The 144,179-nt window shown below is 41.2% G+C and overlaps 3 protein-coding genes across 6 annotated transcripts in view; 1 reads left to right on the forward strand and 2 right to left on the reverse strand.

Moving 5' to 3' along the window:
- The first annotated feature begins 7,938 nt into the window (after positions 1-7,938).
- rbms3 (RNA binding motif, single stranded interacting protein) lies at positions 7,939-109,106 on the forward strand. Of its 4 annotated transcripts, XM_076081480.1 has the most exons (14): positions 7,939-8,013; positions 38,523-38,707; positions 47,696-47,754; positions 54,663-54,754; positions 78,449-78,606; positions 80,684-80,763; positions 92,084-92,206; positions 93,260-93,282; positions 96,858-96,901; positions 100,968-101,064; positions 102,551-102,604; positions 107,807-107,923; positions 108,333-108,419; positions 108,978-109,106. In XM_076081480.1, the coding sequence occupies exons 1-14, from the start codon at positions 7,939-7,941 to the stop codon at positions 109,104-109,106; spliced, it is 1,323 nt and encodes a 440-aa protein (XP_075937595.1). The 4 variants fall into 4 exon arrangements, with proteins under 4 accessions (XP_075937595.1, XP_075937593.1, XP_075937596.1 ...); XM_076081478.1 differs by lacking the exon at positions 93,260-93,282 and having other exon boundaries at positions 92,084-92,190; positions 107,807-107,986; XM_076081481.1 differs by lacking the exon at positions 93,260-93,282 and having other exon boundaries at positions 92,084-92,190.
- Positions 109,107-114,447: 5,341 nt separating this feature from the next.
- On the reverse strand, positions 114,448-121,321 carry entpd3 (ectonucleoside triphosphate diphosphohydrolase 3). The gene is made up of 10 exons (XM_076081475.1): positions 121,295-121,321; positions 119,182-119,319; positions 118,659-118,776; positions 118,129-118,288; positions 117,592-117,751; positions 117,224-117,451; positions 116,303-116,566; positions 116,109-116,219; positions 115,435-115,572; positions 114,448-114,636 (listed from the first exon to the last, which is right to left on the reverse strand). The coding sequence occupies exons 2-10, from the start codon at positions 119,314-119,316 to the stop codon at positions 114,448-114,450; spliced, it is 1,503 nt and encodes a 500-aa protein (XP_075937590.1). The 5' UTR covers positions 119,317-119,319; positions 121,295-121,321.
- A 14,137-nt stretch (positions 121,322-135,458) lies between these two features.
- ddc (dopa decarboxylase) overlaps positions 135,459-144,179 on the reverse strand; it is a 19,066-nt gene continuing 10,345 nt past the window's right edge. Inside the window, exons 9-13 of the mRNA XM_076081408.1 lie at positions 141,913-141,989; positions 139,207-139,226; positions 138,989-139,087; positions 136,545-136,646; positions 135,459-136,134 (exon numbers count right to left, since the gene is read on the reverse strand). Of these exons, the coding sequence (XP_075937523.1) occupies positions 135,937-136,134; positions 136,545-136,646; positions 138,989-139,087; positions 139,207-139,226; positions 141,913-141,989 (496 nt within the window). The 3' untranslated portion in view covers positions 135,459-135,936. The remainder of the gene's footprint in view (positions 136,135-136,544; positions 136,647-138,988; positions 139,088-139,206; positions 139,227-141,912; positions 141,990-144,179) is intronic.

Here is a 144,179-nt window from a genome sequence, read left to right on the forward strand (position 1 = left end):
CTGCCGACAGTCTTTGTCAGCCACACATTGCGAGTGCTTTATAAATGTGTGTCATGAAATGGCATCACTAGGTGCTTTATTCTGAAAGAGGTGTGTAGTGCCTCTTGTTTGAATGTTCCAGGTCCTTACCAAGACAACTGCTATATGCACGCCCTTCTCGGCTTCACTTAGCTTTGCCCCAGAACAGCAGAGCAGAGCCCATTTACTAAGAGAGACACACATTTCCCTTTGGTTTAAAGTGACCTTTGTCCCAGCCCCTTGCCAATGTCTGCAATCTCCAGCCCCCTGTGAGCCTCTAATGGTAACCCACGATTTGCCAGAACTTGCTAAAACTGTTGCAAAACTCTCACAAGAGTATCGTAAATTGTGGGGTAACATCTAAGACTGCTAAAAACACTAAGATTAAGCTTGCTGGTTGCCATTCATCACTGAATAAAACTCAAACAGTCCAATGTGTGTTGAGAACGAGTGGAGCTAAACACTGGACTTTTACCAATCCAAGCTGAATGCTAACGTGCTAACGGCAGCATTTTACTAACTAATGGATATCCACATGGCGATATAATAGTATGTAACATTCAGCGTTTTGCCATGTTAACATGCCTCCACTCTGTATGATTACAGAATATTTTAGCGAGTTAGCATTCTAATGTTAGCATGCCATGTTAGCATTAATCTCAAAGTACAGGAAAGATCACAGGGATATTGTCATTTGCTCTAGAAGTTGTGGGTGAGAAAGCCTGTTTGTAAAACCTCATCAAACGTGAGGTTGATGCCCAATAAAAAGCCATAAACCAAGATGGCAACAGCTAAAATGCCGAACTCGAGGCTTTAAAACTGTAGTCCACAAACCAATGGGTGACCTCACGGTGACTAAGTCCTCTTCTTGTATGCGGTCCTTGGCATGCACACACTCATGCACTCCCATGTTCCAATGTGTTGTAATAACGATCTGTCCTTCACTTACTAATTACATTAAACAAAAGGAATGAAAAGCAAAGTTCACCAGGTGGAGCTGTGAGCTACGGGACGACTATTTCAAGAGGACGAAAGTAAAACTCCAGAGACACTTTGTGATGAGTTGATGGTAGATTATTGTTTGACATTAAATGTTGAAGTTGATGCTAAAAAAAACAACAACAAACTCAATTTTCATAGATATTTCATGATACACAAAGACACTTCACACAAGTTAAAATGATCATATAAAACAACAAACTAGAAATATACAACACAGTTAAAAGCTCCACCACCTTGTTTTTTAAATTTAAAATTTGGTTATTTTAAAGAAGTAGCTCCACCTGCAGCAGTGAAATGATGCTTCAGTATTAACGAGTACTCACGGCAACAACATGTTGTCTGTGTGCCGACATTAATACTATCACAACAGGTGGACAGGAGAGACAACAGCCTGTAAAGCGGTTTTCCAACAAGTGATTGAGCTGAAAATGATCGACAAATAATCCCAAAATGTCCAAGAAGAGAAGAATTGATGCAGAGGGAAGAAAATTGAATGAAAGATGTGAAAGTGAAAACATGTTTGTGCTTCAAGGAGAAAAGACGGTCTGTCGTCTGTGTTATGAGGCAGTGTCAGTGATGAAGGAATACAATTTACGTCGGCAATTTGACACCAAACACGGAGCCAAGTTTGCTAAATTTAGCCTCCAATAAAAACACAAGTGTCCAAGAATTAAAAGGCAGACTGCAATTGCAGCAGAACATATTTACAAAAGCTACAGCCCAGTGCATGCTGAAGGTATGTGAGCAGGTGAGCTCCGACCAGATACAGACTTTTAAAATGTCAGTTTTTGAAGAAACACCGTCGCAGACCGAGTTCAGGAACTAGCAGCAATCTAACAACACAGCTAGCCGAAGAGTCGAGCAGTTACTTGTCTTCTTCATTAGCTGTTGATGAAGGCACAGACAACACGGACACAGAGCATCTATCAGTGTTTATAAGAGGCGTGAAGGCAGACTTGACTGTCAGTGAGGAGCTCTTGGATGTAGCTGCCATACACGGGACGACGACGGGGAGGGATGTTAGTGATGCAGAGAGGTGACAAAAATAGCTTCGAACAAAGTCAATGTAATAATCTTTGTTATTTTCTTTAAAAAAATGTATCTTTGATAGAGTAATGTGGGTTTCTTAACCCTAAATTAAAAGGATTTATGTTATAACAACAGAAATGTGCTTAAATATATTTTTTACATTTATATAACTGCATGTACAATATGTTTACACTTGAATCAACAATAATCAAATACAGAGACAGTTATTTAACAATATGTTAGGGAGTAGTTACATTTATACAGTCTTACAGTTACAACCGGCCCTTTGAGGGCGACCATAATGCTGATGTGGCCCAGGGTGAAGATGAGTTTGACATTCCTGCTCTAAAGGATAAGTGGATGGATGGATGGACAATGGATACATTTCAGTGATTGTTGGAAATTACATTTTCTTTTTCCTACAGTCACATTGAGCTGTGCCCTATCTGGTACTTCTAGTTGGTGTAAGTCTTTCATCATTCACTGAAAGTAGACCTGCAATACAGACATTGAATCATTTCAAAGTGACCTTTGAAATATTTATTCAGAATCTGATTAACTAAAAGTTTTGTTGATCGAATTGATCACATTTGAATCACAGTGATACGTTATTGCTTTGGCAAAACTAAAATGATGTGAAATAATAAACAAACAGCAGGTTGATTGACGAGATTTTACAGTGTTTCACCTTGCTGTAAAAAGTTATACTATTTTTCTAAGGAGAGTTGGCTTATGCGCGTCTTCTCTGATTACCTTCTTACAGTACAAGTAGACAAGCTGGCAAGACTCCCGAAAAGTAGCCTACTGACGTCTACAATCTTTTTTGGTTACTTGACCCTCGTCCTGCAGTTTGTATTGCTCCGTTGAGAGTTCTTTGATGTCACGAGGGGGCATTAGTCCGGTGTCAAAGTTGATGGCTTCAGTTGTTTGACATTTGACAATGTGTGCAAGTTTGAACCTGAATTCTTATTTTTCTATGTCCGGGATCAAAGAAACCTCAAACTGTTTATTCTACATCTCTGTATGTTTGTATCGCGGGGGACTTGCAAAGAGACAAATTCCCTCATGCTGTGTATGGCAATTGGCTGTAATAGGCCATTTACCTCTGTATATCTGTTGTGTTCAAATACCCCAGTATATGTGTGCGTGTGTGTATGTGATGATATCCTGGCCAGTGTTTTCTTTGAAAACGGACCAGAGCAGCTTCTGTAAAATAGGATCGGCGTCATCATGACCTCTTCTGTTTTCCCAGCTGTATCTTAGCTCAGATGTGAGGCTTTTACTGCTCTTTTTTTTTCTGAACTAGTGTTTGTTATACATCTGCTGGTCAGCGATGAGAGGATCGCACCCCTGAGTCACAGCATGGCCTTTCCTGCTCCATTTGAAAACTGCTTTGATGACCGGGGGCTTTAAGAACACACAGTGCCAATGAAAACACTTTGATATTTTTGCTCCAGCTGTCAGTTTAGACATGGAAAATAGTGTCCCTCCTAAGAAGAAGGTCCTTTTTCGAAGTAATGCAGATGCAGCAGTTCCATATTCAGTCTTCAGAAACAAGTGGGCAATTAGATTGTGCTTCAGACATAATAGAAGTCTGTTAGATATTAGAAGGAATACAATTAACCAGTGTGTATTTACCACCACCATTATGGCAGTCTTGTCACTAGACAAGGTAATTAGGAAGCTTTATTCTGGCAGCAGAGTATGGAATGAGATGTAAAGATTGTGCCTCTCACAATGGAACTGTGGTGTGCAGTTGGAAGAATCAATTCTCTCTCTTTGTTTTCCCAAACCGCGGTGTCAGCAGAATCTTAATTTTTCTTTTTCTTTTAAATCCCCCAGTATCCCTCCGCCATTTGGCATTCCAACACATAGTTCCCTTGAATGAATGTATAACCTTCCACCATCAAACTGCTTAGCTTCTGTGTGCATATAACCTTTCTGACTGCAAAGATTCAGGAATGCACACTCCTCAGCTACAAGTGCAACACAATCAATAGAGCCTGCTCTCGCTAGCAGCGGCCCTAAAGCGCGCTTATATATTTCACTGTGAAGATCGGGCTGAAATTACTGCAAAATGAGCTCACGCAGCAACTCCTCTGCCATCTACGGTCGAAGGGTGTAGATCATGACTAGCATGTAACAGGTTAAAAAATGGGTTTGGTTAATTCACAGAGTGGTAGCCCAAAGACAATGTACAAAATTACATATTATATTCTTATAAATGAAATATTGGAGTGCCTTGAAAACTTAATGACATGATCTTTATCAAAATATTGATTTAGTGTCATTGATGAAAGCTAGTAATCCGTATTGATTGTTCCACCACCCCTACTTGACAGCAGTGTTTGGCAACATTTTTTAACATTTATTTTCTTTTATGTAGGCACATAACTATCACGGGACCTTTTTTTATGTGCCATTTAAGATAGTCTCATAAAGTGGTTTGAAAGTTTCTAAAATGTATCCTGATTTAAATAAACCACTGGATTTTCCACTGGAAGAACACATGTTAAGTTTGGGCAGGTGTTTGTGGCAGTTGCAATGTAGCATATACAGTATATGTACATTTATTTTAATGTGTTTATGTTTAGTTTAAGAAAATACATATTTTGCCTCACGAGCAGCGTTGCACTAGGGATTACAATGTTGGTCTGTCAAGCATTAGCATGCCAATGTTAGCATCTAGCTTAAAGCAACTGTCTGGCTGCAAACAGTGTGTAACATTTAGGGGAATTAAGTGGCAGCAATGGAATACAATATTCATATATATGTTTTAATCAGAGGATAATCACCTGAAACTAATCATAGTGTTTCCGTGAGCTTAGAAAAAGCCAATTTATATCGGGAGTAGGGCGCAGGTCGTCTTCCACGGAGTCCGCCATCTTGCACCGCCATGTTTCTACAGCAGCCCAGAACGGACACTGGCTCTAGCGAGAGCCATTCGTGTTTTACGTTATCTGAAGGTTGCATTCCGGATATCGGTATTAAACAGCCCGGTGCTAAATTACCTGAGTATTGAAAAGCACCGACGTTGCTGTTATTTTCATGAGTACTTTTTATGTTTTGATGTTAACTATATACAAATTACAGCATGTCCTGAAGACTGGAATAAATATACTCCATTTGTCACATGGTTAACAAGGCAGTGGAGATGAAAATGAAAATACAAGTGATTCACAGTCAAGGTTTGCCTCCAGACATGACGTTACAGTTGCACTGTCTTAATAATCGGAGAGGTGTTTCACACACCGGTGCTGAGGTAAGACAAGAAAGGAGAGCTGCAAACCTGATAAAGCCATCCCCAAACTATAGTGACAGTTGTGAACTGAAAACACTGTCATCCTTAGTGGTGCACACAATGTTTACCCACTTCTCAAATCTGAAGGAGCATTTATAGTCAACCCCCCAGGGAGTTTTCTGCATACTTTACACTTATTAGTATGTTATGAGGGGGCTGGAGTCAGTGTACTTGTTGTTCTTGCTCCTTATCTTGTCTGGCAGTGTCCTAATCTGGATCAAACGTAATATTTTCTTTGGTGAGTGGTCAAAAAAACAGAATCACGCATCAAAATCTCTCTCTTTTTTTTTTTAGATGTCTTGCTTTCAATGTGTCACATTGGAAAATGTTTCATTGTTAGTACATTTGAGTCAAACTTATCATTGTTGTATATTGTACAAGCTGACAGGACAATGCTATAAAAATACAGAAAGACACGTGGGAAAAGTGTGCCAACAATGGCACAAAGACAGTGATGTGTTTCTGCTGCACAGTCTGTAAAGTAATTTAATTGCCCACAATAAATAAATGCGTTTGGATTCCGTTCTCGTGTACCTTTTCTCCACTGCAGTGAACTTGCATTGTCTGCCAACCCTTGTCTCCCTCACACACACACACACACACACACAGACACAGACACACACACAGCTGCAGTCAGAGGGCAGAGCAGTCTTTTCATGCATGGCACACTATGCTTATGTAAGAGCACTACTTAAACCTGGTTACATCACATAAAAGGCGGCACTGTGTCAGTGGGTCACTGTGCCACACAACCACTGAACTACATACACACTCTATGTTGGGCCCTTCTCCGCTGGTCATGTGTGAAGGAGGCGTTCAGGCACACGCTTTGGAGGGTCATTCAAGCATGTGTGCATGCATGTGTTTATATGTGCGTATGTTGGTTATGCCAGCTGATGTATGATCAAATATGATTTGATAATGGCCAACATAAAATGGAAAATGTGACGATTATGTTGCTTGGTTTACTTTAGAAGACAGCTTGAATTGTGCAAAATGTGCCATTGCTGCGCCTACGGAGTGCCAGTAGGGGGGCCCCCTCTGTTTCCAAATTATACTTGCGTGTATCCTCTTCTCACCCTTAACCCCAGCTCCTGCTCCGCATACTCCCTCCCCAGCTCCGCCTTTCTGCCAGCAGAACAGCCCACCTCTGTCTTTTTCTCTCAGTTTCTATTGAGTACACACACACACACATACACACACACGAGGGCAGGACCAGCCCCTCCCACTGGTCTATAGTTCCATGAAAAACACAGAGGGAGAGAGACACAGACAGAAGAGGGGGAGAGAGAGAGGGAAGGAGGAGCGTAGCTGCGCTGAAGCCGAGCCCCTCTATGCTTCAGCACGAACAGTGGAGCAGACGGCAACAGCCACACAAACACACTCCACACACCACCACCACGACCACCACCGCCGCCACCACCACCACACAGACACTGTGACGGCTGCCAGGCACAGTGGGAAGCAAGCCGTCAGGGAGAGAGCTTGAGAAGAAAGAGAGGGATCGCAGAGGAGAAGAGAAGAAAAGAGTTGGAGGAGGCACCTTGTGGATCAGAGGGGATTTTCCTCCTGTGCGAGTGCGCTTCTGGATACGACTATCTGCTTCTTCCCGAGCAAGAGGAGTTTTTAAACGAGGCTTCTTTCTTTTTTTGCTCATCCTCCACGCCGGGCTCCAGCGATATCTACCTATCTATCCCCGGAGCTTAACAAAACAGGGAGGGAGTGAGAGAGAGAGTGAGAATAAAGGCAGTCACAGCTTCAGCTCAAGACCACCCTCTCTCCTCCTCCTCCTCCTCCTCCTCCTCTCCTCTTCTTCTCTCTCTCTAGCTCCACATCCAGGCGTGAGTTCATCGCTGATTTCACTGTCTTTTGAGGATAGAGCAGAGCACAGCGCGTGTTCTCCAGGACACAGCCGAGCTCCCGGTGGGATCAGGGTCTCGTCTGTGGTGAGAGGGAGCGAGAACCAGACAGGGAAACTGATACACAGGAAGAAGGAAAGAGAAGGAGAGAGACGAGAGTAAGAGACGCCGGAGAGCAAATTGTGGGCCATGTTCAGGGCAGCAGGGACGAAGAGTCAGTCTGATTTTTAGAGTGGAGAGTGCAAGGAACCGACAACCGGATCCTATCCATTCCTCCCTCCTCCTCCTCCTCATCGTCCTTTTCTTCTTCCCTCTCCTTTTACCCTCTCTCTGTCCTGCTCTTCAATTCCCCCTATTGATTCCGGTGTTGCCTCCTACTAACCTTTTTTTAATACCTTCCACTCCTCACCTCCTTCTCCCCAAACCCTTTTTTTTTGCTGCCACTCCGGATTCTCTCTGTCTCTCTGTCTGGGCCTGTCTCTCTTTGTGAGGTTCCCTGTGAGCTTCCAGACAAGTAGACTGACTAAAACCCCAAGTGCTATCTGTCCTCCTGTCCCTCCCTTCCTCTGTGTGTTTATCACACACACTCCTCAGTAAGAGGACAACGTTCTCTCTCTGCATCCTCCACTCTTGGAAGCAGTCGTCTGAAGGATCCAGGCCGGCGTGAACGTACCTCACCTGCGAGCTTCTATCTCGAGCCTCCAGGACCTTCAATTGGATTCCAGCTACATGGGAAAACGTTTGGAGCAGCAGCAAATGTACCCCCACTACACCTACTACTACCCCCACTATCTCCAGACCAAGGTAGGATGGTCCGCCAGGTTGACCTATTTTACCACACTCTAAACTCATTGGGAATAAACGTGTTTGCGCTTTGAAAATACACATCAGCTTGTCATCCTGTAACTGTCTTACAACCATCTTGCAACCGTCCTTTTGATTAACTCTATATCTTCTCTATCTGCTGCCTCTTTAAATCTCCTTCCCAATCAGTACCGGATCAAGACAAAATTCCATTTTCCGACGATCTCAAGTGTATTGAATGTAATTCTTACCTCAATTATGTCGAATTCCTTAATCAACGCACCAAGACCCCAAAAGGGATCTGTCAAAAGACCAAAATTTGTTTGAGAAAGCCGCAAGATAGATGCTGAAATTTCCTCGCACGACAGCTTGCTAAATGACACCATGGCCCCTCTCCCCCATCTGTCCCCGAGCAGGGAGATATTGGTGTCACTCAGCTTTTCCATCCACACAGAGACTTGACCCCATCCTCCCCTCTCCGACCCCACCAGCTCCAAGTTCAAGTTCGGGGCATGAGGCCCACCCTTCCCTCAGCCCACGTTTTCTCTCCTACTTTGTCCCTCTCCCGCTCTGTCACTCCAACCTCCCCCCCACCCCCAACCCCCCTTCTACCCCTCCCTTCACTGGCCACCCCCAGGCTATACTCACCCATGATACCATGCTGTAGACGTGATTGATGGAACCTGATACACTTATCCGTTCATCAAGGGTACAGAAAACAGAGCTCCGGTTTAGTTTTCTTTGTTCTTTCGCTATATTCCTACTTTTTGTACCCACACATAGCATGCATACACAGAGCAACACACACAAGATATTTCCCTCTCTGAGTCTTCTACCTCCAAGAACAGGGAAATGGATCGCTAAGGCCTGATCGATGGCTCCTGCATCATATCGCCAAGCCCGCCATTCCCTTTGTCTGCTGTGATTCATTTGTTTTTCCTTCGTGTGATAGTAAGTGTGAGGAGTTGGGGTTTGCTGCAATATTTAGTAAATGTGTGCATGTCAGCAGGCAAGAGAGATGCAAAGATAAAAGTGTAGGAGTGGGATGCTATGAGAGTAGAGAGATCATGTTATTGGGTGGACACAGTGTGGGAAGAACAGGTAAAAAAAACAACGATTGCTCCACTGTAATAAATACGCCAATAGCAACACATCTTGTACAATTGTGAAGTCCTAAATACTGTTATTTCAACAAATGAACACATGGGTAGGATTGTCTTGATCAAGTTTCTGTTCCTTGATTCTAATCCAAAACCCAAAGATTACAAGAGGATTTTTGGCTGCTTTCATTTTCTAATTTGAAATAGTTCCACATTGAAGACGTTTTCACAGCCCGTTAATGTTTTATAACACATGCCTCCCTGCTACAAGTTGTGGGTAATGTTCACAGCAATTACAGATGAAAGCTGGCGGAGACGGAGCATATTGAGATCCAATAAACAAGTAATTTAAATTTAGGGGGCTGATACTAATCAACCAAACATTGGCTGAAATCAGATCAGATCTTGACATTTGTAATTAGGGATAGACAGGTTGTAGTTTTGACATGATTATACTGTTGTTAACCGTGTTTTAAAATCGAATTAAAGTATTTTTTGGATGAAAATATATATTATATATATTCAGCACAGTCAAGTGCACGCTGGCTCAAATGTAGTACTTTATTCATTTGCAGCTCCACTCTAGCAGCTCTTCAACTTAAGTTCACAAGACAAGATTAATATTTCCAATTAACTGCAGGATATTTTTGCGGATGACATGTGCAGATCGCATTTGCAGCATGTCGACATTACAGACGTATAGTTGTTGTTCTCACATCTCACACACTCACATCTGGGCCCTGTCTGATGTTTTTAAGAATGTGCTCAAGATGAGCAATCGGACTGTTTGTTAATGCACATCTGTGACTTGGTTGTTGCAACCAACATCTCCAATGAAGCACGCCTTTCTGTTTGCTAATCTGGAAGAGGAAATGCTTGTCTGCTACTGGATAATATAAAGTGTGTTGTTTCTAAATTTTCTTTTAATGAAAAAAAAACCTCCAAGGATCTATATGGTAATTTTTTCCCTGTAAAAGTGCTCTTTTGTTTAATATATTTTTTCCCTGAACAGAATTAAAATGGCAAAACACAATTCATCTTCTTGATGTATTTTTTGACAAGTTTGACAGCCTGTGTTTTTTTGGAGCATTTTCATCATATATTTTGTGGTTGCATTAATACTGCATATCTAAATGGTACAAAAATGGTTGTGATTGCATCAGATTCATAATGAACTTAAAAGGAAATCTTATTTCATTTTCTAGCAATAACAAAGAAGCAGCACTTCTAATCAGTGAATCAAGGAGCATCTAATCACTGTGTGATTTGTAGGTTTAATACTCAAGATATTACGCCGTATGTACACGTACGTTAGATTAACTTCAACATTTGATGCGCGCCGTTTGTGTGTGCAGATGTCACCGTGTCACACTGCTGTCCTTTGATTTATCTATCAGTTCAAGGTCACCTAATTTCTCTGAAGTATCTGCAACAGGCATCTGGCCCAGACCATCTCTTGATTCCTTGCACTCCATCCATCCCTGCCTCCTATCAGCCCTCCCTCTGTCCCTCTGCTGTCAAGGTCAAATCAAATTGGATCCTACCCTCCCCAGTGTTTCCTGTCCACGGTGCCTGGATGTATGTGTGTGTGTGTGTGTGTTCGCATATCTATCCATGTATGAATAAAACCAGCGTCTGTATTTCAGGTTTGTTTCCGTGACTGTACATGAGCCTGAAACTTTGTCCGTCAATGCGTGCGTGAGCGAGGACTGAATATATTTGCTCACGTTTGTGTGTGTGTGTACGCAAGTCTGTAAGTGCATGTGTGTATCCTGTGTTAATGTGTGTGTGTGTCTGCGTGTGTGTGTGGCCTCTGAACAGTGACTCCTTCTGACCCCTTCTCGGTGCAGCTTGCTGTCATTAAAGCTCTAGCGGGTCCCAGAGGAGCAGTTCTGTGTGTGTGTGTGTGTGTGTGTGTGTGTGTGTGTGTGTGTGTGTGTTTCAGAGGCCCCATAGAATAGTTCAGTTATATGTCTATATGGACCTTGACAACAAGCCAGTGTTTGATCAGCCTGTGCTGCTCGTCTGACTTCAAATATGTGAGGTGTGTGTGTGTGTGTGTGTGTGTGTGTGTGTGTGTGTGTGTGTGTGTGCATGTGTAAATGTTGTTGGTGTGAATTAGGTGTGCAGGTGGTTTTCAGACTCTTCGTGTACAATGGACAAGAGCAGACAAAGACTTACTGGTTGTATTTATTGTGTGGCCCCCCCCCCCCCCCCCCCCCCCCCCCCCCCCCCCCACCCCCCCCCCCCCCCCCCCCCCCCCCCCCCCCCCACCTCTCTCTTGCTCACTGATCTGATTGGAGATGTAAATGGCCCCTTATTAATCTTTATTCCAGAGAGTGGAGGCTCTCCTTCTGTGGAAATCAATCATTTGTGTCTGTGTGTGTGTGTGCGTGTGTGTGTGTGTGTGCCGCCTTCACTCCTTCCAATAGCAATCTTTAGACACAAGACTCGCTCGCTCAAAAGGCGCACACATGCACCACCTTCACACAAAGGCAGTTATGAAATGACTAGCTTATACTAGCAATGCCTTAGCCAGATGACAAAGTGTGCGTAAATGTGCGGCTATTAAACAAGAGAACAGCGCTTGCTCTGCCTCCATAATGGGTTATAGGTACAGTTAGTGTACATTAGCAGTGGGGCGGGAAGGGACAGCATTGCCCTCTTATGTGAGCCTAGCGCCGCTTAATAATGGCTGTTAGAGGGTTTGAAGGGATCGGGGGGGGGGGGGGGGGGGGGGGGGGCATTGTTGCATTTTCTGGGTGATTTGTTAACCATGTTTAGGATTTTCTTGCCTCTGTGAGCTGGTTTCAGTCAGCGTACTGTTGATGCCCATTCTGTGGCATCGAAGGCACGATTTGCTTATCTACTAAAGGTATTTTCTTACTCTTTCCAGGAAATCCAGTCTGTGAAATCCCAAATTGGTCCAAATGAAAGTGCAAAACCAATTACCGTAGCTTGTGATTGTTGCTGTGACATTTTGAGCGTTTCCCTGTGGTTGGGGTGGAATGTGTCATAACAGCAATAATAAAATCAAACATGTTGCCTTTTTTAAATGTGGAAAAGTGGCATCCATGCCATCAAGCTCTGATAATCAGAAAGTATATTTATCTTTAGGTGACGTATATAAAACGTATGTCCCCTCATGCCTCCATTTCTCTTAGTTCAAGCATTATTTGCTTTGCTTTGACTTTTTAGTGATTTTATGTCTTTCTCTTTATGCTTTTATGAACCTTTATTTGCAAATGCAAACGTTTTGCATGTCACGTTTTGCATGTCATGTGTACGCATTTTAAGCTTTTTGCGTCTAATTTATTGCCCCGTCCTCATTTCCCAACTTGTCACATACGGATGCATGTCGCAGTTTCAATCACGTGGTTAACATTATGAAATCATCAAACTAAACTACTTGGTTAAGTTTAGGTAAAAGCTAATATTGCCCTAACACGTGGAATGACTTAAACTGGAGCGTTATTCACGCCATGTGGTGATACCAGGCTGTTATATGTATAGATGATTGAGCCTCTGAATGTAGTAGCGCTATTCAGCTTTTAAATCTTTTCTAGACACAGATGATGCTGAGTGACTGAGGACGTGAATCTTTGATGATAATCGATAAGAGTAAGATAAGAGAAGCAGAACGAGAAAAAAATAAGTTGCATTATCAACCAGCCGATCATTAGTTTGCTCCAGAACAGTGTGCTAATATGCTCAGTGGCACACGAGGAGCTTTAATTAGGGTAATGAGAAACAGCATTCAGCTGATATCAAAGTAATGGCACGCGCGGACACACCCGGACGTCTAAATAGAATATTCCATCCTTCAAAGATGAGATTTTCACATTCAATTACTCTCCATTACAGTATGCGCTCGATAATCGTGGTGAGTTTTTGGCTGAGCTGTGATGAGTGAACATCATAAAGATAGGGAGGGACACAAGGACACAAACAGAGATTCGCATGTGCAAAGGGATTCACTTTTACACTGAGCTGATCTTTCTGTCCTCCCTTTACTATCGCATCCTTCCTTCCTTCCTTGTGTCCTTCCAAGCTTCTTTTCCTCGTCTTGTCAAACATAAAGTAGTTTGCTTTAGCAGAAACAGCCACCATAAATTATGCAGCACACATCACACACATCACACACACACACACACACACACAGAGAAATGTGTGTAGTGCTTTGTGCAAAGTAAACAGAGGGTATAGGTTTTATAGCACTGCATGCATTCTGCTCATGCCCTGTTTCTCCTCACACATCTGCCCGCCTGCATCAGTTGTAGTTTTACAAGCGACAATATTATCATGTGCTTGTTGTTTAATTAAGACCGAGCTATTCTGTTTGGATCTCAGCTCTGCTCTTGATACCATCATATGCCAATGTAGAGAATGTAGAAAAGCCTTATGTTGCCTTCTTCTAATGCCCTACCCAACACTCTTGCTCACTCCTCTCCCTGCTTTTTCTTTTCTGCCGCTCTCTCTCTCTTCCTGCCTGTCTCCCAGTGTGTTCTGGTCTCTCTCTCTCTCTCTCTCTCTCTCTCTCTCTCTCTCTCTCTCTCTCTCTCTCTCTCTCTCTCTCTCTCTCTCTCTCTCCTACCATCTGTTCAGTTTGCCAGGCCTGGGTAGTTTTCACTGCTTAAAAGGGAGTCTCCTAACCACCCATATATGACCATTTATTATTCTCCGTGGGCTGTTCTATTCCTGTCCCAGTACAGTAGCGGACGCTGACCCGTGCCTCGCTGTGTTGAATAGGAGTGAAAAAGCTTAAGCGGGTCAGCGCATGCACGCGGGGGTGAGAGAGGCTCACCCCTGCCAGTTTTGTAATAGAAAATATGTGAAGGAGGGAGAAAGAAAGGTGGATGGAGCAGGAAAAAAAAGGGATGTGAAGGAGAGCAGAGTGAGATGTATCAGGAAGAGAACAGATGGCGGTAGCAAAAGGAATTTGAAATAAGAGATAGAGATCCAAGGGGAGATACAGAGCGATGCAGTGAAGGAGACAGAAGTTGTAGGCCGGGTCAGGGAATAATGGTGCTGCTGCATTTTTAATAGTTTGCCACTTTGTAACGACCCTTGTCTAATGGATTCGCTGCCTCTTGAAAGCTCCTGTCAGGGCCCTCTACCTCCAGCCAGGCGTTTTGGGGAACAAAATATCGCATTGGGCCCAGCCACCACAGGCCACGCCAACTTTGCACAATTGCCGCAACCCCACCTCCACAACCCTGTCGGCCCATTCAAAGCTTTAAATAACTCCCTTTGCAGGCTTGCAACTCTCTTGTAGTCCAATGATTACTGCACGATATTTACTGAAAATGTAACACTGTGCAGAATGTTGTATGTCTGTCTGTAGTGGAATTGACTATTTAGTGACTTACAGACTGATACCTTCTTTAAGAAAAGTGCTCAAGGCCATCTTTTACAGTCTAAATGTCATTTTAATGGAAAATCATCTTGACATAACTTAAAATATATATGAATAACTTAAAATTAATATAGAGTCATATATTATCCTGTAATATAAAACCATTTCTTATAACATTTAAAAAAATTCAGTTACTACCAATTCAACACAATACTGCTCACCTATTTCTCTGTTTTGGAGTAGGGCTGGTTCATTGGTAGGGGGATGGGGTTGGGGATGGAGAGACAGGGCTGCTGAGCATGAAGCTGCATCGGTACTTGGGCCTCGCACCAGTCAGGGACCGCGACAACTGATTTGAATAGATTGCTAAATGTTTGCCTGTATTGATTAAATGTCGGCATGTTAGGGGAGCAAACACAATGGACTAAGCTAACAGGTTAACTTTCACCACTCACTGACCACACACACCTTTCCTTGTGAACAATTGGGTGATATAACATTGCCCTTTCTTTTCGCTCTCCTGTCGTTCCTTTGTCTTCGGAACCCCGATTTTTTTCTGGGGCAGGACCAAACCATTTCATGTAAATAGACGGGGTGGAGAGGAATCGTCCTAACTCCCCCCCCCCCCCCCCCCAATACGACGTCCCTGCCTCAAACAGTCACACCATGGAAATTGCTGTAAATCATGTTTAGAGCTAAATTAACTCACAGGAAGCAGCAACTGAAATACTGAGGGCTTAAAGAAATCCATTACTCAGGCTGACTTCACAACTCTTTGAGATGTACACTTCTGGTGCGCCGGCTTTTAAGACACCGTGCTAAGTGCCTGACAAAGACTTTATCTCGGGATGAAAAGGGAGAGACAAAGAGCACAACCTCTAGCTGCTAGCTATTTTTAGTGTGTGTGTGATGTGCAGTGTAGAGGGCCCATGGCCGTGAAGCTTATCTACTTTCTAGAGATAGAAACATATTTAGTCTAGGTTTCACAAATGTCTGTATCTCTGCATTACATGGACTGGCCTTTAAACTACACAGTGAATGTTCAGACTCCTCACATCCATTCATTATAGGAGCTGTATTTAACATTCTGAGTGTTGATATAGCACCAAACAACTTTTGTCTATCTATATATATATATATATATATATATATATATATATATATATATATACACATCTATATATATATATATGTAAAGATATAGTGGAGTAATAACACACGAGCAGAGAATGAAGTCGCTCTCCTTATGTGTTGTAATCCATTGTGTGCCGCTGTTCACTTGAACTTGCAAAGTTCACTCACCTCCAGCTTTCTGCAGAGTACACACTTCTCGTTGTCAACACTTTCTCTCTATTTGAGGACATATTATTAAAGCAAACAATGAATCAATTTCTAATGTTCAGAATAAACAAATGTGTTTTGGTGAAAAGAGATGTTATGTATTGGGATTCCGGTCTGTGTTGGTTTGTAGGGCCTCTACCTATCTTAAGGATCATTAGCTGACGTGTGTGGGAACCTTTTTACACAAAACCCGTTGACCCGCCATTGACCCTGCGTGCTGTCACAGATACTGTGATTATGAATTTATTATCTCCCTCCTACAATTACACATACATTCATCCAGTATAATCAGGATGCTTGTTTTGTTTCTTGATAAATAAGATTCTATTTTGTAATGAAAGCTGGCTATATTATAGTACACATCTTGTTCAGACGTAACAACATCTATTAGTCATCTGTAATGGATTTTGCATTTAATTATCCCATATTATCCTGCTCTCAGTTGTCTGGGGTAAAAATATGTTGGAAAGGAAAATATCTATAAAGCTGATGTTTCAATTGTTTACATGTGAACAAATGAAAATCTGGTGGGGCATTTCTACATTGTACTCAGACTGTTTCTTGTTTGTATGTAAACAAGAAATAATATGATAGTATGTGTTCACAGACCGAATATATCTATATAATTGAAAATATTCATCTCTCCAAACATTATTTGCATACAAACTGCGCATTAAATGTCATTATTACCATCAACATAGGGATTTGGTTGGCGCATTTCCTATTACCATTTTGTGTGAGGTGGGGCGGTGTGTGGGGGGTTTGTGCGTTGGTGGGCGAGTGATCCCTACACCAGGGACCAGAGACATAATTGAAAGAATGGCCTGAGGGATTTCCCCCCATATGTTGTTCCTTATCCTACTTAGATGCTGCTTCCTTCTATCTCTCTCCTCTCTCTTTTCCTATCTCACTCTCACTCCTCTCCTTGTATCTTTTTTTGTTTCTATTTTTGTCCCAGAGCACTGCAGGTCAGACATGTTAAAGGAATATTCCACCCCTGAATACTTTTTTTCACAGTTAGCGTGAATTGATCTTAAACACGTTCCAGTCATATTGTCAGTTACCCTTCTAAAGTGGACCTTTTGAATCCATCCATTTGTGGAGAGCGGGGAGTAATAAGGGTAGTGGTAGCCGTAGTGAAGAGAGTCCGACTCTTCAGCGGAGAAAATGTGAAAAAGACTGTGATTATCTTTTGCCACATATCATGGAAGAAAGCCTCCTCTTGGGGACTCGATGGCATAAGCCTGGGCATGTTTTACCTTCCTCTGGCAATTGATAGGCCACACCTGGTACCAGTAAACACATGCAGGTCAGGTGTACCAACAGCAACGACTGTAAATATATCTGTGCGTGTTATATACATATAATTTCATGCACATTATAGTTTCCTTGACATCTGTTTGCATTCTCTGTTACAAAAGATTCACAGTGCATGAGTAAAATCATTGTGAATTACAATAGATAAGCTGTACTACTGTAATCATTTCTATAGAAAGGACTATGCGTATATAGTTATTCGACCAAGCAATGGTAAGCAGGCATTATTCATTATTCGTTTTCAGGAATACAGATCTTGCAAAGCCGTTTCCTTTGCAAACGTTCGGTTGACCTCGATCACCTGTCTCCATCACAGTCTCATATTTATTAATGAAACAAGACAGCACTTAACACCAACCCTAACCCTAACCCTAACCCAGCGCTGCTCATGTCACAAAGTAAATACATCTGTGTAGTGTTGTGATACTGCTATCAATGGATGTAATCGGACGCTGAAACATAAGTCAAAACCTACACCCTAGGTATCGGCAACTGGACTCCGGTTAATACACTATACATCCAGCTGGAGCCCTTAGGGTTAGATTCAGGCTGAACACGGTGAAATATAGTCACAGCGCTCATTGTTACATCCCTGTATTTTACACAAAAGGTAAATCCCATAATAATGTCCTGCTATGTACAGGGATTTTTCACCAAAGTCTTCTGTGGGCCAAATAACTGCGGGACACTAGGATTGTAATGTGCACCAGTGCGTGTGCATCTGTTTGACTGCTTATATTCGTGTTTGCTGAATACTTTTGCCTGTACTGAAAGAAAGCTTCCCCCTCCGAGCCCCATTAAAGTTGTCAACAAAGTGCAAAATCGGTAACCTGACAGATGAAATGTGTGGCACATATAATAAATAAAAAACAAGGCCTCCATCCGCCAAGAATTCAGAGAGGCATCCAAGCGATGAGCATCAAATCCAGAATGCACTACATCAACGGACGCCTTAAACCACTCAATCATTTCAGCTTCTATTTGTTTTGTTACAATGTTGCCACATGCTCTCATCGATATTAATTATTTGTAAAGAATGATACATATCTCAGATATATATATAATAATAAAACCCCAGCTAAATATTCAACCCTAGCACGGACAGTGCCTTCTTCTTCATACTCGAGTGTCTCGCCTTACTGGCTGCTAAACAATGATAGCGTTTAATCTTGTGTCACTTACCTGCAAGCACACAGGGCACATTTCTTTGTGTGCCCAGCAGCATAGTAGGACAGCTCCAAGTGTGAACAAACTCTGGAGCTCAACCTCTGTACTTATTCTTTCTCAGTCTGAGAGGAATATATAAAGAAATACAGTTAAACTCTATAAAACTGCCACGGTGTTTGCCCTTACAGACAGTTTAGCCTGGTTACAGACACACTCTTGTCCCTGAGCCAGAGGTGGCTGGCAAGGCCAAACATCTCCTATTCCCTGCTAATGAAATCCGGAATAAAACCCTCCCTACTTGGCTTGAACCCCCCACCCTTCACACACAAACACACACAATTGCACAAGTACAAACACACAAACGCAGACAACCACTCTCCAGGGTTCTGGTGCACGCACACACACACACACACACACACACACACACACACACACACACTAATACTCACAGAACCCCTGCAGTCCCAGCCAGGGATTATCCTAGGAAAACACTCCTTTTGTTGGGCCCCAGTCAAATTACTTTTCAGAGCTCTCATGCTTTTATCAGAGCTGTCTACGTAACTGTGTGTATGTCCGTGTGTGTGTGTGTGTGTGTGTGTGTGTGTGCGTGCGCGTGGGTATGCATGTTAAGGCAGTCCAAACATAGGCTGTTGCTGATTGCAGGGAGCACATCCAAAGCGAATGGTCACTAATGACTAAGTAAGCTGTTTATATTGCCCTCAGTATGTATGTGTGTGTGTGTGTGTGTAAGAGAGAGAGAGGGAGAGAGAAAGAGATTGCGTGTGTGCATCTACTCATATGCCAGTGATTTTTCTAAAGATAGTACATCACCAAATCACCATGTTGCGTTGCCTGTTGGCAGGCTGGTCCGGTGTTTGTGACATTTCAACTTGACATTTATGAATAAAGACACTGATGCTTATAAGCACGGTTCAAGTTGCACTTCCTGTCGGCCTGCTGCTCCAACCCCCTCTGTCAAAAATATATTTGGGAAGTTCTGCACGACTACTTCCACGACCTCAATAGAAGAACAACAGCATTGACCAATGCTGTTGTTTGAACGCTGCTAAATACTGTACTTGCTTTAAACAATGAAACCAATGTTATCCAAACCATAACCAAGTAGTTTTGCTTTTGCTTAAACATAACCAAACCTTTACCACAGGGTTGACAGATCAGGGAAATGCTCACATGCGTTGTTTTTCTCTCAGAACAGTGGTGTGTCTGAAGAGTGACCATTTTTGTTCTTTTGGTATGAGGACTTGCGTGGCGTTCAGGGAGACCTCTGTATCGACTGCCAATGTACAGTCATACTTTTGTTCCGCGGATAATTCATTTCTCGGGTACCAACTCTCAGCCTGGGCAACGGCCAACTCAGTTGACTGGGCACAGATTGTAAAGCCACATTCAGCTTCTATTCATTCACACTACCGGCTTCTCCTCGGAGACTACCAGTCTTTTTCAAAGTTGTGTGAGAGTTTGTTGTGTGCAAGCATGTTTCGGTGTGCGACTGCCACTTTGTGTGAGTGTAAGCGCGTTCGAGAGCGTGTGTGCGATGTGTGCCTGTGCCTGAGACGCAGAGAGATGAGGCGAGAGTGCCAACGTGAGAGATAAACAGAGGCTAACAGCGAAAGAGGAGAAGTGAAGCGTGCGCCCGTGCGCTCGTGGGCATGTGTACGTGTGTGCCGAGGGTGCAAACTAGCTTTGTAGCTCTCAGTGAAGTGTTGATTTAAGTGGAAGTGGAGGGAGGAGATGGGATAAAAGGCCTGACTAGATTAGGCTGGCACACACTACTGAGGCGCGCTGTTCTGCCTGGCCTTTCAGCGCACTCTGCACTGAGCCTGTGTGTGTGTGAGAGACTAGTACCCGTGTGACGACGTTGAGGACGCTCGAATTGGGATTTGTTGGATGCAGTTACTCTACTGCTGATATTGGTGCAGCTGTACAATAAAGCAGCGGATTAGCAGAGCCACCGCAGCCACTATAAGAGAGCACCGAGGACACTAATCACAGTTCTGACATCTCAGCAATATCCTGTGCTGTACATAGTGTACGTTACCACGGTGAAGTGCCGTTGTTGAGAGGTGGTGTGGAGGTTTTACAGTGTCAGCCGCAGTTCTGCACGTCCCAACTGAATTCTACAGATTCTTTGGAGGGGAGATGGGAAATAGATTACAGACTTTGCAGCTGTTTTCTTTTCTTTCCCCTCCATCCTTTAATATACTTATAATCGTGCAGTTTCTGCCAGCAGGAGGCTGAATTACTGCATATTCAAGCTCCCCCAACCAGACACCCCACTGTTTAAGTCAAGGTGGTTTCCAACAATAATAGTTCATTGGCTAAGTTGTTTGCAGAACCGTCTCTCCATGTTAGTCTCTCTGTGTGTAGGAGACTGACAGTTGAGGGTAAAAAACAACAACATTTGAAGTGGTTTCAAATGCTTGAGGTGTGCTCGATTTATCTTGAACAGACAACACAACAGCTTCAAAAGGGGTATCAATAGTGGTACAATTTGGAAAAAAAGTCAGCCGTCCTACTGCTTTTTCAAATATTGAACGTGCATTCCACTGCTCTTTAGCCAGGGGTTTAGAGAGCAGCAGCAGCTCAGGTATTATTGGCAGGGTGTTTGTGCAGTAAGGTTTAACAGTCATCTGGCCTTTATTATGAACAAAACAGTGCTTTAAACACAGCTCAATGAGCAGGAGTCTCTGGGCTGTCACATTTTGGCAGCAGGTGACAGTTAACGGAAACCACTGCTAAGTGATAGTTCACAATAAATCTGATCTTTTTTTTGTTTGCCTCTGTTCGGCGCTACTGAAACTCCACCGCCATGCTGACATTTGTGCTGAACCATCGGATGAGACAGAGACGTTAGTCTGCTACATGTGGTACAGTAGCAATCTGCATATTTCATTGATTTAACTTCCTGTATGAATAATTAAGACCCCGGGAGGCATTATCTCCTTGTGCATGTATGTTTGCATCCTTGTATGCACATGCTCAGTTGTCTATAGCCTTGTATACAGCGCATAGCGGATGTGTGCATTTATAGGCCTACTTAGTATGTAGTTTGCTCATTAAGAAAATGTTCCTAATGCAATATGCACGACGGGGCATCGATGTAGAAGACTTTCTTATCAAAGCTTGACATTGTTTTTAGACTCTGCATATCTGTGTCCGTGGGTGTTTTCCGAGGGTTCCTGCTGTCATTTGTGCTGTTTTTGGGTTGGCCTATGAGTCACGGGGACTGACTCCTTCCAACACTGTTGAAGATTTAATCAGATTTCCCAAACCATCTAAATACTGACATCACCGTATTTTGTAGTCTTCTAGCCTTTTCCTCTTCAGCTCAATCTATAATAAATCTTTCTCGCTTCTTCCTCTCGTTATTTTGGTTCTCGCACAAATATGTTTTTCCAGTGCTTTGAGGTGCTTTGACATGGGTCGGCCTCTGCGGGAATGTAAATAACAAATGCATCCCTTTTTTTAAGAGGAATCCTGAGACAATTCATTTTAATTAAAATGGGAACAAGTGACCCTTTGCCCAAAATCATCTCTAATACCTGAACCCCATTTGTTTGAGTCAATGCCAGGCACCAGCCGTGGGCTCATCTTCAAATGCATACTTTAACGTAATTTAATATATACAGAATTAAATGTTCCTCTTGGATAAGCACCAGCAGCAGATACATGCAGTTACATAATACACGCATAGCACCTGACATATGGACGCTGCCATTTTTACAGCTTTATTACGTATAATCCAATTACTTCTACAGCAGTGATGTGTGAGTTAGTCTGCCTTTCTTTCTTTAACTGATGTCTCACTGTTTCTAACCTTTGAATGAATCCTCATGAAATCGAAATAAGAAAAATGCGATTTTATGTAGATTGTAAAAACTCACACTCGCACAAGCATGCACACAGGCAGGCGTAAATGAGATGTACAACAAGTATTTGTATGTAATAAGATGATGTATGTTCACACACACACACACACACACACACACACACACACACACACACACACACACACACACACTCACAGCAGCTGTCAACTGCTAGATTAGATGCAGTGGAAGAGCTGAGTACAACAGGAGGAGCAGTCAGTGCACCGCTGTGACACAAAATACTAACTGCAGCACTCTTACCAATACCAACCCCCAAATTATCCTCTCAGCAGAGGTCTCTCCCAGTCCTCACAGTGAGAGAGAAGAAACTGATGGTGTGGAGGACTCAGCCAGCCAGATCCACCTGCGCACAAGACATGCAATAACTAATTCTATTTTGTTCCGTAGAGAACATGAAGAGAATGCAGATGTAGTCTGATGCCGTTGTTTTCAGTCAGAGGGATTTAACAACTAACTTTGCCACCAGTTTGTCCAATATCTCTTACGGTGGTTTTGTGTTAAAGTTGATCATACTGACGACTGAATTTGACACTTTGGTTGTGCAATATCTCAAAAGCACCGTAGTGGATTAAATACTAAGAAGACAGAGGTGAAACGACAACCAATCTCGTTATTGCAACGCACTAAATTAATCCATAGGATTATTTTCAAAAAGTCAATGTATTCCACCAATGCATGTCCCTTGTCGTGGGATACTGTGGCTGAGTACTTTCCAGGGTTTGTTGTACAAGTTGAGTGGCAGGTACTTGAAAAACAAGGAAGTAGTAGAGGAACATACAACAGATAATACCATAAAAACACCGAGGTGCGTGTAGCTGTATTGCTCTCACAGACGCACTGCAGTGGGCACAGCAGCACACAGTATACATAAGAATTTGAGTCCATATCATAGCATAATGGACGGTACATAATGACACCGATCTCTCCCACTTAGTGTCTTTGTGAATATGAGTTAAGCTGTAGGCCTAAGTGGAGCAGGCCCTGGTGGTGTTGGTTACAGACTGGAGGAGGTGTCTGGTGGTTTGTACATCCACAGAGGATGCTCGGTCAAAACAGTCAAAGCACAACAGCAGAAAAAACGCAGAGGAAATAAAGGAGAGGATCAGAGTTAGGGGGGACTAAAGCACAGATAAAGCAAAGAGGAGAAGAAAGGGGGCAGGGGAAAATATGAAGCGCTTCTGGAACAAGCTCGTAAGAATAGAGTGGTTTCACTCCCTGGTGTAGCAGAGGGAGAGTCGGCCCCTAATGTACACTGAAACATTTTGCTTTCTCAAATCCATATGTCACTTTCCCGTCCTGGATCATATATTCTCCTCAGTATTCACTTTAATTGCTCCCAGCAATTACTCCTTTGACTTATTTCTAAAACGTACATCATCAGAGCTTTATTGCTCGGGCGCTATACGATTCTTAATCCATCACATTTTATTATTGCGTGCTTATGGTTTTCGTGCCCAAGGAAGCTTATTCACATTCTAGGTTGCAAAAGTGTAAAAAGTAAAATTGTGAAATGATACACGAGATAACGTGAGAGATGTTGTAGTCAGACAAGACATCGTGTTGTTCGAAAAGCTGAAAGACGGTCGCACAGATTTCGAAACATGCAATCTGGACTGCACAACAGTCAATCAGAGACAGGAAGGCCAGCTGAATTACAGATTGAGTGGCAAACCCAGACAGAAGGGAAATGGGGCTGACAAAAGTGAAGAGGCAAAACGAGATGAAGCAACGGAGGCAGACTCTTGCTTTCTTCCAAAGTACAGCCACAAGCTGTTGGTCTCAGTCTGCCAACCTAGCTCAACTTCCCAGCCATAGATAAGCTGTGTGTGTGTGTGTGTGTGTGTACATAATTCATATGCGTAGCCAAATCAAGATCTAGAGATTATCATGACCAGTGGCACAAAAGAGGAGAGGAGAGGAAGGGAGGAAGAAAGGCAACAGAAGAGAGAAGGAAAGTGTGTGTGTGTGGAGAAAAAAGTTAACAAGGATACGAATGCAGTTACAGATGACAGAGAATCAACTAGTTTGTATTCACCCCGCAATAACCTGTATGCACCAGCATGTGTTCACATACGCATCCCCATAGGCTCCCTGTGTATAGCCCTCTCCTCCCTCTGTTTCTGTATCTCCAGTCAATAGCTCCCACCCTCCCTCTTTTACTTTCAAGGAAGGGTAATCCCTCTTGTAGCTAATGTGCTGTGACATTTCATGGTACAATAGGATTTGGGGGACGCTATGCATTCTCATGGTGCCGGGGTCTAGCTGATAACCTCGCTGTCTGGGTGATTTTGGACTGCAACAACTCTTGGCCTAGTTTGTTTTCCTTTTCTTTTTTTAATCTCACATTGGAAATCTAATTATCAAGATGGAAATGCAGTTCACAATAATACAGACTGAGGTCACACTTTGGGGGTAACCACTATAACCACATAGGGTCACACAATACTTTAAATAAAAAGAGGGATGATTGTTTAGATCTGATTTAACATGACATCAACTGCCATGATACAGATTCATAGTGTTGTGAGTGGAAACGCAGGGTAAAGGCGATATAATCATTATTCCGATCCGACAAGAGCTGATTTCGCCTCGATTTTGTTGACGAGGCAAAGACTCATTCATGTAAAAGATAAGTGTCATATCTGGACAGAATGTCTCACTTTTAAATAAAGATAGAATATTGGGGCATGTGATATGATGCAGATTGCAGGGTTTCCCTTTGGATCGACAGTGGGAGGAAGTGCTTATCTCACCAGCAGAGCTGATGTGTGAGGATATGGGGGCGGTAAATGTGCTCATCAACCTTCAGGCACAGATATGATGCTGCCAGAGTGCCTTCAGCTGGACGCTGTTTAGTGAGGGCGATGTTGGGAGAGATACATGTTAAACACTCTGCATGACATTTATTGTGGATTTAGTTTTTTCCGCGCAGCATGAATGAAAGTATCAGAAACATACAAACCAATGAAGATGAATGAAGCGAAGATGCTGTCTTCAACTATGTCCCTCATGCTTTTTTTTTAGCTTTACATCCCTTGAGTGAGCACCCCAAGGTGATAGCACCTTACCCTAGGAGGCTTCTTACAGGGTTCACGAGCAGAACAATCTTCGAACACAGTTTGCTGACTTCTGGTTGCTTTACGACACAACTGAAGCGTGTCTGCACACAGAGTCACATCCTGGACACATCGGTTTCTGTTGTTGAAAAAGGCATTGTGTTAACGCTGATACTATTTGATGAACAGGATGCCAGTTAACTATTTTTCCAAAAAAATTACATTCTAATTTTCCTCATTGATACCTGATAAACTGTGCAGATTTTAATTTTAGTAAAAGGGCTTCACTCATATTGGCACAGAGAGGGCCACGGTAAATAAACAGGCTCTTGCTGTAGTAAAAATAAGAACAAATTTGCTTTTATGAGGCTATTACATGACAATAATGCCCCCCCCCCCCCCCCCCCCACATACACACACATATTATTCCCTGATATTTCCAACAATAGTAAAGCCTTGAGTCCTGAAAAGGCTAATTTGATTCACAACCTGCTGTATCCTCTATGCAAAATCAAGCCTTAAATCAATGAATGACTTTAATCCCGATGCTGCGTCGAACGTCTTCCTCAGCTATACGCAGATTACAACTGAAGTGAGCCGAGAGTTTATCTAGCTAACAGCCATACGAGGGGACTAACGTCTTGTCGCTTTGATTCGCCGTGAGATTTGTTTCGAAAGCGTGACAGCGAGCGTGAGACGGACGGAGGCTGAGAAGTGTCACGCCCAGATTCATCAGACAGGGTTGTCAGGCGAGCTATTGCTGTTTTGGCTGACTGCGTTATACCTGGAGGGAACTCGACGCTGCCGCCACTACACTGCAGCCAATTTAGCTGGAGCACAGCTGCTAAGAGGCTCCCCAAGGTGTGTGTGTGTGTATGTGTGTGTGTGTGTGCTTCAGGATTAAGCCACAGCACCAATTAAAGCCTCAGACTGGTTTTTAAAGGATAAATTCTTAACAGCAGAAGTGACCTCTCTGGTGGCCTTTCCTCCCTCCTCTGCTATTCTCTTCTCCTCTCCAACCTTCCTTTACTTGCGTCAAACCGGCCTCCCTTCCCTCACAACGTCTTCTCTTTCTTTGCCTCCGCTTGCTTCAGTTTTTTATTCTCGGCAACCCCTTTTGTTTCGCTATTTACCAGCGTCCCTTACAACTTCTAAAAGATTATGGGTGGATTTTTACTCTTCTATTTTAAAATTTAAACAAAAAAAGCAGGTGTCATATTTTTGTTGTCCCTAAACTTGCGTTTTAAAATCAAAACTCTCATCTTCTCACGAGGCTAAAGAAAAGGAACGGCAAATATAGAGATTTCTCATCAGCAAAGTGTTTGTTTGTTTGTAAATCGTGTGGGATATTTATCTTTCACGATGTGTTTTCCCTCACTGGATACTTTGGTATATTAATGCCTTCAGGATACAGGTGGGCTTGAAAAGCATGTTAGCCATTAATGGATACTTTTAACCTTTTCCAGGTAATTTGATCAGGCCTTTAAATCAATCCAAGCACACAAACTGTCTCTGGAATGATCGGTGAAAAACCGAATGTTTTTTTAAATGGGCGAACCATGTCCCTTTTTTTTGATTTGATGAATTGTTCAATACTGAATTCTGAAGTATAAACGTGAGCTGCCGTGTATCATCTCTCACAGGAACCAAAGAGGAGGGAGAGTTGAAATGGTTTAAAGACCTAACCGTATTTAACACTGGGGTTACTTCATGCTGTCATTTAGTATTCCAGCAAATGGAATTTCCTGTGGAAAATGGCGCGGCGTCCCCTCACTATGTCATATTGGTCCAGTGGCTCGTCATAATCCAGATGCAATTTGTTTTGGCAGTTGACTCTATTAACATACTGTTGGAACACAGTGCGCAGAATATAAATTGTGAGTTTCATTGCAACAGCAGAGTGTGGGGGCATCTCTGAATGAAAATCCCAAGCGCAAAATCAGTAGGGCCTTACTCGTTTCCAGTGTTGTCAGATGGGGCTGGTTTCTGCCCAATTGGGCATTTTTTTGATAAGTGTTGGGCTAGAAGAGGAAATTTGGTCTGCTTATGTCAACATTTGCCGGGTTTTTAAAAATATTGTGAAAACAACATTACCAAGTAGATATCATTTTATGGTCAGAAACACAGATACAACATTCAGTCAACTTCGTTATGGCCCTTAACTCATATTATTGACTCTTTTAATCTAGGCAGAGGGGAGCACCTATACTGACCTTGACGTCATTGGTCTTGACATGGGAATTCGTTACATTGGTTGTCTCACAGCTCTCTTAGTGGGTTCCGTGTTATCTTATCCCCATATCTTTTATCTCTTATTGGATGCAGATATGATGCTTTAAATGTGTATGATTGGTTTTCTTTTGTACATGTAATGGTGTGACAAGGGCTTCTGGCAAGGTAATGATATATATTATATCTGTTTTTTATTGGAATGGTCGGGTTGTAAGTTGTGACTGGGCTGGAAACTGATCCGGTCCCACTGCTCGTGTCATGTGTTTTCTGTCACATCACTTTGCCCCTCTAGTCTAGCTGTGTTATGTATTTATCTCTACCACATTTTTCTTAGACGTTTCTATCTAATCTTCAACCTGAGAAATAAAGAACCGAATGATAGACTGAGCTCTGCCTCTTTTACGATGCCCTGTTATTAATGCCCCCCTAGACATCCTCAGTTCATCATCTGATCTCAGTCAGCGGGCTTGGATTCCACTCGATGTGTTCTTACACTCTGATCTCTTCCTCCCTGCCTCCATCCCTCTGCCCCTCCCTCTTCTCCTCTGTTACCCTGAATATTTGCTCCTCTCAGATTCGATGAAGGAATTTAATTAGAGCAGAGAGAGAAACAGGAAGGAAAAGGGAACACAGTGAGGGAAGGATGCGGAGTGATAATGAATTGTCAGTGACCCCGGGATCAGACAAGGTGAAGATAAGTGTGTTTGAATCAGACCTGGTCGATCTGGAGGAGAGAGGCGTATTGAACCTTGTTACTACATTAGACGAGACTGTAGTGGTGCATTGACGCCGCAACATTGCTTCACTTAACAAGTGAAATTACCGGTAACCCCTGAAGTACCCATGCAGGATCACGGGTTGATGCAGACGCCCACTGCACCATCACATGTCTCTGTTTGCTTTCATAGCTCGAGTGAGATGACCTTAAAAAGGAGTTCTTGTTTACAGTGTTTTCATATGACTTCCATTAACATAGATTATGTTGATAGAATACATCTACCTTGGATTTGCTTTACAATACAGCTCAGCTGTGTCCTGTTGTTGAGTGCCAACACACATCCTACAGTTCAGATGCATGTGTATTTATAACTTTCCTAATTCTCGGCTCAAAAATGTACGAGAATTGAGGATGGAGGTTCATACTTCTCGATTATTTTTATGTATGTTCCTCATAACAAAAGCTCGTAGTTTTTCTCGAGTTTGCTAGCTAACTTCTAGCCGTGTAAGTGTTTGGAGGCTAGTCTCAACATTTTGATAGAAATTATTTTGTATGTGTCAGCTGTTGCTCTATTTTATGTTTAGTGCTAATTACAAAATACGTTGCATGTTGTGAACACGGTTTTTTTATTTTTCTAATTCTATGCATCTTATGGTACCACCTTGAAAATGTGTGGTTCATTATGAGGATATTTTCCTGGTACACAATATCTGAACAGCAATTTTAACAAATAATATGTAATATAGACTGGTACCTACTATGCTTTTCCATAACTTCCACCTCTGCAATAGACTTTCACAACATAATCGAATCACTAACACCTGATATTATTTCTTAGCTGCCTCTTGTAGTGTGATACGTGGCAATCTCCTTTCCTGTTGCCTTGTACGTCCACATAATAGGCGATAGTGTATATCTCGACATGTGATGTGGCGAGGCTTTTAAAGACATTTTAATTGAATGCTAATGAGAGTAGACCCCCCTAAACATACAGTATAATTGCACACACACACACACACACACACACACACACACACACACACACCTGCTAGTTGCTATCTTTTCCGTTCGTCATTGCTGCTGTAAGAAGAGGAACCCAACGCACAAGTGCGCACACCCAACACACACACACGGCAGTTCCTATCTTTTCAGCTTCTCATTGTTGCCGTGGAGAAACATTATTCTGTCTGCACACTTATTCTATAGTCTCCATTCTTTGACCTGACGCTATATAAGCATTCTGTCTTATTCTTGTGCCCTCTTATTCTGATGGTAATTTGACTGCCTGAAAGGACTGGCAGAGGATTGCTCTCTCTCGTTCGACAAAATACGCTAAAAAGTCATTCCTGGGATTAAAAAAAAAGCTCCGCGGTGGATTTCCAGGGCTCTGTTGTCATCTCTGCAGTTGCCCGTCGGCCCCCTGTTCATATGCAAATCAGCCAGAGCTTGATTGTTTCCTCATATTTTAATCTCCTGCACGGTGTTGGAGGAGAGGAGGAGGAGGAGGGGGGGTGGGGGGAATACGAGGGAGAGATGAGACGAGAGGAAAAGAGATGATGGACCAGGAAAAGAAGAAAGGGCAGAGGCTGTCGGCAGCCGAGGAATGGAGAAGAGTAGAAAGTCGAAGACAAAAGACGAGGAGATGAAGTTATGTTGGAGGAGGAGGAAAGCAAAATGTTTGACCGGAACAGCGAAGAGGTGAGGGACATGAGAGGGCAGGAAGATATTATTAATATGCAAGCAGAAGACAATAACATTAAGCAGGGTATAAGCGCTGCTGGATGATAAGCGGCAGGTAGGAATATACTATAGTTCACCTATAAGGGAGTTCATTAGCATTGACGGAGAACTACTGCTGCAGTTGAAACTTCAGTTGAAACTTTGAGGGGAGTCACTAAAGAACAATGAAGCCTCCATACTTTTATGTAGTTCTGTATAAAACCAATCACGAACCCCGTCTGCTGCCGCTCATCATGCATACTGCCGGGTTGAATCACTGACCAGGGGGCAATAAGAGGAGGAGCGAGAGAGACTTTCTTGAATAAACTAATTAATCATTTGCATAAATATACATAATAAAAGAGCTTTGTGCAAAGATCCTCTTCACTATGCATTTTTCCCCCCTTTTTGTAACTTGCATACTAGAGGTCATGCAATTAAAAATGTAGCATATGATATTTTTGGGGGGGGGGGAAATATGCTCAGAGAGGTGAAGGAAAAATCGCCGCGGTATGTTTTGATGTGTAACTCAGTGGAATGATTTTCTTGGACCTCACTGCAGGAGGAGGTGTTTTGGTTAGAAAGAGAGTGCAAAATCAGCTGCTTTAGCGTAGGTAGACTTTTTAGTGACTGATTGCTTCAGACAGCAAAGGCAACACGTATGCAAGGAAATAGCTTCAACATTTGCATAGTGTATATGTTCAATATGTGACTCATGTGCATTGGCAAAATACGAGGCCATGATCCCAGTAAGGACATTTAAACTGATGAAACACTGGAACTTACAAGGTGGCTGTATTTTTTGGGAGACATGCACTGTTATGCACTGTTAAGACTTTTTTGGAATCACTGTCTTAGCCAGGTATAACACAATTCATCCACAGAAATATGTGAACAGATACACTTGCACACAGAGAATATACCCAAATATAGACACAGTCTTTGCACAACCTCATTTTGGTGTTTTTTTCCCCTCACACACAGCCTTGACCCCAAGAACAATAGCCGTGTAGCCTAACACAGATTCAAATCAATCTCAAGTTAAACAGCTCTTCTGTAAACTCACTCATAGCCCTGCACCTCCCCTCACTCTGACCTTCTCGAAAACACGGCCACAGGAATTCGCTGAGAGTTCAGCAGCGTCACCACGGCCCCTCCATCATCTCCTTATCTCCCACCAGGTCAGTCAGCACCAGGCCCAAACTCCATGTCCCCCTGGGATGTTTGTGCAACTTGTTTATGACAGTCCAAGTGCTGTTGATGCTTTTCTTGCCGATGTTAACAAGAGAGATAGAGAGGTGGAGGACTGGAACATGGCGTTCCACTGGGAAGCAACCTAGACGACCTGATCTTCTAGAGAGGCAGAGGAAAACAGGGGGGTGGGGGGGGGAGTCATTTGGGAAAGGGATTGTGACAGGAGAGGAAAGGAAATTAGGGGAGAGGTGAGAAATAAAGACGAAGACTAGCGAGACAGAAAGTGGAAGCACGTGAAATGTAATGGTGGTTGGATGAACAGGCAGAAGGCATTCGACAGCAGAACGAGAGATCAGCATTAGTGTAAGTGGCTTCATCGCACTGCTCGTTCCAAAATGCAGCAACAAAGACCCTATTTCCAGAAGAACTTTGACAGAATCCAGTTAAATATACTGCTTTACGTTACTTCTTAAACTTGGTTTTCCCGCTGCACTGTTCTTCTGATGAGAAAAAAAAAAAAGGCCATGCAGACAATATTCTGATTGGTCCATTTTCTGCATTGCTAATTAAAGTGATCTTTTTCTCCATTCTGATTGACCTTTCAAGCATCTGAAATCGAGTCTGATGAAACTTGCAGACACCCTGGTAAAACATGATATCCATGTTATTTCTGCCTCGAAAAAACTGCAGAGTGTCTGCAGGTCCTGTAAAACTTCAGCAGACTTAAATTGCAATAATTATGGCTGTATTAGCTCAGGGGTTATGGTTAAATCTAGTGTCACACTCATTAAATACAGCGGTCGGTGTGGTATGTTGTCCGCTGACAAATATTCGCCATGTATTTTAACTGCAGATTTATTCAGGTACGTTACTGTAACTGGCATGAAAAGAGGTCTTTGATTGACATTAATGAAGCATGCAGACACTGTGTGGTTAATAGTGCTGTTCTTTTAAGGGCAAACTTAAAGGAACTTAAACTCAAATCCTTTTCCTGGGATTCCAAGCTTCTCTTGCAACTGGACTTTTATATGATTTCATTAAATAACTCTCAGGTGTGATTTCACCACGCATATCATTTACCCTCCAGGCTAATCACAGGCTATACCTCTAGCCTACACATTCCTCAACTTGACACTTGGAAACCTGTATGTATCCAGTGTTGGGTATCATTAGGCTTGTCTCCAAGAAGGCTATTTATACCTGTACACAGCAATAACTGAACTTGCTGCAGTCTCCTCCATTTCCCCCAACATAGATACGCCATGTTTCCTTCCTTTATTTTAATAATGTAAAGTATATTTATTTTCTGCGTGGTAATTACAACACCCCAAGCCACATCTTCCAGTCCAACAAGACCTGGACACGACGGTTTGGCAATCAAGTTATTTCTGTAAAATTCCTGAAAAGATGATTTGTTGTCTTTTCAATGTTTCCGACAGAAGCAGTAGCCAAGGCTCAATTTAGCTGCGTGTGTAATCTCTAAACGAGGACGGTATATATCGGGAGCCATGTTTCCACTCCAATGTATTCATAAGCTCTTCCTTAAACCCTTCCGCTGCTGTGTTTAGAGGCACAGAGAGTAAAGAGGGAATCTCAGCGCTGGACCCAAAAATAGCCCGCATTCTTTCCTCTGTGTTTCAGGAAGCATCAGAAGAGGCCGGAGCAAACCCGCGCTCCCATGTCCCCCTCTTTCCTTTCTCCATTATCCCATCCTCTTTCCCCGTCGCCTTTCTCTCTCATTTCTCCTCCTCTCTCCTATTTCTTTACCCCTTCATTTTTACCTTTCACCCAAAGTTCACTCCTCTCTGGGACTGTGCAACTTGTTTTCCTTCTACTCTCCTTCCTTTCTGCCATCACTTAGTGAGCCTTTCCATCCCTTCATCTATAATGGACTCACACTGAATACAGCTCTGTTTGATCCTCGTTAATGGCTCCGCGTACACGCCCACATTAGTGAGAAAGATTCTGTCGCATCATATTAAATGCACATGGAGGAGCATATTGCCAGAGATGGGCCTTGTTAAATGTACAGACAAGCTTTATAGCTATAGCAGCAGATGAATGGACTCATTGTTGGCTATTACTGTAATGGTGTGGATCTTTTATCTCTGCATCTCTGTCTAGCTCAAACAAAGGTAGATGTGCACGGATATAACAACAACACACTGGCACACCCGAAGCCTCAGTATGCAATAACGAAAATCGTTTCTGCTGAAAAAAGCGGCGGGGGGGGGGGGGGGGAACCTGACCTCAGCAAGGTCAATGTACTTTTACTGGAACTCTGGAAACAACTGAGCTGTGTGTGTGTGTGTGTGTGTGTGTGTGTGTGTGTGTGTGTGTGTGTGTTTATGGGAATGAGGGTTAGTTGAAACCCATTTTCAGGGCTCTCCAGGAGCTACTCATTGTTTGGAACGACAAGAGGGGACAAGAGGGCTATCTATAGATGTGTGCACGGATGTGAGTTTAGTTGCAGACATCTGAGTGTGTATGTGTTCTAAAGTAGGGGATGTGTAGAGAGGAAATAGATAAGAGGTAAGTAGAATAGGTAGAGGGGAGGCCCGGTCGCATCAACATTTAAGATCCACCACAGAGGAATGTTTTGCAGTCAGCTATAAGACAAGAGATGATCGTACAAATATGTTTTCTTAATAGACTGCGTGAACTTGTCCCATTAGTGACCCAGCTAACAAGCTTGTTAACTGAAAGGTAGCCAGATGAGACCAGAGACAGCAGTTGTTTAAAAGAGTGAATATTTGTTGGAATTAATAGTGAGATCTATTAAAGACAGAAACAACATTAACTGTCATCGTAGGTGTATTTAGAGATGCGCTTTAAACATTTTTTTTTTACAGTGTCTTGCCAACAAGTCACTGAAATTCTTTTCCTCAGCCCTCTTTGCATTTATCCAGACAAATATAGGCTCATTAGGTAGTCAGCAGCATGCACATACATGACACCGCGCAGCGATGTTTTACGGTGTGTAGCTGCTCACAGGCTCAGCCGTGCATGAAATCTACGAAGACCCGGTGACTGTGTTTGCTTTGTGCGACAGTTTGTGTCTCTGCCTCTGAGCCTTTTTCCCCACTGCGCGAGCTGCTCCACTGTACTAAGTGTGTCAACAATACCAGCTGAGAGGCAGCCTTCAGTCCACACACTCTCGACTGCCGAGTAATCCATAAAAGAGAGGAACTGGGAGGAAAAGAGAAGGGAGGGAGATAGAAATATAGAGCGAGTATGTGGGAAGTGGAAGGATGGAGGTGAAAGGAGCAAGAGATTGAGCGATGGTGGAGTGGAATTTGACAGTGAGCAAGACAGGGAGGGAAAAGAGAGGAGGAAGCGTGGTTGCCAAAGAGAGAGAGAGAGAGAGAGATTTCAATGTTTCAAAGGATTTCCCTATCACAGTCTCTGACACATTACATACAGAGCTCACTATCGGCCCGGCTCTGACAGCTGCACAAATTGGCTGAAAGAGGTTCCCTGGGCAAGGCCTTTGATCAGGTATGTGTGTGTTGTGTCAGCGAGTGAGAGGAAGGGGAGAGATTTTGTACATTTGTGCATACCTGGACAGCTCAGTCTGTGTGAGTGGAAAAAACAGGCTATTCTCTTCTACAAATCACTGAGGAAAGAAATGAATGTACATAGATAAGGCTGTGTGACAGTGAGTGTGTGAATGAATGCGTCCAGTTTGGTTATGTATGCGTGCCTGTATTGAATGTGCCGGCATGTGTCTCATCCTAGGCATGTTATAGCTTTTTATTCCAGTGATATTTGTCTTTCAGATTTCAGCTCGGGGTCTTTTATTTGTGTCTGACTCTTCCCAGCAAACATGTATCCATGTTATCTCTCAGAGGTGGTCGGTAAACAAAGCCATTGTTAAAAGGCTCATATCAAAACAGCCCTCGACACAGTTCAGGCTTTGAAGCAGTGAGGTTTCCATTATCATGATCACAGGCACCACATGCAAAAATGTGCACGCACCTCTCAGTACAAATCACGCACTGTTTGGCACCGAAAAGCTTCTCTGGAGGAATTTGGAATTTGGATGCTTCGCTCAGTCTGTAGCAACTAAAATACTATCTTCAATAAGAATACAGCTTCAGGATATCAGAGTCAACTTTTTTCTTGTCACTCTTTACAGTAATTATATTAACACATTTCAATTGTATTCTCAGGATGTGCCGACGTTTTAGAAATGTAAGCAGTGTGGCTCTAGGGATGGTCCTCTGAGGCTCACGTGTGTGCAAAGCATTAGCTGTCCCCAGAGGATGAACTGACTTTGGTGATACCCGACTTAGTTTGGTTGATATTTTTGGCTTGTGGTAAAATATCTTGACAACTACTGTTGGATGGATCGCCATGGAATTTTGTACACATACTGTATACAACTTTGGACTTTAATGATCCACAGGGTGACATGTTTTTTTTTGTTTGTCAGATGTTTCAAAAACGATTTAATGGATTGACATTCAATTTGGCACAGACCTTCATAGGTCCCCTCAGGATGAATTGTAATAACTTTTGTGGATCCATTAACTTTTCATCTAGCACCATCATAAGGTCTGATTTTTATTTAGCCAATACATGGTTACAAGGTTTTTATTTGTCATTGTGCAACAGAATTTAGTTTGTGGTCCTGAATTTGCTACATAGAAAAGAAAAGAAACAACAACAACAACAACAAACTATATTATATATGGAGGGTGGAGGATGAATTAAGGAGTTTCCGGCCGGAGGAAAGAAGATGCTTTGAAGTCTGGTTGTTCGGCAGCTGATACTTCCGTATCTCTTTCCAGACGGCAGTAGGGTGAACAGGTTGTGGCTGGGGTGGGCTTTGTCTTATAATGTCCTCTTTAGCTCTTCGCAGGCTCCTCTTCTCACCAATATCACTGACGCTCTGTAGATGGGTGCCAATGATGTTCTGGGCGGTTTTAATCACTCGTTGTAGAGCCCTCCTGTCTTGTGCCGTACACATCCCATGCCAGTTTGTAATGTTTGCAGTCAGGATGCTTTCTATTGCTCCTCTGTAAAAGTTGACAAGAACTTGGCTCAGGAATTTTGCCTTCTTTAGTTTCCTTAAGAAATACAGCCGTTTATGAGCTTTCTTCACCAGGAGACGTGTGATGGCCATGTCAGTTCGTTTGTTATGCTGATTCCCAGGAATACTTTGTTTAAATAATTTCAATACTTTGGTTTTGGACCAAATATCCTCAAAACGAATGGTATTCCCTTAATCTCAGCTGAACTTTATGTTTAGTGCTAATAAGTAAATGTTAGCATGCTCACTACGATGGTGAACATGGTAAACATCAGCATGTTAGCACTGTCATTGTGTGCACGATAGAATGCTAATGTTAGCATTTAGCATTTCATTTTTATATTAATTGTTTTGATCTATGAAATCACATTTTCACAGAGCCTATGATGGCCTCTTCAATTTACACCAAAACTCAAAGATATTCAATTTACATTGATATATGACAAAGGCAAGCAACAAATCTTATCCTAAATTTGTGAAACTGAAACACACATTTTGACAGTTTTGCTTGATAAATGACTTGAATAATTGCAGAATAGAATTTTTACTTGATTAATTCATTAATTGAACCAGTCTATTTGAGCACATGTGACATTTATGGACACCATTTTCTCAGTGAACACAGTGTGGGGAGATAATCTGGAAGAAATACCAAACTGCAAATATAAGGGTTTTAGGAGTCACTTGCAATATAAAGTTGTATTTGTCACAGCCATTAAAATGAAGCATTACCCAGGGTAGCCTTTTTTTTCAAGTGTATAGGCACATTCTAGACTGTTAGTGTAAGGCATTGCACAGTAAATGGCACTCCTCCACACAGGCACCGTCTCCTGTACAGTACATGTGTTTGCATCCTGTTAGCGCAGTCTGTCTGAGCTGCCAGTGTGCTTGTGTGTGTCAGGAATTGTGTGCCAGTTGAGGGAAGTACAGGTAATGGATTAATATCAGAGCTGGCTCAGGCTCCACATTGCTTTGTGCGTGGTAGCAACCTGTCATTATTACAAACACCGGCTCTCACACACACACACACACAAGCTCACACACGCTCTCTAGCATTTGCGTACACACGCACAAACATCCGCCAAATACAGTGTACATCGCGGCGCAAACACTTCCTGTCTCACCGGTCTCCCTCCCTTTCCTCTACTTTATTTCCCTGTTTCTCTGTCGTCATTGTGGCACACAGTGAAAACTGGCTTGTGATCATTTCAAACGGCTTGAACATGTTCCATCCATTTGCCTACAGTGGGAACAATGCTGAGAACAGATTGCTTTGTCGAGCCAGTGTGCGCTGTTTTGCTCTAAACAACAACGAGGCAGACCGAGTCATTTGAACGCTGTGGTCATAAGAGCCATCAGGCTGGTTTATTTCCTCCGAACTTCACCTAATAGTTTGTCTAAGCCAGCGGGCAGGCCGGGGTGGGTGTGCACTCTGAACCCATCATCCAAACACTCATTAATCCTCGCACTGCCCTTCTTCCCTGCCAGAAATGGTCTTCCTATTAAGTCATTTAGTCAGCATCGAGCTGTGTAATTGGACAGTGGAGGCCGATAGGAAATGTTTGAGTAAGTTAGGGGTGATAAAGGTCCCAGACCTGGATTAAACACCCGCTGGCCTGGTTTGTGCACCCATAATGGGATGCCTGATAGAAACTATTTTAAGCACAGTGAATGTGTCCAATGCAGTATTGTGTGGTTTCAGACATTTTACAGTATCGTGAAGGTGGAAAAAGGAAAAGTCATTTGATCAATGTCTGCTTGCATTAGAATCACATAGTCAGTTTCAGTTTAGACTAAAAGACCCGTCAAAACAGCTTATACAACTTTTACGCAAATACTTTGTAAACCTCTTCGTCTTCAACAAAGCTGCTAAATGGCTTGAGACATTTCCTGTTCCATAACATGAAAACACTGTCACTTACAGCAGGTCACTCCAGTCATGATAATGCCACTGACTGAATAGGATTTGTTGCATCATTATCAAAAGCTAACTAAAACTGGAGAAGTTACTGGTAAGATGCAGCACAGCGTGGCATCGTTATTGCCACAAGCACCTGTATTAAAACAGATTGATCAGAATGAGAACTACTAATTACACACATCCTGAATCCTTAATTTCATCTTCTTCCTGTTGAATCAAGATATTGGTGTGGGACTTGATGCAGGAGGAGATTATTCTAAACGGATGGGAGTTCGGTAGTTGTGTTTGATGGGTAGGACTGAAGGACAGCAATTGAAAATATATTTTTGGCATTATGTAATTGGTAATTATTGTGACACAGAAAGTGGCATACAAGGCTTTTTTATTTTATTATGTTGTGATCTGAAGTGACCTCTCCCTTTGTTTCTCTCCCTCTCTGCAGCAGTCCTATGCACCTCCCCCTCCGCCCATGGCTCCGCCCAGCCCTGGCACCACAGGAGGAGGAGGAGGTGGAGGAGGAGGAAGTCATGGAGGAGGGCTAGTGGAGCAGCTTAGTAAGACCAACCTGTACATCAGAGGCCTGCCGCCTGCCACCACCGACCACGACCTCATCAAACTCTGCCAGCCGTGAGTTCTTTTCTGTTCTGCTCAACTTGATCTGAACCTGTCCTTGCTCTGCAGATACATCCTTCGGTGCAGCTGAACTCAGCTCATTCCTGCTCCGTTCAGTTCAGCTTGTGGTGATTAGTTTTGCGTGAGTCCAACAGCAGCTTATAATGAGCATCAACAGTTTGCTCTTGACCTCTCTGCCCAGCCCCCGTGTGTTTCCGCAGAGGAAAAAACACAACCCAGCTGGGCCTAACCCATCCGCTCTAGGTCATTTACACACACATGCTGCACAAAGACAGGCACACACATCCTTCTGTCAATCAGCAGAACACCCCTTAATAACTGATGCCGATTTCTTCCTTAAACATAGAAATATTTCACGGCGTGACAGGTCACTCCATTCTTTCATAATAGCGTTAGTAAAATTAGGCTGATAGTAATGCCACCATGTGATACCAGTAGAATTTGAGATGTGATGAATTTACTGCTAAGAATATTAAAACTGAACTGCAAGATTGGTATTGGAGCTGATATTCAAATGATTTTATTGGGTTTTTAAGCATCTACACATTATGCATGATATAGTATACCAACATCTGCATTCCATCCCATGCATGGCCTTGTCTCTCAAAGACATCAGCCCAGAATTGTGAGCAAGCCAAGTCCTGAACAGAAATATTTTAAATTGGACCAAACTGTGTGGTTTGGTATATGCTTGTCCAGTGGTATTGGAGCTGATGAAGCCAAATTTTCATTATTCACCAGCAGCTATGTTACGTTTGACCAAATTCTGACCCAGTGTTTATTTCAACCCACTGTGCTTTGGCAGCACCGATTGTTATTCACAGTTTGTGCTGTAAATGCCCCATTGCTCTCCGCTAAAACTGAAAACGCTATAAACATTTAGATTAAACGTTCCCCTGGGAAACAGCATTAGACAAAACGGTGTTACCACGAGGTCCACACTTTAGCTGTTCTGGAGCTTTCAGTCATTTGACTTGATCTACCTCAGTGGATGGAGTTTGAAAAAATCGAATTAGAAAGATAAAAATGAAGAAAATTGAAAAGTAAAACAGTCGTTTCTGAGATAGATTATGTTGTTTTCATAGACGTAGATAAAGGTGAGAGATTTTCTGTGGTATAATTACACAAACTTTTAATGAAACCCTTAACCAAAAGCTCTGTGCAGATTATATTTTTCTTTATTTTCTTAAAAAATATTATTTCTAGACTTTGCATTAAATGACTTGGATAGGATTTGTGGTTAAAATACTTGTTCTTGTAATAACATTCCCAGTAACAGTTCAGAAATCAATTTTACAGCAAAGAGTGTGAGCAGGTCAGTGCCGATGACTCATTTAAAACTAACAGGCTTGTATTACACTTGAAGACAACGTACCCACAGCAATATTTATAGCTGTAGAGCGTATCTGCTCTTCCTCATAATACAGTATATATTGATGAATTATGTGGATATCCTGGTTATTCCTTGACTGCAGTAACTTCAGCTGTTTGGCACTTCTCATCCTGTTCCCTTCCTCGGTGCTAAAAGCTGATCCTGCACATTTAATTCCCAATCGTCCCCGCGCGGACAAACAGAGTCAACACCAAATGTAATGCAAACGATAAACCAGCTCTCCCTGAGGAGGTATTGTTTGCCTCCAGCTATTACCTGATGTTATCAAATGTAATTGAAGAATGATATACTGTGCTAAATACTCCACAGGTAAGGGCTTTAAATGATCTCATCAACATTTATAATTGATCTAATTGATTTTGGAATAAAGAAAAGGGTAGATAAAAATGAAATGTGAACACTATAACACACACACACACACACACACACACACACACACACACACACACACACACACACACACACACACACACACACACACACACACACACACACACACCATACCTTGCCCTTCTGTGTGTCAGCTGCAGTTCAAGCCTGTTGTATTTCAGCTTTGCCCTGCAGGCGTTCTGGAGAAACAGGGTGAAAAATGGGGGCCAATAAAAGTTTCATTAGAGGCCCAGTCAGTGTGCCAAGTGGCCAGTAACATTTAGGAAAAGGTCAGCGGGGGAGGTGGGGCCTGTGTGTACTGTTGGGCAGCAGTCTTTGCTTTGGCTTTCCAACTCTCTCTGGCTTTCAGAAATAGACTGAATGGCAGTTTCCTGTCACTCACTGACATGACATGCAGACAAGCGCACGCACACACACAAACAGGCATTTCATTCATGCACACAGTTACAATGAAAAGCGGAAGGACAGTCTCTTGACGCTCACACACGCACACACACACACACACACGCACACACACTCACTCCTTCAACTCAATGTCATCCTCATCCTCATTGTTACCAAGCGTGGCTTTTTTGTGAGCCAATCCACCCACCAGCACCATCCTCTCCCTTCGTATTCTGTCGTCCTCCTCATTTCCTCCCTCCATCCCCCCCCCCAACCCTTACCCCTGTCTCTGTGCCAGTTCTCAGAGTGTCAGTGAAAAGTGCTGTTGTCAGCTGACATTTCCAATCACTCCCTCGGTCGCCAAAACTATGGACACACTTTTAACGTCTGGGGACAGAGCAGAACGTGATCGGAATCTAAAGCGGAGCACAAGGACAATTTCTCTCTTGCTCGCTTGCTTTATACCCACACATGTCGTTCTCTCTCACCCTTACTACTGACACACTACTCTGATCTATCTATCTGTCTATCTGTTCATCTATCTGTCTATCTGTATATCTATTTATCTATCTATCCATCTATCTATCCATCTATCTATCCATCTATCTATCCATCTATCTGTCTGTCCGTCCGTCCGTCTATCTATCTGCTATTCTCTACTTCATGATGGAGGGGTTATATGAGGACAGACAAGCTTTTACCACTCAAAGCCACTCAAAGGAGAAATCACTGCGGGTGAATATAAAACATTGAATAACTTCACAATGTCTCGTTAATCTTCAACAGCTGAGTTAAAAAACAAAAACCAAAGCATGTATATGTGACACGAATGTGCTTGGTGTTTTGTTAGCAGGTGATTGAGGTGAAACCTGAATCCTAAAATGTATTATCTACTATTTCAAAGACAGAATTCATCTTTAATTATTACACTGTTTTATAAGTAAAACTATGTGGAAAAGAATACATTTAAGTGATGCAGCTTAAACCTTTTTTTTTTTTTTTTAAATAGGAGCAGTAGGATTGTTGGTAGAAGTCCATTTTGAAGATAAATATCTTGTCGATTGAAACGCTGGTGCAAAGTGGGCAAATGACAAGATGGCAAATGATGATACAATTTCTGCAGACAATGCAGAATGGCAAAACAATCTCACCTGAAGGTCTGTTCAGGCGCTGTAATATAAATGGAGTTTGCCCGGTTGTCATGAAAATGTATTTGCAAATACATTTACATTTTTCTTAGATCTTTAAAATAAAACAAAACAAACAAGCAAAAGTATTTTTTGGGGGGGGGGGGGGGGGGAGCAGGAAACATGATTTATTTTTCAGATTTTTTTATTTTTTTAATGACATTAAATAAAGAGGACCTGCACTCCTTGTTCTTGGAATTACGTATATGTGGTGCCATGCACCAGTAAACAAGATAAAAGTGATATTTGCCACACCTTAGCTGGTGCAACAAAACTAACTGGAGAGTGAGGCACATGCCATTAAAACATAGTCTGCACATGCCCACACAGTCCCGAGAAGAGCTCTAATCACCTGTGTGGAGAACCACAGGTGTGCAGGGCTTTAAACAGTAGACATTTATGTCATACACATCACATGTCACATTCCCCATTTGAACAATTATCGAACATCCTCTCTGCGATGGCCGGCTTTTCACCCCGCTCTCAAGTGTGTCCGTTTGGAACGGATCGTATACAAAGTAGTTATTTTCCAGCATAACTCGACCCTTAGGTTCAACAGTCATGATCCTTTGCCAACACGAGGCAATTCCACTGTAATACCATAAATAAAAATATCCTATATTTGGACCCAAATTGAGAAGGTATTGAGCTCTCTTGAGACTTATGGCTCATCTCAACTCAATTTACCCTCCATTGTGTTTGAGATAGAGCAATACCCAGCTATTTGGTCGGACATAAATCTTGATGGCAAAAGTTCACACTCTACCCCATAGTACTATCAGATGAAAAAAAATAAAGTAAACTAATGTTGTTCTTACCACATGCGTGGTCCTAGAGTAGTTTACCTACTGTATTACCCTACTAGTGTAATACCAACTCCTGAATGCACCACCTAACCAGAGTGCCTCACGGCTACTGATTTCATGGAAATCCCTTTTGGCAGATAAACAATGTTTCAGTGACAGCGAGCTATCTTCTGAATTCACAGCACTTTGCCTTTTCATCACAGAAACACTCCCAACACTACATTTTCTTTATAGCACCTGAACATGCTAAACTATGGGAAATGAATTCGAAGACTTCTGAAGCACTGCGCTCTCTCGGTCCCTCCCTCTGTGTTTGTCTGAGTCGAACTGGCAGAGTGGGGGGAAAAGGAGGGAAGTGCAAGAGACAAGACAGCTGCATTGGATCCCCAATTAGGAGATACCACACACAGAGACCAACCTGCGTGGACGATCATGCATGCGTGCACACAAACACACACACACACTCACTCAAACACTCAAACCCATACACAGCCTTTAGAGAGGACATGCACAATGTACAGACACACAGAACGTCCACATATACATAATGTATATATATATATATGTATATATGTGTATATATATATATATGTATATATATATACATATATTTATATGTATATATATATATATATATATATATATATATATATATATACATATATTTACACTCACATACATCCTGGAGAGATAGTGCAAGTGCATGTGTTTGTGTGTGTGGGTGGCAACTGTGGTTCAGTAGACATCAAACGGTGAGCATCCATAGGCTGACGGTGCTCCACAAGAAAATGAAAACACAGATCTGACGCTGTGGGGGCCCTCAGAGGACCGTCATTAACACTTCACACACACATGCACACACAGCCAGGGTGCACCCAGATTGTGTCAAGACTGCCAACATTTGGTGCACTGAGTTTTGCATTGACATTCCCCCTCGAATCTTGACAGTCTGGTAAATACTGTCAATTTCAGCTGTCTTGCTGTTTTTTGTTTGTCGCATTTCTTGTTGAAAAAGATTCTGAGGAGTTTCCTTGTCCTAAAAGTTATTTTCTAGCTTAGTACCGTTTTTTGGGACTTTGTAGCATTTCTATAGAGCCAAAGAAAATAGAAAGTGTTTGGCTATCCAGCTACTTTATGATATAAAAGCAACTTCTTGACAAAATGTAGATACTTCAGCAGGTTTATCTATGAATGTGAAGGATTTCACTCAACAGGAAAAGTGTAAGATGAACTTTTTATTCTCTCAGCAGTTACATGATCACATATTAACTATTGACTTTTTTCTCTCTATTATTTACTACCCATGTTCTTGAGGTATAAGCTCTGTTGAGCACACAGGGAATCAGAGTGGTGTCATCTGAATATGACTGACAACAACAATCGTCATGGGAATCAACTGAGCAGACAAACACAGAGGGAGGGACCGAGAGAGCGCAGTGCTTCAGAAGTCTTCGAAGTGTATTTCCTGTCATCTTGATGTACTTGACGAGCCTCCTTATATTTATAAATCAGGGAAGAAAGAAGTGCGGTTACAGAACTGCAGATCAAGCTGTGGGAAATTGCTCCACTGTTTCTTCACACTTATCTCCCATTATGGACTCTTTACTCATGATTTACATCTAATGGAAACACATGCCGTACCCAGATCCCTTTCAGAACTGATTCACTTATTGTTTCTTTGGCCCAGTGGAGAGTATTGGAATAAGGAAGTGCTAACCCGAACGACCTGGCTCCTTGTTATGTTGTAGGTATTTGAATAGCATTTATGAGTGTCTCATGTGTGCCGTCGGGTCAAGTGCGGGTCAAAGTTATTTCAACTAGCTCAGGCTTCTGCTGGAATCAATGAGAAGGTTCCAGTTGGGACTTTAAGACAGAACGGTACATTCTGCACTTTTCCTCTCCTCTTATTCCATGCTCTCCTCTACCTCCTTACTTCGTCATCTGATCTATTATCAATACTTTCTTCCATTCCATCACCTCATAGCAGACTGCTGTAGCTGTTTGGATGAAATGGAATTTCACCACTGAATCAAGTCCAGAAGGAGACACCATTTTGGATGGCGCAGTGTTGTTGTAATTTGACATTTCCCCAAGGCCATGGTGTCATTCCTCTCTCCTCCTATTATTCTTTTTTTTCAGTCCGGCTAGATTGTGTAGCGAGAGAACGAACAGGTGGATTCATACTTGTACCTCTCACACACACACACACACACACACACACACACACACACACACACACAGCAACGCATTGAATATCCGCTGTATTTGTTTTCCACTTTGTGACAACCGGGAACATATTTTCTCAAGATTCATAATGTGTCAGGCTAGGTACCTCTCTCTTTGTCTTTCTCACTCTCTTTCTCTATCACCGACACACACACACACACACACACACACACACACACACACACACACACACACAAATAGGAAGAGTCTGGAAATGTTTCAATTTTCTGCTGGGAAAAACAAGCTGCCACAACACCCATGGTGCATGAGATCTTTGTCATGCAGTCATACTAACTCACCAGGCACATTCACTCACACATGCACTGTAGGTGTTTACACTCATGCACTGACACACACACACACACATATACACACAGTTTGAATCACACTGAGGCAGAAGTCAACAAAGAGTTGGGTATTGCCAGATGGTGTGTGTAATGTGTGTGATTACCGCTTTGGTGTTTTTGATCTGCGGCGTTGCCTTGCGTGTGCGTCCGCATGTGTGTTTGTCTTTGCGTGGGCGATTAGTTCTGCCTTGTTTTTTCAGAGTGTTTTTCACGTCTGCAACAGTTGGATTGCTCCCCAAACCACAGGCCAAAGAACTTGTTTACCACAAGTCCTGACTTTGAAAAAATTTAACAGATTTAAGCCTGTCACAAATGGTTTAATTTATATAATTAAGATGTAAAACATCTCAATTTGCAGAATAAAAGTGTGAAAATTGAGCATTGTCTGAAAAGAGCAGTGACTTTTCTCTACCAATTTCAAGATCATAAGCTGCTGAGCTGTCGTGTTATGTGTGATAGCAGCCTTTTAAAGCCTTTTGTCTGACTTTACTTCTAAAGTCTCCTGTCCCAATAGAGTACGATGTGAAGCTGTCAGGTGAGCTAGTCTCTGTTCTCTTCTTCTCACTGACAGAAGCAGTTGGCTGACAGAGACTCTCCTGATGCTGACAACTAAATGATCTCTTCTTTATTAAACACCTCTTACTATCTCTCTATCGCTCCCTGACTACCTTGCGTCCTCCTCGCCTTCAGTGTCTCGTTTTATCTTTTGACTGACTGCTCTCCCTCTCCTCATCTATTTCTCATTCTTCCGAGTCTCTCTCTCTCCCCCTTCCTTCTCTTTGTTCACCCTCTCGGCTCGTAACCTCCCACACTGTATCTTCTCCTGATTGCTCTATCTTTCCTGTCTCCCTCCTAGTTGTCTCCCTCTTTTTCTCTTAAAGGAAAGAGGGACTCTGCTTCCGTCCCTCACCTGTGGCCATTAGCCAGTCAGCCAGCTCGTCAGTCTGTCAATCTCTTTGATAGTCACTCAGCCAGCCAGTCAGTCATTGTACAGCAGTGTTAAAACATTCATGAAAAAGTCTCCTCCACATCGCTAGGCAGTGGTCCAGGCTGATCTCAGCGATCCAAGGATTCTTGTGTCAGTCTTTTTTTGCGCCCCCTCTCTGTCTCTCCTCATTGCTTCTCAGCCTCTTTCTCACTTTTCTGTCTTCGCACCCCTCTATTTCCAGGAGGACCGAAAGACCGGGCTGATAAGAAACATTATTAACTTCTCTGTGTGAGAACAGTGAGCTGGAGAATAGAAGTGGAATGGATGGGGAAATAAGGGAAGAAGACAAAGAGAGAGGCAGAGGTGTCAAACGTAAGAAAGAGACAGACTTTTAAAGTTGGCAGAGAGAACGGAGGCATGGAGGTTGTCTGTCTCTCTTATAGGCCCTCCAAGCAGGATTTGGTGCCATACAGATGTCAAGTGATTACAGTATGATCATGTATGAGACGATACTGTCTGTGTTGGGTGAGATTTGGAACAGATAAGGACAGAATGAATAGATAGAAGCATAGAGAGAAAATTCACTTGCGGACACCCCGAAAAACTGTGTTATGGTCTTAAATTCAAACTTTGTAAAAACATCTTTGCAGTTGCACCTAAAAAATATCGTCTCAGATGAAGTAACATTTCTTGAATTTAGACACTTCTTTGTTCTACTTAGGCACAGTCATGCTTTGAGCTAAATGCTAATGCTAGCATAGCAATATGCTCACTATGACATTGCTAACATGCTGCTGTTTAGCAAGAATAATGGTTACCAAATTCACCATCTCAGTTTAGCATGTTAGTATGCTAACATTTGCCCTAAACAAAGCTGACACTGATGGGAATGTCAGAAAACAATTAGGCCAAAAAACAAAGTGGAATGGAAATATATAAATGTTAACGTAGTGACGGTGCTAGATGGGGAACTTGAATGTCTGTACCAAAGTTCATGGCAATCCATCCAATAGTTTTTAAAATCCACAAATTTAAATTTGAACACCTCATGTGGGCGCTAGATTAAAATTCAGGGGATCTCCAAAGTCATAAAGTTTCATCCTCTGGGGACCAAGAATGTCTGTAATACATTTCAGTGCAATCACGGTTGTTGATATACTGTTTATCTGGACCAAAGTGGACCTATAGAATGACAAACTGCCAATGCCACCCTAGAGCCAGGCAGCATGCATATGACTCAAAGAACAACCAATATTTCTCTGTTTAGAAGAGCAAAACTGATATAATGACTGATCAGAATATTTCATCGTTGTTTTTACAGATATGGGAAGATTGTGTCAACAAAGGCCATCCTGGACAAGAACACCAACCAATGCAAAGGTGAGTGAGGATCCAATGACTTCATCCAGTGGGACTACCTGTAGCCTTGCAAAGGCTCCATATACTTCACAAACTCAGATTTAGATATGAGACTTGGGTCTGGAAAACATCAGTTGAGAATTGATTAAACTTGGCAGACCAATCACACTTTTGTTATATATTTCCCCAATTGATCAATGCCAAAAGCTTTTACAATGGGCTAAAATGTCTGTCAACAGTGTGACGTCAAATTAAAACAAATTACTTCAACTTGAGCTCTGTGTGCTGCTGCACATGGTCCATGTGTTTGCCTCAGAATTGTGTGAAGCTATGTGGTAAGGGTGCGTGTTGTCACGCTGTACACAACACAACAGTATTGACTGCGATAATGACCATGTCATCCTTTAATCTATCTAACGATGCACTGCTAGAGCATCTTTCTGTTTAACTTTTCTATGATGATGATTTCAGGATTGCACCCCAATGATGCTCAAAGTTAAGCAGCTTTTGAAATCAAGATGTTTGATCGTTGATTGTTGTCATTGGCCAAATCCAAACTGCGAACACCACACAATAGCCACAATGCGTTTCAAATAGTCTCTGTGGTGAATGAGGCTCACTCGAGTGTCTTCTGATGAGGGTCTGCTTGATTGTTGGAGTGGTCTGAACAAAGCACTAATCAATATGATTGTAGTCGTCTGCTTTTGAAGAGGCACAGAAGAGCATGTGTTCAGCATGATTGCTCCTCATCTGCTAGGGCTGCACTCGAAGGTATACTGACGTTTAGGACAACAGCACAAATGCCCTGTAATCAGCGCATCAGCTTCAACGGTATGAGTGAAGGAAAAGCCAGTCTGATTGATAGCAGTGGCAGGAATGTTAATGCAAATTGATGTCTTAAAATAATAATGGGAACACCAAACCTCATTGAATCTCCTCTGAAAACACTATTTTACTACAAATTTCTTAATTCCAGTACCTGCTTTGACATCACATAATCAAATATTGCTTGGAGCTCTGAAAGCATATCGAAATGCCTGTCCTGACATCATTACAGCACAGCCGAAGGGAAGGCGGAAGATTCTATTAACCCAGTGATAATTATCAGTTATTCTTCCATCTTCTCAAATCATTACATTTTTTCATTGCTGTTTCTTGAAATGGAATTTAAGACACCGGATTTAGTAGAGCATCAGTGCTCCAGCTCATGATTATTATGTTTGCCAATTATGGCTTCATGCTTCTCATTAGTATGATTTACAAATTGAAAATAATAGCTGCTTTATTTAAGATCACATTGCATCTGAAAAGGCCATTTAATTGCAGTGCTTACAAATAAACCACAACTAATCTTAATATCTGCTTTGAAGTGATGATATTCTATATTTTTCTTTTTCTTAACAAATCCCATAAAAAGACTATCCCTGTAGATTATTTTGAGTCAATCCCACATACAAGTAGCTCTGCTGCGATGAATACTCACTAGAGCACCAAATGTGTATCATTGCTCAGCTGAAAATAGTCCTCAACAAATACACTATTTAGTCTTGTTTGAGTTACGTTGGCTAAAAACTGCAGTGCCCAGCTGTTTGAGGCAATTATTTAGCCTTTTTCAAAGATGATTTAAGTCTTCGATAGGAATGAATACATGTGGAACTAAAAGCTACAGACGAGGCTTTGTTGGTTTTTGGTCTTCTAATGGGATTGTGTTGGCAATAAGAAAAATGTGAAATAACACCAGCTTTCAACCTCTCAAATTTCATGATCTGCCGTTCGTCCGCATGTGCTGTCCAGAATTCATGACTGCGTTGACTGTACACATTGAAAAAAGTGTGAATATGTACATGTATGCACTCACCCAATATAGTATTTACAGAACTGCCTGTGCATCTGCTATTCATGTTCATGTCTCTTAGATTTCTGTCTCAAATTAGATAAAAAGTCAATGAATGAAGTTTGATGCCCATTTTAATAATACAAATAGGGATATACGACTCAAACAGAACGTTTACAGCCTGGTTTTAACACATTAAATCACATTTTAAGGGCTAACGTGGGTATCAAACTTTTTTTAAAAAATTATAATCTGGGTGTATTTTGTGAAATCAATGAGCCTGTGTGTTTCTAAGTAACTTCTTGACACTGGAACTGGCACTATACTCTGTATTTACTCCAGAAAAGACCTTTATGAATACAAAACATTAGAGAGACAGTTTCAAAATGCAAACTGACACCTCCTCTCTGTAAATGTATGCTTTTTATTTAATGCACAGAACACTTAAAATGCAGCAGCTGCAGCAGCAATGTTTAGTCTGTGACCCTCATCAGTACTTTCACTGCTTGTGTTGTAGACTTCATACATCTCTCAGCCAGTTGTTAACTCACAATGAAGGAGTTTCATTATCAGGCGGCCATTAGAATGCCTTACAACCGGATAAGTGTTGGTTTGATTGCAGAGGCATTCAGTGGGGACAAGATAAGTGCTTAGCGTGACTAAGAGAGTACAAATTGGCAAAGAGAGTTCGCTTCGAAAAGAGAGGGATGGATGGGAGGAGGCATGGTGGGGGGTGGAGGGAGGGGGTGAAAATAACCTGGGGCTGACAGAAAAGGAAGGGGACCCCTTTAAACTGATGATTGAGCAGACAGCCTCCTCTTTTCAGGAAGATTCTGCAGAGGGGAAAGAGAGAGAGGTAGAGAGTGTGAGAGACAAAGAGACAGGTAGGTAAATAAATAAAGTCGTCCTTCTTTGCCGTCTGCAGGGATTATGTTCGGTTTGTTCACAGCTGTTGTCATGTGACAGCCTTGTGATCCCAATTTCTATGACGGTCTTACTTCCTCTAAATTAGTTTGTGGAGTTCCTCAAGCCCTGTTCAATGTCTTCAAGGCTTTTTTTAGTCCCTGAAAGGTTGATGTTTCCCTCTGGAACAATATGTAAATATATGAAATGGTGCATAGATACATTAAAATATGAGCTCTAAAAAAAATTGTTTCATGGATTGTCATGTCACTGAACAAAGAAAGCAAAACTTTGGCTTTGTTCTCCGAAATAATATAACTACATTATTTGAGAAAGCCTCAGCTTGTAGCAGGCTCAATGTTAAATACACTGACAGTTTTCTAGTTAGCAGCGTGGGAGCTCTGGGAGAGGGAGAGGGCACAGAGCACAGGATGGAGGAAGGAAGGGAGAGGAAACCACTTTAGATTGTAAAGGATTTCCATTTCCCAAAGACAAGGGCCCTCCCTCTCACTGTCTCCGTGTCTCCTGCCCTTTCTCCGCCTCCCTCCCTCCTGTTTTTCATCTCATTCTTACTCTCTCTCAGCCTGCCTCTCTCCCTCTCCCCCCGACTCCCTGCCTCCCCCCATGCCTCCTTTGCTCCGTCGCTCACTCCTTTTCCCTCTGTACTCGGTTAGTCTAATGGCCCAAGGCCAGGAACTCTGGGAGCTCAGGAGATTAGATGGGTGTGTGTTTGTGTGTGTGCATGCGTGTGTGTATGCACGTATGTGAGTACCTATGTTTATCTGTGCATCCATCTGTGTCTATGAGTGTGTATTCATGTGGGAGCGTGCTTGGTAATAAAACTTTTTTTCATTCACGAGTGGAATATTTGTCAGGCCTGACTGAGCAAGATGAATTTTCATCTCTGTGTCATCGTAAGGCCACAGATGGGAGGGACAGGGCGCAAATGAGAGAGAGGGATATATAATTCAGAGATATTATTTTCATTCTTCCGTTCTCTCTAGAAATATCCTTATCATCGTTCCTAGAAGAGCTATCACTTACATCCACATGTGATGAGAGTTTTCACCCAACTAAAGAGGGTGGGTTGTAGTGTTTAAGTTATATGAAAATGCACAAATTACATGTTGGGCAGAAGTGCAGCGTAATGATCTTCATCAGCTTGGAAGACAGGCATCTGCTCACAGACTCAACGAGCTTCAACTCAAGTGTCCTTGAGCAAGACAATGAATCTCTACCAGCTCCTGGGGTGTGTTCGGTCGCTGGTACTTGACCTCTGACCTCCCTGGATGGAGAGGCAAATACATGTTCAGAAAACACAGCTCGCTCCTTGAGTGATGAATTGAGTCAAAGCAAATGACACATTTCAAGGCTGATGTTCCATCATACCAAACCTGTCAATGAGATGAGCACTCAGAGAAAAAGAAATGTCTCTATTATTCATGTCTTTCGTGAAGGGTGTCTGGCGTTTTTCTACCAAAACAGACGTTTTCAGATGTAAAAAATAATGAATGTGTGCAGGAAAAGGCTAGATTACACACCAGCATCTACAACAACTCAATATTTATTTATTTTTTTAGAAGCGATCATCATGTGCAAGGCAGCTGACACGTAGACTTAATTTTCTGGTACTGTTTTACTAACTACGGCACAATTAGCTGATTAAGTGTTTTGCCTCTACAGAACCTCACAAGTTACCACCACTGATTCCATTGACTGTGTTCAACTTCAACAAACATACTGCATTGAAGCTGTCCAAATACTGTATGCTCATATACAAATATCTTTAGTATGATACGGATACCACATGAGAAAAATACTATCCTACCTCAAGTATCAGATATACTTTATGTAGTCTTTGTAGAATCCTAACTGCATCCTCTTTGGATCCAAATAATTGAAAACTGTCTATTAATTAAGGCCACAAGTTACTGATGGTGAGTAAAAGGACATTTGTTTATGCAGACTGAATCATGGAGCCGCCTGCTGCTCTCACAACAAAAACACTCCATAATAATCCATAATGTGTTTCATGCTTAATTATTACAAAGGAGGAAATGGAGGTGATTAAATAAACTGATTAACAACTCTAAGTGAGACAATTACAATGTGTGACAGTGCTGTCCAGGAGCTTTATGCCTTGGTAAATATGATCTGTGTTGCATAGATGCTCTCAGTAATGACCTAAAACTTTATTGACGTGAAGTGATATGTTTAGCTCTGGTTTGTGACATTAGTGACTTACATGGCTGGCACACGGAAAACTAATACAGCTCATTATTTTTAAGTAGCCACATTTTCTTTCTTCTTTAAAAGAGTACTCCATCAATTTGGCATTGCATTCCTATTTTACTGTGGGACTTAGGATGGACAGTTTCAGAAATAAAGCGTTGAAATAGATGCACCAGCTAACCTCAAGCAGGGATAAGGAGCGGGCTACACAGGTCTGGTATAAGGTCACTTCTTTCTAGCTCCACAACCATTTTCAAACGTGTAGTCTTCCGCCCCAACCGACGCTGAAGTGACATCACTTGAGGCAGTTTATCAGATTTATCGTGACTGCTTGTGTATGCAGTGTGCATGTGTATACACAACGTGCTTGCATATGTTTATGAATCTGTTTTCTTGAATGAGGAAATTCATCTGAACATTATACGTGCATGTGTGTGTTGGTGTTTTCCTTATTTTGGCTAAATTACGGATTTCTCATTAGCAACAGTATAAATATTTGTGCGTGCTCTACGCATCTTGCTGTGAAAGCAGCTTGATGCCTTTGAAGAGTAAAAAGTCATGTGCTTATCAGCAAAACACAAAGTGGCTCCAAATCAACAAGAGAAGATAGAAAGACAAGAACAGATGTTAGAAAGGAAGTGTGTGAGTTGGAGAGAGAGAGAGAGAGAGAAAGTGTATCCCTCATTCCTAACATGTTTACATTTCGGATTGTAATGAGTAAAGCTTTTGAAATGTGGATCATTTAATCGTGTTAACACGCAGCCTACTCACAACTGCAGACGGAGTCTCAAAGCTGCTGTGCATTTGGCAGTTTTCTTTCTGGCTTAATGCACGTGTGTCAATATGTCTTTTTTTTTTATTCGCCTCTCATATAAACACACAATCAAAAACATTGTTATACTAGGAGTCTCTCGGGCTATCTCACCAATACCACACACCCTTCTAGGCAAACTGCCATTCACACGACAGGCAGTCTGCGTCTCTCTTTGCCTCTTTCTGTCTATTTGTCTATTTAACCCTATCTCTTTCCAGCCCCACCCATGTGGCCGTAAAACAGGGCGTATATCTGAAAGTATAGATTGATATGCGTGTGTCAGACCTTTTTGTCCTTCAGGGCTTCCGGCAAAGCCCCAACCTAGATCCCCAGAAACCCTGGTGTGCAGATACCCTGCACACATACACACACACAAAATGATGCAGACCACATTGCAATAAAATCGACCGATGCTCATTCTCTTTGTGTCTTTATTTCTTTAAACAGGACGCTGAATCACTTTAATGGCTACATTAAATGCAGAGAATTTTCCTTGATGTCACTTGTATTGGCCACTTCTATGGGAACCCCATATGCACTGAGAGATTGATTGTAGTGCAGGGACGAAACAAGCTCGCATGCAATGCAGTGGGGTATTAAATGTCAGACAATTGGAAGCCAGTAGATTTTACATGTTACAGTTAAAAAGGCTCTCAGCATTGAGTCACGACTGTACACATGATATATATATGTGTGTCGCCGTATGTGTACATCTACAGGGAGTTTATGGTGAGCAGCCATCCGTGCAGCCAACAGTAGAGTCAACACAAAACATCATCATTTCATTAAAAAGAGCCGTAGTACACAAAGCTTGGGCAGACATTAGAAGATTTTTTTTGGATCATAAACAAGATAGCAAGAGTTACTGTTATGACATCAATTCTGTTGATGTTCTGTGCTGAAAACACGTTTAATGGGGGAACTAGCAGCTTTCATAAGATACGTGACCTGACTTGATTGTGACACATTTACAGGATTGATGCAGCATTGAAAACAAAGCGCAGACACTGGCTGGTTCTGCTCAGCGATGTTCAGAACAACCTTAACTGATGTTCTTTATCTATTTATCCTTTTGTTTCCCCTCAGTTTGCTCCTCCTCCTCCTCATCTTCTTCTGTGCTGTCTGTGTGTGTACGTGTATGTGCAGGCTATGGCTTTGTGGACTTTGACAGCCCTGCAGCAGCCCAGAAAGCTGTGGCCTCGCTCAAAGCCAGTGGAGTCCAGGCACAGATGGCAAAGGTAAGCTTCACCCCGCCCGCCACTCTCTGCTCCCCTTGTTGTTATTGAGGTGTTTGACTTTCGTGTGGTGTTGTACTCCAGGTCGACTTAATCACTGTCTGTATACCCTGGAGAAAGCCGATGGTGTCGAAGGTGAGGTTATTTGTGGTCACAATAATACTAGTGACATGTACCAACAGTATAGTGCGGTGGTGATAATCATAATAACGATCACTGGATTCACTGCCTATCAAAGGCTGAGATACATGTAGCTTTGGCTAAGTTGTTGATGAGCTGAAAAAACTTTGATTTGTAGCGCGTCACGCCAGTCGGCCGTCAGTTTGTAGCTTGATGTCACCGACTTCCATTGAAAATGACTTGTAGCCTGTTGCTTTGTCGCTTGTGGTGTGAACGCGTGTGTGTGAGCGTGTAGCTGGCAGTAGTAGCCTATGCAGCAAAGCTGTGCCAACACATGTGGGCCTTACCAGCACAATCCCATTTGCTTCAATGTGTGTGAGAAAAAAAGACACTGAATAGCTTGCCTTGCTTTCCGATTCATTAAAGCTGTATCGCTGCATACTTCCTTTTATAAATGAGAGAGGAGCGCAATTAAAATGGGCAAGTCTTCGGGCACCAACAGCATCCCATTGAATTAAACAGCAGCAAGCCTCTGAGCCACCTTTGCCTCGCTCTTCTATTAAACCTCTTTTCATTAGACTTCCATCTCTTATTTTGTTCTTAACGGCTTGAGGGGGCATTTGGATGAGCAGTGTTGATGTGTTTAGCTGTTATTAAAGAGAGGAGAACCCTCGACTCCTTGGAGATTGAGTTTCCCTGAGGGATGGAATTGAGGGCAAAGAGTCAATTCCAAGTGAAATGACACACACTTCTTACTGTTTCATGAACTAATTATGCGCAGAGCTGCTGATGTCCCGGCTAACTTTCCTGAATCAGGTTGCTGGAGGTCTCAAAAACACTGCTGTTGGATTTCCAGCTCGAGCCTCTAACATTTTGTAAGATGAGCAGCTTAATTGGGATTTGACAAAGTCTGGTTTCAACTCATTCAGTACCAATTAAACTGATCATAGTGAAAACTCATGCCATGCCATTACCCACATCCTTCTCAGTGTAACTCTGAGGTTTTGTAGGTTAGCTGGGACAGAAACTTTTGTTCTTTGTTCTAATCTGCAAGATAGTTAAAAGCTTTTCCTCCACAAGACAGTAGTGGCAGTAGGTAGAGAGAAAAAGAGGATTAGGTTTTGTGAAAGAGAGATGAGACATCTAAGAAATGTGAATATTGATTGCTTTTTGGAGAGGGGAGGTTTGAAGAAAGGTTTGGAGATAGAGCTGGACTGTATCAAAGACCTGAACTCACATAGCTCACACTCACATAAAATGGCATCATATATATATATATATATATATATATATATATATATATATATATATATATAGAGAGAGAGAGAGAGAGAGAGAGAGAGAGAGAGAGAGAGAGAGAGAAATACAAAGGTTAAAAAATGTAGGAGCAACAGCTTTATTGCCTTGTAAAACTGTTTGTTTTATAACAAACTAAAGGTGGTGTGGTGTGAATGAGTTTTCTTTTAGTTATGGATTTGATGGAATGCAATATTATTAGGCACTAGTGAAAGTTGTTTTTGCTTTTGTTCTTTTGTACAAAATAGAAAAATAAAAAAAGACAAGACGCTGTTGAGGTGCACATGTTTTACGGGAGAGTCTGTATCCTTCATTGTATTGACAAAATAATGAACACATTTGTGCATAATAGCAGCTACAGCAGCAGAAGCAGTTTTATCTGTTGGAAATCTGTGAAAGAGAATCAGTTGTCACATCCTTAATCTGAACATTGTAACTGAATCAAAGCTCTATCAGGTGGAAATAGTAGATTTACACGATCATTTATCCACATAGCAGAGTTAACACCATTTCATTTCACAGCGCTCAAAAAGGGGGCATTATTCTTTTGAGTCAGTGTTAAAAGGTGTTGGAGCGGAAAGCATGTTTACACATTAACATCATTAATTAAGTTCAAATTCATTCGAAAACACAAGTTACATAAGTGAATGATTTAGAATAATCAAATCTACCATACAAGAATATTTAACCAAGTGAAGGGTGTCAAGAGAGGACCAGAGGCGTGATGAGTAAAACCAGGGGGTTATCATTTGGGCTTCGAAGGAGGAGAACATTCCAATAATCACCAACGAGCAGTGAACCCTGGGCCCAGACGTGTAGTTGCAGGGTCACTGCTTCACGCACACATCCTTGATCCTTGGAGTGCAGACTAAACTGAGGCCTGGCACTGTTCAATGATTAGAGCATACGTCTTGTTCTCTGCCCAATTTAAGTTAAAATCATACAAGCTTAAATTATTTGACTAGAAGAGCTCATTAAGCATGAAGATTTTACTTTAAGTGAACACTGATTGGAGGCAACTGCCCGCCGTCCCAGAATGAGTTTTGAAGTGCATGTGTGTGTGTGTGTGTCACAAGTTTGTGCCCTTGTAACAATTTAATTATAAACACATTGGTTGTATAGATATAAAATCCACAAAGCATGGCCCCATCGTGGGGCGCCAGCGGCAAGCTCTGTTCAGCTTTTGCAGAACCAGAGGATTCCTTCCACAAAGTCTGGGGGACGGTGGGACAACCAGAGTTCTGGAGTGTCGGATGGAAAGTCATTTGAAGACAACATGCAGGGCTACAAAGTAGTGTACCCAGGGATACCACCTAGTCTGCATCATGTGGCCAAAGCCAAACAGGCACTTTCCTGATGTGTTGCTCATCATGTGAGGGATGTGGGGGGTGCAGTACCTTAAAAATTGCTTGGATTAGCAATAGGAGAGTGCGAAGCAGCAGTATATTTCACAGGTCTGAAAATCCAACTGCCAACCTCAAAGTTAACCATGATTAGAGTACCTTCTTGACATTACCCATGAATTAATTATAGCACAGATGAAGCAAGATTAGACTGTCTGGTGTATATATAATTGTGAAACCTTTATCCATTAAACCCTGCAGATCCCACTGACGTCTTCTTTGTGACAGTTGCATGTTTTGGGTGTGAAATAAACAAGATGAGGAAAATACAGCAACCCTAGATGTGAATAGAGATGAAACAGTGTGTGCGTGTGTCACTTCCTCAGCCTTCTTGGTAATTACTGTTGACCTGAAAGATGATTACTGCTACAGCTGTACACTCACCCTCTCTCTTGCCTGCTCACGCACAGCTAGTTTTTTCGTCTCCCTGCCTCATTCTCACTTTCCCTGCTTGGAACTGTATCTTTACGGTGAAACCTCTTTTAACTAAGAAGCTAAATGTCAAAATGTTAGTTAAATGTTCTCATATTCAAAGGTTACATTCAGACTGCAGGGATATCCGATTTGTTTCTCCAATCAGATAATTAAGACAACCTGTCCACAATCTTATTTGCAAGTGACAAGATGGGATTAGTGTGTCCAGACTTCACTCTGCATTGGTTTGCTGTGGTAATGTTAAAGGCGTCAGTAACTACGTAGCAACACTGGTGACGCAGCTTTTTAACTCGAAAGCATGAGAAATGGAAGTCCATCATTTCGCCATCCAAACAGTCGCGCTGACAAGTCGCCGTACGATTGGAGACGCAATTCAAACAACCTCTAGATGTGGTTTGGATCCATTTCACAAACAAAAAAAACGCAGATCATGTTTTTTTTTTTTGCTGTCCAGACTTTCTAAAATCAATATGGATACAATTTGAATATGACAAAAATGGAATTGAGCTGGCAGTCTGACCAAGATCTTAAACTTCCTCAATTACTTAGAACACATATGTCATGAGTGTGTGTCTGTTTTTTTATTTTTTTACATTACTTTCTATTCCATTTTTAATGCTTTTCCTTGTGTCCATGAATCCTGCTTTGATATAAACAAATTACATGCTGGATTTGACGGAAAACAACTACTGGTCTGTTTTAGCGCCGTGTGAAATATTTATGAAATCTTGTCATCACAAAAGACTGGTCCTACCAGCTAACAGCATGTAGCATTGTTAAATGATTGTGTATTAAAATTCATATCAGGCGCTACTTTTACCATGCAAACAAAACAAATAAAACACACTCGGCTACGGATATGAGCACTGTGTGTGTGTGTGTGTGTGTGTGTGTGTACAATAACAGTTACAGAGGACCAAGGTCACTATGCTAATTAGAGAGATGGTACCACTGGCAGTGACACTTCACACCTCCCTCCCTTCTCTCCCTTTTTTTCTTCTCCCCTCCACTTCGTCCTTGGCACCTCCCACCTTTCTTTCCCCCTCTCTATTTCTTTCCCTCTTTTTTGGCCTAGTTTGTTCTCTTCATTTGACCCCCCCACACACCTCCCCTCGCCTCTTTTTTTTTTTGGTCCCACCCCCTCCTCTTGTGTTTGTCTGCACCAGGTGCTGCAATGCCTCCTCCAGAGTCATTAGTTACAGGGTTGAGTGAGGACAGATAGTGAAGGATAGAGAGAGAAAGAGGAGGGGGGTCTGTGTGGGTTGAGAGAGGAAGGCTCGGTGTGACGAGAAAGAGAGAGAGGACACACACACACACACACACACACACACACACACACACACACACAAACACATGTAAAGTAAACTTTGTTGCATGCCTGTCATTTATCAGCCCTGATTAAACCCTTTGGTTCGTACAGTTGTGTGCTTTCTTTCTTGCTCGCTGTCTTGCATGCGTGTCTGATAAAACCCAGATGCCTGATGTTCTCTTGAAATGGTTTACTGATGTATTCAGTGTGTGTGTACTAGCTTGCATCTGCCTGTATATGCCTGTATATTCTGTGTGTGTGTGTGTGTGTGTGTATTTGTCTGACAGCTGAGGTTAGTGATGGGACGAGGAAGACAACAGAGCCGACTGACATGTGAAAAGATGAGAGGAGACAAAACACATAGACAGGACGACGTGGGCATCTCTTTCTTTCTCACCTTTCTGCTTGTTTGTCACTCTCTTGTCTCCTTCTTTCTTCAAACTGTGCACCTTCTATTTTACCTTTTTTTTTTTTTTTTACTTTCCCTCATCTTTCACCCCTGTTTGTTCAAATGTTTTTGTTTTTATTTGCGTGTTTCATCTTGCTCTCTTTCCCTCTTCGTGCCGTTCGCAGCCAGATATAATACACTATCCTTTCAGCAGCCAGCATATATAATGTGGAATGTGGTGGCGCTCTGCTTTAGAAAGCAAACTCTGTGACAGAGATGCAGCATCTGGAAATAGGAAGACCTACTGTAAAAGTGTGGCTGTGATAATTGTCTGGTTTTATCATCTGTTGTGAATTTGAAAATGATCGTCCTCCTATCCATCTTAACCTACTAAAACATGTACATTACGAGAGTACACAGGGACAGGGAAGATGTGTTGCTTAGATCTACCACTACCAATGTTGTTTACACTGCAAGCTTGTCTCTGGACAGTTGAACAATATTAAAGGCTAACTGGAATTTTCTCTTTTTTTGGTAAGGAAGTATAAACTACCACAGCTATGGGGATCATTTTTCAATTTTTCGAAAAAGAGGATGAATTCGTTTTTTGGACATGTTTGTGGAAACAGCCGGCGTTGCTAGGACATGCAGTAGGCCTATTAACGTCTGTTGTGTGCTTCTAAGTGGAGAATACCATACTGTATAGTGTACAAATGTTGATGCAACTGGTAGTTTCGTTAGCGGTTAGCCAAACACACCGTCCAAAAAACCCCAAACCAGTAGAAGTGAGCTGCCGAGCAGCGGCCGAGAGGTAGTCAGTAGTGTATGTACTGCTAGTTGTGTTAGCCGTTAGCCAAACACACTGTTCATAACAACAACAGTGTGCATATTGCATGTGTCTCTGGGCGCAGAGTAGCAGCTGAGGGTCGTGGATGCACTCAGCTGTGCCATCACATTTTGTAACACATTATTAAATAGTTATAAAATCTATTTTATAGTCTTATATAAGACATTTGATTAATTAAAATGTTTCTTTTCTTCCCCATGTGCTCCATCCTTGTGTCTGGTTCAAGGCAGAGTTGTCATTGTAAAAGACAGATAATGAATCACATTCAGTTTGTGGAGTGGAGGACAGCGGAGTGGCCAAGGACCTGTGCATGCGTGTGTATTCACAGCAAACTCCAACGTAAAAAAAAAATGAATGTGTGTGCCTGCACATGCTGTACCCCTCTGTGTGAACCTCTGTCTTTTTGTGAGGCCGGACCACCTCTGGTCCAACAAAAGCAGAAGGAGGACAATGGGGAGAAGGAGGAAGGAAAGGAAGAGAGAAGAGAAGGGTGGGAGGGAGCCTCGTAAGTGAAACCCAATCGAATTAAATGTAATCTGACCTGAATGCGCACAACCATCAGCTGCTCTCCAATCTTATTAACCCTGCATTACCAGCCCTGGGTTGTGTGTATGTCTGTGGTGTGCAGGTGGCTTTTTTATGTCGGTGTGTGTGGAGGAGGGAGAGAGATGGAGCAGTTAAGTGGATGAGTGAGAAAAGAAAAGGAAGAGATGGATGTGATGGGAGGAAGAGAGAGTGTGAGAGGCAGGGAGATGGAAAATGAAGATGAATAATGGTGTTTGGGTGATTAATGTGCCTCTGTGGCATTGCTAATGAAAAAAATTACATTTCTCATAATAACAGTAATCACAATAATTTCTGGTGACACTTAACAGTTTCTTTATTTTGCTGCATTAACTTGTGTACCATACCATTACAAGGGATGGCACGCGGACAAAAATCTGGGATATAATGCTGCAGCCACAATTTAAATCTTAGTGATTAGCCTAACATACTTAATAGGGTGTGACAAAACTGTGTAAACACGAAGAGTACAAACTCAAGAACATTTATGCCTCGAGTATAATTAACAGTTGTTAGCTACCAGTGGGCCTCTTGTTTAATAACATACACATTTCAGATTCCTAGCACAGAATTAAAGTCTAGTTCAATTCTGCTTCTGAAAAATGATGCATCACTGCAGGACGAGACACTACATCATTGAAGTGAAGACAATAGGAAACTGGCATGTGAAAGAACAACTATTTTATGACTGCTTTAACTAAGTGCTTGTGTTGCCGCTTGTTATAGTACTTTATGTTACCTTGCATACATAATGATAGCCTGCTTGGACTCTTCAGCACAGAAAGAGACGTAATATTTTTTGACGTTAATTTGAAATGGAGCCCTTCAGAAATGTATTCAGCCAAATTCAGAAATATTCAGCCAAAAGCCATCCAGCCAAAAGTTCCCAACTCATAAATACTGTATGCAGTGTGTTCATTAAAAATTATAATTTTAGTTCTTCTGAGATGCAGTTTGCCAGAGCTGTCAGAAGAAAAAAGGTTGACAGACAAACTTAGGGTAGCCAGACATGAATAATGTCACAGAGGACATCATGAATACAGTTAAATTGGGATGTATGCAATCTGCTTTATCTGTTTTATGTAGTTTGACAACATCTTTCTTCCATGTGTGTGAAATTTTCCCAAAGATCGTTTTACTGAGACACGTTCTCTGAGTTCTCTTTGAGTTCTCTTTGAGTTCTCTTTGAGTTCCCCATCTGTTTAATTCAATCAAAAGTTTACGGCGGCTGGAGATGTTCAAATGTACCAAAGGGTGTTTTTTTTTAGAAAGGTGCGAACTACAACCTGCAGAGATTAACAAAAGAGACATTTTTTTATATGAAGGTTATTAATTTAAGTCACAGATTATTTATTTGTTTATACCTCATAATGTGCCAATGTCTCTATGGACAGCAGCAATTAACACACTGAATTCTGCTCTTCTCTGCATCAGGCCTGAGAGCAGAAACGGAGCAAAAATAAAACTGGGTGGTGGTTAAGTGGTGATGACTGCACTCTGTAAGGAATCGTCCCAAGAGCTCCAAAGCTAAATTTTGTATTTGAGAGAAAAGCTTTGAAAACTTAATGTTTTTAGACTTTTAAGGATCTCTGCTGCTTTATGAAGAACCTTCTCTTTTTTTAGAGCGAGTAGGGTAATATGGTCCAGGCTCCGGCATAGAAAAAGTACTACAGCAGAAAATCAACATCAGGGCCATGATGTCATGACATGAGGTCATGTACAAGTATAATATAAGTCCACACTGCATAGTCAGCACAGTTAATTATAAGACAAAATATAATGTTGTTCATGCAGTCATGTTTTCTCAACGTATATGAACATAAACAAAATACATAAGAGGCCATGGAAAAAATGTCTCCCCCATGCTGAATTAGTATGCTAATAGCAACACAACATAGTGTGTGAAATGGATTCAAACCCAAGTTTTTCCCAACACGAGCGCAAATACACCCAGAGTAAGTTAATGGTAGATTCCGAAACAAATGTGGTCTCTAATTTGGAAGTCAATGAAAGCATTACATTTCCATAGCTTCCTATTTCAACAACACAAAGCAGTAGGCTACAACGATAGCATTGTACTATCATTTTAGAAGAAAATTAGATAACGAGATTCTATGGGGCATCATTGTGTTAAAATTAGGTGGTTTCTTTCAACTGGTGAATGCCGCATTTAGGATTGAAACCTTTCATATTCAGTATCACTCCAGCATTACCCTGGAGGGGATGGAAAACAAAGAGCAATGAGGGAAATATTGCCACGAACAGAGGAGGAATAGAGTAGGCAGCTGGAGAGTGGGGGTGGTGCTTGGTTTGATGGAGCTGGGTAGAGAACAGCTCTATAAGGACGGAGATAACTGGAAAACACTATAAAACGCCTCTCCTCACATTCTTTCCCTCTGTGGAATTAGCCTTTGAGTGGGCTGCTGGAGCGAGGGAGGGTGCATAGAGATTGACGGAGGGAGGGTGTGGGAAGCCCAAACTGCACTGAGGGAGGATGGAGAGAGATGGAGTGAATATGGAGTGGGCAGCTTGAACTCTGAGAGGGAGGAATCCAGAGTGATCAAGTAGAAGGAGGAAGTAAAGGAAGGAAATAAAAGGCTCGAAGAAACGGGGGGGGGGGTTGATGAGGAAAAGAGTGTATTCCTCACACACACTGTGGAATACATATGAATGAAGTATATAAATGGTAGTAGGAGCGGCTGACTGAAATGTCCCTCGTCTATGGGGACACTATATGAAGTCTATTTTCTGATTGGCTGTCTGGTCCCCACATCTCTCATTGTTATTAGTGGCCAGGCATGTTTGTTGTTCATCATTGGGCAGACAGCAGAGTCGGCTAGATTCAAAATCCGATGGCATAATTCAGCCATCGATCAAACTTTGTGGACAGCAGTAGCCAAACTGCTCCTCCAGACAGAGAGAGAGAGAGAGCTCTCAGAGTAGAATATCACAAATCAAATGCTGTAACCTTTTAGTACGTCTGAGTCTGCACATGCCCACTGAAAACCAATGAGGCTTTTTCCTCTTGCCGTGCCCATCAGCCTGTCTACTCTACCTCTTCAATTGTCTTTCTTTTTTCTTTGTTTTCTTCTCTTTCATTTTCTTTCAATCACACATCCCCATTCCACTTCTTCCTCTTGAGAAGTTTCTCCACTGAGTTCCTCAGGGTCAGCTGTCTTGTCGATCTAAACGGGGATGCTCCAGGAATCATGATGATGGTTGAGTGAGACACCTGCAATGCCTGCAATGAAAGATTTGCATGTGTACGTCTCTGAAGTACGTCTCTGTAGCTTAACAGTCAAGATATAAGCAGCACTTTATAATTCAGCAGTAAAGGATCCGTGGTTCCAGAGAAAACTGTGGCACGAACAGGCAAAGGTCATCCAAAGAGAATAGCCGCCATTGCCGATCTTTGCTCTTCTTTCAGTGAAGAAGTACTCTCCAGCTTTATGTAACTAATGCTATTGTAGCATCCGCGCTAACCTCTTAGTCGTGATTGTTGTCAGATGTGTCGTCTAAACCATGTCCGTAGCTCCCCACAGGACGGTTATTGGTCCGTGCTCTCGCTTGCCGGACACATATACACTATTTGATGCCTGACAAGATGGATTTCCATGTGATATGTGATCCTGCAAGTCTCCCATGATCTTACTAAAATTGTACACATATACACTATTTTCTAAAATATATATTCTAATGAAAACTGTGCACAGTAAGGGTGAACTGATCTTTTAAATTCATTCAGATAGATCGGAGTTCAGATTGTACCAGCTTGCTCTGAACAAAGTAATAGCGTGTTAAGCCATTAATTATAAAGGCTTTAAATTACTATCAAAAGGACTATATTCTCATTGATAATTCTTGGATCAGTTAAACTTCCCTTGTTCCACAAAGAACTGTAGAAATATCAACCATTCAGACTTATAAATCAAAAGAATTCAATCATTGCGTTGCAGAACATTGTACTTAGCCACTACTGAAGTGATTTCATTGAGCCCCCTACAGTAAAGTCTCTTTAGCACAAGAGTGCTTTCCAGGCTCAGGTGTACAGAAATACATTCACGATAATACTCAAAGTGATACATTTAATGTCAATTTATTTGACTGACACTGATTGGTCCGTGTTCTGGCTTACTTGAAGACTGATGGATTTTCGTATGATATGAGATCTTGTGACATTGCGAGAATCCAGCTTATTGTGCAGTTAAAAACTAAGACTGCTTTTAAAAAAAACACAGTGATAAATCTGTACAATATGTACTTTTGCAGGTTTACCTTCATGTTACAGCTAAAAATTTAAATAATAGATTGTGATTTGAGCTTAGAAGAACCAATTGACTGCCACCGGCAGACCATTTTCAGGAACATTCACATTCTGACTACAGAGGGCAAATTGGACATTAGCAGCCATGGTCCACCGAGTGGATTAAAATTCCTGGCTGCTCTTATGAATGTTAAATATAGAGGTGCTTGGGTCTATGCTCGCACGCTATTATAGTAAATCATAAGTAATTTCTTCTATTCTGTGTGTGTGCGTGTATGCCTGTGGGAGTGAGTGTACAAGCGTGTGTGTTGGTGATAAGGTCATTATTAATATGTTGACTGGTTAGTGATGGGTTCTTGTTTTATCAGATCTTATATTAGTAAATTTGGGGTTATGGGGTTATGGCACTGCTGGGAGCCGAAATAGAGCACCGGCCAGTTTGTGCCGGGTGCTCGTATGACGGAGCTTTAACGAGGCTTTGTCTCAGGAGGACACTAAAGTTGCTCAATTTGGTTGGTTTAAGAACCCTTGTTAGAGCCTAATGGCTTTGTAAGAGGGGAGGATGTGGTTTGTACAGGTAAAATGAAAAGATGAACGTGAGTGTGCTATCATGACGTGTCCTTGGTGGAGGATATGATGGTAATTAGGCTGCTGTTTTCTCAATGGTGTTACAGAAATGGGCCTACTTAACCTCTTGGCGGTGTATGTGTGTGTGTGTGTGTGTGTGTGTGTGTGTGTGTATGGATGGAATCTGTGTGAGCACTTACCGGAGATGAAACAGTTTGATGCCGATGTCTGTGCATGTGCATGTGTCTTTGCATGAGTGTGTAGGAGTGAGTGTGTGTAGCTGCCCTTTAGTATTTGCTGACTCAGGCTGGTTTTCCCTTTCTAAAAGTAAATAACCTTGGTCCACCAAGCTGTCAGTTGGCCCCACGGTGCCCTCCTCCCAACATCTAAAGACGGCGAGAAAATCTCTGCTCTCACATCTGAGCTACACAGCAACACACACCACCAGCTCATCTACAGAGAGCCTGCGTATACTGCAAAGAACTTGTATCTTCAAAAAGCCACCTTCTGTTGAAAAGCTGGTACAGTTTACATGCTTTTATTCTCTGCCAGCATATTAAATTAATTCCCCTACATATTGCTACATGTTGCTTTGAATGTGTCGTCTGTAGCACAGAGACTGTTCTTCAACCAGAGGGCTCGGGTTCAAACTCACTCACGTTTGATGAAGAGGATCCTTTGCCAAACTTAGTCTGATCCAGTGGCTACATTTTTTTTTAGTTTTTCATAATAAAGCACAACGGCAGCCAATGGAAAAGCAACATCTCACTGAGCGAATCCTAATATTTAGTTTTGAAATCCAGGCTAGTGATTTCTGTATGGCCAAAGCAAAGCAAGCCGATCCAAACCAAAGCACAATTTGAGAAAGGAATAAAGTTGGCAACGCTGTTGAGTCACATAACTGTTTTTGTGTTTAGCTGTTTTTTATATTGCTGAAGTACTGTGGATGTATATTTTTGAGCAATTATGTTTGTGCACTACCTGTTAACCTCTCCAACCCTTACCTTTCCTTTACTTTTAGCCCCTATGTTATCTCTGTCTCTATATTTCTGTCCATCTATGTATCTATCTATTGTTTATCTCCCTCCTTATAGTATAGTCGGTCCGGCTTTATCTAGTTCTATCGTCATATTCTTCTCACCAGTTGTTTTTCTCTCACTCTTTCCCTCTTGTATTGCTCCTCTCGCTCACACTCTCTCTCTCTCCATCTCTCACTCTCCCGAGCTATTCCCCCGGAGGTTAATCCCTCCGGTTTCAAATAGAGATAACCATGGCAACAGGCCACGGCTTTTCGAGCTTTTGGGTCTGTGGAACAAAGGCATCGATCAGGCTGAAATAGTGTCAGGTGTAGAGTGCAAAAACACACAACGTGCACACGTGTACACACTTTTTTTGCGTGGAGGCAGAGCATCCACTAACCCTGACGTTGCTGCTCAGTCACTCATATTACACTGTGTGAAAATCAACCAGGTACACATGTGGCTGCCGTTGTTAAATCGATACATTGTTAAGTCTAACAAATCCCTGGAACAGGAAGTGTTTAAAACGGTGAAGACAGAAACAGGGAGAACATGAACAATGCTATTAAAGGTAAATAGAACTTTAAAGGTTCTCTCTATGACATTCACTCATTCCATGTTCAGGGCCGTGTGGAGGCAATAGAAATGACCTGAATTTTGAATTTAGCACCTTCAATAGCCATTTTTGGATGTTTGAATAACAAATGAGCGATGCATATTTGAGCCGTGAAGTTATCTGATGTGAAGCCCAACAGTCACTAGGAAAATGTGTGCAGGCAAAATAACCTTAATTATAATAATTACCTTTATTTTGATTGCACCCTGGACATGTCAAACTTTCCATACAACACACTAATTAATTCACACGTATTCACCCGCACACACACACACACACACTTGACCTGTATGGCTGAACTGCAACGTGACAGATGTAGTGAGAACATCACAGTTGATGAAAAAGACCTTTTATTGAAGTGTAAACCAGTATTTCTCTCCTCCAGGACTTTATCGCCGAGGCTAGCAGGTGTGGGTGGACATGGACAGCTTAACTCCCCAAAATACAGCAAGTCAACCAGCGCTTGTGTAGCTTTTATAAGTGCTGCAAGTGTTATATGCCCTTGGATGATATGACAGTCTCATTTTCAGACATTTACTGCAACGCAATTAAGGTGAGAATAAGTCCGTAACCTTTGCCTTAAAGCCCTTCATTTAGACTGTAGCGTTTGCAATTGTTTTCCACAAATGTTCAAATGCAGGAAACAACAGATGCATGGTTGGCTTTCTTCAGTCATCACCAAGACTGGGATGAAATTTGAATCTGAAAATAGACTTTTTTTAAACAGCATTTCCCCGCAATTATTTCGCCATGCATGCATGTAACATGACACAATGGGAACACCAACCTTGGTCAGACTCACATGGCTCTTTCTTCTCTCTGAGCCAATGTGATTCTTGTGTCTGAGCCAGTGCTTTGTGCTCTAATCACTGCAGTGCCGAGAGCACAAACCTACTCCTCCCCTGCACTTAACGAGAACTTTTTTTTAATTTTGCAGTTTCCCTTTAATTTGTTTTCTCTCTGGCTGTGACTCTTAACTTCATTTCCCAATAATGTGTCTGAGGACAAGCCTCATGCCATTAGCAGGGGGGGGGGGGGGAAGAAGCCAGAAAAAGAAGAAAGAAAACTTTCATTCAATAAGTTTGTCGAAAAACTTTCATTAGTAATTTTCTCTTTTCTTATCCGAGAAAGTGCTTCCTCAATGATAATCCAGCAGGCCTTCTGGTTTATTGCATTTTTCTAATGAAATGCTCCGATACAGACAGGCAATCAAGGAGCAATTCGGTGAAAGGAGAAGAGAGAAAAGGGGAAATAGAGGAGGCAGAGCTTAACTTTATAAACTGTTATAGTAGGAAATGTGGGTCATAGAGTAGGTTGCAGATGGTGCACACAGGATTGCAGGGTTTGAGTCTCTCTCTTGACCAGCTGACCACTTCTCCCCACCCCCCATTTCCTGTCACTTTCTACAAGATACTGTCCAATAAAGCAGAACAACCATCACCGTGCAAAATGGTGACTTTAGCAAGAAGCTATAGGACTGCTGACGAAAAAGACAGCTATCCAAGTCACGCTTGAGTCAATTATTGTTGCTGCAAACAAACAGTAGGATGTCGACATTATTGAATCAAGTAAAAACCACATGATTTGTTTTAATTGTCTGTTTGTATCAGAGAGAATAAGAAGGACCATTTAACAAAATGGACACAGAAATCAGTAGGCAATACTTCAGTTCAAATCTGTTTTGATTTTTCCATTCAAATACATTGACCCAGGAATCAATTTTGGTCTTCTTTTATTCTCTATATCTCTGCTGCCACTGGGCCTCATGAAAGACTGAAAGATACACGATCCATTTTGTGTTTCTCTGCTGATGATACATCACTTTGTATGGACCTAAAACCTGGTCAATTAGTCAATGTAACACACAATATGATTGTTTATCCTCTGGAAAATATTTGACTTGAACCTTTCTTGTGAAAACATTTGGCTTTTTAATTTCACCTTGTTTGCACTTTTGCAATCGTGCTGCTCGACTTTTAAATAATTCCAAGAGACATGAACATATACAGATTCTTAGGTCTCTTCACTGAACATCAATACGTGTTCAAATCAGTTTGGTGGATAATTAAGGCATTGAATGCATGGTCAAGATACTGTAAGATGTTAGTTATTAGCTGCAGCAGATCCTGAGATTCAATCAATCAATCAATCAATCAATCAACTCACTTCACCAAATGATGAACTCCATTCTTAAACAAATCACAATCCACTTTCAAACAATTCTGAAAACATTATTTTAATGACTTTTAACCTTCTCAGGTCCCCTTTGATCTACTTCAATTACAACTAAATGTAACCTTATTATAGTATTAGTATTATAATATTTTTTATTGTTGCATACAGTTGCTTTTAACTCGGGAATAGTACAACTATATCGGCGACAACTGTATGTAGTTACTGTAGTTCTGTTTATCATTCCTTCTCTTCCTCACTTCCTTTTCTTATCTATTTAATTTCCATTCGTTCACGCTTCTCTTCCTCCTACCTTGCTCCTGCCTTGATTATCTCAACCCAGTGTGAAGCCTCTGTTCATGGCTGTGTATATGTTTTTTTTATGGCTGTTTGTAGGCCTGTGTACGTGTAGCTGCCGTCGTTAATGACTCCTTCTGAACTCCCACGGAACAGGCCTCACAGGGATGATGCAGCTTCAAATGCAGACTCACACACACTCGCACACAACTCTCTCTCAGAAGCATGATCAGGGTGTGTATCTGCAGAGTCAGAGACAACTCCCCTTCTTGGTTCAGGACTCCATTAATCATTTAGAGTGAGGGTTTCCCTGAAGCCTGCTCTCTTTTCAAGCAGGCAACACAACATCAGGCTGACGAGACCTCGAATGACACTGAGACACATTTATCAGACGTATAAGAGATTTGTTTGGAAACATTTTCATGAACTTTCAAGTCTAGTCAATGTTTTTTCTTTTCTTCAAATTGGACCTGTGGGATGGGATGCACTGTTATCCTGAGACACAGGACGTCTGTGTTGCTTTTGAATGTGTTTTATTCTGGACTAGCATTTCAATCAGGCCCATCTGGATTTAAAGTGGTACAAGTTCTTGATCCCTTTGTAGTATACTTTGTAAGATTTTTAGATCCCTTGGCATGCGGTTAAGGTTAATTCTCTAGTGGAGGTTGGGCTTTGTCTAATAATACAAATAGTTTGGTTAGGAATAAACAGCATGAATGAAAGTGATGGGGAAATATGGCCCAGGTTGAAAATAACTTGATTATCCAGTTAATAAAAAACAGAGAAATAAAGGCCGGAGAGGTTTTGTGTAAATTTAGCAAAATGCTTTTCTCTGCCAGGCGCTTCACTACGGGAATTCCTGACTTAGAGAGAGAGAGAGAGAGAGAGAGAGAGAGAGAGAGAGAGAGAGAGAGAGAGAGAGAGAGAGAAAAGGAAGAGGGCGAGGCTGAGGCATGTTTGTGTGCTGTACAAACTCAGTATGTTTTTCAGGCATTATGCCTGTTATGTGTGAGTGTAATCCTTGTGCATGGGTTTTATGTGTTATATCAGTGCCTTGGCATGGTTCAATGCTGGTCTCTTTTTTTCTATGTTCATAAGCATGTGTTTCACATTTCACAGCATTGCTCTTCAAAAATGTATTTTTCTCAACTGGCTTCCCACATGTGGCCACTCAAACATTTTACCAGTAAACCAAAATTGTAATCTCAAACCCCAAATGGATCACAGGCCTGTTTATGATTGATTCACACAAGATAAGAAACATCATATTTTTTCAAAGAGTCTAAATGCCACATTTGGGATTTTGGCTGAAAAAAAGTCCAGGAGCGAGCCATATGGACGTAACATCAACCAAATAACCACAGGAAATGAAACCACTTCTACTCAGCTGTTAGGAATCAGGCCCACACTCATTAGTTATGTTTGTGTGGTCCGTCTGAAGAATAAGATCAAAACAGAGATGAAACATTACAATCGCGGCAGAATGTTGTTTAGCCTATCTCGGCATCTATCCATCTGGTATTTTCCTTCAAATCACACTCGGGGAATTGACACTCATGACGCATTTTGCATTCAGCCTACGTTTGTTTTATACGCCCAGGGTTTTTCTATCTCTCTATATGTCCTCCTCCAGCCTGTCTCCCTCCCTCTAGCCTTCTTTCTCTCCCTCTCTTCTATCTCTGTCCGAGCCTCTCTGATGGCTTCAGTGTCTCAGGTTCGGGTGATTGATCCTATAGCTTTGGACGGCTGGCAGACAAGCAGCCTGCACACTGGTGTGCAGCACTGGCTGCACTATGCTCTGACTCTGTGATGAATTACTGTCCTTTTAATACACACAGTAGAGACAGTGTGAGTGAAAAAAAGAGAAAGATGGCATGAGAAGGGAAGAAGCCATGTTAAAATTGCACTAATAAAGAGAGGACAGTAGGGAGCAATGCAAAAAGGGGAAAAACGATTGAGGGCTGAAGAGAAGGAGAAACAAACATGCAGATAAGTGGGTGAATTAAGTAATAGCTGCATGTGTGAGTAGATAATATGAGAACTGTGTGTGTAGTCCCCATTATCTAGAAAGGCCTCTCTTATTGCTTTAAATGAGTCATGCAGAGGGTGTTGGAAACCAGAGGGAGGAAAAATGTTCTGCCCGTCATGAAATTGAATTAAACATTGAAACATAGTCAGTCTCTCACTTAGTCAAGTGTGATGCCATTTCTTATAGTCAGGGTTTCTTTTCCGCTTCACAGCCACTAGAGAGCCACAGAGTGGAAAACAGCTTTTCTGCTTCTGAATATTTTCATAAGTATGTCATCACTTGAAAAGCCTCTAACCCCAGTTTTGATGATGCTTGAGCATTAGCTCAATCCTTAAATTAGCAAATTAGCTCTGTAGCCAATTTAGCACAGCAAAAACCTGGTGTATGATTCACAATGTTCGCTGATCAATCGTTGTGTTTTCTATTTCTGCTTGGAAATGTATTTCTTGGAAGTTGAAGGGATGTGACAAGAGCGATGAAGTCCATTCCGTTTTGTATTTTTGCATATAAAAGCCCAACCTCTGGAGATATTCAACACACAAACACATTGAAGAAATATCCAGCTGTGGCCCTTCTTGTGATGAATAGGGCATACTGTACATCCACAAGCTTTGGGATCTCTTCACTTGAAAAACATACTTACTTTGCAGTAGCCGTTAGGTGGCTGAAACATGCAGCAATCTTTCAGCAACTTTGATCATATTAGATATTTCCATATTTTATGAAACATGTTGGTAGATAAAGCCAACAGGAAAAGTGGAGCCATGCAGCATTCAGATAATATACTTTACATACAAGTTAACATCAGCTCAAGAGTTATTTCACAGATGGGTTGTGCGTTCTACAATTGAAAGGACATACATCACAGCTGACTAAAATAATGTCTTGCATATGGTTTTTGTGCACCACCTCTTTGTTTATTTTTATTTATTTGGAGGGTCCCATTGAGATTTAGAATCTCTTTTCAAAGGGGGTCTTTGCCAAAACAGCAGCATAAAAGTTTCACACATAAAAGCAAAATAAGACTTTTACATAAAAGCACAAATAACAAACTTAAAGACAAAACTTTTAAAAACAGGATTAAGTTAACAGAATTAAAACAAACTGCAAATTACTCCAACAAGGAGTACCATTCAGTACCAGGTAAGTACAGTGTACAAAAGACCTTTGTACTGTTTTTAGCATACTAATAGAATAATCTAGTTTAAAGTGTCTCTGCTTACACCAAGATTAGGGTTTGAGGAGTGACGTACATACCTTGTCCGCGTGATTGAAGGTTGCAGCTACTCATGGTTTTGGGAGTCAGTAGAGGGCAAAGATATGGATGCAGGTCGTGCAGTATAGAAAAATGTTCCATTTTGTGGTTGTATAAGGAGGATTAACCAACTTTCTAAAACAAACTGCAATGATGTGTGCGGAAACATGAATCAGAGACAAATTGTAACGCAGAATGATATTTTGCATGCGTGTATAAAATATCACCGAAATCAATTGCTGATAATTGCAAAAGAAAAGCAGCATTTGTTTCTCTGGAAACCGAACTTCACCCTGTGCTTCTCAATCACCTTAATTTTTAAAGCAACATGCAAATTAGAAGCAGTAGCAGCCAACAGCAATTCAGTATGAACTGACCAGAGACTAAATGTTGAGGCAATCAGTATCCAGTGTTGATTTCACTGTGCCTCCAGTCATCATGAAGATGGAGAAATGTGTATATCTGCATGGCTAATGAAACCCCGGGGATTTCAGGGTTTAGGCTTCATGAAGTATTTATGGTATGCTCATTAATTATTGATTAAGCCGTTAGAGAGCATTTAGACACCCAGACAATCATTATGAAAGACTAGATCTTGGCTTGAGGAAGAGGAAGAGGAAGATGGAGGAAGGCAGAAATGCGAAGAGGGAAAGAGGTTGCGGTGAGGGATGAATGGAAATGAGGACTAAAGATGATGTGAAGAGGATGAAATGAAAGATATGGAAGAGGGAAAAGAGCAAGGAGACAAGAGGGAAAGGAAAAGAAGGAGGGGAAATGCTGCTCTTTAAATATTAATTAAGCATTCAGACAGCAAGGCTAGCGTTATAGGAGATTGGTTTTTAAGAGGAAGGGTGAATAGTAAGAAAGGGGGGAAAGGACAAGAGGAGGAGGGTGAGCATGAGAAAGGAGGAAGTTAAGGACGGTGGCTGAAGGAGGGCAAATGAGAAGGAAGAATACATGGATTAAAGGAGGAAATGAGCAGGATTGCGTGAAGACAAGCTTGAAAGATAAGAGGAAGGAGTCAACATGTAATGAATAGAAAGTCTCATTTCCCTAATCACATACTGCCTCTTCATGGAAGTGCTCTTTCAAGTTGTTTTCAAAGCATTTCCCGGGCCTATGTCTTCCCTTAATTTTTTCCATCCATCCGTATTCAAATACCCGCTCATTCCTGTTCAGGGTTGTGGGATACTGTGATGTGTCATTTGTTTCTGTTGTGAAGTGTTGCTATTTGAGATGCAAGCGGGATTGCAAAGGAGTGTGACATTCATGTACCGTCTCACCTCATATCCATCCGTCTAGTGTACGGACCCAGCCGCTGTTTTGCACAGTTATTTAACCGTTGATTTGCCCTCTCCTTACCCTCTAGCTCTTCAGCGGGTGCTGTTGCATTGCAGGGTAACCAGGATGGTGGCATGATAAGAGGTGCGGACCTGCTATAATGATGCAGCAATGAGGTGTAATGGGCCTGAAAACACAGGCTGACTGGCTGGCAGGCAAGCCACACAGTCAGGGAGAGGCACAGTTGGTGTGAAGCTGTTTCCAGCTCATGACAGATGTTACAGTGAGAGAGAGAGAGAGAGAGAGAGAGAGAGAGAGACAAAGAGACGGAGGGAGAAGGGGGACAGAGAGAGAGAGAGAGAGAGAGCGGTGAGTCATTTGCTACATGCAGAGTGAGAGATCCCTGAGAAGTAACTTTATGCAAACGGCAACTTTGTGCAAAGTCAAACAGAGTTCATTCACATGTGGGTGCTCCAAAGCACTTTAGTTCGTGTCCCAGAAGTACTTGTGCAAATAAATGGTTTTACAGCCGACTGTGTGTGGAGATGGTGTAGTGAAGTACAATGTTGATTTTGTACCCATCTCACCCTTGATATCCCTGGATTGAGACATGATTTTAAAAAAAGAGAACTATGGATTTTCAGGAAGGCAGAGACATGCGTATAATCAGCAGCTGGAGGAATGGTTATGGCATCCCTCTTGTTCGCGTCAAATCTGCATTCATTCGCCTTGTTATAGTAACTGCAAAGTGTACGGAAAATGTGTGCAGAAACAAAACAGCTGACCCACTTTCTTTGCTGAAATTGGGAAAACCACTGTGCGATTTTGTGCGAAACATAGTCTCTGGATGAAATTAGCTTGCAACCCCATTGACCACAGGGATAGGAAATCTTCTGTTTTACCGTTTAATCTTTTTTATGGCTTGCAGACACGGAGAACACGATTCTGTCATTGTTGCCTTCATAGACGACCAGAGGAAATTCTTCCACACACACAGAGTAGCTGGGGGTTAAAAAACATCCTTTGTGTCAAGATGAGCAAGTTATTGTTGATAATGATAAATGCCACAGAGAGTTTGAAGCACAGGGGAGTATAGCTGCAGGTGTGCTCAGGAGCTAATTAGTTTGAATGACAGAAACTGAGAGATCTGCAACTTTAAACAGTGCGACATGGTGATGGATGTGTTTTTGTTCCTTCAGTGATTTCTCCACTGAATTCCTGTAACTTGGATGTGCAATGGTACCTTTATGAGCTTTAGCCTTATTAGCTTTAGGCAGTGTTTCACTGCTGAATCTTCTCTTGGGCATTTCTTTAGAGCCTTAAAGTTCTCCTTTTTATTGTAAAGGTTTCTCACAGCAACTGAGTATATAAATGTCCAGTTTTTCAACCCAGGCCTTATTATTAAGCCATTATTTCTTATAGTGCATAGCACAATGCCACTGAATCTAAATCTAAATGAATCGCACTGCACTTTGTCACTCGGTGCAAACACATTCCCATGAGGACTTGTTCGGGCCTTCGCTAACCAGAATATATCTTGATTCCATCAACAGAAGTCTCACAGTGTAGTGAGATATGTCTGTATGTTCTGGTGATAATGAGACGGTCACACGCCATGCTTTCAACCATTTGATAAGCAAAATAAAACACAAACTCTACCCTGACTGAAAGAACAGTTGCAATAAATGCACGAGGACGCAATCTTTAAATTGCCAGTTTGAACAGGAGGAATGGATACAGCCAGACAAACCTGTTTGAATGTTCACAGAAGCACCTTGCTGTTGTTTTAAGACAGACTAAATTGTGAAAAAACTTTGTCAAAAACAACATTTGGTGTGTGTTGAAAAGCAGTGAAACTATAGGTTAGCAGGTTTGTGATTTCAGTAAAAGGTTGATGGTCTCAGTGACGGAAATCTTTAAGATCAATGACAGGTTCCACAGCTGTTCCGCATGACTCTATGCCTTTGATGTCGCTGCTTTCATAAATGCATGCACGAACAAGCATGTGCTCAAATGTAAAAGATTACATTCAAAGCCAGTTGCCCTGTGTGGGACAACAACTGTGCCACTCTGTGTATTGGACACTCTGCCAAAGGAAAATCCCTGCTGACGAGGAGAGATATTCAGACTCAGAGAAGGAAGGTGCAACATTTCAGACTTCTTCACTGCAGCTTCTCTGCTTATTCTGAGTCACTGATTACATAGATGGCTTTGGTCACAGTCGGACAGATTTGGAACTCCCACTGTTGAAATCAAACAGCTCTGGTGCATACGAAGAGAAAGCCTCCGTGGATAAAGGAAATATTTATGCTCAGAATGAGCCACATATGGCGTCTTTTTTTATCACCGAGTATTCACCCAAGAAAACACACGCACACATATACCACCAAAATAAACTTTGCAGACTCTAACTATTTACTTTGAAGAATTCAGCATAGTTCACACAATACATACTTTTGGTATCTGTTTTATTTTCCATGACAGCAGCGGAATCAAATGTACGAACACATTCCAGCGCTGCACAGGGTTCAATGTCAGTGTGAAACCGGCTTGGGTTTGTGCACATGAGATGAGAAGAAAATGAAATATGTGAGACACTACTGTTGGACTTGAAGAGCAATCAGATATCATGTATTTGAGACTTTCCAGGCACTTCCGAGCACCGATCGTAGTATAATGTGTTGTGAATTACGAATCTGAGTTGCACTCGACCGTCAAGATCTGCAAAGTTATTACAAAGGCCATAATTGATACATTATGACATAGAGTAGAGATAAAGCCAACACAGCAGTAAAATAGTATAAAGTATTGCAACATCACCGCAGCGTTTACAGAGGCAATCTGGGAAACTATGTATCCAAATTTTGTATCCAAAGTTTTATGTAATTATGAGAAGAGTCTTGAAATCATGTAGTTTAGGTAGGATTTATAGAAGACGTGTGTACTACACCCCCTTTCCTCTCTCCGTCACTCCTCCTTTCTAGCTGTCTCAATAGAAAAAAGGAGCACACTCCACCAAACCCTCTCCTGCATTCATCCCTCTTTATTTTCTCAGCACACATGCACACACAGGCTTTGGTCTCCTGCGGAGGATCATTTCAATGGAGTGCTGCTAAATAGAACAAAAATAATTGAAGTATAACAGTCTTACTAACTGAGAGGCACATTAGGAGGAAGTTCCCTCATTGCCTTGAAAATGTGTAATGCAACTCAGTTAACACCTATGAATCCTGAGGGGGTTTACTTATTGCTTCAGGGGTTCTGTGTGTGAAGCAGCTGCGCTGCCTTTTCAGTAAAACGTTTATTCCTCTTTTGAGGAGAGTCTGCCGCTAGAGTTATATATTCACAGATATTTTGTAGTGGGATATTCAGTCATAAATATGGAAATAGAGAACTTGAACGGGACTGCCTCAGCCTTTCATGCACTCACTGCTGCAAATCCAGGTTTTGGTGGAGGGTTATAGTAAACTCTTTTATTTCTCTTCCTTCAGTTTGAGCATTTTACATACTAGAAAGTGACAACTAGTAGAATGGCAAGTGAGGATGCAGCCACCATCTGTACTGTTCACAATCACAGCACATTTCTATGTATATGAACTGTTGATCTTTCAGAAAATAGTTTTGTGAAGTTTGATTGTAAGAATAAATAATAAAAGTGTCTCTTTTGAGACCCAGCGATTATTTTCAAGGTTGCATAGAGCGTTTTCAATCAGTGCTCAAGTCTCTAAGATTAGACCGAAATATGCAACTTCTCCTTTCTGTCACACATTGACACTTTTGTCTGTGCAAGATAAAATGAAGTGCTGATAACTATTGCCACTGTCTCTCCCAACAGCAACAGGAGCAGGACCCCACCAACCTCTACATCTCAAACCTGCCACTCTCCATGGATGAGCAGGAGCTGGAGAACATGCTGAAGCCCTTCGGTCATGTCATCTCCACACGGATACTGAGGGATGCCAACGGCCTGAGCAGAGGAGTCGGCTTTGCTAGGTATGCACAGAGAGAGACGCGCATGCACACAAACTGTCACTACCGCTTATGTCTCTCCGAAAATATTTTGTGCACCAAAAAGTTAGCAGTTCAGTCTAATAAACTTCTTTCAGGAACTCACGACCCATGGGGCACTAAGTGGTTAGACTCTCAATTTACCATGTGCCTGGATAAACTCACGATAAGACTTCAATCTTGACACTCAAACTAATTTATGAACTATAAGAGACCTTTGTAAAGGCTGAGCTTACAAGGTTTAATGACCCCACCTTTCCCGTTTTACGAGCATCTACATTCCTGAGGGACACAGAGACACATCCAATTGTGAATAAACAACTCAAAGATACTTGATAAAATTGATAAAAGGTACCTTAATTGATATGCTAGTCCTAGTCTTAGTAAGTCCTTGAATTGTATCTATAAATATATATATTAATCAACCTCAGAATAACAAATTGACTTTATTTGTAAACCGTTCACAAATTGACTCTTTTACTATTTTCTTTGCGTTTGTTCTAATCTTGTTCTCTCGTCATACAACACTCATCTTACATTGCTGACTCACTTTAGTGTGCCTTCATACATTAATTGTGCAAATCTCCCAATTTGAAACATCTGAGTTCATGATAGCCAACTCTGTTTACAGTTCTTTTAGGGCTCTGCCATATAAACTGGATGATGATTGTTCTGCCTGCAACCTTTCTGTCCGTGTGTTTATTTTATCGTTAACTCATTTATTTTCTGTTTAGCAGTTTAGTTATGTCGTTAGTCCAATAAATATTTCATATATGAAGAACTTGATCATTTGATTTGTGTGTATATGAATTAATCGGTCCCTCACACCATAAGAAGAACTCCGAAGCAACCCTGAGATTGAGATTTAATTGATTAATATAAAAAAGTTTTTATCTCCAAAATTGTGTGGCGTCCTAAATTTAATCTAAAGTTAAATGATCTTACCTATATTAATTATGTCTTATCGCGGAAGCTGAGCACTATCATTCTTTTTATACTAATTTATGGGATTATGATTCATAATTGAGTTATTAATAACCGTTACATATTTTTTATATCAATTCATTATTATGTATTAAAACTGCGACAGGCAATAGCGCTACATCAGTGTGTCAGGAACTGATTTTACATTTCCCACCGTCAACTACCTTCTGTTGCTGCTGAAAAAAATTATCTTAAATGCCAATTGTTAGTCACATCCAGATGTATTTAAATGTTTTCTGTTGCTCGGTGAACTATAATTACTGATCAGGCACAACATAATACGCATTCATAGTTATCACTCTATCTCACATTTCTTTTTTCAGTGTACATTACCCTGAGTTGACTCCCTGCCATTTACAACCAAAGGAAATCTTGCTGTAATCATACAACTGCACATTCCTGTACCATTGACACCTTCACCCTCCTTTGTGTGTGTGTAAGTGTGTGTGCGTGTGTTTATGTGTGTGTGCGCATGTGTGTGTGTGTGTGTGTGTGGTCTTCTCAGTTACACCGTGGAGCGTGCCAGTGATTAAAATGCAGTCCATTCAGGGTCACCGGCTATGTGTAGAAAACCCAAGACACACGGAGACATGCACGCTCACATATCACAAACACACACACAGTCTCTCCCACACCACCATTTTTCTCCCCCCCCCCCCCCCCCCCCCCCACACACACACACACACACACTGGTTTTTTCTTGCCAAGCAGGCAATTAGTCATTGAGCTGTGATTGGGTGAGCAGAGCTGAATGGGGGCAGACAAAGAGGACATGACACACGACAGATCCGACTGAATGGAGCTTTGAAACCCGGACAAAGGAGAGGAAACCCCATAGAAAACACACAGACACACAAACGCACACACACGCATAGGCCCACCTCAGGCATTTTGCTCAGGCATGCAGAGACAAACGAGCACAACAGGCAGGCATTTCATGTACTCGCCGTATTGTGGGACAAATCTGCATGCACACATATCCACATTCAAGAACCACACTATCCTTCAAGCATGTTGAACAGTGACAAAAGGAGCTGATTATCCTCAAGTAGCACTTCTGTCTTTCTCTCTCTGTCAGGATGGAGTCGACAGAGAAGTGTGATGTGGTGATTCAAAATTTCAACGGGAAATTCTTGAAAACCCCTCCAGGCATGACAGGTGGGTGTCGATCACCAACACAATTGCATTGCACTGGCGTAGCTTGTGTTTTTCTATAGTGAGAGCAAGGCGTTTTTTTGTAGGTCAGGGTGCACATAAAGATGCAGCGCTATGTGGCATCACAGACTCAATCTTCCTACAAACACCAAGTTTGCTGCACTAGAAGACTATTTAAACAGGTTATTTTAAAACGGTTTGCCGCCAAGCTTATAAGGCACCTCTAATGAGTTCAAAGGTTTAGTTTGTGTTGATGAAAATGTATTGGAGGTCATACTTTTGGTTCTTACATGTCTTGTCATGTTTCACCTGTGCACATCATTGTGTTGATATGTGTGCATCATGACAAGGAGGCGAGCTTGCATGAATGGGTCTGAGTATTGTTTGAAAATCTTTAATACTGGTACAAAAACAGTACCGCTACAAACACTATACTTATCTTCAATACCTTAGTTTGAGGAATATCAATTTTTTTTTCTGTCATTTGATTTAATACACCCATAACTGTCACAACTATTATATTTTTATGAATGAATCACATAACCAGCTATAGTCACATATTTGTCTTTTGGTGTAACATGTACAAGCCCGTGTCCGTGCAAGTGATAATATATCAGCATCATCTATGCTGCTCTCTTTCTCTCTGTCCCACTCCTTAGACCACCTTGAGCTGATTTAGTAAGAAGATCTGAGTGATTAATTGAGTATTGACTGTGCAAAACACAGATTGAGACGCACACACGCACAAGGGGAAGAGAGAAGTGGGAGGATGGTGTGTAGGGAGAGAGAGAGTAAGAGAAAGGAAGAAAGAAAATATGGGAGAAGAAGAGAAGATGCAATGAGGATGAGATTGAGGATGACATTGGGTTTGAAAAAACAAGGGGTGTGTGGGTGTGAGAGAAAATGACATATACAGAGAGAGAGCCATGTGGGGTGACTAAACATGAGGGAAGTAACAGAGCAAGGACAAGGTGGGGGGGGGAAGAGAAAGCTAAGGTGGAGAGAAGCAAACTGAGAGTGACACAGAAAGAGAGAGAAGAGATGGATACAGAACTATCAAATATAGATAGAGAGATGGGAGCTGCACCACACTGAAGAAAATGGAAATGAAGGACAGACAGAGAGAGCCGCGCTCCATGCCCTGGCAGTATGATTTGTGAGGTGGGCGACTCGGTTTCTCAAACGAACACACACACACACACACACACACACACACACACACACACACACACGCGCGCGCACTGCCATACCTCTCTATATACTGTGAGGTATAGCTGTGTCATTTTGTAGCAAGTGAATGATGTATCCTTCCATCCTGATTTCTGCAGCTTGTGTGGGTGTCAGTGTGTGAGAACAACACAGCATCTTAACTGCTGCTGCAAGCAAAGACCCTGCACGGCTATCAGCAAAACAGTCCTGAGCTTCATGGTTGTGCAAATGTGCAAGTCAACAAGCTTGATTTTGTGACGAATCTTAAAAGAAAACTGTTGTGGGGCTGATTATTTACTATCAAATAACTTATTGTTACAAAAGTATTCATTTGATCAAAATCTATTAAGAGAAATAGGTTATTATGTTAACAATTTGTAATTTAATTATCACGTACTTACTGTGACAAAGCACAATATATATTTTAAAAGCTACTGGTGACTGGTGTGTGGCCTACTGCTGTACGCCTAAATAACTCTCTAATCAATATTGTCATATTAATAGTGTATCAAGTGACTATGTTTTGTGTGAGAGAGGTCACTCATAGTGACGAACCCACAGTGAATTATCACCAAAACTTTTTTAGCATCTTTCTGCTCATTGTTTCAGCTCCTATCTTGGGGTCTATACAGCAAACAGCAGACACACAGCGTGTTTGCTAACACGTTCATCATCATGATTTATTTTCATCTTCTTGTCCAACCCCCAAGTGGCCAAATAAAATCAATAAAGTAGTTTTAAAATTGAAGTTGCACACACAAACATACAGTCATTCTTTCTATACCCACCAAGTAGCTGACCTCTATATTGAAAGAGATGCATTGCTTGTCTTTGCCAGGGGTGTCCATTTTCTCCTTTGTGTCTGTGTGCGTGGGAGTGGGAGCCAGTGTGTTAACGTATGTTGACCGGTTCAATCGCCCTGAGCATACAAACCGGGGAATTTAGGAGACTCTGGCCAACCAGATTCAGACCAGACCGTCTGTATACTGATCCACAAAACACACACAAATACACACTGATCAAACACACACAGAGGGAAACCGTGTCTCTAAAGCCATGTGCTGTTGATTTATGTCACTGGTTTTCTGTGTCACTGAGAGTCTGTGGCCGTTACAGTGACATTACCTTTGGGCTTAGTCCTTACACTTGTCTTAAAAAAAAAGCACACCACAGAATCACTGTTATCAAACCTGCTATTCTGATACAGTGTGATGTGTTCATGTGCAGTAGGTGTGCGTATCATTGAGTGAAGTGTGCCTGTTTGTTCCTCTGATTGATACAACAGTCTGTCCATCCCAGCTGATGTATTGACAGGCAGCAGTGATATTTTACTCTCTAGCCGTGAGATTAATGCCGACATTGATCACATGACCAGAGCTTTCATCAGCCCCTCGTTAGTCCATCAATCCGCAGCTTTCTGCCTTCTACCTGCCATAGATATAGAGTGTCTAGATTGGGCATAGACTAGAATTAGAACTCTGCTCCTTGCCTTTTATTGATACAGAAATAAGTGCTGGAATTTAGTCAAGCTTTATACAGATGTCTTTATCCAGATGTATATCTGTCTTCATTGTTAGGTTACATATGAAGATGTAGAATAGGTTCATATTGTTTAACAAGACTTTAAGTGGCTCCACAGCTTTTGTTCTCCATAAATAAAACGTGTTGGAAACATTTTCATTGCTCCCAATGCCTCATCACTTTTAGTGATTAGAGTACTCCTGCAAATTCGACATTCCAATCTGATGTGTAAATCGGGTAATAAGAGCAAGTGTATTTCTATCGTTGTCCTTCTGTCTTCTCTGTGATGGTCATTCGATAGTGTTGTGCCTCCATGCTGTGAGGCAGAGAGTCAGCGTGGTAAAGCCCTCCCTCTCCAGCCATAAAGAGACTCAGACCTTCTACAGCTTCACCATGACCATGTCCCTTCCTCTACAAGCTTGATTTGATCAATCTTTTTTTTGTTCTGGATGACAGATTCAAGCAGTCAGCACCTAATAAGGAAATCAGACCGCAAAGGTGCGCCCAAAGACAAAAACATGAAGCGATGATTCTTTTGAGTTCATGGACCTGGGTGGGAGGAAAATATCACCAGGCTTCATTTCTATTTCTCTACTTACTGAGTTAAAATCTACTCTAACCGGATTAATATCTTACATGCCTGGTCAAGAATGATCAAGTTTATATTATTATTATTATCATTAATATTGATACATCATCATTATTTGCTCAAAACCTGATCTGAGAATCAAATCTGTATAAGATTACTGGAATATTCCATTTTACATCTTCCTTGTTTTTTATTTTCCTTTTTTCCATACAAAAGTAACAATAATGAACATGTCCTGATTTGATACTCATGCTGGCCAATAATACAAATACAATTTGTAGTTGATCTTTAAATTCATGGATAAAATCCGGAGCTGTGTTCACTTTTTTGTATCACAAAAACAGCAAATGCACATATTTTGGTCAGATATTGCTTTACAAAAGTGCACATAAATAATTAGTAAGTAGATGCAGGATTCAGGAAAAGAAAGAGGGAAATATACCTCTTTACGGTCCTCATCTAATCTCTTTTATCTTGGTTTCTAATCATTCTGTCTCTCTTTCTCTCCCACGATCTGATATAGTGTTGTAGTTGTAATAGTTCTCTTTGTCTTGCCCTTTCCTAATGGTAAGACAAACGGACGACAAGAATGGAAAGAGTCCAGATCTCAGAGAAGGCCCATTATCCTTCAGTAGGTTTGATAATAAATGTTTCTGGTATGATCATGTGGCATTAAGCCCCCAATCATTGCAGAAGTGGTTCAATACTTTCATAAATGGGAAATTAATTGAATTTGATGTTCCTGATAATGGAAGAAAAAATGATTGAAATGATTATGAAATGATGTGGCAGTCCTGTACAGTCAGACTGAGTCAGCTTACATTGTGTTACGTTATTTGGAGCCACGTTTTCATGACACAAACATAGTTGTAGGTGTTAACATGTGATGCTGTTGAAGCACTGACCAAGTCGCATCAATGCTGTCAAGTTCTGCAAGTTGCAAAGACATTTGGTGCTATCTTAACATCATTTTGGTGATTCAATTCTATGTATATGTCAGCGCATCGATACATTTTATTCCTACTTGTCTCACAGCCAACTGTTTTTGGGTTGCTTTGCGTGTATGAAGAGAAAATGTAGTAAATGCAGTGAACGTCCTCTCCCTTCTAAATCTCAGTTCTCTGTCCCAGCTTACAGACCTTTTTTTTTGTTTATTACAGTAGACACATTTTTAAATTTTTAATGTCATAAAAATGCTGAGAGCAATATAGTTCAATATTTTCTGACACACATTTCTTGATTTTTGTGGCAAATAGTTGCTGTCCTCTCATGTGCGATGCTTGAACAAGTAACCCCCTAGAGTGCATGTTGTTCTGTCCCAAGGCTTTGAGCTCTTTGATGCCGACATCCCATTCAGCCCAGCTGAGGGATTCCTTTTTTTGTTACATTTGGGGATTGTATCCCATTTACCAACTGAATGGTTTCCCATGTTGCTCGATAATGGATTGGATTGCATTTTAAATGAGAATTTTCCCATTTGAGGGATTGAGACCCACTTATATGATATTCCCCCTCTTCCAACAGTAAAAACTGAGACTGTCATGCCGTTATAAGCTAAGGCTTTTTACTTAAATATAGATCAGCGCCTTACTTAGGAACACCAAAGCTAAGATCTAAAGTATCTCCGGCACTTAACCAGGTGCACCTGTGTGTTTCATCCTCCCCCATGTTTTTCTTTCCAACCTATTTATTTTCCTGTGTCCTTCTCGCCAGAACACAGATGGATATGTTTGTTTGCTCTGCTGGGGTTTTAACACTTTCTATGTTGCTCTACTCCGGTTTGCAATATCCCACAGCTCCAATGAGTCGTAACAGTATGAGATCCACTCTTCAGTGTCCAAGCCACCCGCCCCACTACCTACGTACACATCCTGTCAGTTAAACACAAAACACCACAGATCGAAAAGTCATTTCAAATCAGTAAAGCAGTAGTTATTTTTTTTTTACCCTGCAGCATTCACATGTACACGCACACATTCTGACAGGCAAACAACCAACTCTCTGTCATTTTATTGACATCTCCTGCAGTCTTCACGTCTTTTATTTCCTATTTGCATTGCCTGTCTCTGCAGCGACAGAATGTCAGTGTTTTTCCAAAAACTGGAGTGAAACTATTCACTATCTGAACACAAAGCTGTGGCACTTTGATGGATACATTAAACCAGTAAATGAACAACTGCAAGACTTGGTTAATGAGAACAAATTAATCTTTTTACAGACAAACACATATTTTGTATTTTGTCTGTTCACTTCTGTTACTCGCCCTTGTCAAGTTTGCAGCTCTCGGCAGCAACTTATAATGTTTTGTAGCGTTGACTACAGGGAAACACACACTCGGTGACACAACTACAGTACACACACCACATAGTAGCTCGATGTGTAGGTGTACTTTTATTTTTTTTTTGGTCTTTCAATATTTTAGTCCACGCATTCTTCATAGAGATGAACCTCAGAAGCCCATTTTGCTGCAAAGCAAAAGCAAGAAATTCAGATTCAATTTGAAACTTTAAAGAATCGGCATGATTTAAATAGATTATTTTTATGTTAGTGTTTGATATTTTGAAAGATGAATACATGTATAGCCTCAATCAACGATATATTATGATGTTTATGGATCAATACATGGACATTTTATGTGGTTTCATACTAGAATATGTGAAACAACAAAGCATGTGTCTGCACGGTGCAGCGGTGTGCATGTGGTAAATTGCTCCTGTTACTCGCTAAATCAATGAAGATGTCTTTATTTCTGCCCACCTAGGTAATAAAAAGATTAGAAAAAGACCTTTATGAATAACAAACCAGGTTTGTGATCAAATGTGACAACAGTATAAACTTAATAGAACAAAAAAAAAGCACTCGTTCTCTCTTCGATGTGCCTGCTTTCTGTTACGGTGAAGATCCAGTAAGCAGCCCGACCTGAGCAGTTGTCTGCACGGTGCAGCGTTTTACTCTGCAAACTAAGCAATGATGTTTGGATTTTCCACACAAACTCCTTACCTGAAGAAAAACACTGAAAGAAGGGGATATTGTTGCGCTAGAGGCAACAAAGATCGATTAATGCGTGACTGTAGCAATCATTTTTGCTCATTCGATTTGGACTGAATTTCATTTCTTCAACTCCATGTCCTGTTTACTAAGAATTTACATATCTGAACTATTTAGATGTCCATATATTTGGTTCAGACAATGTTAATTAACTTGACATGCCCAAAAGTGACGCATTTTAGGGGGCAGACACAGCTGTGCCCAAATTCATCATGAATTCATCACTTTGTGTTACAGAGCAGCAAGAGTGTGAGCAGCAGGGGTCAAACTGACAATTAAAAATGTCCTTCTTCCCTTTAAAGCCCTCTTGTGAAATGCAACAGATTGTAGTAATGCAACTGTGAAAGCAAGCTGAATAATTAATTCGATGCACCAGTCTGAGCAGACAGGTAATCTCGTCTCTGGAGGCTTTGCTGTTGTTGTTGCCGCGTGATTGTGTTGCGACTAAGTTTCACTCATAGGAATAAATAACATTCGCTAATTTTGTCATTATCATCATCTGTATTTATGTCATTTATCACTGTGCCTGTGAATGAATATTCTCCCTCAGAGAAATACACAATATCTTATGAATAAAAGGATTTTTGATGTGTCTTTACATGACCTGATATTAATATTGAACTATAGTACTACACACACATACTGCTAAAGACTAAAAGTGAAAGTCATGTTACATTATTTTACTTGATTCACCCTACATTTGCTCTGTTGGGGCAAATACCAAAAATGATTAATTCAAATAATACATAAAATATTAGTTTTATTAAAAACATCGACTTCCCTTCCTCTCAAATAGGAGCACATGCACACAGTCATAAACTGACACATACACACATCAAACATATTTTTTTGCTAATCCTACAAGTCATTCTTTTATTTCAATTATCTTGCTGTCTTAAGCTACAGCTTAAACACTTTGTCTCTGTATTTTATGTTATTATGACGGTATTGTGAGATGCCATGACAGTATAATCTGACAGATTTGTCAGATTTAAATAATAATAGGATTAAACGCCATGTAACCGAGAATGTGGCATCTATAGAAAAAAAAAGAAACACAACTTTTTCCCTTCATGGGCCTGTCCAAATGTCCTGCCCAACTAAATATTGGCCACCTGCAGCAGTGTCTGAAAAACACTAAATCCAAGCTCCAGATGCACCACGGCAACCAAAATATTGAAAAAATATTGATGTATATGTGTGTGTGTGTAGGTGTGTTTGTGCATGTAAACACTGGACCATAGCACTGGACCAGCGTTAACTGTCTGGAGCTCTCGTACAAAAACAGATTGCAGCAACATTGTTGTGTATGTGCATTTTTATGTCTGCTCTCCACAGAAACTTCCCTCTGTTATCATGTTGCATGCTTTTCTCACTGGACGTCCATATGAGGGGCATAAAGGACGTGAATTCAATTTAGCAGCAACTGTCCAACATGGGAACTGACATTTTTATTTTGCTCTCTTAGGATCAACTACTTAGCACCTTTTTATCACTAATTCTAACATTAAAAGGCGCCAGTTTTTCATGTCACTCAAGTCCAAAAACACAAACCTTTTGCTGTCTCTGTGATATGCTTGGTGCATAAGAATAACAGATTCAATTCAAAACATAGAGGTATCCTTTTTCTTGCAAATACAGAGGACGAACACTTGTTTTGGATCAGCAGGAGTTGTTTCTATCGTTGTGTGGCACTTTAGAGAAGAGGAAGAAGAGAGCGTCCTGACTATAAACTTGACAAGTTGTCAGACGTCGACAATGTGGCTTTCTCTGTCTGTCACGCCAGTAAAACAAAACAGCAACAGAAAACAACATGCAGTCTGTGTGTGTGTCCTTGTGACACACCGATTCTCATACTTATGAAGTTGCAATCATTTATCACGCAAATAAACACACATCAATTAACTTTGTGAGGGAATGAATACATTCTATCCTTTTCCTATAAACCTGACAATTAAATGCTGCCCACAGCATTTTTAAATATATCTTTTAGCATATTCTGAACCTAGTACTATTCTAAAAATACTTGAAATTCTTGAAAATTAGAATTTGAAACAATTTTGTATGAATAATAGTCCTGTTTTCATCTCGCCCATTATTACCAAATATGGATTCAACCTATGCCTAACTCATGGAAGCTCTACATACGTATACGTATCACTAGAGGTTTTGCTAAAGTCTCAAGAATTAACATTAATAGTCACCAAGGGAACTCCCAAGAACCATTTCAGAAACATTTCGACCAGTAAATCAAATCTGAATTTAGTTATTCTGGCCTTAGTCCCAGCTCTGGGGACAATACTTTCAGGTGACCGAGGAACTATTAAGGTTGAGTGAACGTAAAAAAAAAGAAGCAATAGTTTCAGCACAGTTACTTGCGTTCAGATTGTTGCTACTTTGGAAACAGATGCTGTGGAGTTTTCAGTCTTCTTTCCCACCTCTGCATTTCTCTTTTCATGCATCCTTTCATTACAGCTATGCAAACATCAGTGTTGCACAACAAAGAATAACAAAATGTTCTCGACAAGTGCTATGGTTTCTAAAGGGGAACTATGCCAATTTTTTGTAAATTGACACATGTCATTCCTATGATCTAAGACAGTCCAGAAATAATAGTAAACAAGAATAAAATTCTCCCAAATCCAAAAACTGGAGTGCTAAAACTCAAATTGGTGCTATCAACAAGTATAAAGTGTGGAAGCGCTCTATAGACAATGATTGGGAGCGACATTATAGATGAAACTGAGCATTATTGGACTAATCTAGCCAATCTTCACGGTTACTTTGATACCATAGAAACACAAGCAGGAATGCTTTAAAGAGGCTTTTAGTAAGTGAGTTGATAACGCTGAGCAATAGACAGTACCGTCATATTTTTTTCATAGCCTTAGCCACTTCAATAACTTCCCTCTGCTAAAGTGACCAATGTGTCTTTCACCACATCATATCTCCTCTGGGTTTGTTGTCCATTTTGATTTAAAAACATCCATCGCATGTAATTCTTGGCCAATGTTTTTAATTTCCTTCTGGGCCAAGCTCTTGTTTTTCATGAGGAAACTACGCTGAGTTTTGCAGTGAGACATAATGATACACGCACACATCACACATACACCCACACACAGGACTGTTTACCAAATGTATATGAATGCATTGAGCAGAGTGGCTAAAAGAAAAGAGAGAGAAGGGGAGTGATTGAGAAAGATGAATAGGGAAGGAGAGGGACTATAACAGAGGTTATTCATATAAAAATCAAGTTACAACAGTATAATGACAAAGTATTCCTAAATGCAGTATAATCATGCAGCTCTGTGTTGCTCCGTCTACTTACCTTTGGAGTACCAATTCAGGCCCCAGGCATTCCAAATAACTCTCGTCTCAACCTTGAGCTCTGAATGTGTTTCTCCGCTGAGAACACCGCTTCTCATTTTTCAGTTTACTGAGATGAAGAATCATTTTTCTTGAAGTAGGTGAGGTAATTGCGTAGTTTCTTTTTGGATTTCATAGTGTGTGAATCTGTACCAGCGTGATGATGATATCACCTTCGCTAGTTCATAGAATTCCATGTCTTCTAAGAACTCATTTATTTCTAAGCTACACACAGTAATGAGAATTGGACTTTCTCTGCAGTTGGAAATCATTGCCAGTTAAATGAGACACGAGTGCCAGCTAATAGCATCTTTTAAGATGCAGTCAGTGACTCAAACATGCCTTGGTGGACATATTAAAGTAACAAGTGAGAGGCAGTGCATACAAGTAGGTGGCTTATTTAATTTCAGGGTCAAGGGTTGTCTTTATAAAACTGAATCAGGGCTTGCAGAGAACACTTGTTGGTTTGACAGCGTTCCACTGCTGCAATCGCAGTGTAGGTCTTTATAATGTCAACATCTGAATGGCATTTGAATTCCCTTTTATTTGAACATGCTGTTATTATGATTTGCTGAGGGTTTCTAAGCATCTTCTGCGATCGCCAGTTAAAAATCTTTGTTTCATTATCATCTAATTGATTCGTAGTTCTTTCCTTGGAGGGAAACTGAACCCAACATTAGATAAATGCTCCCTGTAGATTTTAGTAACCAAGAGGGCGGTCTTTACTTTGATCCATGGTGATTCAATATGTATGAATATGTGACTACAAAAGCCACCATAATGTCTTCTCTTAGTTTTCTTCTTTAAGTTAAGATGGTGCTTTTTATTGTGTTTGTGGAGTCTTGCTGTTGCTGAAGCATTTCCCAGAAATAGAAGCCATTATTCACACTTTCTTGCTTTTAAACAAATTCTAAAGCTATGCTTTTAATAATAAATTGAAACACAACAAAGCCTTTTATCCTCTTCTGCAGACTCCTGCACCAATTCAGGCACTTCCTGCTATTTCAGAGGCCTGTAGGGTTTTGAGGGCTGCTGCCTATCAGGTTCAAGTTAGAATGTGTTGAACTTTTGTATGGGGGGTCACACTCAGCTAATCCTATTTGTAATCAAGGCTTTCTTCTTTCTCTGGTCCAGAAAAGGGATATGTTGTCTTTGGAGCAATCACAATTGCGGTCTATGGCCCGAGGTCAAGCTGTGTTGAGTTATTTAGCGTTTTAAGTATACGCTGGTTTGGTTTGTCGTTTGAACCACGCTCACCATGCTTTGATGATTAGCCTGTGGCTTTGTTTCCACGTCAAGGCTGCTTTTGTCGAAGTGTGGTTAAAGGGCTTGTAGAGATGGTGCGATAACTGCTGTTGTTTTGATGTTTGGATTAGGGGTGGAAGAGATAAATGTAAGAGCTAAGGGGCTGTTTTCAGGTCCAGTTGATTTATGTTATGTTTCTGTTCAAGCCACAGCATAACACCCTGTATTTAAATCTTATCTTTGAAATGTAACTCTTCACCTGATGCAGGAAATTTTACTTTTTCCCGCTATTAAGATGATTAATCCATCTCTGTGTTTGTCCTCTCTGTCTGACTCACTCTGTAGCCCCTGCAGAGCCTTTGCTGTGCAAGTTTGCTGACGGAGGCCAGAAGAAGAGGCAAACCCAGGTGAAGTATCCCCAGAATGGCCGACCGTGGACACGGGAAGGAGAGGTGAGTGCATTCAATCGTCAAACACACATCAACAGTAACCATCGTAAAAGATCCCCTTCAACAGAGTAGAAAAGGCACATTTGAACACAATAACCATGTCTTTCAATCAGTTTGTCATCAACATAATCCTTTTTACCCTCTGCCACAATAAAAGAAAGCAACATAGGATTTTTACTCGGGCTGAATAATGCCGCATCAGACATTTTCTAAATCTACAGTAGCCTCTAATTTCTCACAGTCAGAATGAGTATACCGTGTCTGCTTAGAGGGTTTTTAAGAGGAAATAATTAAGTTAATTCAAGTGTTATTTTAACTTAATCACAAGTACGAGTATAGTATATCCAAAACCTCTTCTAAACCTTTTCCTTCTCTGCTTTCTAGCAAAAGCACAACAGTGATCTTATCATAATAATCGGAGAGGTGAGAATGAAATAACACACACAGTACAACAGATTGTACTGCAGCATTTCACAGCTCAGCGTCGACAGCTGCTTCACAGAAACATTACAGAAGGTCTAAAAGATCGTGTTTTTCATAAACTTTGAATATCTGGCTCATGTTCCCTTTGACATCAGTTTCTTATTCACAATTTATAACCACGTTTAAATAACTTGACAGGCCCCCCTACGGGGTCATTATCAGCTTTCATTTCCAATAACATACTGTAGGCCAAAATAGAGATGCTGCTGACAGTATGAAAGCTGGCATGTATGAAGGTTGTTCAATTTAAAGTACAACGATTCTGCAAAACCCAAATGGCAAGTTGTTTTTTTCTTTTGTTGAAACTCCCACCTCCAGTCTGTCATCTTCAGACAAAATGAAACCTTGTGCAGCGGATTGAAAGCAGATTGACTGTTGCACAATGTAGGGAGTTCAGCAGTTGTTAGTGTCGATACCAAAGCTTTAATTTACAGAACAAGGGAAAGCGAATAATAATGTCGCCACCCACGCACCCAGTGCAGTTTTGAACAGTTTCCCAACATTCGCGTTACTTGGAGGTGGGGAAAGAGCAGAGTGGTGAAGTGGAACGAAATGGAACCAGGCTGAAACAACTGTGCGCTAAGAGAAGAGCCGCCGCGACAAAAACAGGATGCCAGAGTATGTGCATGGCCTTCATGTGTGTAGCAGGCACAGATTGCACTTGTTGTTTTTTGTGAAAGCAAAGAATGCTAAATAACATCAGGGCTTAGTTAACATTAGAGGCTCCAGTGCGATCCTGTTGGCTATTGTCAACATTTGTGAATTGTCAGCTGGTCTTAAAATAAATGCTCAGTGGGATTTTCAGTGGGATTCATTTGTCAGTTCCCAAGTCCTGACAAGCCCCACTTGGCCTTGCTGAGGAAAAGCATCTCTTCAGGGGTTTATGGATTTGTCTGTGCCAGGTCTCCGAGTCCAGGCCGACTAATAGAGGCATCTGGCCGCGGAGGGGCTTTGAGGGGCCTCACTGCGTCCTCACACTCAGTCAGCTGACCCTAATCTCCCAGAACCGCTCACTCCTAAATGAGTCTGACCTTGGGACTGTGACATGAGCACATGCTACACGTACAATCACGCACACATAATATTTCTGCAGAGAAACACACACAGGATACACATACAAGCATGTTGTGTCTCTCTGTAATCATCTTTGTGCTTTGTGGTAACTCTTTGTAGTTGTTTGATTGACTTTCCAACAGAAATCTCTGTTGTAATCTTCTGTCTCTTTGTAGCTGTTATTTCTTTCATTGTAGTAGTCTTTGTGGAGTATTTGTATCTCTTGGTTGTCGTTTTGTGTCTCTTTTAGTCATTTTATGTCTCTTAGTCATTGTTTTGCATCTCTAAGTAGTCATTTCATTGACTTTCCAACAAAAGTCTCTCTGTAGTAATTTTATGTCTCTTTGTAGTTGTTCTGTGTAGTTTTGTTTGAGGAGGTTTTGTGTCTCTTTGAAGTCTTTGTGTCTCCATAGTAATGTTGTGTCTCTTTATAGTTGTCTCTAGATGTCTTTGTAGTTGTTTTTCATCTCTTTGTAGTCGTTTGATTGACTTTCCAACAAGAGATATTACAATAACTTCAAACAGATGCTCGGGTTCCAGGGGCCCCCTGACTCTTTGGGCCCCTGGGCCTGTTCCTGGTAGGTTCATTCAATAATGCATCCTGGAGGATACATCGTGACTGCACACACAGAGAGTTAGATGAGTGGTACATCTCTAAACGTACACTTTCATGCACTAATGCTGGCACAATGCAGCAGTGAGAAATGTCTTTCCAGTCTTTGCTGTTAGATGAAGGAAACTTGGAGGACATGGCGCATCAAGATGCTTCATAGAGCTGATCTCCTCTTACTCTGAAGTCTCCTGTTCAAAAAGACAATTCAAGGGACCCAGTGTTGAATACAAATTGATCTGAAGGTGAACACCAGGATTGTTGTGTATGTGTAATGTAGATTTTACCTACTTTAAATCAGATGTTTGTTTAAGAGTTGGTATGAAAAGGAATCCTGGGCTTTGGAATGATTCATTTTTGCTATTTGATGTCATCAATCTCTGGCACTCATTTTTATTGCTTGTGTGCAGATTTATTCCCCCAAACATTGCTGGAAACATTTTTTAGAGAAAAAACTAACATGGCAGCAGAGTTCAGCATCAGGGCAAACTTTTAACTCATGTGCCAATTTGGAGAGAAGAGACTTGTGTGGAATAAAGAACAAGTCCCAATGACTTGTCTTGGGGCTGCAGATGAAGGGTCTGGTGAGGGCAGTGATACAGTTAATGATTAGAGGATTAAAACAACTATTGATGCTTTCTGTTTGTTCCGGCATTGCCAAGAGGCAGCTCAGTGGATGAAGATCTGTTTCAAAGTTCACAGTCTCATTTATTTGCACATGATAGGGTAGTGAAACAGATAAAAAAACATTCTGAGAGTCACTGAACTGTCACTTAATGATAAACAGTTGGCGATATTTAATGGAGTTGAGGAGGGACAGAGAATACTTAGCGAGTAAAATACACTCTTGTAGCTTTGAGTTTCTTCCTATACTGATAGGATATACTGCAGAAGAACCTTATCCTGTTCATTCATATTTAGAGTAGAAATATGTGAGCCCTGGGACTGGTGGCTATTGCTATAGGAAAATAACAGAATGGCACTTCCTTTAGTTGAGGTGAAACAATGTGTCGTCGATCGATATTTTAAAATGGTCATGATAAGCAAAAAACGAGATGAAAACTGGATCACAACATTAACATTGCAAGATCCGAGATGGGAGCATTTCGATTGCCACTCAACGGCTCTCAAAATGTTGACGGCGAGTCGGCGGCTCATAGCAACCAGTGCTAACAGCACTAACAGTGCAAACAATGCCAACGGTGCAAACTACGGTAAAGGTTCTGACAGAGCTAACAGTGTTTACCTGTGGGGCAACCGGAGGGTGTGTGCTATGCTTCTGTGATGACGATGTTGGTCAGGACGGCGTTATCAGCTGTAATCGCCACCTGAGAGCAGTGCAGAGCGGCAGGCTAACATGCACTAACATGCACTAAAAGCATGCGCCCCCAGCCCGGATATATCAACGAAGCAATGAGGAGCTTGGATAAAAAACACACACAGACAATATAATAGACATTACTGCACTATATCTTTACATGGCAAATAGTTGTTTGCTGCTATATTCATGTTCAGAATGTTAAAAACAGCTCCCTATTTACAATTGTCTCCCAAACTGTGAGAGTTTTTTTGAGCGAGTTGCCGGTTGTCAGTGAAATAAAGTTTGGGCTCGTTTTGACTGATTAGTTCAGTTACTTGACTGACAGTACAGATGTTTGCTGTGACAACATGCACCAAATGTGTGTGTGACTGCTCAGAAAGACTGATTTCAAATCTAAGCAGGTTACTCTCTTTCTCCTCCAGATTGTCTCACTTCTGCTCCTTTGTGCATTCACAAAGCTATAAAATTGGAAAATAGGAAATAACTTCAAACTTTTTGTATTGACTTTGTGTGCATATATATTCCACCTCTGAATACCCCTTCAAGTTGTTAAATGCAAGTGAAGTGAACAACATTCTTTCCCACATTTGGTTTGGAAAGAGGTGTTCGTGGCATTTGTAGAAAGGGAGTCCATTCAAGACATTTCTTATCATTCCATGTATTCTGAGCGTGTTGAACCAGGACACACACAGCGGGGCTGTACATCCTCCCTTAATGTCCCTTTTTTGGTTATTTTACTGTAGCTGTGGATATTTTTGAACATGATAATTACAGTTTTAAGTGCTCCACAAGCTCATACCAATTCATGCAGAATGATTTTATTATACATGTGTGGTTTTAACTGGCTCATTTGAGAGTTTTGTACTGCTGTGGACATCGTCAATTGTTCTTTATTTAGCAGGTCTTCGTATCCCACTCACTTGTTTATATTGGTGAATATAAGTCAAAGCTTTTGATTTAATTGTTTTATTTTACATCACGAATCATTCTACTTTCCCTCTCTGCTGCCTCCCTCCCTCTCAATTCATTACCTTCATTGGCTTGACCATTCGTCAGAGGCAATATTGCTGTCAGTTTACACCATCAAATAATCATTTACACCGCAGTATCGTAACAAGAGAAAAACACAAATGATTTAAAAGGAATATGAAGTATTTTAACCTTTCGTTGTGTATATATTTCTCTCTTTATCTCTTCCTCCAGAGTGGTATGGCATTGACGTATGATCCCTCCGCGATGCAGAATGGGTAGGTGGATGAGTTTCTTCTCAGATTTACAAACGTTGTCTACAACTTCAGATGTCTGCAAACTTTGCTTTTGACGCACGTTCCGTGCAAAATATTTGTAAAGCACCTGTTTATGAGCCCTTCACAAACCGTCCACCTTGCCACACCAGCAAAGCTGCAACGATGAACACACATCAGCCACTAATATGCACAAGAGCACTTGCATGCAAATGAGCAGTCCACAAACATGCACACATATCCAAACAGGTACAGGACACGCGGATCATTAACCCACACACACACACACACACACGCTCTTTGTCTTACCCTGCTGCGCGCTCTTGCCCTTGTTCTCACATCTGTTTGGTGCAGATGGGGTATTTATTTATGCACCTATGCATACAAGCTGTCAGACTTGTAGGTTTTGATTGCAGACGGGGAAGTTGGGCGGTGTTGCAGTGCCGTTGTAAGACTTTCGTCAGCTGAGGCGATCTGCAGTTCTCTCGGGCTGAATGCAGAGAGTGTCTGCCTGTTTCAGGGGAAATTGGAGATCGGTCCTGTCTGCTAGGAATGCTGCTGGTGATGAGATCCCAGGAGACGCTTCCCTCCAGCTCTACGTTTCTCTTCTCCTCCTCCTGCTCTCCACATTTGAATTCCCTTTACCTTCTTTATACAACCTTTAGACCAGTCAATCTTTTGCTTGTCTGACCTCATCAAAAATGTATTGCAATAGTTTTCGACTCTACTCTCTTCCACTTCTTCTACGTGTTGTTGTCTAAGTCCCTTTCTTCTTCTTATTCCTATTCTCTATTTCCAAGCGGATGCTTTACTTTAACTCATCTCTGGTGTCTTTTGTTTATGTGCGCATGCTCGTGACTGTGTAAATGCATGCTCACACGTGAGCATCTGTGCACTTGCAGTGTTTTAAGCCCCCCTTGACCTCTCTTCCGAGGTCATCGGAGCTCCTTCCGGCGAAGAGCTAAATGACTGTGAAATGCTAATGCGGCTAATTAGAGACGAAAAAAGCAGGGAGGGAATGGGGTTGAATAAAAAGGGAGGGCCGGGCGGGGTCAAGAGGAGGGCAGAGGCAAAAATAAAGTCAGCCCAAGGAGAGGGGAAGGGTAGGAACTACGAATCAATTACAGGTTTGCGAGTCTTTCCAAGCTTGAGGACGGCTAGTTTCTAGGATCTGATGCCAATCTGATGTTATTGGAAACATGTGTCCTAACCAACCAGACTGCTTTGGCTTATAGCCTGCCCTTTCTTTTATCAGGGAGACTTTCTCTGGCTCGCTTTTTCTTAATCTCCTGCCTCCTCTCTGCATGGTCTGTTTGCTGTCCTATTGTTTCTCCCTCCTCTCTCTCCTTTTCCTTGCCTCTGTTCTTACCTCTCTCACTCTGCCTTACTATCTGTCTTCTCTATCCTCTGTTTCTCCTGCCCACACACATACACACATATATATATATTTTAGCATGCTCCTCCACATTTCTCGGCTGTAAAGTCACTGAGGTCGGCACTAAATCATTCGCTAATTTTTCAGGGCCAACTCTTGACAGTGCAGATAGGTCACACCAGGGATACACAGCGGGGTTTTAAATTCAATCCCGTAGTAATTCGCTGTTCGCAATTACATGTTTTATTGTATTGTTTAAACAGCCGTGCTGGAGTCCCCATTGACAACGTACTGCTCAGGGCTAATAGCCTCCATCAATAACCTTGGATCTGTCCTCTACCGACTATTTCTCTCTCTCAATGCACATCACTCTAATGAAAAATACAATAAACACAATCAGAGAAGCATATTGAATAACCTGGCTGCGGTGTTTCATTTGTATTCATCAGTGACAGTAATACAGTATATCTAATGCAAGCCACACATTAATTGTACAGTCAGAAAGATGGATCCACACCACATGATCAGCAAAGTGTTGTTTTGTTTCTTATCACTGATCACCACTTGGACAAAAATGTTCCAGTTCTTTCTCCAGCTTAGATCCATCCATTATATATCTGTTCAAACTTTTCAATCTCAAGCGTATGGGTCAAAATATGTCATTAAATGCAGACATACAGCCTATGGTTGGGGTGATCGTGGCTCATGGGGTGGCAACCATAAGGTTGGCGGTTCAATCCTGGACGTGTGCCGATGTGCCCCTGACCACAGAACCCCTAAATGCTCCCTGGGCGCTTCTCAACAGACCACTGCTCCCAATATGACAGGGGGTAAAATGCAAAAGTTAAATTTCATACATTAATGTTTATGACGATTATAATAAAGTTTAAGTTTTTTGTATTTTTTTAAATATGAAGCTATGCTGCACCAAAACGTTGGACTCACTTCCCCCTCACATCTGCATTCTGGACTCCATTGCAGAATTCAAATTTGCTCTTAAAACCCATCTTTTTAAACTTCAAACTTCACTTTAACTGCAGCAACTGCATCTCTAACTCACTTTAACTCATTGCTGAGCTGCTGTATGCTCTGTTGCTTATGTTTTGTTGATCTTGTGTGTTGTGAGATGACCTTCATTGCCATGAAAGGGCACCGTTGAATACAAAAATCAAATGTATTATTAATATTAATATTCTGATTATCGTTATGGTTATTATTCTGATGATTATTATTAGTGTTAGTATTATTTTAATGGAGCTGAGCCTTGGCAAGATAAAATATATATATAATGCTGAGATGAGTCTTTCTGGAGCTAAGGATCAGTGACGTGTTGTGGAGTAACCATTGACGCTATACACTTTATGTACTATTTCGTAGGTTTCAAAGCACCAAGTAGAACATAATAATCCAACAGGGAGGCTGGATGTCCGTGTAAAGCACAATCACGCTCTGGAGCTTATCGCAGACAGTTGGAAACCAACTGCATCCACAAGGCCAGGACAGCAGTAGTTAAAACATACCTGAGGGTTTGCATCTCGCAGCTGAGGTCAACACTGCTTGTGCTCTCACTGACCAAACAAATGTTACGTGAAACAGCAATAACAGAGCTGGTGACCACCTCTGCAACCTATTTCCCCTTTGAAATGAAATGTGTGGTGTTGTCAAAGTGGAGTCGCACCAATTCATCTATATTTCCCCAAATCCGGCTGGTTACCGAGCCTGGTTGTTCTAGGAATAGATTGGATATTTGGTTATGTGTGATACAGATCTTTATGAATGAAACACAGCAATTGTTAATTAATGTCATATTTGGCAGTAGTAGTTTGAAATACCTTTTAAAGTAAACCAACAGTGTGTTTATTTTTCAAAACTCTTCTCCCCCAATTAAGCAATGATCTGTGGTAAATCAGCTTTTTATGCAATCGTGGCTGTGTTAGAGATGGATAAGGGAGGCCTCTCTGTCTCTGCCTCTCTCTTTCTCCCCTCCCTTTCTCCATTATTCAGTCAACGGGCACTTTGGGATCGATCGGGCACAGCAACATGGCCTGGCGGATGAAACATGTCCTCTCCAGGTACACAATGATAAATAAAGCACTGCGAGCCACCGCATTCTACCGCTGCATGGTTGAGGGGGTGAAAGGGGGAAAAAAAGAGATAGGGCAAACAAAGGGAGAGACGTAAACAGAGTATAAATGCAGATGTTACAGATGCAGCTTTCTCTACTAAGTGAAATATGTGTAGGTTGGAACATAAAGGACAATATTGAGATATTTCACCCACTCACACATTAAGGCGATAATTCATTATCATGCATAGTCGTGGAGCAGACTCCTTTGTAACATGATGTGTGCTCCGGTAAGTGTCAAGTCTCATTCGAAGACGCCTTTGATGGTGTGGCACAGAGTGAAGCTGCAAAATGTATTGTTTCCATGACAGCTTTGATGATGTCTGATCCATTTTGTCAGCGGTGTCTTGAAGTGCAATGGGTGGTTGAAAACAAAGAGGTACGAAAGGCTCATTTTCACCTTTGCATGTGGCTACATCTGAAGAGCTAAAAAGAGCTGTATGTGCAAGGAAGCCTCTTGATTGACGTCGCATTTTTGTACCGTCTGTTAACATGCTCTGGGTTCAGCATTACCCCGCTTGGAAGTTCGGCAATATCAAAACGTAACCTTTTTCTTGTTTGCTTCGTAGGTTTTACACGTCGCCATACAGCATCTCCACCAATCGGATGATTGCACAGACGTCAATCACACCCTTCATCGCTGCTTCCCCCATCTCTACATATCAGGTGTGTGGACCCTCTCTGAAGTTTTGGTGGGTTAGCCCACACTTTAAAAATACGGGAAGGACCCAAGATAAGCAACATAAGGAGATCTTGAAGTTGTGTGTTTAGATTAATAACTCTTTAGCTAAAATATAAGTGCCGCCTCATATTACGTTAACTAATTTAATTGGGACCAGTGGTTTTGGAATATGTAATTATTAATTTCAGTTGATCCCATGCGCAGCTTGGTCTCTGGTTTTAAAATAAATGTAAAAAAGCTTGTATTAATAACTTGTTTCACTGTTGCCATACAGGTCAAGCAAGTGGAGCTTGTCTTTTCTCAGGAAAGACTAACACATAAATAAAATCAGCTCTCCCCATTCAAGACAGTTCTTAGCTTAACAATGCTAAAACACAGGCTTATACTGCAGCACTCCTCCCATCGATCTTTCATTCTTTGGCACAAATCTTTCTTTTGTCTCTTTCTGTTCCCATGTGCCACATCCTCTCTGTTCCACACGCACAAACCATACCAATTCATGTCAAAGCATGGTTGCCGATGTAGCGGCAGTTCTTCGAGAGATTGACTCAGTACTTGATCCTCAGTTTGTCAAACACATAGACTTTAAAACAAACCCAGTCCTTCCCCCCCACAGATTTTCTCGAGCAGGAAACACTGCTGTAAACGAGAAAGACAAAAGACACACCTTCGGCAGAGAAGAATTACACACAGAGACACAGTCACATTCTGCCTTTTAAAAGGAAAACACAAAAAGGAATTAACCTACCTTGCATTACGTTAACTCCCCATAGACAGGCACAGGTAAGCAAACACATGCAAACATACACATGCACTTATATAATTACTATATGCATGCATGTATTATTTTACATATGACAAAGGGGCCTTTGGGGACTTGTTTGACTTGTAAGGGTTGGGCAGTAGGAGATGAAAGTGGTGATTTGTGGCCAAGACAGGCTTTGATGATGAAACCTCCGCTGTGAAGCAGTAATTATTAGACTCTATTGCTCTCTGTGGTCTTCATATCCTCTTATAATTACAGCATAACATACTGTATAGTGGACCCTCAGTTACGGCTGTAATATTCTTTAGGACACACTGCCGCGGGGACTGAGGCTCTGAAATAGGCTTGTAAAGACTTGAGCTAATGATTAATTTTCTCTCCTCTCCTCTTTGGGTTTCTCATTTTGGCTCCCTTCCTGTCGTGCCGTCTTCCAATTGTCCTTTATGTTCTCTCTTTTTCAATTCTTTAACCACTTATAACAATCTTTTTTTGATCTTCCCCTTCCTCTCATCTCTCCCTGACCTAAAATCCTCTCTTTTGCATCCTCCTACTCATCCCCATCCCCTCCTTCTTTAAGTACTTTATTTTCTCTTATTTATTTATATTTCCTTCGTTGTGTCTGATTTAATTGTTGGCACCGCTACCTTTGCTGCATCTTCTCATCTCCTCTCTTTGCTTCTACCTTCGTACTTTCATCTCCACAGGTCCAGAGTACATCATGGATGCCACATCATCAACAGTATGTTATGCAACCTACAGTAAGTTTTTAAACCAGCTCTATATTTTTTGGTCTTATGTTATCTCTCCCCAGTGAAGTCGTTTCCTCCATTTTCCAGCACTTTCCACTGTAATATTGGCTGCCTCAGGATCTATGAAACAAAAGCTAAAAAGTCATCCATCATAGAAACCATAGGACTTTTATGCAATTATGCTCAGATCATTTCTTTGTAACAGTATTTAACACCACAGATTTTTTTCTCATATTTCAATGTAAATGATGGAGCAAAAATTGCATTAAGCCAAATAATAAAATAGAAATGACACACAGTTTCCAACAATTGCAGCATGTGAGAGCCAAACCCATATCAGAGCAGGAAAAAAAAAACTTAAACCCTGCATCTGAGTCTTACCCTGCTGAATCAGCCGCTGAATAACCTCCTTAGAGCAACTCGCAGAGCTCAGCGGAACAGAGTCTAAAATCCCTAATAAAAGGTTGCTCTCTGCTGGTTTGACATGAGACTGCAGATAAAAAGCTGACTTCCACAAGTGTAGTGGAATACATTGTACTGATATTACAGTAAATACTAACATGTAACTACTGATCACATTTGTACTTTGATACACACACATATTAGCAAATCTAGCAAATCTACACTCATGTGCAGATTCTCCTTTGTCTTTTCTTGCACTGACTCACACACAAAAACAACATTGACACAAACTTCAAGGTTTCCTTGCTTTTAGCCAGGGACTGTATGCGGTTGTAGTAACTCCGCAGGCCTCCACAGGCTTTGCTCCGAGCTCAAGGTGAAGCCTATATGCTGACGTATTGTTTGTCTGACATACGATACCATAACATACAACATGAAATTGCTTTTATCCAGATGCAGGACAGAGTCCTCTCTTTAATTGTCGGAAGAACACATCGTTGCCATGTCTGGCAGGTGAAAGACCTGGTTGATTATTTCCCAGCAGGTTTAATGAATAAGGAAATATAGATTCATATTGGGACCACACAATAACCCTGAAAGTGCTTCAGATGAACCGTAAACCTTAATCACCTCTTAAACATTTATTCATCAGCAGTTCACAGTTCCACTGGTTCTGCTCGTCTATTGGTAATTTTCTATTAACAGTGAATTATTTTTAACTTGCCTGTAAAACATGCATTTAATTTTTATACTCATGTGATTTAATTACGCACCTGTCCTGAAAAAGGTTCATATGAAGTAAAAATCAATGATTATCCCTGTAAAAAAGTATTTTATAGGGAACATTTCAGATTTTATTTTTGTAGTTGCAAGCTCCTTACCAATACATATGTTTCTGGAAAATAAAGTTGGCTTCTCTTCGAAAAAAAAAAGAAATCAGTCATCCAGATTTATATCTAACCACAAGTGTAAGAAGTTGTTTTCTTCGAAACATCTGCTGACTATTTTGTACCTGTAAAATTCAGTTATGCTCCATTGAAATTGTCAGCTGTAGGCGGGTGGAAGATAGAGGCAGCACAGATATGGTATATCAGGCATGCACTGAGGAATTCCAGCAAATATCACAATAGTTAAATTAGTTCCAAAGTCTGTTGTCCTCCTCTCTATAGTTCTCTCTTCCTATCTGCTTTCCTCTTTGTGTCTAACTGCCAACTCCTGAAAAACATTCTGTTGTCACGTCTGATTAAAATGATGTCTGTGAGAGAGGATAATACCCTTCTGTAAATGCGTTTTCAAACAAATGTCCCGTCTAATTATTTGGCAAACCGCTTGATAAGACTGCGTAAGACTTGGGAGAAGACAGAGAGACATAGAAGGGAGGACGGAATAAGGGATAGGAGAAAGAGAAAATAGAAAAATAAGAGAACTGTGTGCATTTGACAGAGAGAGGACAGGGGGGGAGAAGCAGGCACAGGGAAAGGAGAGGAAAGAAGAGATTACAAAGAATAAATCGAGAGCAAAGAAAAGAAAACAACTGCTGCAAAAGCATGTCTGGGCTGTGCGCGCCTGCTCCCTAGCCTTGTCTCGGCATAGTCAAAATCCCTGTTAGACAACAAAGGCGAAGGCTAGTCATTGTATTTCCTGGAACCAGAAGAGCTGGGCAAATTAAAGCTGCGTCAGGGAGAGAGACTGAGAGAGACACAGCGGCTTAATTCTGTTCCTATGGTAGCAGAGGCTTCCTCGCTGCTGCGCCTCGGTTAATGACTAGTAACTTCAATTAATGGTGTGCGCTCGTTGACACATTTAGGTTGTTGCACGCAATCACGCCTCTGCTAATCACTCCATCATACAGTTGGAGATTCTAACATGTTTGGGAGGGTTTCTATGTGAATCACTGACAAATGCACATCCTTTCACAGATACACAGTGTAGACACACGGCTGCTAAAGAAAGGAATTACTGTAATTAAAAGGTTAGAATTAGAGAAATAAAAATGAAGAAGTTCCCCAGGAATAAAGGAGGAGCACATGCAGGCACTCCTACAACTACATTTACACACAGACACAAGCACACCTATACAGTACACACAGTGAAGTGCCTTAAGGACTGTGTTTCCAAGCCTTGGTGCAATGCCCAGATTACTTGAACTCCCTGTCTTTATGTCTTAATTAGTGTGAGGATGTCTTTGTGCATAATTACTCCCAAATCCCCCTACAGGAAATGAATGCATTACCCTAACCATGCATAGCAAGAAAGAGAGGGACGGCAGCTTATTGGGGAGCACTGTAATGAGACATCCAAAGAATTAGGATGTCAGATCTTCCCGAGTTAAATTGCTATGTTGAACCCACCTGAGCAAACAAAGAGGGTGAAGAATGTGTGGGAAGAAAGCACAGATCAGTACATATCTGAGCTTGTGAATAGTGCAAAAAATACTTTGTTTGTTTCCCTTTTTTGATGCTGGGATCCCTTGTGTGCATCAGTGTGTCAGTGTGCAGAAGCCATGCATTTTGGGGCATGTTTAGATTTTACAACCCGGCAATACCTGACCTTTTGCTTTGTGTAGTAAAACATAAATATGGGTGTAGTTTCAGTATGGAAAAATCATTTTTGTAGAATAATACAAATATCTGCTTTCCAGACCACACCACCTGAGAGACAACACAATGCTGTTTCCCATTCTATGCATGCTCGCACACACACACAGTGGTTTTCCGATAAACGGGTGTCGTTATCACTAATACTGTGTATTTGAGGCTACACGATGCCCTACAGCATTCTGCTAGACAGCTTCACTTGACTACTGGAAAAATGACAGCAGAAGAAGGGGGAGGAGAAGAAGAGAGGAGGGAGCGAGCGAGGGAGAGAAAGAGCGAGTACAAAGTTGAGGCAGATTCTGTACTTGTCTCTCTCCCATCCTCAGGGGAAACGATAGCTGCCTTTCTTGTGTTCCCATTTATTGCTTACCCCAGGGGAAAAAAAGATGTCTGATCCCTAAAAAACATTAACACATATACACACGCTCTACCACATATGATTACACACTCATCTCACACCAACATGCAGAGAGATAACAGGTTTAACACTACAGCTGTAAATCAGAGCAGCCAATTAGTCATTGTGGGTTTCCTTTTTTGCTTTATGCAGCTTTCTCCCTGCATGGACGCCTGCTGCGAGATTGGATGAACTGAGAGAAAGAGCGAGGGAGGATGAGAAATCATTAAACGAGGGAGCGTATTATATACGTAGATGGATGAAAAGCTTGGGTATTAGCTAGTTTCTGGCTGCTAAATCTACCTGCTGGAGCCAAAGCTTTGTGCGGGTTTGTGGGTAGATCTGTGGATGCATCTGTGTATGGATACCTGCGTGTGTGTGTGTGTGTGTGTGTGTGTGTGTGTGTGTGTGTGTGTGTGTGTGTGTGTGTGTGTGTGTGTGTGTGTGTGTGTGTGTGTGTGTGTGTGTGTGTGTGTGTGTGTGTGTTTGTTGTGTGCTTGTGTGAGTGTGTGTAAAAAGTGCCACTCATTCACGTGTGATGTTGTTGAGGACAGTGTTGACAGAGCATTTCAGATGGCTGGGCGGCTGTGTTCTTCAAACAGATCTCCCTATGAAGACAGCAGTCAGGAGGAAGAGCACTCAACACTCTTAACAGATCCGACAATCCTTGTCTGTACTGTGTGTGTGTGTGTGTGTGTGTGTGTGTGTGTGTGTGTGTGTGTGTGCGTGCATATGTGCGTGTGCCTCCCTGTGAAGCCTTCAGACATAAGGATCTCCACTTACAGATTTGCAACTGTGAGCAACTCTGACAGGCTGTATGTGCCTTCGAGAGGAACGCTTCACACAGCTCTTTCATTACTGTTTGTGTGTTTACCTATATATGTGTGCTTCTGTTGTTCAAGCCTCCCTATGAAACTCTACAGATACAGAGCCGTTAAGACGACTGCCGTATAGCTGGGTCGGTGCCTAAAATACCTAAATGTAATACCCGTGTTCTTCTAACATCCTGTCTCAACATGCAGCTACAGAAGTGCCGACTGCTCTGTAGAGCGATGCTGACACATGTCCACTGATGCTGTCTGGGCTCATGGGAAGTGCAGTTAAACAGCTATCAGAAATAAGCAGTGTATACCTCTGCAGGGATGTTGCCAGGCATCTCAGCACACAGTGTGAGGAGTCTCCTATTAAATACAGAGCTGTTGAGTCTGTAGCTGAGCTGTACTGGAAAAGAAGAGCTCAGCGCATCAAGGTGTTAGCAGGCATCAAAGCCCTTCACATTGAAGAGATTTACAGTAAAAGCCTTTCTGCTCCGTTCAGACGCATGTTCCGTCAAGCCGGCTGACTGGCTGCATTGCCGTCAAACTGTTTGCAGTCATCAAACTTAACTGGGTTGGAAGTCTTTCTTTTATGAACCAATAACTAGCTGAATGTCTTAAAAAATCTCTTATTTAGCTGTGTACAAAAATCCCTTTTTCCCATTGCAGTACACATATCAAGTGACACATTTTGCTGTTATAATTCATGTTATCTAGTCTGTTTTTAACTGTCTTTGTTCTGGTTTGAATGCAGCTTTTGACCTAATTTAAAAGAATACTAATTTTTGTAAAGTATTGCGCTCATCCGCCATCCCTTCATAAACCACCTCCTGTGATCGTTTTCAATGTTTTAGTTCAGCCAAACAAACTGTTTTTGTTGTCTGTTTTATTGATCCCATTGGCTGCTTGTCATATAATGCTTAATGACTACACTACAAAACTGTTTGTTCACCTACAACAATGTCTATAAACAGGCATGTGTCCTTCCTCCCTGCCTCAGGGCGCTGTGATCACCCCATCAGCGGCTATAGAGCCCAGTTTGTCTCTTCACCCCTCCAGTGTGATGGCTCCTCTCAGCCAGCAGATGAACCACCTGTCTCTGGGCACCACAGGCACTGTGAGTCTCAGCTTGTACCTCCTTCAAACCACCTTGCTCTACATTCATATACAGTATGTGTGTGTGTGTGTGTGTGTGTGTGTGTGTGTGCGTGTGTGTGTGTGTGTTTATATCTTGTGAGTAATATATTTAATACCATTATTCAGAGAGATTTACATGATCGGCTGTAATTGAAATTATCTCACAGCAGCAACCACATAGCCACACACATGGAGATTGCCATTTTCTGTTTGCTGAAATGTGCAATGACCCTGGGGCCCAGCCAAACTGTTATGTCATGTATTGTGAAATGTCTAAAAGCCACATGTCTCAGCGGGAATGTCAGACAGTACTTTTAATCCAGAGACTCTAGGACATGGTTTTTGTGCCTGTGTTGTAATACTGTCTGTGCCCCTCCTTCTCTCTGCAGTACATGCCTGCTGCAGCAGCTGCTCCTATGCAAGGAACCTACATTCCCCAGTACACTGCAGTGCCTGCCTCTGCCATCACAGTAGAAGTAAGGACAAAAGGGAAGCAGTTTATGGATTTTATTCTGGTTACTCCTTATATCAACTTCATACAGGATGGTGTAGAGGGCTTTACGGGGAGGACTTGACTTGACTTATATTCACATATAATTGTCTCTCTGGTAAATTAGATGCTAGTAAATTAAGCTGTAATTTAGAATGGTCATGCTGCCATGATATCAAAAGAAAACATTTGGTAAATATGATGAGACCTCAGTGTCTGTCACTTATTGGCACTGAGGGAACTTGCATAAGTCAAAATCAGGTTGCGGTTTTGTGTAATTTAGGGTGAAACATTGCCACTAATTATGCTTTTATTTTTTTAAGTCAGGAACTGTTATCTAATTCTTAAAATGAGCACCAGACATTGAATTAAGTCTGCTGGGAGAAGTTGAACCCTCCCCTTTTAATCAATACTTAGTGGATTGTTTGTCTTTGCTGAACTGTTTGAATGTTCTCTGTAAACTTTTTTTCAGTGCTATGTGGAACAAAGATAAACCTTATAACAATATGAGATCGTGTCATATCTGAATTGTTTCTGGTGTCAGGGTGTGGTGACGGACCCTTCTTCACAGACAGCTGCCCCCTCCTCCCAGGACGCCAGCGGGCAGCAGCCTTTATCAGTGGAGAATACAGGAGATCATTCGACAGCCTACTCTTACCAGCAGTCTAAGTGAGTGTTGTAAGTTGACGTCTGTCTTTGTATTGCAAGCTTTCTTTGTAGCTGGTACAGGGGTGGTATGTTATTGCTATAGTGGTCCTGCATTTTACTGTCTTGTTATGTCTCTGCACCGGCGACAGCCCATGTTTTTGGGTTGTCCTGCAGGCCGGTCCGTTCTCATAAACGCGTTTACTCGGGAATACCTGGAGAGAATTTGTTCAAAATGGGCACAAACGTCCACCTGAACTCGAAGTTGAACTGATTAGAATTTGGTAGTCAAAGGTCACAGTGGCAAAACATTACTGTAACTAATGTTTCCTCCTGCATCCAGTCTTTATGCTAAGCTAAGTTAACTAGTAAAAGACATTTTTACCTTCATCCTGGTGTTTCCTCTGCTTGTTTTTCTGCCTCCTAGATAACCTGCTGGTGGTTTCTTTAACACACAGCGGTCCGAAGAACGACCAGAGTTTCCTTAGTTACTCTATTTCCCCTAACTTGTTTTTCTGTCTCCTCTAGATAACAGGATTGGTAGGAATCATTGCTGCATTGCCTATACCAAGGCGCTGGAGACAAAGAGAGAATCAAAATGAAACGGGGACAAAAAAAAAGAGGTGATATGGGCAACGTTGAGGGGAGAATGCTTCCACTGTGCACAGGCACCAAATAAAAGACAAAATGAAAAAAAAAAAAATCAATTATATTTCTTACCTGGTTGAACCAAGAAAAAGACAAAATGATGAAGAGAAATGATGGTTTGCTGAACCTGAGGACAATGAAATAAAACGCAGTCTGCATCTTTGAGTCTATCGTTTCTCACTGTGAGACTGGACTTTGCCTCCGAAGGAAAAGGAGAAGACGGACTGAAATCTAAACTCAACCAACAAGCTGTACAGAAAAAAAGAACATTTGAATGTGCAGGTAGATTTTCAGACTTTTTTTTATCAAAAAAAGGAAGGAAGCAAAGTCTAGAAAAAAAACAGGTTGTCTTCCTTTGATATTAAGTTACATTTATTTTCATTATTTTTATTATTTGAGTAGTTTTCTAGAATATCAATGTTTTCGTAAATCTTTATTGCCTTAATTTTCTCAAACTTTGGGAAAAAAGTTTCCATAATGTTGAATTATTTAAAAAAAAAAAAAGAATGGTTGAATGATTTGAGAAGTTCTTAAAGAGTTCCGAGAACCACCGAGAATAAATCTACAAAGCTATTTGTACAGGATAAAAAATAAAAAAGGTTGTAATTGTATGAAGATGATTTTAAATTATGTGGTGCAGTGCAGCTGATGTTTGGTTTTTGGAAAAACAAAAAATCTTCTTTAATGCGACTTGTGGGATGGGTCAATCCACTGCTTCCTAGAAAATGCAGTTAAGTTTAATCATGGGATAAAATTTCTGTTTCTTCATCACATTTTTATTTTTTTGTTCTTATAACCTTCAAAAGGGTTTTGCTTTGCCTGCTTTGCTTGTCTCACTGCAAAAAGAAAAGTAAAAAGAACATTTCTGACATTGACTAAAAGCAGAAATAAACGCTAGGATTTTTAAATGTGCAAAAAGCAATAGTTTTAGTAAAACTGTTGACAGTTTCTTGAGTCTTTCTTAACCGTTGAACAAAAGCAGCCATCAGGTGGCACATTTTATACCAAAGATGAAGAAACTAGGTAATGAAGAGATATTCCTTATGTTGCTTTTTCTTTATTTTTTCACCTCTGAAACTGAGATTTTTATCGATTGTCATGCTGTTGGCATGTGAGCTAATTTATCAGTGACTGAAAACATGCAGTAGGTCTTTAAACACAACTGCCTCAACCAGAAGAGTGTGCTCTGTGATGTTTTCTTTGTCAAGTGATCAAACGGTGGTGATGATTTAAAGTGGCGCTGTAACATCTGTGTGGTATGGTGAAAGTGGAGGAGGTAGGTATATTATTGGGAATAAGTTGTTTCACAATACTTCAGTGGTAAAGGTTTGGAAAACTAATTGTATCCTGTGGAATGTTGGTGTGTACTTTTTAAACCTTTGTATACACCCAACAACTCCTTCTTCAGGCTGCATTGACCAACCACAAATGCCGACACTGAGATGCTGTAACTCCTTCTGATGGCCAGCCAAAATGCTCCTATTTTGAAATGCATAGTCTCAGTCCATACGTTTTACGCCATTGTCTTGCCAAACACAAGCCATTTAAAATGTGAGCAGCAGGGCGATGATCTCTGTCAGAGGAAAGGGCATTTCTGTTGAACAAACTCATTTCAGCTTATGTATATTCTAAAAGGTCGAGGAGAGAGTTGTTGTGTTTTTCTTTTTGTGTTGCCTTTTTTATTTGTCTTTCTTGAGAGTTGATTATGAAGTGTGAGCTGCTAAATACTTTTCATTAATGAGGATTGAGGCAGTCTTGTGTTGGGTGGGTGTGGAAGAGGTACACCTCCAGAATGACAGCAATTGACTATTTGAAGGCAAGATACTGGAAAGACAGTTAAGTGTTATCCTTGACATCACTGCTTAAGCATCCTGCAAGTCTTGTGCCTCTTTTCAGGTGACAGAAGAGACATGTTGCAAAAAAATACGAGAATTATAATTCTGGTCAAATCTGGTAATAGGAATCTGCATTATTTGTACTGAGTAACAGGGAACAAAATGTCCTCTATGGACTTTAACTGACTGACACAGGCTCTGAGGTCACACCCTTGAAGCTCCACCTACCTGACACTCAGCCAATGAAAAGAAGCTAATGGATACATAGGAACAGACAGTGGGGGTTCAACCAAAATCAAGCAGATACAAACCTCTGTGGGAAAATAAATTATTGAAAGAAGAGAGAAAGTAGAGAAAGCGAGAACAAAAGTACTATTTATGAGATCTTTTTTTGTACAGGTGTGTAAAAGAAGATGCAACAGAAATAACTTTGATGATGCTATTTTTTTATTTGCTTGGTCACATGCCTCCCATGTCTTTCAAATTGTGATTCTGAGAGTGTCTGTAGAAACAGTGGATATTGCTGTAGTTTCAAATGTCTCTTTTCTTTTTTGTTTTCTTTTTAGACAAGTCTTTCAATAAAAAACGTTTTAAACAGTCAATTCTCATCTTGTATATTCTGCAGGTACAACGCAGTACCACTAGAGTGCACTGTAGTACACAGTATGAGGTGGTGGGTGACAGGTTACTGGAAGAAGAGCTGAATGTGCGTTTTGTGTGTGTGTTTGTGATTTTAACAAGCCACCAGGGAATTTACAGATGCTCAGTGGACACAGATGAAACAGAGGCATTTAGATTCAAACAGGCGAATTTATGTGATACATTTGCTCTGATTAATAAATAATATTTGAAGAAGTAGCCACCAGTGTTTCGTATTAAATTGAATAACATGTTGAGCTCAGGTAAAATCAGTAAGGTAACAGTAAGTGATGATACAGGGAAACCCAATCTCATACAACAGCGACAAAAGGTACAGTTAGTAGATACGTTTATTACTCAATAGAGAGAGAATTATTATCAAAACAGGACCAATACAGTTAATGCATTACATAGGAATCATGCATAATCCTCTCCACTGCAAGGACAACAAAAACACTGAAAAAGCAGGTATAAGATTTATACTGTGCTGAATGTCAAAAAGACACATGCATGTTTTAATTATCTCCGCCAGGAGGATTAGGCGATGAGTCACGCCTGTGTGTGTTCACCTCTGTGTCGGTCCACAGCTAATCTTCTATTGCAACAGTGTTGGTAATGGTCTCATGGTTCTGTTGCAGACTGATTGGAGTTCATCTCCAAAACTGACCAAATGGTGCAAATACCCAAGAACTCAAATTAACCTGTTGTGATCTGTTACTAGTTTCTGCTGATTGAGTAACTCTCGCATCAAACGCTACTTATCAAACAACTATATATACTACTGCATATATATATAGTATATAGTGAGAGAGAGAGAGAACAAATCCCAAAACCCTCCCAGGGATGGAATAATACAAGATTCGTATTTAATGGGGAAAATAAGGCATAGAACTGTTGTCACACTGAATCAATTTCAGTGACTTGTTGGCTGCAAACTAAGAATATAAAATGTATCTTGTATTTCTATTGAATGTTTGCAAATAGGCTGTAGAAAAATGACTCAATGCAACATATAGCAAAATCACAATGATACAATGGCACATAGCACATTCAATACATTGTTTATTAATTAGGGTTTCATTCAGTAGGAGTATTGTTGTGTACTTCTGTGACGACATACTCTGTATAATATACACCAGGGGTCAACAGCTTCTTTGATATGATGTGCTATTTTTTAAATGGCTTGTTAATCAGTGTTCCATATCAACATTAAGGTTACCATTAAGTTTAATTATGACACAACAACAAAACATAAATCCCAGCGGATCCGTCATTTTATTTTATCCAATGTGCACAGCGACATATAAAAAAAAACTTTCATAATCGGGACATTGTTATTATATATGAGAGCACTATGGAAGAAGGCTAGAAGGCTGTTATCCTTCCACATCCAACATCCACATCTGAGTTGAAATTATTAACCTCTTGACCTTCCTCCAAGCTTGTTCAACAACAATAAACTTGACAAATTATATTCGGAAGGCAACAAGTACTAGCCAATCAGAGGCAGAGTAGGGCGGGTCTTAAAAAAACAAAACTTTTGTCACATCAAACTTGCCAATGACGGGGGAAGAGGTAATTTTTCATGCAGATGAGAGAGCACGCACTGCTAGTGTGCCATTGGTAAAGCTACCGTGTAAAAATAGTGGTACTTGTGCCAAACAATGCCTATCCCTGATATACAGTATACAGTATATAATATAAAACACTGAAGTGGCCGTGGCAAAGTGCCATCCTACTGTATTTAAAGCGGAATCCATTAAGTGCAGTTACATGTATAATACAGAATCAATCAGTGAGTGATGGTTTGCCTGAGGGTCCATGTGTGTAAGCACACAATTATAAATACAATTACATTTTAAGATTACACAATGTGCGACAAGAACAAGTAATGGACATTTCTGGGTTCCATTTTATTATCCGTGAGTTATTCAGGGACTTGTGTGTCACCTGTTTTTACCGGTTGAAAAATATTTTTTTAGAGGGGTTTATTAATGTCTCAATAAAACCAGTCACACCAGTGAAACTATCTCAAAGACTCAAAGTCACTAGCAGGATACACAGTGAGAGGTTTTCCTTCACTTCACATGAACTCTCATAATTGAAATTAAAGTCAGTAAATGACTCAAGCTGAAAAAATAAGTGCCTCGGCAAATGCTGCTGTAGCGCTCTCCTACTTCTTGCCGGATAACAACAACCCCAAGGCTTACAATGGCAGACCATTCCTCGCCTTTGTGACCGAAACTCTCAGAAGCAAGTGCGAATGAGGATTATGAAAACTAAGACAACAGTTGTGATCGTTAGGGCTGAAAATAGAAAGACAAGGCCGGCAAAGACGGGGTCTGTCAGGGGGGTGATTTCTTTCACTTCAGACGGGATCATGTTGGACATACTCAGCATGTAGCCCAAACTCCAGCCTATGCTGGTTTTCTTCACCTGGAGAAAAAGAGACAAGAAGAGAAGATGTCCATGCTGTACATGGTATTCAGTAGTGCATGCAGCTACTACACCACTCGTATTGTCATACATGTCTACGGAAGTTGAGAATATGAAACAATCCTGTATATTTTGTCATTTCTTCCAAAGGGATCTATCCAACCACCAGACTCCTAGACCCCCTGAAGGCACTAAGCAGCACACACAGCAGACTACTCTATTGTTGGCGACACTGGAAATTGGAAGTATCGCCAGCTGTTGAGGAATTTTTTTGTGATCAAGTCTAAAGGGTAACCGCAATGCTATTTGGAAACTACGGCTGTTATGTGTGACTTTTTGATATACTGTCTTTCTTTATGACTCATGACTGATAGAGTGCGGGTCACAGAGCATGAATCCCCTTCTGTTGAGGGACTTCCATTGTGAAAGACGCTCCGTGGCCTCAGGGTGTCCCAGAGTAATACATTGCCCGCCTTTCACTCTGGCCTTAACTTTTTGAATGCCATGGCATCTTTAATAGGCCTCCATGGGTGGCCTCATTCACACTTGTTCAAACGCTGTTAACCCTGAACATGACAAAATGTTGGCAGTTGAAGCATAGCAACTCTCGTCAAATTGGCATAGACATTTTCTGATGGTTGGTTCTCATTTTTAGATAATATGAGCATTATTTTTTGCAAGACTATATGAACGCAGAGAACATAAAGAGTGGATGTGAATTGGCTTCACATCCATGTAAAGGACAGCAGTAGGAGCAAGCAGTGTTTGGTAAAAATTATGTAGTTTTTCTCAACCAACCTGTCTTCGGAAGTCAATGTTTTTCCAGGTCTCATTGTCAAACTTGTATCCATCCACCAGCATTGTGTAGACGTAGTGACCTGCATAACAGTAAGTCCTACGGTATTTGTCTAAGATCCATATATTCTCTGCCTTCAGCTGAAGGGAAGAGAAACAAAGGTAAGTGTGGCCTAAATACTTTAAAATGAAGACAAGACTGAAACAATACAGTGTGTGATCAAGACTGATTTCAATTTACAGTTAAGATGAGATCCCTCCAGATGGATAAAAGAAATTGAAAAAAAAACAGTTGCAAAGATATTTTGCAGCTATTTTGAGGCCTGATACACAGATACATGTCTATAAGGCCCGTGCAATAGAGAAATATCTGCTCTTATGTGGTAGAAATATTCTTTAAGTACTAGTAAAGTGCTTTTTTTGTCCGTCTTGTTTAAGATCTCCAGATAACTTGCAGATCATTATAAAACACCAAGATAATTCGGTATTGTACGTGTAAATACTTTTCATATTAGGTTTGACATGTTTTAACAGGAGCACGTGCACTAAATCAGACAGAGGAACATGTTCACACACAGCCTGGCACACCTCAGTCAGTGATCTTAAAACAGGTATGTTGTCTTGGGAATAAAATACTTTTTTTTTACTCTAGCTGTCTACCAATTGGAAGAACTTACCACTGTCCAATGTGAATCGCAGAATTTCCTAATTAAGGCGCTGAATTGATCAAGGTCTGATGTTCCCTCTAACCCGAGCGCCCTAGCAGTGTAGAAGAATCCTGCATATGCCTGGCAGGAACAGTAGAGACATATCGTAAGTTTTTTGTCATCTTCATCTGTTTTCTTGTACGTGTTCTTGCACTGTGTGTTACCATAAAATCTCCAGCGACGGGTGGCTGCTGGACCCCATTGAAGGAACACTGGGATGAGGAACAGTTTTTGAAATCAAAGATGGACTTCACTATGCTCCTGCACTTGTCTGAGTTGGAGGTTCCCACCATGAAGAGTTCTTGATCTGGGTTGTAGTCGTCTGGCTTCATTGTACACTCTGTGTCATAAATGTCCATGGCGTTCATGGTGACGTTGTAACCTTCAGCGAAGCATGGGTTAATAATGTAAGATGGGTCAGATGATTCCTGGAATGTCAAGAAAAGGAAGAAAATGTCAAAAGAAGGAATGGAGGCTGAGGAGGAAATAAAACTACGAGAAAGAGAGTGACAGGAAGAGACATGGGCATATGAGATAAGAACAGTATTACTTGCGCATTTACAGACACCATCTATCATGACTTATATACTTGAATTACACATTCATTTACATACAGATCCTAATGTAAATTAAACCTTTAAGCTAACGTGTTATACCAGGATCCTGCTGCAAATGTATACCCATAACATATTCTCTCTACAGAGCATATGCTATAAGCTATACGCTGCCAGAAATAATGCATTTCTCGCAAATTAGCTTGACGACATACACGGGTCGATCGATATTCTTAATGACATAATGCATTCTTGACTTGTCTCCCTTTGCCTGTTAGTAACTCAGGGACAGCAGTGTTCACTAATCAATTCTTAACTGTGCATTAATGGGTTTTGGCCTGCACATGCATGCAAAAGAACATACACTCCCACTGCCATGCTCACCACACACACAAGCACTTAAACATGAACATAGAAAATGATCAAGGGAGAGGTCTCAGAAAAGAACCATCACCCTTACAGTACGTGGAAGATATGACCTTTAATTTCTTCTGAACACACGCGCAAAAGACAGAAAGAAAAGATGTGCACCTGAACTATTTTGTCCAGAATCCTCTTCTCAGCCTCATTTTTGCCATAGCAGAGGAAACTGTGTGTGTAGACTTTGTAAGGGTAACCGTACAGTTTGACATGCAAGTAGTTAGGTCCCCTTAAATCATCCTGGACTGAAAAGGCGATCTGTGTTGATGCTCCACCAAGGTCCATTGACCCTACAGTCTTTTCCCCTTCTGGGTGTGCGTAGATGTTCCAAAGGTTTTTCTACAAATACAATGAGAAAGGTTAGTATCAGAGGAGCAATGTAATGGCCCGGTTTGTAAAGCAGCATTCCTTTCTTTTTTTTAAAGGGAGAAGTACGTGTTGACCTACATAGACCAGATGGAATAATGACAGCATCTTACCTCTAGGAAGTTTCCCATCAGGTAGTTGACAGTGATCCACCCGTACAGCCCTTCTTCTTGACCAGTCATGATGGAAGCATTTTGGAAGTTGAAAGGCAAAGCTTCCAGGTATTCTCTGAGACTTCCCAGGATTTCATTGGACTTTTGTTCATCCTTCTGACTTAAAGCAAAGCAGAAAAGGGAAGATAATTATAGATCTGACTTGACACAAGAGTGGTCATTAGCAGTGACATATGGAGCCCATGTCATGGCAGAAAAAGTTTCAATTTTTTGCTCTCTTGCTAAAAGTTAATTAGACAGATTGATAGTACTCTCGTGTCTGTACACTACATGTGAAGCTAGAGTTGGCCAGGAGACGGTTAGCTTAGCCTGATATAAAGACTGAAAGTAAGAGGAAATAGAGAGGGATTTGATAAAAAAACATGTCATGAATTAATAAGGGTTTAAATTGGTCTCATCCTTCCGGTCACTCTCCAACACATCCTAAGTAATGGTGAGGGATTACCCTGAAGCTAGTTTATCGTAACACATTCTTACTGTAGCAGTCTCATTCCAGCAGTAGCTCCCAGAAAGAGAAGTGTGGTTTTGTGTTTTATAACAGGAATGGCATTTGTGACGTTGTCCATGCATTGCTTGAATCCATCCCACGATGCGGCATCTTTCTGTGGGTCAACTTTCATGTCTGAGATTCCAGCACCTGTGGGCACAAGGCCAAGCTAAAATTGTCTTCTGAAGCACAGGCACTGAAAACAACAAGTGTTCAGCAAATGTTGTTGGAGTATTTCAAAATGTGTTCAGCACGGTTTGGCTTTTATTTTTCTCTGCATTACCCACCGTTCTTCAATTAACTCTAATCCTAAATCCTTAATTTTAGAATATTTTCAAGCATTTTTTGTAATTCAATTCTAAGAGATGTAGAACTTTTAGTTCAAGTTCAAGTTTATTGTCACGCATACTAAAATACAATGAACTGCTTGTGCTAAGTGGTACTCTCTGCCAGATACATTTTTATTTTTATTTCACTGTTACAGACCAAAGCTGCAATTGGTCCGGAGACAATGACTCACCCGAAACTTTGCAGTTCATTGTCTCAGTCACAACTCCTGTTTCATTCTCCTTCTCCCCTGGCCACTCGTACAGGTACACATTGGAACGTGATGAACCTGCATCTATCACTATGCCATACTGCAGAGAAGAGTAAAGAGAAAAAGAATCATGTTACAGGGTCACATTTGGTCTATGTGATGGCACTTCTTACATTGATTCATAAAATATCTAAAATCCCTACGTTATGCTGTTAATATGGCAAAGAGATGATGCCATAAAGATTGAATTAAACTACAGAGAGGCTGCTGCGACCCTCACCACCACTTTAAAAAAAATACACACATCACCAAGCTGACTGATGAGAAAACCTTCTAACCTGACCTTGACATCTGGAATACATTTTGCACCACATTCACATCTGAGAGTGTGTGGGAGTGTGTGTTTGTATTCCTGTCTCTCCTGTTTACGTTGTTAAAACTGAGAAATATCTACAGCCAAATAGTGCCTACCCGTTCACGTTTATGTACGCGTGTGTATGTTCACCTCGAAGCTGTACTCTTTGGACTTCCAGGTGTCTTGGATGACAACGACAGCAACAAGGGCAGCAATACTGGCCAAAAGGAGAAGCAGCACCCCTGCTATGCGACACTTGTAGCCCATTTGCTGTTTAGAAGCCATTTCCTGTTGGCAAGAAATGGGTTTGAAAAAAAAAAAATAGAAGTGTTTCACTAAAAGCATTTTAGCTCTCAAAGTGATGACAGGTGAAGAGGTTTGAAAAGTGATGATGAGCAATAATAGTATACTTTATTTACTTTTAGATGAAAAAAACATTGGCAGGCAGCATTAATAGTATTAATGTACAAAGCAATACCATCAGGTTTAACAAACGCTTTAGAGGCAAAGGAAACAGAATCAGGAGGGAAATTGTGGATCGGCTGTCTGGAGAGTTGTTTTCTCAGTTTCTCAGAAATGCTTACTTTTTTATCATGGACATTGATAACCACAATGAGATACTTTAGTCCCACAATTTGTTGTACTGTTTATTTAAACTTGATGCAGAACTATATTATAACATCCGGCCACAGTTCAATATTGCGCAACTGGGCGGGGAGACCTGCCAATGAAGCTCAATGGACTTGTTTTGTGCTAAACTCTTCCTGATGGCTTTGAAGAAACATTCAGTGCGAACACTGATATTTAGAAGAAACACACACGATGACAAGCTCCAGGAAATAGAATAAATAAACACGTCGTGCCAGAAACTGCTCTGTTTCAGTTTCAAGTGTATACTCAATGAGCAAAAACAACGTTTCATGCCAGATCCACCATGTGGATTTATACATGCATTTCTCGTGTAGTCCTAAAGAAGCGCGATGTGGCTGCAATTATGGGTCACACAAACTCCGTAACACGAAACACATTTTCTTTTCATTCCAATTTCCTGGTGTAGTGTAGTTTCCTTTCATTCTATTTATGCCTTAGTACCTATTCATGCTATAATTGCGCTATATATTAAGATAATCTATATTTACTACTACAACTAAGCCTAGCAATGCCATGTCATGCAATAGCATAGACTGAATAATTTCATTTAAAATATAATATATTTCTTCATAGAGTCATGATGAAATAAATGAATGAATATAAATAATAACACTAGATATTATTCAACCATCCTTTGCTTTAACTCTTTACGGCAATGGGAGGTCATAAATGGAGGCGGCAAAGTAATTGCAACCTTGTGTCAGACTACAGCTGTTAGGCAGTGCCGTCTCAGCTTTATCATCGGCTTTATTATCAAACTGTCAAACTGCTTTTTAAGCTTCTTTTAAAGCTGCCTAAACCTCCCCAAAAAAATTGGCTCATCCATTGTCAGCAGACTGTAATCAAACAGTAGTGACAATGTTTGTTTTTCTATTACATCACAGCAGCGTCCACAGAAGCTTCAGGTAAAAACATGCCGGTAAAAGCAGCTTGACGTGGGATTATAACCTGAGGACATGTCAACAAACATGCCTCTGACATAATGTGGCTGAATTTGGCTCAACACTTTACTGCCGTGTCTGTGACATAGTTGATAGTCCAGGTTTATAAATTCGGCGGATTTCACATGTCTCCTGTTGGGTCCAGGTTGCTTGAACAATGCCAGTGACTTTCAGCGACTGTCCATAATAATGGTTCAAGCTTACTACACTAGAAACCAAATATTTCACATAACAACTCTTAGAGACTGTAATTGTAGTTTGTTCTGCTTTAACACACCTAAAGAAGGGGTTAATCCGTTCCTCCCTTTGATGTAAGTTTTGACAGATATTGTTATTTTCACCACCCACAAGGTAAACAAAATACACAATGCAACAAAAGTAGTTATTTAGTTTGACTTCAATTATATGTCAACCAAAGGAATCAGCCTTAAGTCTATGCCTTAAGTTTCTATTGTAATATATTTAACACTGACATCACCAACATTATCCCTACAATTGGCACGTGTTGTTTTCTTTGCTTGTAGGGACTGGTCCTCATGAGTGCAAAGAAGTGAAATTAACACACGCTTACACTTGTATTATACAACACAGTAAATCGATTCACACAATGAAACCGCTGTTACCTGGTAAATGACTGCATGTGAGAGAGAGGAGGTGTGTTTGTTTCTTACCTTGAAGAGCTGGTTTGTAGATCCTAGTTGCGAGAGGGAGAGAGGTGGCTCTGAAGAAGGGATGAGGAAACACAGCAGGAAACAGGGGAGCAGCAAAGGAAGGGAGAGAGGGAGAGAGAGCAAGGGAATGTGCTGTGAGTGGGAGAGATCTTAAGAGTGGCTGGCCCTCGGGAACAGGAGCTGTTGTACCCCAACAAAACAGAGAGTGAGGGAGAGAGTGAACATGGGAGGAGCAATGTGTACAAACTCCAGTTTTCACCACTCCCACCACACCAGTGAAACAACCAGCCCATCAGCAGAGGTACAGACTGATGCAGGACTTGTTCCTTGTTCACTGTCTGCATGTAATGATTAAGCACTGATACAAGTTTTTGTGCGTATGCATGAAAGAATGTGAGAAGAGAGAGGGCTAGCCGTGGTAAAGTTAATTGATGTAATCAATAAGATAAAGTGCATTGTGGCTGAGTATCTGCTGCACTTGTTATTACAAAGTCAGCTCTTATTTGACAGGCCTGAATTGAAGCTCAAGGCACGATGACAAGCAAGGGATCAAGAACTATACCAACAATCAAGGATGTGTTGGTACGTGCAAGCTCCCACTTCCATGCTGAGCCCAAGTTCTCACAGAGAAAACTATGAGTCATTCACAAAGTACTGTACAAAGAATGGAAAATGTTGTTTGCTGTTTTGCTTACAGAGACAGACAGTTGAGAGCTAAAATGCTTACTTTAAATTGTGTTTGTATGTGTGTGTGAGTGTGTGTGTGTGTGTGTGTGTGTGCGTGTGTGTGTGTGTGTGTGTGTGTGTGTTGTTTGTATGTGCACACAGTTTGGATTGTGTTGCATTTGTCTGTGTCTGCCAGTCTAACAATACATTAGTGGAGAGTCCTCAAAACCACTTCAACCAGTTAAGACAGTCATTTGTTTATGAATTCATTATTCAGTAGTCAATAGGCAGTCACTTAGCCACTCATTACCTACCGTACTCATTTACCAACCTTGTCTTTTACACTTTATTTTTATCGGAATTATTAGTCCAAATGCAGGAAGTTGTCACGTTCTTACCGGGCCGCAAAAACCCGTACATTTAATCAAGACCAAAGTAGACTTACTAGCCACAGATAGGTAATACTCAGCCTCAGAAAACAGTTATATAATATCTTCTGTGGCTCTGGAGGAACTTTGTCACTGGAGTGCTTAACATCTCTGTGGCTGCTTTAGAAATCCAGTGGATTCTTGAAAATGTCAGCGTGGTCTTCTAGTATCTTTCTACAAAGAAGACACTGATGGGGCCAGTCAAAGTGAATTACAAGTCAGATTCAATGCTCAGTGAATAAAGATAAAGTATTTTTAGCTGCCTAAAGTGAGACCTGAAACCCACTGGTCTGAATGAACTGCACAGACAGGACGCTGAAAATTAGATTTGCACCGAGAGAGGAAATAGAAGAAAGGCAGAGAGCTCCTACTTCAAAGCCTCCTGTATACAGATTACATACCAGAGGTAATTTTCTACTGACCTGTTCGATAGTGAGGTGTGTCCATCCCAGTATTGCTGGACATGATTCATTTATATGGGTAGTGCTGCTGTACCAAGTTCAAATCTGGCAACACTATCGTAGGACATACATTTGGACAAACAAGATACCAGGAAGGCTGAAACGAGTTGGGGCTAAACAATCATATTATGTCATATTACGTTATAGACATACTAATATGACTGCACTTCTGCGTCATGTTACTGTATCACCTATTGTTTGAGCAACAATCGTGTGGCCTTCGTTCTCATGCACATGCACTGAATGAAATCTAAATGGGACCTGCTCTCTAAAACATTCTTCCATAGTGGCACTAGTGGTCACTCGTATCTTAAACTAAATCAGATCATTTGCATCAGCAAATTTAAAAGAAACCAGTCATCAAAATTAAGAAATGTTTTTAATGAACATGTCTGCAACGTTGCAAAATGTTCTTACTTAATATGTCTGCCAAACCTTCCCATTTCAGTCAGTTTTTTTTGTGTACTTGTACTTTTACTCATATTTTTTTGTCTCAAGTATTTCAAATTGCACCTGTTAAACAGTAAAGTACATGAAAAAGTAATGATAAACTGGAACGATGGAACAAAAGAAAGGAAAAAAAGAAATCAGCAGAATAAGCTGCAGGTGTGTCTGGAACCGCAGGAGGGCAGAGCTCCAGGTAGGAGATACTCTGCACTCAGTTCACATCTGGAAAAGTATATATAGTAGTATAGTATATATATAGTTCCAAGTGTAAATGGTCACTGGCTGATTGGCAGGAGTTGTAGTCACAGGGCTCGCAGTCTCTGAAGAGGACGTCAATGCAATATAACAGAGATTTACATCATTGTGGGTTACTTTAAACATTGTTTTACCTTGGCATAGATAAAAAAGGGTTGCATCTACCTTCACTGTTTTAATGCACCACCCGGCGAGCAGCTAAGTAACCCAAATCAAACATAACCTGCGAAGTTACATGATCAACAGGTGCCTTCTGGGTCTAGCTAACATGTTAAACGTTAAAATGCGAGTTTTTCCTCCTTTATGGTCAATTATTGTAAGGTTACACTGACAAAGATGGTTGTATAATTGATTTGTGCAGTTAACAATGAAAATGTGCTGTATTTCTAATGATAAAAGCTACAGTGATTCCTATGAATAAAATCTTGTCTGTAAAGGTTTAATACCCGTATAAACAATTCCATATTATAATAATAATAATAATAATAATAATACATTTTATTTATATAGCGCTTTAAAAGGCACTCAAAGACACTTTACATGTTAAAAACAGAAACAATAGAAGCATTTATAATAAGAACAAAATATACGACATAACAGTAAGAAAAAAATAAATAAAATAAAATAAACATGAAAAGGAAGAACGAAAACATACATGACTGACTTTAGAGGTTAAAAGCAGATTTGAATAGGTGAGTTTTTAGTGCAGTTTTGAAAGTGGCAAGTGACGAAGAATGTCTGAGGTGTTGGGGCAGGGAGTTCCAGAGGGAGGGGGCAGCAACGGAGAAGGCCCTGTCCCCCCAGGTTCGATGCTTGGACAGAGTAGGGGGGGTAAGGAGGTTGGCGTCAGCAGATCTGAGGTTGCGGTTGGGAATGTGATGGTACAGGAGGTCCGAAAGGTATGAAGGGGCAAGGTTGTGGAGGGCTTTGTAGGTGATGAGGAGGAGCTTGAACTGGATTCTTTGCTGTATGGGGAGCCAGTGGAGGTTTTGAAGGACTGGGGTGATGTGGTCTCTGGTGCGGGAGTGGGTGAGCAGACGGGCAGCTGAGTTCTGGATGTATTGTAGTTTATTGATGATTTTGGTGGGTGAGCCGTACAGGATGCTGTTGCAGTAGTCCAGTCGAGAGGTGATGAAGGCGTGGATGAGTGTTTCAGCGGCTGCAGAGGAGAGGGAGGGACGGAGACGGGCGATGTTTTTGAGATGAAAGAAGGCGGTTTTTGTGATGTGATTGACGTGGCGTTCATATGAGAGAGTTTGATCGAAGATGACCCCGAGGTTACGGACATGTGTGGAGGCAGGAATAGTGATGCCATCGATGCAGAGGGAGAAGTCGTGGTGGGAATTGTTTAATGATTTGGGGCCGATGATGAGGACTTCAGATTTGTCGGTGTTGAGTTTGAGGAAGTTTGCTTGCATCCAGGTTTTTATATCTGTGAGGCAGTTGGTGATGGTGGAGTGGATGGTGGGGGTGATGGATTTGGTGGAGATGTAGAGCTGGGTGTCGTCAGCATAGCAGTGGTACTGGAGACCATGGTGGCGTATGATGTCACCAAGGGGGAGCAGGTAGAGGATGAAGAGGAGGGGACCGAGTACTGAACCTTGGGGGACACCTTGAGAGACTGGGGCTGTGTCAGACTTGAATTTGTTGATGCTGATGAACTGTTCACGGTCGGAGAGGTATGATTTAAACCAGGAGAGGGCTGTGCCAGTGATGTGGAGGGAGGACTCGAGACGTGAAAGGAGGATGGAGTGGTTGATGGTGTCGAAGGCTGCGCTGAGGTCGAGCAGTATCAGGATGTTGAGGGAGTGTTCATCAGAGGAGAGGAGGAGATCGTTGGTGACTTTGATGAGGGCAGTTTCTGTGCTGTGATGAGATCTGAATCCAGATTGAAATGGTTCATATAGTTGGTTTGAGTCCAGGTGAGTTTTCAGTTGATGGGCAACAATGCGTTCCAGTATTTTAGACAGAAAAGGGAGATTGGAGATGGGTCTGTAATTGTTGTGAATGTCGGGGTCAAGGCCAGGTTTTTTGAGGATGGGTGTGACTGAGGCGAGTTTGAGGGCGGGAGGGACGGAGACAGTAGACAGGGAGGAGTTGATGACAGAGAGGAGGTGCGGGCGGAGGGCCGGGAGACAGGCCATAACTAAAGTGGAAGGGATAGGGTCGAGGTCACAGGTCGGAGTCTTCATGCCAGAGAGTGATTTATTGAGATCCGAGGGGGAGATGAGAGAGAATCGGAAGAGTGACCGGTCAGTTAGTGGAGGATTTGCAGATACAGGGTTGGACAAAGCAGGGCTGGAAGTGGCCAGTTGGTTGTAGATGGTGTCGATTTTAGCTTTGTAGAACATCAGAAAGGAGTTGCATTTCTCTGCTGTGGAGGAGTGGGAGAGATTGTCCATAGGTTTGAGGAGTTTGTTTATTGTGGAGAAGAGGACCTTGGGGTTGGTGGAACCAGAGCGGATGATGCCAGAGTAGTAGGTGGAGCGAGCAGAGTTTAAAGCCAGTTTGTATTGCTGTATGTGTTCCTTGTACGCCAGGGTGTGAACTGTGAGGCCGGTTTTTTTGGAGAGTCGCTCTAGTCTGCGTTTCCGGGATTTCATGAGGCGGAGTTCAGGGGTGAACCAGGGAGCAGTGTGGGTGAATGAGACAGTTCTGGTTTTGAGAGGGGCAAGCTGATCAAGGCAGGAGGATAGTGTGTTATTGTAGAGGTTGACCAGGTCTGAGGGGGAAGGGCTAAGGGAGGGGGAGAGTGTGGAGAATTTTTCAGTGAGACAGGCTGACAGGGATGAAGGGCAGACAGACTTGATATTTCGGAGAGTGATGGTGCGCGTGAGTTTGGGTTCTGGGATGGGGATGTCGATCTCCATGATGATGGCTAGATGGTCGGAGATGGTGAGGTCATAGCCGGAGAGGTGGTTGATGGTGATTTCAGTGGAGCAGACCAGGTCCAGGATGTGCCCGCGGTTGTGGGTGGGGAAGTCTATGTGTTGAGTGAAGTTGAAGCATTTAAGCAGGTCCAGAAATTCGGTGGCAGTTTTACAGTCTGAGGAGTCGATGTGGATGTTGAAATCACCAAGCAACAGGATGGAAGGTGAGACGGAGCAGAGCTGGGTGAGGAATTCTGATAGGTCAGAGAGGAAGGCAGGGTTGGCTTTGGGGGGGCGGTAGATAATTGCAATGACCAGGGGTTTAGGACCAGAGAGTTTGAATGTGAGCTGTTCAAAGGAGGGTGGACTGTCGATGTTAGTCAGTCTGGTCTTGATATGTTGGCGGTGAAGAGCGGCAATTCCTCCACCGCGGCCATCAGGGCGTGGTTTATCCAGGTAATGATATCCAGTTGGGGTGGTTTGATTGAGTGCGTAGTAATCCAGGTGTTTTTGCCAAGTTTCAGTGAGACAGAGGATATCAAGGTTGTTGTCAGTGATGAATTCATTGATGATTGGGCCTTTGTTGCTTAGTGACCGAGTGTTGAACAGAGCAAGCTTCATGGAGTGTTTTGTGGTTGGTTGTGAGGTTTTGGAGAGGGTTCTGAGGTTGGCTGCATTCACGTGCTGTTTGTTATGATGACGTAATGAGGGAGTGGTGGTACGCCGATGATGAGTCCACAGAGACGGGATGGAATTGACAGAAGTGGGGTTGTAGATGATGAACTTGTGCTGGGAGCCGATATAAACATCACTGGGAGGGATATAGCTGAGGTTGTTTTTGTTTATGGCTTTGTGAATGCGGTGTGGACGGGGCAGCCTCTCAGTCACAATAGTCTGAATGGGGAGAGCTGCAGCTGAAGGAGTTGATGACAGGGAAGGCCAGGAGGGGGAGCAGTCACGGGAAACTGTGCTCAGAGGTGGCAGCGTAGAAGAAGAAGGGGCGTGTGTGTGTGTGGAAAGTAAATAGTCAGTCATGTGGACAAGAGTGCACATAATACAGTTAAGCTAAGTCTCAGATGCCTGTATTGTTTTTCAATGAGCTGTTTCTCAAACATGTAGCCCGTTGAATATCTCTCATATGGCCTGATTGTAAAAGTGAAATTTATGAACCTCTCTGAGATCCAAGTTTTGCAGCTGCTCAAAGTTTTGTGTACTGCCAGATAATCAAAAATTGGAGATTCTTTTCTGTTATTCGTTTTAACAAACTGTAAACTAACAACTAGAAACTGAAATATTATACAACAGTTTTCACTTACTTACTGTAAGAAAATACTAACTTTAAAAAATATATATATTTACTGTATATACATTTTTTCAGACTTCCCAATGTTTTTGTTAAATATTGAATATTGATAATTAACCTTCTTAAAAACCCAGTGTCGTTCCATCAGCCTCGCAACATTACATTAGGACCGTTGAGAATTAGAAAGTTGCCCAGAGAAATTCTCACTAATTGTCGTTGATTTCTAAATGCAGTAAGTACCCCCTTGAATCTCTGTCGCAGCCCAAAGAGGAAATGCTGTGGCCTGGTTGCGGTCAGATCAATTAGAGGACAGAGGCACTTCAAATACGCAGAAAGACCCTCGGCTTAGCTATTCAAATATCTCAATTTGAGCAATGGTTGATAATGGGTTTTGCCCTGTGTTATCCCATCTCTCTCTCTCTCTCTCAATTGATTTCTGGCTCTGTTAATGTTTGTCACTTTCGTTTGGACTCATGCTCAACGTCTGCCTAATCCCTTCACTGTGAAAGTCGGTTGTCACTTACACACACTGCCTCACAACCACAATAGAAATGCAATGTAATTTGTTTGATGTATTTTATAATCAAAATGATTTGACAGCATAGATCCTATTCTGTGGGCATGCTATTGGAATGTATTTGCAGTAATTTAATATCATGATGCTATCAAACTTTTGCAATGTTAATAAAAATGTATATACTCTATACTATAATAAAAAGACACTCAGGTCACAGTTTAGAAGCAAAAACAGACCTGTATCCTGTCTAACGAGGGTATCTCAGCTTTGAAGGTGGTAAATTAGATAGACAATATACATACATATACATACATATACACACATCACACATACTGAAGCAGTCTGCTGTGCCATATTGCATTCAGTATGTAAGTATGATTCATCGGGCCTAATGTGTAGGCAAGAGCACTTTAAACTCAAACCCCTCCTCCCCTTAAGCCCAACTCAACACTGTAGAACACTGTCTTTAGGGTAATGATGTAGCCCCTATACATAATATAACAAACACTCTCTTCCGCCACTGATATTACAGAGAGACATCCTCGGGAAAGAGGTAACACAACCCAATAACTATTGCATACTAAAGCTGTGAAATAACACTCATCACACTACTATTGAATTATCAGAAAGGAAACACTTATCCTAATAGAATTGTAAGTATTAGTGTTAACAGAATTCAGTGCATAGTTCAACACGAGGCATTAAATGCTGCCCATGTAATGCTATCTCTAAGGTCTCAAGTGTAATTGTGACTTCAGATTCAGTTATGTGCTGATGGCTGCTGGATTGTTATGTTTTCCCATCTGATGCCTCCCAAGTGAAAACATGTCAGTGGCAAGCATTCAACCAATAACCTCAAATGATAAATGTTTGAAAGCTGCTAGCCTAGTGTGCGGCAAGCAGTTGAGCTGACATCATGTGTTGGACTGGAATACAACACTGGGACTGCGATAACGCCTTATGCATCATCCAACCTCAACGGGACCTTACTGCAGCTGACACCATTGTGATTTCCTTTTTTGTTCTATATGGATGTGAATAAACCCAAACTTTAAGATTAAAATCATAATTTCAGTACTATTAGCTTAGACATAACTTGTGACTTCTCAGCATTTACGCAGCACTGAATGTTTAGCTGTGTTTGGGTGCTGTGCTTGGCGAAGGCTCTACACACATTTACACACATTAAGACTGTACACTCAAGTCTACACTCAACACACAAATATAGCAACAGTGTCTTTACATAGCACACTGCAGTATATCTGACCCAAAGACGTTGTAATATTAGTGTTCATCCGTTGGTGTCAGTATCATATTTATGGATGTGGGTCATCCAACGACAACTGCGTGGCTGTCGGTTGATAGAAGTTGTGGCAGCCTCTCTCGTGGCAGCCTATGTGGTGGCGACCTCTTGTGGGTGAACTAAGCAACTGTGGAGACATCAATCTCCCCTGCAAACAGATTTGTGTTGTAGAAGCCTTGCTACGCAAGTACACTAGTATATTGAGGGAGAGCAACACTAAAGCCTGGTCAAGACGCATGACTGCAAATGTGTTTCGGTTACACTGCGGTACAGACATAAATGTGAGTACTACAGTAGGTAATGATTAGTTACAATCATGACACAATGATTCGTTATAAATATCTGTGAATCGGAATAATGACCACTTTTGCTGAGCGGTACTAACGATACATTTATTATTCATTAGGTCACCTAATCACTTGTTACTCTTTATGTGTCACCTCATTAGTGGTACATCATGCTGAGTAGTTGGGCTACTAAGTGATACCTCATTCTTTCATGATTATGACAAGCAGGCGAGATACTGAGTGTGGAATACATAAGTAGTTCCTTAATAACAAACCAAATATAGCAGGATACTCAATCCATATTCTAATCATCATATTCATATATTTATATAGTCACATCCAAGTCATTAAAATAGTTAAAAAGTCATAGTATAGTATGTCTATAAAAGTCATTCAAAAGTCATAGTATAGTATGTCTATAAAGACATTCAAAAGTCATAGTATAGTATGTCTATAAAGACATTCAAAAGTCATAATATAGTATGTCTATAAAAGTCATTAAAAAGTCATAGTATAGTATGTCTATAAAAGTCATTCAAAAGTCATAGTATAGTATGTCTATAAAGACATTCAAAAGTCATAATATAGTATGTCTATAAAAGTCATTCAAAAGTCATAGTATAGTATGTCTATAAAAGTCATTCAAAAGTCATAGTATAGTATGTCCATCAAAGTCATTCAAAAGTCATAGTATAGTATGTCTATAAAGACATTCAAAAGTCATAATATAGTATGTCTATAAAAGTCATTCAAAAGTCATAGTATAGTATGTCTATAAAAGTCATTCAAAAGTCATAATATAGTATGTCTATAAAGACATTAAAAAGTCATAGTATAGTATGTCTATAAAGACATTCAAAAGTCATAGTATAGTATGTCTATAAAAGTCATTCAAAAGTCATAGTATAGTATGTCTATAAAGACATTAAAAAGTCATAGTATAGTATGTCTATAAAGACATTCAAAAGTCATAGTATAGTATGTCTATAAAAGTCATTCAAAAGTCATAGTATAGTATGTCTATAAAAGTCATTCAAAAGTCATAGTATAGTATGTCTATAAAGACATTCAAAAGTCATAATATAGTATGTCTATAAAAGTCATTCAAAAGTCATAGTATAGTATGTCTATAAAAGTCATTCAAAAGTCATAGTATAGTATGTCTATCAAAGACATTAAAAAGTCATAGTATAGTATGTCTATAAAGACATTCAAAAGTCATAGTATAGTATGTCTATAAAGACATTCAAAAGTCATAGTATAGTATGTCTATCAAAGACATTCAAAAGTCATAGTATAGTATGTCATGAAAGTCATTCAAAAGTCATAGTATAGTATGTCTATAAAAGACATAAAAAAGTCATAGTATAGTATGTCTATAAAGACATTCAAAAGTCATAGTATAGTATGTCTATAAAGACATTCAAAAGTTATAGTATAGTATGTCATGAAAGTCATTCAAAAGTCATAGTATAGTATGTCTATAAAAGACATAAAAAAGTCATAGTATAGTATGTCTATAAAAGTCATTCAAAAGTCATAGTATAGTATGTCTATAAAGACATTCAAAAGTCATAGTATAGTATGTCTATAAAGACATTCAAAAGTCATAGTATAGTATGTCATGAAAGTCATTCAAAAGTCATAGTATAGTATGTCTATAAAAGACATAAAAAAGTCATAGTATAGTATGTCTATAAAAGTCATTCAAAAGTCATAGTATAGTATGTCTATAAAATACATTAAAAAGTCATAGTATAGTATGTCTATAAAAGACATTAAAAAGTCATAGTATAGTATGTCTATAAAAGACATAAAAAAGTCATAGTATAGTATGTCTATAAAAGTCATTCAAAAGTCATAGTATAGTATGTCTATAAAGACATTCAAAAGTCATAGTATAGTATGTCTATAAAGACATTCAAAAGTCATAGTATAGTATGTCATGAAAGTCATTCAAAAGTCATAGTATAGTATGTCTATAAAAGACATAAAAAAGTCATAGTATAGTATGTCTATAAAAGTCATTCAAAAGTCATAGTATAGTATGTCTATAAAATACATTAAAAAGTCATAGTATAGTATGTCTATAAAAGACATTAAAAAGTCATAGTATAGTATGTCTATAAAAGTCATTCAAAAGTCATAGTGTACTGTAGTAGGGCAAAAAAGTAATAAAGTCATAGTATATTATCATTATCATTAAAAACGTCCTAAAAGGTTATAGTATAGTTTGTTAAAAAATCATTAAAAAGCATTACCATAGCATGTGAAAAAACTGATAAAAATTATAATGTGAAATGTTTTTCATATAGTTTTATAGTATGTCAAAAAAATGGGAAAAGAATGATTGTATAGCATGATAAAAAGTCCTAAAAAATATTTATGTGAAAAAGTCACAAGTCTCAGTATAGTATGTCAAACAAGTCATAGTATAGTATGCCATATTTTCACATTTCCTCTGTTATTTTACCGGATTGTGTTTGATGCTGGTATTGAGTGCTTTATATTGTCTGTATCAATTAACTCAGCGCAAATGCTCAAGTAAATGTTTAACAATCGGTAGACGCTATATATTAGTACAAGCTTCTTGGGACTGAGACAATCAAGGATTTGAAAGAATTGTTTTACCTTTGCAATGACTTTTCTTGAACCCACTTGTATTGTTTTGATATTTTTGGACTTATTTGTTCTATAAAATAGTTTGGAAACATTTGAAAATAAATTGTGTGTTTTTGTCATGTTGTTTATCAATATGCTTCTACATCTTTGATCTTTGACAGTAAGATGGCTTTTTTTCAATGGCAATACCGGAATCTAAATTTGTTCAGTCCAACAAGAATAGAATAGAATAGAATAGAAATATACTTTATTCATCCCCAAGGGGAAATTTGTCAACAAATGAATATGAATAATGATAACCCAATAATACAACTCTAAATAAACAAGACAAATATACACAGACAAAAAAATAATTGTTTCTTTGTTTGTGAAAGAGGAATATACCAAAGATTCTTATTTAGGATTTGAGAAAAATCCCTATTGCATCTATCCCTCTATGTGCATGTAGGAACTGACACTCCACACAATAACCAAAGTGAAAAGAGTGTCCTGTAAAAGCACATATTTTACTTATATGGTATAGTGCACTATCGCAAGAACTTGAACTGTACCATCATCCATACGACAGTTTTGTCTTAAAGACAGCCAATATGACTTGTATTTTGGCATATTTTACAGATCAAACTCAGTACTATAGATAAATTATGCCAGCCTGTAATTATTCTTGTACCATAAATTTGCCTGCAGAATGATCTTAATTTCTTTTGATGAAAGTGAATGAGCAGGCCAATACCGTTGACAGTAATCAGGGGCTGAAAGAATTAATCTAACACTGAATCCTCATCTGTATTTATAGAACGCACGCCTTTGTCCTCAGGGATTAGGATGCTCAGAGAAGGCACAGCATGTTGATTGGTTGTGTGTGTGTGTGTGTGTGTGTGTGTGTGTGTGTAGGTGTGTTCCTGTCATCTTTAATTGAGTACACTGCAGGGGAGGGACAGCAGGACGATATCAGACTGGATCTTCACTACTCTTTCAGTAACGTACTGGGAACATAACTACTGACTGCATCAGCTGTTTGTGGTGGTGTCTAACATACTACGGTCTCTGTTTGAGCCATTGTTGCGTTGAGAACAACAACAGTTGTGTCCAGATAGGGCAATTTCATACTATCATCAGTGGTTTTCAAAATTTGAAGACCATTGCACACCCTCTCAATCTTTTGTCGTGACCCTAATATATTGTAAATCTTTAATGAGGATTTAAAAAGAGCGATCCAAACACTATGCAGACTACAGTAGACTTTATTAAGATAAACCCTTACCATTGCATGCAACTCACAGCCAAGCCAACGAGAAAAACACCTTGATCAGCAACAGCATCATGCTTTGACACAATCTTATGAATTAACAAGGTTTGGTGACGTCAAACCACAGATTTACATATTTCCTGATGGACAAATAGTAGTGAAATATAGATTGTGGATGTGGACAACAAGCAGGAGACTAGTCTTGTGTTAACTACATTTGTTAATCATGTGAATCAGTCTTAAATCTTGAGGCTTAAAGTTAAACATACTGTAGATGATTGCATTCTCGGCAATAAGTCAGACACGTTCCCGGTGGGTGTTGGCGTCCGCCAGGGCTGCCCTTTGTCACCGGTCCTGTTCGTGACTTTCATGGACAGGATATCTAGGCGCAGCCTGGGGGCGGAGAATGTCAGTTTTGGGGGTCTCGGGATCGCCTCTCTGCTGTTTGCAGATGATGTGGTCCTGTTAGCCTCCTCGGATCGTGACCTCCAGCATTCACTGGGGCGGTTTGCAGCCGAGTGTGAAGCGGCGGGGATGAGAGTTAGCACCTCCAAATCTGAGGCCATGGTTCTCTGCCGGAAACCGGTGGATTGCTCCCTCCAGGTGGGGACGGAGTGCCTACCTCAAGCGAAGGAGTTCAAGTATCTCGGGGTCTTGTTCACGAGTGAGGGTAAGATGGAGCGGGAGATCGACAGGCGGATCGGTGCGGCTGCAGCAGTAAAGCAGGCGCTGCAGCGGACCGTCTTGGTGAAGAGGGAGCTGAGCCGGAAGGCAAAGCTCTCAATTTACCACTCGGTCTACGTTCCTACCCTCACCTATGGTCACGAACTCTGGGTCGTGACCGAAAGGACAAGGTCGCGGCTACAAGCGGCCGAAATGAGCTTCCTCCGTATGGTGGCCGGGCTCAGCCTTAGAGATAGGGTCAGGAGCTCGGTCATCAGGAGGGAGCTTGGAGTCGAGCCGCTACTCCTTCGCGTCGAAAGGAGTCAGCTGAGGTGGTTCGGGCATCTAATTAGGATGCCTCCTGGACGCCTCCCACTGGAGGTTTTCCAGGTACGTCCAACTGGGAAGAGACCACGGGGAAGACCCAGAACACGCTGGAGAGATTACATCTCCCAGCTGGCCTGGGAACGCCTCAGGATCCCCCAGAATGAGCTGGAACATGTTGCCGGTGAGAGGGAGGTCTGGGTCGGCCTGCTTGGCCTGCTGCCACCGTGACCCGACCCCGGATGAGCGGTGGAAAATGGATGGATGGATGGATAGATGATGAGAGACTGATGTAGGGGGTGTAAAGGTCCGAGATTCCTTGTACTGCTGTAATGGAATGATCTTATAGCAACCACATCTATGTTAGTGTGCAGTCAAAGAATATCAAATATATGAACCACTTACACAACTTAGATTTTAAACTCTATTCTTTTTAACTCTATTCAATAATTTATTTCTGTCTGAACACAGAAACATAACTATAGGGTGATTATGTTAAGACTGTGAAAGAACGATTGTCTTGTACAGTTTTGGGAAACTTCAGTGCATAAAACACTAAATGAATGTATAGGAATTCTTTATCCAAAAACATGATAGGTCCTTGCCTGCCATTTAACATGAAACACAACTAATTTAGCTAATGAAGTCATATATTAATAATAAATAAATGTATTTATTTATAATCCTTTATTTAAGCATATCAAGAAACATAGACATATAAAAGCTGTTTCTGTATGAGCACCCACCCAGAGACTATTACAGACACCCATTGACTCATACATTAATTTACACACACGCACACAAATTCACCACAAACCAACCCATGTTTTTTTTCGCAGAAGACACAGAAGCGGCATAGACAGAAAAGACAGGTCCACAGCGGGGTGATTGCATTACAATGAGGACAATAACATAATCATTAAAAAGTGAGGGATAAGAGCAAAGTCAATGGAGGGAGAAGTTGCAGATAGAAAATGTAATATCTGGAACCTGCATTCTTTCATTTCATACACATTTGTGTTTTTATTGATACGTTTTGTAACAGGTTATTTTCACATGCATTAACTGAACAACATAATGACCACTGCTTACAAGACTACATAACATGGCTGCAGACGGAAAGCTGTGAATTCATTGTTCATTCCTTTTATGACATTTTACATCTGCAACATGAAACTCAGAATGTGTGTCCTCACATTGGTCCTACTTTTGGAATTAGGGTGGACAGCCCCTTTCCAGCCTTTTGGTCAATGATTATCTTGCAAAAGCTCACAGGACAGCTGCGTGATGTGGCGCCATGCATGTTGGATGTGACATGAGTCAGTGCTGCGCGAGCAGATGGCGAGGCGGATGACAAAGAGGCCAGAGAGCTGGCAAGGCACCAGGTGGATCTCTCTGCTGCTGGTGATCCTTTTTAGCAAGAGCTGGTTCAACTCATTGGAGCCCTGAGAGGAGACAAGGAGGAAAAATAACTCACATTGTTTACGATAGCCAGGATTTTTATCTTTCCTAGACACTTGGGTTACTAGGTTACACTATTGGTCATGTTGCATTTTACAGCGTTTCCTAACTGGAAGTTCTATATATAGAATTTTCTATCATCTCATATATCACAGTGCATGCAAAAATATATGTAAACCTCTCTCGTCGCTTTATAACTCACCTGTAATTGAGTTTCATGTGTGTAAGAAGGACTGAGCCAGTACAATAGATAAATAATGTGTTTGTCATCTTATGGCACACCATATTCAACATTATTAAAATCAACTACAGACCTTAGCTTTCCTCTGCCAATGTAAACTATAATTCAACCAAAAACATCACATCACAGTTCTTTAATGTTGGATGTTGTTACCTTGAGCCTGAAGCAAACCAGTCCCATGACAACCTCGGCACAGATGTCGAACCTCTTGTCTGCTCGCACAAGACTCTCAAATTCTTTGGCCAGGAGCACGTGCTGCAAAGACAAGACAGAGATAATGTACTCTGACTCATGAGCTGTTTGTAAAATGTACTGTGTTTCTAGATGAAAGTAACATCGCAATTGGTCTTAATGTCCACATGTTTTAATTAAGTCTGCAGAGATCTGACAATGTCTAATGTTCATTCAAGTTAAAGAAACTGCTTTGTAAATTTAACAAGCAAGTGAAAGGGCGAGGGGTTATTAATTCAATTATTGGTGTAATAGGTTGTATACAGCATAACAGAGCATGTGCTGTAACTGGTGCCTGGTCTTCTGCAGGAAAACAATTAGCAAGTAATTCTACTAAAGGCTAAAATTTCTATGATTCTCACTAGGTGGCAGTGCTGTATCATTACACGGCACAGTGCTATAAACCATAGATATCAGATGACTTTTTGAACTGATTCAGTCTGTAACTCTTTGGAGTGTATCCCCTGACTATAAAAAAAATGTAACCATCAGTAACTGTTGATAACAGAACACATTTGATTAATAGAGCAAGTTGAGGTATAGTACACATCCTGGTAGAAAGCACTGCCTAGAATGCTCAGTTCAAAATCAGGACTAGGCAACCTTGAAATAGTCTGTATCAAAATCGGTTCCCTGGAAATGTAATCAATGTGCGATCAAACAAACTCCTACGAACACTTTTATCCACTTATGATCAAATAGCCCACCTGGACATTGAATGCATAGTGAAATACTAAACATGCATCACTACATCTGATCACAATTATATGGACCAACTTTAACTCCACGTTTCCTGCCTCTCTAATGAGATCGAACACTGGCCTAAAAGACCAGCTGGTTGACCACCAACTTGTTTCCTAATTCCCAGCCAGTAATTCATCATCACTCAGAGGTGTTTACAAGCCAATATACTATAATGACCTCATTGTCTGTTTGGAAAATTACCGTATTCTAGGTATTTAACATTTAAAGACTTTATCATTAAAATGCTACATTTAACAACATCATTTTCCCATGGGAGGATAATTCCTTAGAGTTCATAAAGGAAAAAAAGAACAACTTAAATTGGTTTTCCTGGAAAAGACTAAACTCACAATCGGTACATCAGACATGCTGTATTTCCATTTGACCATTACTTTGCAGCCATTTAGCAGAGGCTTTTATCCAAAGCGACTTACAATTCAGTATCTATCTATACACAGTAGGCACAGCTACGGGAGCAATTTCAGGGTTAAGTTTTTGCTCAAGGACACATTGACATGTGACTAGTGGAGCCGGAGCCGGGGATCGAACCGCCGATCCTCTGATTGAAGGACGGCCCTGCTCTCCACTTAGCCACGGTCAACCAACATATTGTCTGACTCTACAAGATAAAAAGGACCAAAAACACAGCTCAAACTGTTCTATCTCTAGAGGGCGGATGTACAGTATAGTAGTGTGTCACGGGTCATGGCTGCAGGGATCACTGCTGCTTCTGCCGCTTCATTGAAAATGGAGAGTAAACACAAAACAGGCTTATTTGATTGACAGAGCATGAGGGGGAGAGACAGACGCATGCAGGGGTGAAGCATGGGTGGGGAGGATGGGCATTGGAGGAGAAATGTAGGAAAATGTTGCTATAAAAAGAAGATGCAGGCCAGGCACACATGACTGACAGGATATGCTGATGGAGGCAGAGATGGGGGCAGTGGACTGACTTTAGTGCTAAGAAGGATTAGGTGGGGGGTGGAAGGGAGAACGGAGATGGCATTTACCATAAAGACCAGGCATATGTGATAGTCAGAAGTGTTTTCTATTTTTTTGGGAGTGATTGAGAAGGAATGAGACCCTAAGAGGTAGAAGGGTAAAACTCAGACTGCGTACCACTGTCAGCACTCGTACATTTTATGAATCAACACTACCTATAAGCTGAATTTACTGACATTTATTAGAGAGACACTACTCAAATGTTAACCAGAAATTCAAAGGGCTAGTGTGTAGCATTTTAGGGATCTATTAAAAGAAATGGAATATAATATTCATAAGTATGTTTTCATTCGTGTATAATCACCGGAAAGAATCTTTTTTTCCATTAGCCTAGAATGAGCCCTTCATATCTACATAGGGAGCGGGTCCTCTTCGCTTGCCACTGCCTGACTTCCATTACTTTTAAATTAGTGTTATTATTACTAGGATGGCTTCAGAGCAAGGCAAACGGCGTTACCATGCTTTTGCACTCAGCAGCTCATGTTACCACAGTCTTTGGGAGGGGAGTGATGAGCAGAGGGGTATATATCAGTTGGTTGCAATCGGCAACCACACCGCTAGACGCCACCAAATCGTACACACTGTCCCATTAAGGGCACAGATACATGGTGGTCTCTTACCTTTCGTATATGAGCCTGCAGGCCATGGAGCCCATACATACGGAAGACAAACCACATCTTTAGTGAGCGAAATCTTCTTCCAAGTGGAATCTGCCAATGCTTCAGGACAGAGGAAGAGAGTAGAGTGGTTATAGCTTTAACCTCTGCAAATTTGATGTGATGGGATTATTTGATTACTAGCAAATTGTAGAAACATAATTAACATTGATTCATCTTACCCTATAATCTGTGACCAGCCCTGTTGAAGGAAGAAACAGTTCAGGAATCAGTAAAAAATGTCACATCACAAAGTAATAGTGAACATTGTGAATGCTGCATTTTCAATCTATTCCAGGGTCGGTCTGCATTCTCGTCATTAGATTATCATACGAAAAAAGAGCAATTTCCCTTTTCCTCCTGAAACAACAAAAGAGGAAACAAGAACTTGCACCGATGAAGCTGAATCAACAAAGCTCTGAAATTGAACACTATCAGCTTCATAACATTATCTATTGTAAAGCTATTTTGTTGTTGGGATTGCCTTTTACTGTCCAGGTGTTGCTGTCATTACGCCCACCCCCTATACAGTATCTCACTGATCACAGCACTGTCAGTCCACACAGACCACTGGCTACAGATATTTCATCTGTACAGAATGGGGCCTGTGTTAGCTGCTGCTAATACCCACTAATTAGATTGAATAGTCCAGATTGTGTGAGCAAAAGGCTTTTGTAAGGTGCCTCAGAGTGGTGGGAGGTAGCCGTTTGTCTTTCTCTCTGTCTGCTTGTCTGTCAGACAAATTATAGTGCAGCTCTGAGCCCAGCTGCAGGCTAGGAGCATATACACCAGCACACACAATTGTAGCAGATGTGGATACATATAGACACAGAATCAAATTATTTTTATTTTTTTTAAAGTCAAGTGTGATTCATCCTCATTTTGATGATTGATCTTGATGCTGATTTTCATGATGTTAATGATGTGTCAGTTTATAATCTGTCCTAGCTGCCCAATCCTTTTTGCGTATGTGCAAGAACGTCCACTAAGTCTGCCTTGCATAAATAAATGTCAGTTACACAAGGCGTCACTTTGAAAGAGCAATAAGGATGGCGAGGACACACGCACAGGCTCAGAGGCAGATTGCATCACATTCAATTTACAATTAACCATACATAGAATGAGACTGCAGTTGTTTTGGGCTGTTTTGTAACTCCTCCAATTTCAATATAAAAAATGTAAGGGGCTTTTGACTTGCACTGGCATGCTTGGTGTTCAAGTGGCGACGTAAATAAGAGGGCTTCAGACAGCTGTTAGCCAGAACCTCACTGCACACCACGCACTGTGGCTTTTGGCAATCTGCATTGCCAATCCAAGTGAAGACCAGACCCAGATCATTTTCATCATATTTCCTCTTTTTTTCCCAGTCTGATGCTCACTCTCGTTTCCTCTTCTTTCACCTTGACTCCGCGATGGGCCTATGTGCTCCCCATTTGTCTGTGCTATCCCTTCCTCCTTTTCCGTCTCCTCCGTCTCATCTTCCTCTGACTCCTGCTCGATTTCTTCTCCCGGTCTCTCCCCAACACACCTCTCCGTTTCTCTCGCCTCCGATTCTCTCTCTCTCTCTCTGTCCCTCTCCTCTTTTATGACTGATATAGCTTCAGATGTCCCACCTGACAGTTTCCCCGATTTCAGTTTAGCATATTTGCATGAATGTTGCTGAATGAATGAAGTTAGCTGTTAGCTGATGTTAGCTGCACAAGCTGGCTAGCTAGTGTGTACGTAAAAGACGTGCATATATTTATTAAATTGTACGTTTTTAATTTTAAATTTAAATCTTACAAAGCGAATTTTTATAATTCATGTTTTTATTTTGTGAAAATTATATTTAATATTAATTATTACACCATTAGATCACCATTACATTTTTCCTCTCGCGCACCCCCAGGGCTGCGCGCACCACACTTTGGGAATCCCTGCTCTATCCCAATGCCCCTAAAGAGCCTCCAGCACCCCACTGTGCTCTGCTCCTCATCCAGAGAACCAGAGGGAGATCAGTGGGGTTCGCTCCGTTCTTGTGGAGCGTCTCTTGAAAGAACTCCAGCGAGCTCTGTGAGATTGACTGGCCGGCTGGCTAGCTATCGACCCCCGCAGAAGTTAGCTTCCCAAAAACGTTGGGGCAACCGTTGTTCGGACCAGGTAGTCTTCCTTGGGAATACGGGGGTCGCTACTTCTAGTTTGAAGCACCGGTCAACATCATAGCTAGGCTAACGTTAGCGTTCAGCAGCCAATCAGAAGCAGAGTAGGGGTGGGTACTATACGCGCCCTAAGATGCACAGAACGGATCAGCAGGGACAGATCGGATGGTGACAGGGTGACCAATTACATGAAGTCACAAATACAGTAAATTAGCTTAACTACAGGTAGAAAATGATTACAGAACTTGCTCACAGAAGCCAACATTGAATAGTTACACACACACACACACACACACACACACACACACACACACACACACACACACTTTTTTCACTAACCCCAAACCTTGTTGACAGAATGCATTCCCTAAAACTAAGTCTAACACAAAGAAATCCTCCCTCTCAAGCTCTAAAACTCACATAGGTCCTCACAAACAGAAGTAGGCCTACAAGAGCACTCTCACACACACCTGTCGAGTTGTCACACATTCATCTTCATGCCTGTGTTCATCTGCTTTAAGCTACACGACACTGTATTTTAAGACCATGGTGCCCCGCTTCAGTAGTTATTGTTGAATCGGATGTATGTGAATTTTGGCTCAAATGGGCACACTAACCACCTTCCTCACAATATGAACAGTAAACAAGGTCACAACTGTTCATTTTTGTCAATATGTTATGCAGTAGACCCCGGATTCTTCCAACCTGATCTGTGATCATGGATTCAAATACTTTAAGTGAAATGACTACCTGACTCCTGGTTGTCATGTTTCAGGTAGAGTGGTTCCATCTTGAAGGCTCCAATGATGTCCTCTCTCTTCTTCACCCTGTTGATTAGATTAGATTCAACTGTATTCCGAGTACAAATACTGAGACAACGAAATGCTGTGATAGTTGATAGGTGCTGACAAAAATCTTTACACCATATATTACTTAACCATTCAAAAATACAAATACAATATTTAAGACTTTAACTCTTTAACTCTTTCTATGAAAATGGTGTTTTGATGATTGTGTATGGGCAGGAATATATGTCATAGAAACTGAATTCCTATAAACCTGAAACTGAATGTAATTTAATTCAGTTGCCCGGAAACTATTTGATCCTCACTGAAAATCCAACTCTATATAATTCCACATTCAGTTCTTAAAATTGAAATTCAATTTAATTAGACAAACATCCACTCGCTACAACAGCGCTGGGTCTAACCTGTCTATCAGCAGCAACAGACTTTTAAAGTTTGCTCATATTGTTAAGTATGGTTCTATGTCCTACTGTGAATGTTTGTGCTTGGGGTGTGTGTGTGTGTGTGTGTGTGCATGTGTGTGCATTCTGTGTCTTTTGAGTTGTAGGTGCAGCTCCCTGACGAGTGATTGAGGGCACCTGGATGAAGCTGTAGATTAGCTATATCCTTATGGCTGTCATTTTAAGGAGGGGAGTGTAACGTATGGTTCTATATCCTGCTGTGAATGTATGTGCTTGGGTGTGTGTGTATGTATTCTGTGTCTTTTGAGTTCTAGGTGCAGCTCCCTGACGAGTGATTGAGGGCACCTGGATGAAGCTGTAGATTAGCTATATCCTTATGGCTGTCATCTTAAGGAGGGGAGTGTAACGTATGGTTCTATATCCTGCTGTGAATGTATGTGCTTGGGTGTGTGTGTATGTATTCTGTGTCTTTTGAGTTCTAGGTGCAGCTCCCTGACGAGTGATTGAGGGCACCTGGATGAAGATGTGGGTTACCTATATAAGAGACCTCCTTGCTCCGCCCTCGCTCTCTCTCATCTGTCTGGCACCAGACCCTGGTCTTCAGTTAGATTTGCACATTATGTTTTATTTGTGTCCCTTGTGTTGAGACTTGTGTGTGTGTGTGTCCGTGTCCATGTGTGTCCGTGTCCGTGTCCATGTGTGTCCGTGTCCGTGTCCAAGTCCAAAGATTAATTAAATCCAGAAATGAGAAAACGACTTGAATTTTCAAAGAACGTCTCAGTGAGGAAAGTGTGGAGGTGATGGAAAAATGGTTTAAGGACATTTTCCCTCACCACATGTTGAGGTTTGAAACACTTCCGTTTCCTTTTGCAGAGCATGTCTTGTTTGCTGCAGACAAAAGGGGCATGTGGGAGGCGTAGCTCTATTTTTACTGTGCAAATAATGTAGTGTTGATTGATATCGGATTTAAATGGACTACTCATTGTTACTTCATGGGACCATGAAAGCCTCTGAGGCAAATTAGTAAATATTAACCTTCTGGCTGGGGGGCGCTCGGGTTCAGGGTACCCCAAAATCAAATGCGGAAAATAGCATGATTATTAGCCAGTAGTGTGGACACGGCCACTTTTTTTTTTGGATGAAATAGCAACGTGTGGACAACAACATCATATAAGTCACTTATTATAAACTCCAAAGACAACTATAGGCTACTCATATAAGTATAACAATATCGTGGCATAAAAGCACCAAATCCGGGCCAGAAATCGGCGCTATGAGTACAGTAAATCAATGTTTGTACCCTCATGCTAACAGCTACCCAGTCATACAAAGCATGTAATAGCATTAGCACACGTGGCGGAACACGTAACTAACTTCTTTTTTACGATCCGTAGAAGCACTAAACCGTTGTGTGTGATCAAACGTACCTTCATGCTGAACTTCGCCGAAAAAAATCGTGGGTATGTGCCCAAGTTTTCTCAAAATATGGATAATAACGTCGCGGAATTTCCGTTCCAAAGCTGTAGTCATTGCTGCCAACTGCATACTGTTGACTTCCGACTTGTTTCCAGAATAAGAGCGGTCAAGGGGGCTTGGGCGAGTGGTCAGACTGCCTGCGACCGGAAATTTCCGCCGGGGTACACGCGTCACTTCTGGCAACTTTATTGTATGAAATCTTTTGACGATCACCACCAAATTTGGCGTGAGTCTTCCTAAGCCTGTGACGCGTCTAAGGAGGGGTTGTTTTTGGAAATCGACCGAGGATAGGCTGAGATCCAGCCACAGACACACACATGAAATGAGAAAATCC

This window comes from Anarhichas minor, unplaced genomic scaffold, assembly GCF_050575085.1.
Source record: "Anarhichas minor isolate MPS153535 unplaced genomic scaffold, ASM5057508v1 ptg000080l, whole genome shotgun sequence".
Classification (NCBI taxonomy): Eukaryota; Metazoa; Chordata; class Actinopteri; order Perciformes; family Anarhichadidae; genus Anarhichas; species Anarhichas minor.

Excerpts from the sequence above, each read along its gene's own strand:
- rbms3 (XM_076081478.1), top strand. The coding sequence starts at position 7,939 with ATGGGAAAACGTTTGGAGCAGCAGCAAATGTACCCCCACTACACCTAC. Across the intron at positions 54,755-78,448 it reads TCCAGGCACAGATGGCAAAG|CAACAGGAGCAGGACCCCAC; the intron begins GTAAGCTTCACC and ends CTCTCCCAACAG. Across the intron at positions 96,902-100,967 it reads CCCTCCGCGATGCAGAATGG|GTTTTACACGTCGCCATACA; the intron begins GTAGGTGGATGA and ends TTTGCTTCGTAG.
- entpd3 (XM_076081475.1), bottom strand. The coding sequence starts at position 119,316 with ATGGCTTCTAAACAGCAAATGGGCTACAAGTGTCGCATAGCAGGGGTG. Across the intron at positions 116,567-117,223 it reads TTCTGGACAAAATAGTTCAG|GAATCATCTGACCCATCTTA; the intron begins GTGCACATCTTT and ends TTGACATTCCAG. Across the intron at positions 114,637-115,434 it reads ACATTGACTTCCGAAGACAG|GTGAAGAAAACCAGCATAGG; the intron begins GTTGGTTGAGAA and ends CTTTTTCTCCAG.